Source organism: Muntiacus reevesi, chromosome 2 (genome assembly GCF_963930625.1).
Source record: "Muntiacus reevesi chromosome 2, mMunRee1.1, whole genome shotgun sequence".
NCBI classification, from domain to species: Eukaryota; Metazoa; Chordata; class Mammalia; order Artiodactyla; family Cervidae; genus Muntiacus; species Muntiacus reevesi.
The window spans coordinates 205,720,975-205,858,070 of NC_089250.1; the positions used below are offsets into that span (position 1 = coordinate 205,720,975).

General features: G+C 48.4%; 8 protein-coding genes and 1 pseudogene across 21 annotated transcripts; 5 read left to right on the forward strand and 4 right to left on the reverse strand.

Annotated features, from left to right (window-relative positions):
- Positions 1-3,677: 3,677 nt before the first annotated feature.
- LOC136158552 (large ribosomal subunit protein uL24 pseudogene) lies at positions 3,678-7,323 on the reverse strand (annotated as a pseudogene).
- Positions 7,324-22,741: 15,418 nt separating this feature from the next.
- Positions 22,742-50,271, forward strand: ITGAD (integrin subunit alpha D). 3 transcript variants are annotated; one of them, XM_065924725.1, is made up of 30 exons: positions 22,742-22,966; positions 24,582-24,687; positions 26,827-26,930; positions 27,066-27,136; positions 27,271-27,385; positions 31,600-31,730; positions 32,632-32,777; positions 33,588-33,741; positions 33,840-33,990; positions 34,543-34,616; positions 36,085-36,214; positions 36,339-36,481; positions 36,642-36,782; positions 36,875-37,084; positions 37,919-38,049; positions 38,164-38,321; positions 39,579-39,733; positions 39,942-40,073; positions 42,065-42,138; positions 42,433-42,574; positions 44,841-44,954; positions 45,066-45,145; positions 45,239-45,322; positions 47,265-47,343; positions 47,501-47,608; positions 47,708-47,785; positions 47,979-48,092; positions 48,232-48,333; positions 48,747-48,857; positions 49,303-50,271. In XM_065924725.1, the coding sequence occupies exons 1-30, from the start codon at positions 22,921-22,923 to the stop codon at positions 49,417-49,419; spliced, it is 3,501 nt and encodes a 1,166-aa protein (XP_065780797.1). In that variant the 5' UTR covers positions 22,742-22,920; the 3' UTR covers positions 49,420-50,271. The 3 variants fall into 3 exon arrangements, with proteins under 3 accessions (XP_065780797.1, XP_065780795.1, XP_065780796.1); XM_065924723.1 differs by lacking the exon at positions 22,742-22,966 and having other exon boundaries at positions 23,757-24,687; XM_065924724.1 differs by lacking the exon at positions 22,742-22,966 and having other exon boundaries at positions 23,757-24,687; positions 27,355-27,385.
- Positions 50,272-50,563: 292 nt separating this feature from the next.
- Positions 50,564-51,229, reverse strand: COX6A2 (cytochrome c oxidase subunit 6A2). Its single transcript, XM_065924726.1, has 3 exons — positions 51,069-51,229; positions 50,789-50,925; positions 50,564-50,692 (listed from the first exon to the last, which is right to left on the reverse strand). Exons 1-3 carry the CDS (start codon positions 51,139-51,141, stop codon positions 50,609-50,611), a joined length of 294 nt encoding a protein of 97 aa, XP_065780798.1. The 5' UTR covers positions 51,142-51,229; the 3' UTR covers positions 50,564-50,608.
- Positions 51,230-60,901: 9,672 nt separating this feature from the next.
- ARMC5 (armadillo repeat containing 5) lies at positions 60,902-69,722 on the forward strand. The gene is made up of 6 exons (XM_065924727.1): positions 60,902-63,189; positions 65,410-65,517; positions 65,633-66,419; positions 67,290-67,804; positions 68,409-68,541; positions 68,642-69,722. Exons 1-6 carry the CDS (start codon positions 62,712-62,714, stop codon positions 69,459-69,461), a joined length of 2,841 nt encoding a protein of 946 aa, XP_065780799.1. The 5' UTR covers positions 60,902-62,711; the 3' UTR covers positions 69,462-69,722.
- Positions 69,723-72,002: 2,280 nt separating this feature from the next.
- Positions 72,003-78,125, forward strand: TGFB1I1 (transforming growth factor beta 1 induced transcript 1). Of its 2 annotated transcripts, none has more exons than XM_065924733.1 (11): positions 72,003-72,074; positions 73,336-73,497; positions 73,622-73,674; positions 73,769-73,911; positions 74,185-74,272; positions 74,389-74,494; positions 74,611-74,805; positions 76,221-76,394; positions 76,659-76,740; positions 77,056-77,204; positions 77,430-78,125. In XM_065924733.1, exons 2-11 carry the CDS (start codon positions 73,435-73,437, stop codon positions 77,694-77,696), a joined length of 1,320 nt encoding a protein of 439 aa, XP_065780805.1. In that variant the 5' UTR covers positions 72,003-72,074; positions 73,336-73,434; the 3' UTR covers positions 77,697-78,125. The 2 variants fall into 2 exon arrangements, with proteins under 2 accessions (XP_065780805.1, XP_065780804.1); XM_065924732.1 differs by having other exon boundaries at positions 72,007-72,074; positions 73,397-73,497.
- A 4,666-nt stretch (positions 78,126-82,791) lies between these two features.
- On the forward strand, positions 82,792-89,344 carry SLC5A2 (solute carrier family 5 member 2). 2 transcript variants are annotated; one of them, XM_065924729.1, is made up of 14 exons: positions 82,792-82,930; positions 83,486-83,557; positions 83,634-83,738; positions 84,730-84,894; positions 85,188-85,293; positions 86,039-86,119; positions 86,271-86,500; positions 86,822-86,957; positions 87,195-87,302; positions 87,430-87,580; positions 87,686-87,854; positions 87,932-88,147; positions 88,901-89,030; positions 89,118-89,344. In XM_065924729.1, the coding sequence occupies exons 1-14, from the start codon at positions 82,796-82,798 to the stop codon at positions 89,342-89,344; spliced, it is 2,031 nt and encodes a 676-aa protein (XP_065780801.1). In that variant the 5' UTR covers positions 82,792-82,795. The 2 variants fall into 2 exon arrangements, with proteins under 2 accessions (XP_065780801.1, XP_065780800.1); XM_065924728.1 differs by having other exon boundaries at positions 88,901-89,344.
- Positions 88,186-104,027, reverse strand: RUSF1 (RUS family member 1). 2 transcript variants are annotated; one of them, XM_065924730.1, is made up of 13 exons: positions 103,590-104,027; positions 103,294-103,408; positions 99,351-99,396; positions 97,735-97,767; positions 97,549-97,654; positions 95,100-95,201; positions 92,764-92,834; positions 92,500-92,684; positions 92,361-92,418; positions 91,243-91,313; positions 90,414-90,557; positions 90,227-90,304; positions 88,186-89,735 (listed from the first exon to the last, which is right to left on the reverse strand). In XM_065924730.1, the coding sequence occupies exons 1-13, from the start codon at positions 103,902-103,904 to the stop codon at positions 89,638-89,640; spliced, it is 1,422 nt and encodes a 473-aa protein (XP_065780802.1). In that variant the 5' UTR covers positions 103,905-104,027; the 3' UTR covers positions 88,186-89,637. The 2 variants fall into 2 exon arrangements, with proteins under 2 accessions (XP_065780802.1, XP_065780803.1); XM_065924731.1 differs by having other exon boundaries at positions 88,187-89,735; positions 103,623-104,027.
- AHSP (alpha hemoglobin stabilizing protein) lies at positions 103,990-109,803 on the forward strand. 9 transcript variants are annotated; one of them, XM_065924737.1, is made up of 5 exons: positions 108,053-108,133; positions 108,318-108,430; positions 108,858-109,038; positions 109,197-109,271; positions 109,439-109,803. In XM_065924737.1, the coding sequence occupies exons 4-5, from the start codon at positions 109,197-109,199 to the stop codon at positions 109,640-109,642; spliced, it is 279 nt and encodes a 92-aa protein (XP_065780809.1). In that variant the 5' UTR covers positions 108,053-108,133; positions 108,318-108,430; positions 108,858-109,038; the 3' UTR covers positions 109,643-109,803. The 9 variants fall into 9 exon arrangements, with proteins under 9 accessions (XP_065780812.1, XP_065780813.1, XP_065780807.1 ...); XM_065924738.1 differs by having other exon boundaries at positions 108,910-109,038; XM_065924734.1 differs by having other exon boundaries at positions 108,969-109,038.
- Positions 109,804-119,516: 9,713 nt separating this feature from the next.
- Positions 119,517-120,485, reverse strand: LOC136157396 (olfactory receptor 7A17-like). The gene has a single exon (XM_065919304.1). It carries the CDS (start codon positions 120,483-120,485, stop codon positions 119,517-119,519), a length of 969 nt encoding a protein of 322 aa, XP_065775376.1.
- Positions 120,486-137,096: the final 16,611 nt, after the last annotated feature.

Here is a 137,096-nt window from a genome sequence, read left to right on the forward strand (position 1 = left end):
GCAGTTCCTAGCACTGCACGCAGCGTTCTTCCAGGTGAAGTCTCTCACGAAGATCAGCAATCATGGTAGGACCCTCCCTTCCTGTTGAGGGGCAGACTGATAATTATGTGTCACCCACCCACATCTGCTGCAGCACTAACTCCCACTTTGACTAAGGGGCTTACCCCTCTGCAGCAGAGGGAACCCTGCCCTGCGAAATCCCCTGCCCCTAATTCTGCCCCTGTGGTCTATAGGGAGGGAGTGGGGGAGATTCCCTCTGATGCCCGGTGTACTGGTTGGGGTGACCGATCTACAGTCACTGTTCAGCTCAACACTGACACCATCTGGAGGGAAACAGGCATGAACCACAGCTACCAGTGAGCTCGTGAGCTCTGGCCGTTAACACTTTGCACTGACAGTTGGACTGTTCTAACCCTACGGCTTAGAAAATGGGAAGCTGGGGGGTGGATGATCATGAATAAGCACTGATGGGGTCAGGATATGTGGAAAGACATCTGGGTTTGCCTGCAAGAGCCTGAGTCAGTTCTCACTGTCCTCCATGTCCCGGCTCAGAGGATGTTGACGCCCCTGGCAACCAGGAAGCTGGTGCTGTAGCCCGGATATGAGCCCTAGCAATGCACACTTCAGTTGTGGTGTCCCCGTGGGATGGTGTATTGTCAATGATACTGGATTGCCCTTGAAATACACTGACTTGGTTAATGCAGATACAGCATGTCTTGTATGTTCTAAACAACCAAAGGATTCTGGGGCCATCCACTGGGAGGGAGCTCCCAGCAGGTGAGGAATTGGCAAATTGATTATATTGTCCCCTCCCTCTGAGTGAGGGCTCTAAACATGCCTTGGTTTGTGTGGACACTGCATCTGGCCTGACCCAAGTTTTTCCCGGTGGCTGCGTAAACCAGGCATTTACGGAATTAGAGAGGCTGAGTACCAGGGACAGATACCCTCACTGAGTAGGCAGGGGTGGGGGTCACATTTCAAAGGTCATGAAATGCAAGACTGGGTGAAGGAACTTGACATTGAATGAGGGTTCTGTCTCCTTTACAAACTGTAGGCAGAAGTGTTGGTAGAAATGGAAGAATGAAATATTAAAATAGCAGATTAAATTACTAACAGGTAAGATCACCTTGGTCAGGTGGATTAAAGGACTGGCCCAGCCTTTAATACATTTGAATGACAACCAGTAGGGCCTGTCGCCCCATCTGCCAGACCGGGGAACCCTGCTGAGACACCCAATGCCTTAAATGTATGGGAGTCATGAGAGATGGACATCACCCCGATTCTCACCATGGACCATGGGGCGCTGCTGGGTATGTGGGCAGCTGCCCCTCTCAGCTTGGTCAAGAGTGGCATGGTGGGTATCACCACTCCAGGGAGGGGATTGGAAGGCCCTAAAGCAGTATATTAAGGAAGGACAAGCCGGGACTAGTAGTCTTTTATTTTCCGTTTTGTGGAAAAATATTTGATATACAACATTGCATTAGTTTCTGATGTACAGCAAAGTGATTCAGTTATGTATGTAAGTGTATATATTGTTAGATTCTTTTCCATACAGATTATTACAAGATATTGAATATAGATCCTTGAGTTGTACAGTAAATTCTTGTTTTTTTAATCTATTTTATAAATAGTGGTACTTGCATGCATACTCGGTTGTGTCCAACTCTTTGTGACCCCATGGACTGTAGCCCACCAGTAACTCTGTCCATGGAATTTTCCAAACAAGGATACTGGAGTGGGTTGCCATTTCCTACACCCGGGAATCTTCCCGACTCAGGGATTGAACCCAAGTCTCTTGCATCTCCTGCATTGGCAGGAGGGTTCTTTACCACTTGCCCCACGTGGGAAGCCTGTCCAGTGAGGTACAATGACTAACTCGTGTGTGACCTAGGAACCATATCACGTTATACTTGGATGAAGTCACTGATGTGGAAAGTCTGAATCAGCCCTGGGCTTTTCTGCAGTGCATTTATGGGGCAGATGTGCTTGCTAAATTTTTATCACTGAAAACCTGAGTCACTGAAAATGAGATTCGGTTGTTTGTAACTAATTCTCATCCTGTGAATTAATGTTTCCTTTGAGTGGCCGGAAAAAGGCGCTGATGGAGTGCTGGCCTGAAGAAGCTGGTCTACGTACCCTTGGTTGGCAGAGAATCGGGGGGAGGTTGGGGAGGGGGTGCAGTTAACAAGACACCTTTCGACCTTGATTTGGTGCTGAAGGAAAGAGAGAGAATTGTGAATCTGATCAAGTCATGGCCACTGTGTTCATCTTTGCAGGAGGGATGGGTATTTCATATTAAAGGGATGTCAGGGAGAAATATAGTCATTTGAGATTTTATTTTTATTTTTGGCTGCCCTGGGTCTTCATTGCTACGAGTGGACTTTATTGCAGTGAGCTGGGGCAACGGTCTAGTCGCAGTGCACGGGTTTCTCATTGCTGTGGCTTTTTTCATCGTGGAGCACGGGCTCTAGGCACGCAGGCTTCAGTAGTTGTGGCACACGGACTTAGTTGCTCCTCGACCAGCGGAATCTTCCCAGAGCAGGGACTAAACCTGTGTCTCCTACAGCGGCAGACAGATTCTTAACTACTGGACCACCAGGGAAGTCTTGTTTTTATTTTAAATTGTGGTTAAAAAAAAAATAAATAAATAAAATAAATTGTGGTAAAATGCACAGAAGGTAAATGTTACCCTCTAGCTATGTTTAAGTGTAAATTTCAGCAGTGTCAAGTACTCTCTCTTTGTTGGGCAACTGTCACCACCATCCGTCTCGAGAACTCTTTTCATCTTGTAAAATCAAACCTCAATACCCATTTAACCACAACCCCTCATAACTCCCCTCTCCCCAGCCCCTGGCAACCAACATTCTGCCTTCTGTATCTGTGACTTTAACTACTCTAGGTATCTCCCATAAGTGGAGTTACAGCAGTGTTTGTCTTTTTTGTGACTGGGCTTATTTCACTTAGGATAATGTCCTTAAGCTTCACCCACATCTTAGCAACTGTCAGAATTTCCTTCCTTTTAAAGACTGAATAATACTCCGTTATATATATCACATTTTAGGGAGTTCCGTAGTGGTCCAGTGGTTAAGATTCTGTGGTCCCAACGCAGGGGGCCTGGGTTCACTCCCTGATCAGGGAACTAGGTCCCACATACCCCAATTAAAAGATCCCACATGCCAAAACTAAGACCTGGTTCAACCAAATAAATAAATATTAAAAATCAACAACAACAGTAAAACAATAGTTCAGGGATAAAACAGAGTCCTTGTCTCTCCTCAAGGAATATACCTAATGATCTGACACATATCTTTGAGTTGTTCTGCAGAAACTAAGACACCCACTCAGGCAGAGGATGGTGACCACATGCTGACTACAAGCACGTAGATTCCAGCTGGTTGCAACCAGAAGGTTGATGATTAAGATTCCTGAAACATCACCCTGCTACTTCACAGCCAACCAATTGGAGGAAAGTTCAGGAGCTGCACACCTCACTCCTAGTGTTGCCTTTAAAACCCTTCCCTGAAAGTCATTAGGGAGTTCACGTCTTTGAGCACAAGCTGTCCATTCTCCTTGTTTGATGCCCTGCAAGAAATGCTGTACTTTCCCTCCACCACAATCCAGTGTCAGCAGACTGGCTGTTCTGTGTGCTGGATGAGCAGAGAAGTCTATCCAGTGGGGACACAACTTTAGCCCCACTCGTAATCATGCTGAATGTGAGTACACACTGGTGAAGGCATGTTAGCTAGCTTTTCATGCCTTTATCCCCACCCTCCGCTCTGTTTCATTGTTTGTTGTTGTTCAGTTGCTAAGTTGTGTCTGACCCTCTGTGACCCCATGAACTACAGCGTGCCAGGTTTCCCTGTCCTTCACGATCTCCCAGAGTTTTTCGCTCATGTCCATTGAGTTGGTGACACCATCCAAACATCTCGTTTCCTTCTCCTCCTGCTCTCAGTCTTTCCCAGCATCAGATCTTTTCCAACGAGTCAGTTCTTCACATCAGGTAGTCAAAGTACTGGAGCTTCAGCATCAATCCTTTCAATGAATATTCAGGGTTGATCTCCTTCAGGACTGACTGCTTTTATCTCCTTGCTATCCAAGGGACTCTCAAGAGTCTGTTCCAGCACCACAATTTGAAAGCATCAGTTCTTTGGCACTCAGCCTTCTTTATGATCCAACTGTCACATCTGTACATAACTACTGGGAAAAGCCATAGCTTTGACTATACAGACCTTCATTGGCAAAGTGATGTCTCTGCTTTTTAATACTGTTTAGGTTTGTCATAGCTTTTCTCCCAAGGAGCAGGTGTCTTTTAATTTCATGGCTGCATTCATTGTCCGCAATGATTTTGGAGCCCAAGAAGAGAAAAATCTGTCACTGCATCCACTTTTCCCCTTCTATTTGCCATGAAGTGATGAGACCAGGTGTTTTTAGACAACCAACTTTTTTTTAAAGATTTTTTTTGGATGCGGGCCATTTTAAAAGTCTTTATTGAATTTGTTACAATATTGCTTCTGTTTTATATTTTGGTTTTCTGGTCGCAAGACATGTGGGATCTCAGCTCCCTGACCAGGGATTAAACCCATGCCCCCTGCATTGGAAGGCGAAGTTTTAACCACTGGTCCACTAGGAAAGTTCTGATAACCAATGTTTTAATTGCCAGCTCCAATTCTCTGTCAAACTAGCACTCCAAGGTGGGCATCTCTCTGTTCATTGTTGGACATCATAGGAGTTCCTTGGTCTGGGGAAATGACAATTAGCCATCCATATTGATGCAGTATTTTCTCTTCCAGTTCTTTCATAATGCTGTAAGCATTTTCATCTACCACTGAGTTAGCAAAGCCCAATCCAGAATCAATCTATTCTTGTCAGGACCCATCTGCTGCCCCCAGGGTTACCAGCATCCATCAGATTTACCAGCTATGTTTAGCACCTTCCCACCAGGGAAGCTGTCACAACACTATCTGCAGTCTCTGTCCCTCTTGCTGGCAGACAGAACAATCTTTTTGACATTTTGTGCCTTAGAAGGTGTGATACAAAGGAGTCCCCAAATAAGTCATCTTTGTTAGGTTCCCACATCAGCAAATCAAGACTTAAAACATTACTAATTACAGTTTCAATCTTCCCCAGGAATTCAACCTTTAACCAGCCAAACTGGAATTTCCTAATCAGCGTTAGGAATAAATCTGCTGATAAACTCCTTCTGTTCCCCCTTAGAAGGATGACCTTGCCTAAAACAAGTCTTTCTTTGATGATAATTTCCTTTTTTCTGTTCCCTCTCTGATTTTGAAACCTTTTCTTATCTGCAGCTTGACGAAGAAGCTCCTTTCTATTGCTACAGTCAGATGAGATGCTGACTGATTCATGAATTTTTTTCCCATTTTAACAGTTTTTAATGAAAGCTATAGACAAGATGACTTTACTCCTGCATCTTCTCAATTGTTTCTTCCTTATCTTTACGCTTTTCCTTTGTTACTTGGCAAGATTTGGCTTTATGTTAAAGGATCTTTGTGTGGTCTTTGCCAGTTTTAGACTGGTGATAACCACCTTGCTGGGCTGAATGCCCACATGGACAGTCCTGCCATTAGCCTTCTCCCACTGCACTTGTTCAGTGTAGATGGTGTATTTCTTCCTGTAAGCCTGGACTACTTTGCCAATTTGCTGCTCTTTGTAGTGCCCTTATGTAGCCTGAACTTCATCATCCTTTCAGATGGGTATGGATCGAACGTTGTACTTCTGTCTCAGCTCTTAGAAAGAGAAGACATCATCTCCCTGAGAATGTGGGAAGGTGCACTGAAATGCCTTTTTCAGTTCTTACTTCTGTAAGAAGTCACGAAGGGATTGAACTTCATTTTGGCCATTTTGGGTGAGGTCTTAGAAGGGAAAAGAATCATTTTATAAAGTCATTTAGATCTTTAGAATTTACTTGTTTGAATTTTTGTTATTGAACAGGTACAAAAACAGGTCTAGATTCAGCCCATCTCTGCATTGATACAGTGCCCTCACGTCCCCTCATTTCTGGACCCAACGGCCATCTCAAGAGGTCACATGGGGATATCTGCTTGTCAATTACAGTCACTTTCCAAACTTGGAAAGTAGTTCTTCCAGGGCATAGACATATCCTGATTTAATGCATTCCTCCAATTTTCATAGGATCACACCCCTTATGAGCATCCCCTTAACAGGCCAGGTTTCCTTTAACCTACCACCTGACCAAATGGACAGGCCATTGACCACTGCCTATGAGGCATTAAAAACCCAAACGATGGTCCAGTGACTAAGACTCCGTGCTCCCAGTGCAGGGGACCTGGGTTCAATCCCTGGTCAGGGAACTAGATCTCACATGCCACAACAAAAACCTGGCACAGCCAAATAAATAAATATTTAAGAAAACAAAACAAAAACCCAAACATAGGGACTTTTAAACATGGGTCAACTCCTCCATCACTGTCTGGAAAACAGCATGCAATTCAACATACCAGGCTGTTCTCTTCTTACCTTCTTCAATCAGACCGGTAGCCTTCCAACAAGAATCTTGTCCATTTATCTTGGAACGGCTATCCACAAACCAAAGTGCTCTTTGTCTGTCAGTGGAGAGCTGTGTATGGGGCACTGACCAAGAGACAGTAGAATCCATCAGCTCCTCACACGGTTCCAGAGTCAATCCTGAAGCAGTGGGGCTGCGGGAAAGTCTCCCTGCTGGTGAATTTATTTCTTCCTTGCATTCTCCCCCAAACTGAGACCCTAGATAAGCAATATCCATTTCACTATGAAGCTATTCCAAATTGGGAAAGGAGTACAGCAGGGCTGTATATTGTCACCCTGCTTATTTAACTTATATGCAGAGTACATCATGTGAAATGCCAGGCTGGATGAAGCACAAGCTGGAATCAAGATTGCCAGAAAAAATATCAATAACCTCAGATATGTAGAGACACCACCCTTATGGCAGAAAGCAGAGAGGAACTAAAGAGCCTCTTGATGAAAGTGAAAGAGAAAAGGGAAAAAGCTGGCTTAAAACTCAACATTCTAAAAACTAAGATCATGGCATCTGGTCCCATCACTTCATGGCAAATAGATGGGGAAACAGTGGAAACAGTGACAGACTTTATATTCTTAGGCTCCAAAATCACTGCAGATAGTGACTGAAGCCATGAAATTAAAAGATGCTTGCTCCTGGGATGAAAAGCTATGACCAACCTAGACAGCATATTAAAAAGCAGAGACATTACTTTGTCAACAAAGGTCTGTACAGTCAAAGCTATGGTTTTTCCAGTGGTCATGTATGGATGTGAGAGTTGGACATAAAGAAAGCTGAGTGCTGAAGAACTGTGATGTTGGAGAAGACTCTTGAGAGTCCTTGTACTGTGAGGAGATCAAACCTGTCCATCCTAAAGGACACCGGTCCTGAATATTCATTGGAAGGACTGATGTTGTAGCTGAAGCTATAATACTTTGGTCACCTGATGTGAAGAACTGACTCACTGGAAAAGACCCTGATGCTGGGAAAGATTGAAGGTGGGAGGAGAAGGGAACGGCAGAGGACCAGATGGTTGGATGGTATCACTGGCTCAGTGGACATGGTCCACTCAAACATGAGTTTTAGCAAGCTCTGGAAGTTGGTGATGGACAGGGAAGCCTGGCGTGCTGCAGTCCATGGGGTCACAGAGAGTCAGACACGACTGAGCGACTGAACTGAACAGAGGAAGCTATCCTGGGCATGGCCATGTTCATTAGATTATTTTAACTCTCTAGGCTTAAGTCCCAGTAGGCATTGCTCATAAGGTTTTTCCATAAGCCCCAGCTAGGTTCCATGTAAGGTTATTTCACACAGGGCTATCATAGGGAGAATCTGCCCCCACCAACACCCTGGCTTCTATTGTACAATGTGTGGGTTCAGGGAATCTTCCTGGTTTCCGTTTAGCATGTCCAATTAGCATTACTTGAAGGGAAGATTTATATGTCTTCTATTTTACACAATACTAGTTGGGGAAATATTCCTATGAGATTCAACATGGGAATATAACCCTGGAGTTCCAGTGGTTAAGGATCCACCTTCCAATTTGGGGGATGCTAGTTCAATCCCAGGTAGAGGAACTAAGGTCCCACATGTGGGTCAACTAAACCTGCAAGCCGAAACTACAGAGCCTGTACACTCTGGAGGCCATATGCCACAACCAGAGAAGCCTGCACACTGCAATAAAGATCTCGTTTGTTGCAACTAAGACCTGATACAGCCAAATACATACTTTTTTTTTTTTTAAACAAGACTTCCCTGGTGGACCAGTGGTTAAGAATCCACCTGCTAAGGACGGGAACACGGGTTTGATCCCTGCTCTGGGAGGATCCCACATGCTGTGGAGCAACTAAGTCCATGCGTCACAACTACGGAGCCCATGCTCTAGAGCCTGTGAGTTGCAACTTGAGAGTAGCTACCCCTCACTGCAACTAGAAAAAGGCAGGGAGCAGCAACTAAGACCCATCACAGCCAAAAATGAAAAAAAAAAAAGTAATCACTATAAAGACTTCAAACCCACCAGTTCTCCTACAAACTTTTACCTTACATTCCTTTTTTTAAAAATTGTACTTCGCTGTGCATTGCAAATATTGAAAGGTTTTTTTGTTTGTTTGTTTGTTAGCAAATTGAAGGTTTGTGGTACCCCTGTGTGTTATATATTTATCGGCACTCTTTTCCCAACAGCATTTGCTCACTTTGTGTCTCTGCCTTACATTCCTAACTGCAGCCTCCATTAGGACTTCATCCACCATTCTAGATAGGAAAAGTGTTCTACTGCCAAAGGTAATATCCAGTCCCATAGAGGGAGACACAACTTCTTTATGTAAAGCCTGTTTCAGCATTCCAACTTTCATAATCCTATCAATCATTACAAGTTTACATTCTCGTCATCTAATTGCTGCCTGTGTAGGAGCTTCACCAATTGATGTGGTTTCCATCTCAAGGAGTCCTGGAACCTTCTCCACCCTCTGATCACTTGGCCCGCTCTTGTGCCAAAGGCTTTTGGTCATCGGTGAGGGATTGAACCAAAGCCCTTTTGTCAATCTTTAACCTGATAAACCCATCTAACCACTGTACCAAGCAATGACTGGTCAGGATTCTCATCATCATTTCTGCAATCTGACTTTTTCCTTTTCCCCTCTTTTCTCGTTTTTCATTATTTAGAGAATACTTTGTTAGTTTCTGTAATCAAATCCATGTAGATAAGACCTTACATATTTAATACAGATGGAAAAATTTATGCTTAATGTTTCTAATCCAGATGGTTGCCAACTTTTTCAATTTCTCCAAAATCATCTTAGGATTTCCTTCTGCTGGGACGAGTCTCATGACTCTCCCCTTTCTGTTTCCTCTTCATTTGTTTCCTATCAATATTTGCTTATTCACCTTAATTCTTAATAACTGCTTAAATTTTTTCACTCTGTTGGGATGTCCCTTGAATCTCCCCTCAGCCTCTTCTCATTCTCTTGTTAATTAACTTAATATTTTTATTACCATCTGTGAAACTGAGTCTTCCAAATTCCCTTACTGACTAATCTCTTAATGCAAAACTTAATTTCCCATTTCATGCCCTCTAGGATTTAGTGACTAAAGAGAGAACCTCAATTCTGTGCTAACCGAACACGAATCAGCCAGAGTCACATGACTAAAATTTGGCTTCTGTCGATAACATTGTTAATGTACTTAAATTGCTATTATAGATAAAATCATCAATGTACAAACTCAGGTTGTTTCTCCAGGGCAAGATAAACTAACAGACTCCCGAGTCATATGAACCTCCTGACCAGAGAATCCTACACCAGAGACATCCCAACTTCCAAAACTATGATTAAGAAATGTCACAAGGGCTCAGTGGTAAGAAACCTGCCAGTGCAGGAGACACGGGTTCGATCCCTGGTCTGGGAAGATCCCACATGCCACGGGGCAATCAGGCCAGGGCTCCACAACTACTGAGCCTGTGTTCTAGAGCCTGAGAGCTGAAACTACGAAGCCCGTATGCCTCAATTCTTGAAACCCGCATGCTATAGAGCACCAGCTCCACAACAAGAGAATCCACCAAAATGAGAAAGCTTCACACACAACTAGAGAAAGTGAACGTGCAGCAACCAAGACCCAGCACAGCCAAAAATAAATAAATTTTTTAAATTATTTTTTAAAAAAGAAATGTCACAAGAGATGATTAATCCCAGCTTCTTTGTTCGTCACCTTAGGGGAAAACAACAACAACAACAAAACCAAACCCTTTAATTCAAAGACCAGGTTGGAATGGATCTGAGGCTTGTCTGCCATTCCCTCGCTTAGCGCCCTGCAATAAATCCTTACCTTGCTGCAAACACCTGTTGTCACAGCTTGGCTTTCTGTGCCGTGGGTTCCTGAGCCCTTTACTTGGTTGCATCTGTAAGACCTATGAAGGAAAGCTGGGACAGGAAATTCAATAAAGCTTCCTGCACTGTATTTTGGTTTTGCAACAATTGCATTATAGGGGGTGCCCGTGTGAAAGGGTCTCTTCTAACCTCAGCATTTACCATGACCTGGGTAATGGGCCTGTTCATCAGCTAAATATCTCAGTCATCACAAAGCCCACCCCACATGGTTTACATTCATATACATCAGCTGCTTCATTTGGGGTGTTCATTTGGCGTCCATGGGCTTCCCAAGTGGCTCTGTGGTAAAGAATCTGCCTGCCAATACAGGAGATGCGGGTTCGATCCCGCCACAACTACTGAGCCTGTGCTCTAGATCCCGGGAGCTGCCACTACAGAGCCTACATGCCCTAGAGCTTGTGCTCCGTATTAAGAGAAGCCATCACAGTGAGAAGCCCGAGTACCACAACTAGAGAAAGCCCGGGTGCAGCAACGAAGACCCAACACAGCCAAAAATGAATAAATAAAAAACAGTAGTCATTGATCATGCAAGTTTAAGACTGCTTTGCTGGAACTTTTTATAAGGAACCTCAAATGGACTTTAAAAAACTCTCGAGGCCAGGAAGGTCAAGCCAAAGTCCAAGCAGTCCTTCAAGCTATCGGGTCACAGCTGAGTCAGTACCGGGCCATAGCTGAGTCTATGCATCTCTCTCTCAAGTTTATTTATTTATTATCTAAGTCTTTGGGTATCTCAGAGCCACACCAGTACCTAAAAGGATATTTCACTTGGTTGGAGATCACGCAATATTTAACAGTTTGCCTCACTGCATAAAAATTTTCTGGACGTTTTGGCAGGTGAACTACTGTCAACCTAACTCGTTCTGTGACCAACTTATCCTGCCATATGTGACACTGGGATCGTTGAGTTAGGTGGCAGGAAACGGCTTAATCCGTTCCCACCATTTTTTGCAACTTTTTGGCTTCTGAGATTCCCAGCAGTCTTTATCTCTTGTGCTCACCAACAGAAACTGACAGTAAGTGAGGACCTAGAACTGTGGACGCCACCAGTAGTCAAAAGACTAGGGACTGGTGGAGGGGACTTTCTTGGTGGTCCAGTGGTTAAGAGTCTACCTTCCAATGCAGGGAACACAGGTTCAATCCCTGATCAGGGAACTAAGATCCCACCTCCCAAGGGGCCACTAAGCCTGCTTGCTGCAACTAGAAGACCCAGTACAGCCTTTTTTTTTTTTTTAAAGAGGCATTCTTTTAAAAAAAAAAAAAAAAAAAGCTAGGAACTAGGGAAAGGGTTGAACCAGCAGTCTTCAAAGAATGTGGACTGCAAACAGATTCCAAACAAATGGGGAACTAAAGACTAAACTGCCAGCAGTTCCCAGCGTGGAGTCTGAGGTCAGAATGAAGGGCTGAGTTTAGAAGGTACTGCAGGCTGGCCAACCTTGAGCCTCTTTTAATCTCCGGGAGACTCTGGAGCTATCTGAGCCCAAGTGGCATCAAGGCCATGCCCCTTCTTGGGGGGAGGGGCACTCATCCCTCCAACACTGACCAGTCCGTGTTCACGAGTTCCAACATGCAGACATTTCATTCCCAACTCGATTCCGGAAATCTGGACTCAGATTCTCAGCTGAACCGCTTCATTTCATCTGTGGAAATGAAGGTGACGGAGAGGCAAGAGCAGCTTATGCTGTGTGCTCCAAAGCCAGACTTTTAGAAAGGGAATTGGGTTCCTAACATCAAGTTGTTGAGTTCAGAAGTTACACTTTGAGTGATGGGGAGCCACCGAAGATGGATGAAGATGAGCGCCTGGCTCAGAACTGTATTTTATAGAGGTCATCAGTGGTTAGCAGACAAACGGAGACTGGAACCTGAGGCTCTTGTTCATGGATTTCTAGGTAGAAATTCCAAGTCAGGTCCTCAGAGGGCACAGCAGGGATCCTGTCCTGGGATTTCCAGGTGTAGCCTTGATAAGACCAATGCCTCCTCCCCCGCAAGGTGATTTGTGCAAACACACTGCATCCTCCCAATGGCAGAAAGCGGTTGATCCCAGCTCCCCTCGCTTGGAATGCTTCTTCCCCATCAGGCCTGACGGGGGTAAGAGGAAGAAGGCCAGGGAACCTCTCAGCGCAGAGCAGATCCAAAGGACAACAGGAGGTAGTATCTTATTGCACAACTTGGGGGCCTCCTGTTTCATTTTCTAGGACAGTCTGTCCATTTGCTCCCTTCATTATTTCCTTGCGCTGACGTTTGAAGAAACCAAACTGCTGAGGGAGGAAGGAGAAAGAAAATCGCTGGGGGTCAGTGTAGGAACCCCACCTGAGGCTGCCCAGGCCCATCTGGAGACCCGGGACCAGCCTGCCCCCTCCCTGGCTGGCTGTTCTCACTTCCGCTCCACTCACTCCCTTGCCAGCCTTATCCAAATTCTAGACCCTCAGAAGGGCTCCCCCAGACACCTCAGCTTGTCCCCTGAGTGTCTCCACCCAGAAAGTCACAACTGAACAATCCCACTGAGCCGCAGACTCACAGGCGTGGTGTGTCCCGTTTGTGGGTCCCCTGCAAACAAGTGTGACAACCCCAGCATACACGCCAGCAAGCAGGCTCCCAGCTTGCACTTGCCTGGGCTGGGGGGTGTGCAGGACTGAAGGTGAGTGTGAAACCCTGGGCAGGAGGATGTCACCCAGGAGGCCTGTGGTGGGACCAGCGGTGGGGGTGGGGTGACCCGGGCTAAGTCACCTGGGCCTGTTTCATGTCACAAGTGCATAGATCTCTCAAAAGCAGGGGTTTGCGTCTGGTGTTGATGACACACAATAGGGGCCCAATATCTCTTTGTTGAATGACAAGTGAATTTACAGAAAGTCATCACAGCACCTTGCCTGGAACACAGCAGCTGCTAGGAAGGTATTTGTGGAAGGAAGGTGTCTGCTCAAGCCCCTGACTTGACCCCTTAGCGTCACACACCATGTGCGCCCCTCCCTGGGCAGCACGGAAGCCCTTTTCCTTTCATCCAACTTTTCCCTGATCCCCAGCCTCTGCAACCAGCAGGTCATCTCCTTCTGTCCTTCCCAAAGGAGCCTGGGAAAGGAAGGAGGGATGGTTATAAATGCCCCGCTGGGTGTCAATCTGTTCTTGGGATGAGGAATCATCCTGCCCCGATGCCAAGGGTTAAGCCCAAAGCCATAGACCTGTCAATGTTTACTGAAGCCTCCCCACCTCCATGACAGGAGGCCCAGGGGCCCCCTCCCCACCTCCTCGGAAACTCACACAGCCTCAGGACACAGAACCTCGGGGAGGCCCCTGATGAGATTCTGCCTTGCATCAGGGTAACACTGCTCCCCCATAAGGCGATAAGAACCTTGAAAACAAGGTCACATCTCAGGTGTCTTAGGGGACCTGGGACAATCTTGAGGCTTTTTAAAAAATACTGATTTATTAATTTGGTTGAACCAGGTCTAAGTTGCAGAAGGTGAACTTTTTAGTTGTGGCATGTGGGATCTAGCTCCCTGACCAGGGATCCAACCTGGGTTCCCTGCACTGGGACACAGTGTCTTAGCCACTGGACCACCAGGGAAGTCTAATCTTGAGACTTTTAAGAAAGGCTTCTGAGAACTTTAGCCTCTAATGGATGTAGGTTGTATTGATAATAATTTCACAATTGTTATTATCATCAATAGCCCACAATAAGCACTTGATTGATTAGTAAGTGCTGCTAGAAGTGTCATCTACCAATTGAGAGGGTGGCGATGAAACTTAAACTTGGCCACTGTTCAGCTCCAACAGAGAGAGAATTCCTCCCGCCCCACAGCGTGATGGGCGAGGACCCCTTGAAGGTCATGATGTGGCACCTGCTGATCACGGTGTAGACAGCATACTTCACGGGCAGCTCCAGCTGGAAGGCGGCTTGGGGCTGTGATTCTCACTGGAAAAGAGGAGGATCCCAGCTGGCAAGTTCCCCAGGGGAGGAGACTGAGGGGGAGGGGGCGCTGCCCTGCGCCTGGCCCAGCTCACCTGCTCACATTGGCGGCTAGAAGCAGCTCGTCTCCCAGGGTGGCCGTGGGGGCGACGTGAAAGGTGACCGTGAAGGTGATCTGGGGAGGAGGCAGAAATGGGAGGCGGTCACCGAGGAGGCGACCGAGGAGGTGTGGGCAGAAGTGAGGCTGACCTGGGTCACATTTACTTTATTTCATTCCAATCTTAGCCAGTCCTGACCACACATAAAATCCCTTTCCAAAGATTTCTTTTTCATAAATCTTTTTTTTACACTCAAAACACACATCCTACTTTTCTTGCATACAGAGATGTTTTCTCTATTACTTCTTTTGGCTTTAATCACATATATTAGAATTTCTAACCTTTACAAATCTTTAATTTTTACTGAAAATTAAAAAGTAAGCAATCATGAACTGTCTTCTCCATTAGCATTTTGGGGATTGGCAGACTTATAAGTACCTTTTATAATTTTAGAAATAGGTGCTTTCTCATAGAAAAGTTCTCAGCACAGCACCCAAATATTGTAAGTTTTCATGTAAAAGGAAGCCAAAAGTATATAAACCTGCATTCTCTAATCATTGTTTCAGTATTTTATCTTATTTGAGAATGATCTAGATAGTCAATGACTAGCCATCACTTAGAGTTTCCCAGGTGGCACTAATGTTAAGAACCCACCTACCAATGCAGGAGACATAAGAACATCTTTGAACTAGCAAGATCCTTTTGAGGAAGGCAAGGCAACCCACTCCAGTATTCTTGCCTGGAGAATCCCATAGACAGAGGAACCTGGTGGGCTACAGTTCATGGGGTCACAAAGAGTCAGATATGACTGAAGCGATTTTGCATGCATCCATCATTTGATTTAACTTAGCATATCTTTAAGGTTTCAGGTTACCAAAAAGATTTGGAGAAACTATTTTAAAAGTTCGCCCAGAAACTTTTTGTCTCACTTGCAACCATTTAGTTCATTTGTTTAGATTATCTATGTAAATATTGTCATACCAAGTTATTTTTCTTGCTGACAAATTTTGTGACAGAGAAACATGAACTGTTTTGATTAATAAACCCAGTTGGATGGAATAAAATTTGTATGTCTACATGATACATGTTGATCACTGTTGATCACTCTAAAGACATGCTTGTTTTAATTTAACCACAAGCCATAAACTAGCTTTTGTTTAGTCAAGATTAATCTCACATCAAGTAAACGTGAAAGTCATTTGGGCAAGTTTCTGTTAAATTTAAACTCATGTTAGTGCTTTTTATTTTTAAACCAATTAAATAGAGCTCTTTTACAAATTAATTTTAGTAATACCAACTGCAGGTGAAAAATAGCACATATCTACAACACATATATATAGATACTTCTGAACACACAGACATGCAAGAAGAGACCTTGCAGTTTCAGTTTAATATTTTAGTCATGAAACAGGCATAAGAATGTAAAATGTGCTAGTTATAAAACAAGTTAGATCTAAGTCATTTTTCTATCAGAGTAAGTTAAGATTACCAGCTCAGATGGCTAAAGCCTTTCACTAATATTTGTGGAGAAACACTTAAAAGATTTTTTTATTACCTCTTTTTCATTCTGTTCTCTTTCTGATAAGAAGTTTCTCCCCACAGTTTTCATTTCAAAGAATTGACTATCTGGTCCTAGAGAAAATGGGGTCAAAAATTTATATTACAAAGGCATAGAAAAAACGTCCAAGTTTTCTTCAAGAAATTTTGGGATTTATTTCCCTGTTATCAAAGTCCTAGACTAATTATTATTTAAACTTTCCTTCTTTTCTTAAGTGTAGGACACATTCTGTCTCCAGTGTCCCAATCTCTTACAGTATTTGTAAGCATTTAAAGATCACAGACTTCCCTGAGGGGCCAATGATTCAGACTCCACGCTTCCACTGCAAGGGGTGCACGTTCAATCCCTGGCCAGTGAATTAAAATCCCATGGACCACTCAGTACTGCCAAAAGTTTTAAAAAATTAAAAATAAATAAATAAAAATGAAAAAGAAGACTTTGAGGGATGGTAAAGTTTTCTAGAGTTGCGTTCACAGTTTTATAAAGATGTGTAAGATAAAGACAGCTTCTTTCACTTTATGAAGTATTTAGCTCAGGCGGTAAAGAGTCTGCCTGCAATGCAGGAGACCAGGGTTCGATGCCTGGGTTGGGAAGATCCCTTGGAGAAGGAAATGGTAACCCACTCCAGTATTCTTGGCTGGAGAATTCCATGCATAGAGGAGCCTGGCGGGCTACAGTCCATGGGGTTGCAAAGAGTCAGATACGACTGAGTGACAAACCCTTCACTTCACTTAAAAGATATCATAGCTTGATAAGCCCACCCAACTACATTATCCCCAACTTGTCTACTCCCTCTGGGTATATAGCTTTATTTTAGTTTAGGGGAGAAGGCCTAAAACAAATTCCTATCAGCCTCTGAATATCAGCTTCTAATTTCTGGCAACTTTAAAAACATATTACTTTTAATTTTAGTTCCCACTTGGCTGTTTAAGAGAATAATGTAGTAGTTTACCAGAAAATCTCTCAGGGTCTCGTCAGCTCTGGATGGGAGCCCTCCTTCAACACCATTAACTTGGTGGATTTTTGTTTATGGCCTTGAAGTCTCTTCAGAGTGGAAAGACAATTCAGATAGAGGATTAGAATGAGATATCAAATTAAAGGAGGAAAGGGACTCCCCTGGATGGTCCAGTGGTTAAGACTCCATGCTTCCACTGCAGGGGGCACGGGTTAAATCACTGGCCAGGGAACTAAGATCCCACATGCCACTTGGCCAAAAAAAAAAAAATTAAAGGAGGGGAAAAGGAAGCAGTAAGATCCATCTCATAGTCTTTTAAGTACATCTTATTTCTTCAATATTTTATTAGTTTCTTGCGACGAAACTTTCAAGGAAGCTATTTGAGGATTTCAAAGTATTCTTCTGGGAGCGTCTGTATACCAATTAAAATGGGTATCATATTCTGTTTAAGAACTATTACTTTTTTTAACACAATTTTTAAAAGTTGCACTCCATTTACAGCTATTACAAAATATTGACTCTATTCCCTCTGTTGTAAAATACATTCTTGCAGCCTTATAGCTAGTAGTTTATACCTTCCACTCTGCCACCCTTATATTGCCATTTCCCCGTCCCCCACACTGGTAACCACTAGTTTGCTCTCTATATCTGAAGTTTTACCCTTATTTGCAGCTAGTCTTGTTTGAGCAGAAGGCTAGTGTGGTCAGCTGACTTGTGTGGTCAGTTGCTCAGTCATGTCTGATTCTTTGCAATCCCATGGACTGTAGCCCACCAGGCTCCTCTGTCCATGGGATTGTCTAGGCAAGAATACTGGAGTGCGTTGCTGTTTTCTCCTCCAGGGGAACTTTCCCACCCAGGGATCGAACTCATGTCTCTCGAGTCTCGTGCATTGGCAGGCAGATTCTTTACCACTGAGCCACCATCTCATTACATAGACAAGATGGATTAAACCATTAGTCATTGGTGATTGAACTCAATCTATAGCTCTTCTCCCCTCTTGAAGCTGAGGGATGAGGCTGGAAGTTCCAAACCCATAATCATGTGGTATCTCCACTGGCTACCAGCCCCCATATTTAGTTGCTTTCCAAAAGTTGCTTCATTAACATAACTATCTTTATCTCTCACTATCTTGGCACCCACAGCATCAGGCCTGGCAGAAAGTACTTCCATGGCAACGTGTGGGTGGCAACTCAAACAAATATTTGAGTATCTTTTTGCCAGTTGCCCTAATTGTTGTTTAAAAATGAGTGAAAAACAAAAGACTTCTGCTGAGACAAGTAAGAATACAATTGAAGCAAAATTGGAAATTCTACAATTGCTGGAACAATTAACCTCAAGCCTTGTTTGTGAAGAGAAGTCTGAAATTAAATGTGACATATAAAATGTGATACATTCAAGAATGTTTCTAAAACATGAGGTGTGATGAAGATGGAGGAAATGAAGAGAACTTTAGATTTTTGGATTGAGGAGAATTGTCAAAAAATCATCCCTGGACTTCCCTGGTGGTGTAGTGGTTAGGAATCTGCCTGCCCATGCGGAGGACACAGGTTCGATCCTTGGTCCCAGAAGACTTCACCTGCTGTGCAGGGCAACTAAACTACAGCTCTGCAGCAAGAGAAGTCACTGCAATGAAAAGCCTGCCCAGGGCAACTAGAGAAACCCTTGGGCAGCAATGAAGACTCAGCACAGGCAAAATTAAATAAATAAATTCATTTGAAAAATTAAAAAAAAAAAAAAAAATTTAATTATTTTTGTGGTTCCAAACACAGAGAGAAGTTCCCAGGTCCGCAGAAGTGATGACGGGGAGCTGTTTGTTACTGACCCCTCAGCACAAGAGGGAGAAGGCTATTGCTCAACTTGGCCTTGACCATCTTTGTAGGAAGTGCAAAGTCAGCACTCATGATCTTCAGCCCCATTCCCTACAAGGGCCTCAGCAATGCCCTTCTTAGCATCTAATTAATTTCTTCCCACTGTTAAATGTCACCTTAAGTAAATAAAGCTAGAATTTTTGTTTAGAAAACTATTTGATATTGTCTCTACAGGATTCCTCATATCCCTGGAGGTTCTGTTCCAAGACCCTCGGTGGCTACCTGCAAACTTGTAGAGTTCTGAGCTCTCTGTATTATATGTTTTTCCTATACTTACATACTCGTTGGGCTTCCCTGGTAGCTCAGATGATAAAGAATCTGCCTGCAATGCAGGAGACCTGGGTTCTGTCCCTGAGTTGGGAAGATTCCCTGCAGAACTACCCACTCCAGTATTCTTGCCTGGAGAATCCAATGGACAGAAGAGCCTGGCAGACTATAGTCCATGGGGTCGCAAAGAGTCAGACACTGAGAGACTTTCGCTTTCACTTTACATACCTGTAATAGAGTTTAATTTATAAATTAGGCCCAGTAAGAGATTAACGATATTTCCCCCACTATATAGACAGGACCTCATCAATCTTGTGCCCCAGTGTTTATGGGGGTCTGTCCAAACATTAGATTTTTAATCTTTGATAGTATGATATTACAATGAAATTGCTTTTCTTCTTTTATTGTTCAGCTCAGGCATCTTCACATAGGCTTAAATCTCACTAGTCATTTTTGTTGTTTCATTTTCTTCTGTTTTGTTCTTTTTTTTTTCATTTCTCTCAGAATAGCAATGTCTTTGTTACTGGTTTCTAAGAACACATTTATTTAATTATTTTTAGATTTTTTTTTAATGTGGATTATTTTTTAAGTCTTTATTGAATTCGTTACAATATTACTTCTGTTTTATGCTTTGGTTTTTTGGCAGCCAGGCATGTGAGATCTCAGCTTCCTGACTGGGGATCAAACCCTCACCCCCTTCATTGGCTTAACCACTGAACTACCACAGAAGTTCCATAAGTCCCATTTATGACTGAGGATGTTAACCATTTGTCATGCAATGCAAATGAAATACTGTATTTTATTGCCATCCAAACAGAGATTGACAACAGTAACTAATAATAGGACAATTTTAACAGTTTACTGTAATAAAAGTTAGGTGAATATGGTCTCTCTCCCTCTCAAAATACCTTATTATTAAGATTCAATGCCTTATATCCCCAGTGATAATGTTTACTGAAATGGCATTTATCCTGCAAAAGTGAGTGTAATTTCTCTACTGTGGCTTATACTTTTCATCTTCATGATTACTTTTGACCCATTTTAAAGCTTTGTCTTGGAACTTCCCTACAGCTCACATGGTAAGGAATCTGCTTGCAATGCAGGAGACCTGGGTTCAATCCCTGGGTCAGGAAGATCCTCTGGAGAAGGGAATGGCAACCCGCTCTAGTATTCTTGCTTGGAGAATCCCAGGGACAGAGAAGCCTGGTGGGCTACAGCCCTTGGGCTCACAAAGAGTTGGACACGACTGAGGGGCCAAGAACACAATGCTTTCTCTTAGGGTAACAGAACTTATATTCTTATTTGTTTGCACTTACCAATTTCTTTCCTATAAGTCTGTTGGAGTCATTTTATTTGAAACATAGCTTTCATAAAGAAAACATAATGGTAAAACAAATTTTTTAAATTCTTTTTATTTATTTAATTAATTTATTTGGCTGCACCAGGTCTTTAGTTGTGGCATGTGGGATCCAGTTCCCTGACCAGGGATTGAACCTGGGCCACCTGCATTGGGGGTATTGGCGTCTTAGCCACCGGACCACCAGGGAAGCCCCTAATTGCAGAGATTTTCAAAAGCCTTTTCCATCCTAACTAGGGGCTTACCATACACCATGGCTGTAATTTTTGCAGTTGGAGGTGTGACAACAAAACTAACACAAATTTTTTTTTTCCTTTTTCACAATTTCACAGGTAGAAGAGGTGTACTTGTTGTAGGTTTTAGCAGCCTCAGCATATGATTCTTTTCTTCCTTTACTTAGTCAAGAATGTTCACTTTTTCACTTAAAAAAGTACTTTACAGCTTCTCTTTGGCACATCTGAATTGCCAGGGTCACTCCTCTTGCACAATGGGGCCATTTTTAGTAAAAAAAAAAAACCAAAAAAGGTCACTTGAACCCAAGCACTGGGATACCTCATCAATCTGATAACTGATCTGGCTACTATTAATAAGTGACTAATGGGCAAGATATGCTGGACCAGTGATGATTCACGTCCTTTGCCGGTTACAGTAGATGGTAGGAGATTCTGTCACATAACTCAGAAAAGGGTGCAATTTTAAACATATGAATTATTTCTGAAATTTCTTATTTCATATTTTCTTGGAAATTGAATCAAGGGTAAGGGGTGTACTACTGTACTCGACATTTAATCTACATTTTAAGTGCTTCAAATGACTGTCACATATATACATGAGACAGTATGCCCCAGTTAGGGATTTTTGTCACGTATTTTAACCTTCTGGGTCTCCTCCTGGGCTTTTTGAGAGATATTCATTTATTGTGGAATGTTAAAGACACACACAGGGAGTTCCCTGGTGACCTAGTGGTTAGATGCTTTCACTGCAGAGGCATGAGTTCAGTTCCTGGATGGGGAACATAGCTTGGCCAAAATACAAACACACACACACGCAGATTCAGTTACCAAAGGAGAAAGGAGGGAAGCAATAAAATTAAGAGTTCAGGATTAACATATACACCCTACTATATATAGAATGGATAACCAACAAGGACCTACTATATAGCACTATACGGAACTATAGTCAATATTTCATAATAACTTATAAGGGAAAAGAACCTGAAAAAAAATAGATGTCTATGTATGTATAACTGAATCATTTTGCTATACCTGAAAGTAACACAACATTGTAGATCAACTATACTTCAATGGAAACACACTGGAGAGAGAGAGAAACCTACAGAGAAAATAACAACCACCCATGTATTTACCTCTCCCCAGGCAATGGCACCCCACTCCAGTACTCTTGCCTGGAAAATTCCATGGATGGAGGAACCTGGTAGGGTTCGGTCCATGGGGTCGCGAAGAGTCGGACACAACTGAGCGACTTCACTTTCAGTTTTCACTTTCAAACACTGGAGAAGGAAATGGCAACCCACTCCAGCATTCTTGCCTGGAGAATCCCAGGGACGGGGAGCCTGGTGGGCTGCCATCTGTGGGGTCGCACAGAGTCGGACACGACTGAAGTGACTTAGCAGTGTAACAGATGTTAAAATATTGTGTGTTGAATGTTAAATTTAACACGTTAGACATCCCCACCCCTCGAGAGGCCATCACTCTGATTTCCAGCTTCCTAGATTAATTTCACCTGTTCCTATGAAAGGATTCTTATTATGCAGTTCTGGTGTCTGTCTTCTTCCACTTAGGACAAAGTTGAAATTCACCCACGTTGTTACCCATATCTTTGGTCAGCTCTCTCTTATTGCTGACTAGTAAATGCACTGTAGGAATTTACCAATGTGGTTGTTCATTCTCCTCTTGCTGGGCTCTGCTTCTTTATTCTTTACAAATGATTTTTTTTAAAGTATTTTTTAGCCGTGCCACCCAGCATCTTGGGAATCTTGGTTCATCAACTAGGAATCAGATCCTCACTCCCTGCATTCGAAGTGTGAAGTCTTAACCACTGGACCACCTGGAAGTCCCTGGGCTCTGACTCTTTAAACAATACCCTCAGCCATGCCCCAGTCCTACAAGCACTCAGGCAGGGGTCTGCTCTTCTCCAGGCTCATGTCCATGCAGAGGGTCTTCTCCGCTCTCTGTCCTGCCTCTTCCACTCATATGCAGCCTGATTCCTGAGGCCCCAGAGAGCTCCCAGGACCCTGGGCATCAAGCGAGTCTTAAGGGCCTGGGGGGGAGGGTGGTCTGGGACAGGCAGGGAAGCCAACTCCCTGGAGGTAGAATGGGAAGGAGTATGGGGGCTTTTCCGCAAGGTGTCTTGGGCCCCCGCCTTTCTATAAATAACCAAGTACTTCCTCACCGAGCCTTCCTCCTGCCACGTCAAGCCCTGACTCATTATTTTAACTCCCCCCGAAACACTGAGCACCCTCCAATGCTCTGCTGCCCGGCCTTCTTCTTTTTTTCTGATGAGTTGCTTGGGGATGGCCTTTGCAGTTGTGCTGTTCCTGACTGGTGAGTGGGGGTCCTTTGGGCTGTGAGAAGCCTTGTTGTGGGTGGGGGGAGCGGTGGTCTCTGCCTGGCAGGGCAGGCAGGAGGAGCTGAAGGAAAAGGAGAGGACTCCTGTCCAGTCTAGTGTGGTGGGAGGAATAGCCTGGAATCTGGGTAGGGGCAGGAGCTGGGCAAAGCTGAGGGAAGTGGGCTCATGGGTTATGCTTGGGTGGAAGGTGAGCTGCTCTCCAGGTTATCCATGGCTTCCTTCCCCCTTCCTCTCCTGGGGGCCCTGGAGTGGGTGCTGGAAGTGAGGGGTGTCTGCCCCAGGGCCCCTGGGAGGGGAGGCCACACCATCCACAAGAGATGGGAAGACTTTAGTTTAGACGGCACCTCCTTGGTCCTGCACATCTCCTGAGTCTTTCCAGCTTCTCTTGAGAAATGGGAAGGTCTGGCTGCTCTGGGTACCAGAGCCTGGGAATGGCTGCCCCCTTTATCCCCTGGGGCTCAGACCCGCCCACTTCACTCTTTGATGTCACCTGCCTGGCCCCTGAGGCACCTGAGTCTGCATCCCTTGGTATCCTCTACCTGTCAGATGACAGGGGCTGCTTCCAGACTAGGAATAGAATCACCCTTTGTGAGGAAGACGTCGGACATGAGGCTCCCTTGCATGTGGCCCCAGTAAGGACCAGCACCCTAAACATCTGGCCTCTGCCCAGAACCCCAGGGTTCAGGTGTCTGGACCCTCCTTATCACTGCCTGGTCTGATGCCTGGTCTCCTTAAAGCTTCCCTACTCTTGGTGTTGGAGTCAGCTCCTCCATCCAGAGACAACCAGGCTTCTAGGAGGAATGGAGAGGAAAGGTGATTGGTTGTGGGAGAAGGGGTTGGGAAAAGCTCTTGAAATGTAAAATGTCTGCCCCTGGGGCTTTCTAGTTTAGCCTCTGGGATGAGTCAAGAATCTGGAGATTGAGTTGGAATCCTGGCTGTGCCAGTGACCTGCTGTGTGGTTCAGAGTCAGTCAGTAAATGCTAAAGTCACCTGCTAAGGCTGGGCATGGTTCCAGACACCAAGACAAGGGAGGTGCAGTTGTCCTTGTCCTCTTAGAGCCGGGCACCAGGAATGAGGACATGGAGAATACAAAATGACAAATAACAAGTCACAGAATTCTAAGTCTGTTCCCCAAGCCTAATGGAAGATGCAGCAGGACAGTTTTTAAGTGGAATGACCATACGCCCTAGTTTGCCTGGAGGTGGTACCAATGTCCCTGGTATAATTATTAATAGTGCCCCCTCCCCTCTTGGAAAGTCCCAGATTAGACAATAAATTGTACAGTCACTTTATCTTTAAGGAATATTCGTGCTCTATCTAACCTACCAGGAGGTGACTGGCCTAACTTCAGACTGCAGGTGAGGGGTATTTCTCTGGATGGTTGCCCTCTGTATTGTGATTAGCCTATTTTTAAGGGAGAAGGAGACATGGGAACCACACTGGTGGTAATAATCAGAATGCCTTTCTCCGGGGCAGATGGGGAATCAAGGCTGAGCGTGGTGGGTGTCAAGACCCCGAGAAGTCAGGGGTCCAAAGGAGAAGGGGCTTCTCTGATTGTTCTCCCCACCCCCAACTCCCCGTATTCCTCAGGCCTGGCTTCTTATCATGGATTCAACTTGGATGTGGAGGAGCCCCTGGTCTTCCAAGAGGACGGAGCCAGCTTTGGCCAGAGCGTGGTCCAGTTTGACAGATCTAGGTAGGCCCCGCCCACTTTCCCCAACTCCGCCCCCTTGGCCTGCAGGCTGGCATTCTGATTGCTACCACCTGGAGGAAGGGCCGCATGGGCTACAAACCTGTCCACAACACCTGCATGAGGCAGGCAAGGTTAGGTCTGCTGTACCTGGCTTGCCCAGCCTCTAAGGATCTATGCTGTATTCCTGGTGCATGAAGGAGTGTGACACTAAATAGCAAATAGGAAACACCATGACAGCAGAGATGGAGGGCCTGTAGAAGAAAGGGAGATAAAATCTTTTTTGCGAGAACAGGAGGCCTCATAGTTTTATTTTGCATTGGGATCGGCAAATTATGTACCCACGCTGCCTCCAGAAGGGCACATTCTTGGGTCCCAGAGACAGGAACCCAAGGAGTTGAAGTCACAATGTGAGGCGAGCATAACCAAAGTCTGGGAGCCACAGGAAGGGAGACATCAAACCCGGGAGGGAATTCCAGGAGGACTTCACAGAGGCGGTGGCACTGGCAATGAGCCTGAGAGCACAGGAAGTTTCAGTTAGCCAAGAAGGAGCACGCGGAGGTCATTGGGTCCTAAATGTATATCCCTCCTCCTTTCTCCCTCGACTGGCAGGCTGAGGGCTTGAAAGCAGGCGTCAGGCCCTAGAGTTTTATTTTCTTTGTTTTGAACAGGGATTGATATGCACAAATCTAGAAGGTCCAACTCAATAAATTTTTCACATATGTATATCCAGGTAACAACCACCTAAAACAAGATGTAGACTCTCTCCAGCACTTCCCCCCACTGGCTTCCCTTGAGCCCCACACGACCACACAACACCCAACAAATCCAGACAGCTTCTGTCCCACTTACCATCAATTTGTGTTCAGGCCCTATTTTTTAAAAAAATGAAACACTTGATGGTCTGCTGTTCACCAGTACTTTAGTCCATGGGGTCGCAAAGAGTCGGACACAACTGAGTGACTTGCCAATCAAGTAAATAATATATATTGGATGACATTCTGATTGCTACAAAGCTACTGTTTTTCCTGGTTTCTGCTGAGTGATAATGAAAAGGTTGAGCTGTCATGTAAAGAATGGGTTGGGGTAAAAAAAAAAACTGGAGGTCAATAGTTTAAGACTAAAAGTTTGTTTACCCGATTGTGCCAGAAGAAACCAAATGGATTTGTCTCCAACCACCTGATTCAGTGTCATCCTCACGTCTTAGACAAACAAGGATTTCAGGTTTCCATAGGGAATGGTCCTTTAGAATGAATCTTTAAATGCCAATTCAACAAGTCTTGAGTGACTAATCAGCTAAAATACATTAGTACTTGTCTAGTTCCCTCATCTGATAGCGAGATTGTTGGTAATGAGAACATTTTTCCAAATTAAAAAATTCTCTCCTCTCAAGGTGTTTTGCAAATAAACAGTTGCATTTATAAATGTATATAAATGATATGAAGCAGCTTCTGATACAGCTGCTTTAAATTAAATTGTTTATCACAGCTGCTTTAAATTAAATTGTTTATCATATTTAAATTATTCAATTTGGAAATTTGCTTGTGGTCCAGTGGCTAAGACTCCATGCTCCCAATGCAGGTGGCCCAGGTTCAACCCCTGATCGGGGAACTAGATCCCACATTGCTGCAACTAAGACCTGGAGCAGCTAAATAAATAAATAAAAGTGTAAATAAATAAATAAATAAATAGTCCAATTAATTACAGAATTATCTACTGGCTTCAGGACATTTTTCCATTTAACTTGAGGTGACCTATTTCTTGGAACAATGGCTCTCTCAGAATGATGGCTCCAAGGAGACAAACAGCACTGACTTGAGGTTGGGAAATGCTATTTTTTGTTCTGAACAGTTTTATTCTGAGTGAATGTTAAAACACACACATACACAAACTCTCAAACTATTTGCATACACAAATACATGTATATTTATATATACGCATATGTACCCAAACAGAAAAACAGAAAGCCCAGCATGGCCTTTCAGTCTCTGTGGGTTAGACTCAGGCTCTGATTTTGAGTAGCCTCACACAAGCTGAGGCCAAGAGCTCCCCTCATGAAATCTCACTTCCCCATGACACTTCTTCACCCAAAGCGCCCCATGCCCCCATCCCTCCCGCAACTGTCTGTCCTGGTTGTACCTCCAGACTGGTGGTGGGAGCCCCGTTGGAGGTGGTCACAATCAACAAAACGGGACGTTTGTACGACTGCACACCTGCCACCCGTGGGTGTCAGCCCATCTCGCTGAACAGTGAGTGACTCGCCCCAGGGATTGGGTCCTTCAACCCTCCTACACCGGACTGCCCCCTCCTCAGCCTCCAGCCCAGACTGTCCCCCCAGGTGAGGGTGTACCCGTGGGTGTGACCCTGTGTGTCTGCCCTCTCAGCCACCTCAGAGGCTGTGGACATGTCCCTGGGCCTGTCCCTGGCGGCCTCCACCCATCTCTCCCAGCTGTTGGTAAGTGTTTCTGGGTCCCTGGAGGGTCTTGAGGGAGAAACAGAGTGACGGGGCGGGCAGAGGAGGCTGGGGCTGAGGGAAAAGGAGGGGGCGTGTTCTGGGGCCCCCTCACCCACACGGGCCTCTGCCCCCAGGCCTGCGGCCCGACTGTGCACAAAGCCTGTGGGGTGAACATGTACATAAAAGGCACTTGCCTCCTGCTGAACTCCCACCTGCAGATCATCCGGACGGTCCCCGCCGCCCTGCCAGGTATGTCCCCCAGAGGCGCCAGCTCTGGGTGGAGCGCGTGCTGGAAACACTCATGTGAACAGAGCATGAAACTTGGGTCTCCACCTCCTGGGTCTTTGTTTCCTGGGCCTCTTGTGCCCCGGGCCCCCTCACAGAGGGCTAGCAAGCTCAGCAGGGGCTGGGGGCACAGTCTGGCCTGACAGGAGGTGTAGTCACAGCAGGACCCCTAAGCTGGGCGAGCCGTGATGACTCGGACGGGGCAGGAAGAAGCCTCAGGGTGCTGCTGCAGGAGCCATGAGGGTCCCTCATCAGCCAACAGGTGCTGGGGTGCCTCCTGGTTTCCAGAGGAAGGGTTTGGGGTGGTGAAAACGTGAGGTGAGGACCGTAGATCCAAGAATCCAAGAGGGAGGCAGTCCTGGGGCATTCTGCTAGTCTGCCAAGACACCCCCAGACTCACTCTTCCCTTTACAAGGGCAGAAAAGGACCTGATCACAGGGAGTGTGAGGCAGTTTTGCCAGCACTGATGTCTCCCACAGAGAATGGTGCCTAGGCGGTCCCTGCAGCAGTCTCTCTCTCTGAGAGTCAGTCTTTTTTCTTTCTTTCTCTTTTTAAATTTATGGCTGTGCTGAGTCTTCATTGCTTCACTGTGGTGGCTTCTCTTGTTTCAGAGCGTGGGCTCTAGAGTGCATACAAATCTCAGTAGTTGCAGCACATGGGCTCAGTAGTTGCAATTCCCAGGCTCAAGAGCAGACGGGCTTCAGTAGTTGTGGTGTATGGGCTCAGTTGCTCCGAGGCATGTGGAATCTTCCCAGACCAGGGATCGAACCCAAGTATCCTGTATTTCAAGGCAGATTCTTAACCACTGGGTCACCAGCGAAGTCCTCTGAGGGTCAGTCTCTACAAGTTCATCTTCTGTGTCCTTGGGCAAGTGGCTTCATTCCCTGGGCCTCAGTTTCCTCATTAGTAAAATGGAACTTAATAATTGTGGTGGTTATTAGGATTAAAAAGATTTAATATACATGTCTAAGTGGTTAGACTCCAGCCTGGCATGTGTATGTGATTGCCTTTAGGACTGATTTTCTAACTGAAGACTATCTGTTTGGAGCAGGAGGCAGGCACGGATAAACAACCCCGTGCGTGGCATCAAAGGAAACAATGGGCCCCCAGTGAAAGCCAGGGACCACAGAAGGCCCATGTTTTGTTGTTGTTGTTGCTTACTTATCTATTTATTTATGGCTGCACTGGGTCTTCACTGCTACGCAGGCTTTCTCTAGCCGCAGTGAGTAGGGGTCACTCCCTAGTTGTGGTGTGTGGGCTTCTCACTGCAGTGACTTCTCTTGTTGCGGAGCACGGGCTGTAGAGCTTGGGCTCAGGACCTGTGGTACACAGGCTTGGCTGCCCCACAGCATGCGGGTCTTACCGCCCGGACCAGGGATCAAACCCATGTTCCCTGCATTGGCAGGCAGATCCTTAACCAGTGGACCACCAGGGGAGTCCCAAGGCATATGTTTTGGCCCAGAGAAAACACAAACCCAGACTTTGTGGGCTTTTAGCCAAAAGTGAAGCAGCAGCAGAAATAGCTCCCAAAGTTGTGAGGGTAGAGTCTACAGAGGGGACAGAGAGAGTGGCCAAGACTCTTGTGGGTCCCAGATCCCACCGGGGATATCTGCAGCAGGGCAGGAGAGGTGGCTTTGAACACTAAGTGGTAAATGTCTTCTCTTAGATGTTTTGGGGGCTCATGAGGTGTGATGTCTGATGAAAATGGGACATACATGAGTAAAGCTGGTGCAGACAAGGCAAGTTTGACTAGATGTGGAAGGACTGTGCGCCAGGCAGTGTTGGGTACTGGATGCTGGGTGTGCATCACCTTCTATGTCCTCATAAGATCCTCGTGGGGGCCAGGATGATCCCTGTTTTACAGATGAGAAGACTGAGGCTCAGAGAGATGAGTTTCCACTTTAGGAAGTGGCAGAGTCCAGAGCTTGAACCAACCTTGCCTGATTGGCTTGGTTCTTTTTCCAGAAGGCAATCAGCTACAGCCAGGTGCCTGCTGCGGGATACAATAAAAAGGGCAAGAAACAGAAGTGATGTTGCAAGGGCACTGGCCACAGGACTGGTCTGAGAGACCATGTGGAGGGGGAGGGGGATTTTGCCATGCTGCTAAAACAGTGGGTATGAGTACAAGATATGGTTGCAGAAAACACCAGCTACCCAGCTTGGGAGCACCTGAGCACACATTCAGCCTGCCGTGTGGATGGCTGGATTTCCTAGTGGCTGGATTTCCTAGTCTTCAAGGAAGTGGGGAGGAAAGTGACCTTCCATTCTTCCATTTCTTCTCAGCACTGGTGATGGTTGAGCAGGCAGGGTGGGGGAGGAGTGAGGAGCTGGGAGAAGGCATTTTTGCTTCAGTGACCTGAGGCCGGTTGCCACAGCTCAGCCTCACACCTCAACGCTGTGGTGGCCTGATCTCCCAGCACCCCGAGACCAACACAGGATGTGGGGTGCTGGTAGAGGCATCAGCTAGGTTTTGCACAGAGACCACAACCCCCTACGTAAGTCTGGGGACAGCCTGAAATGTCTTATTTTCTTCATGTGCTTATACTGTGTCTCTCCACTACTGTGTGGACTCCACAAGGGCAGGAATGAGATTTTTTATAAAGCTTTGGTCTGCAATCAGATTTCCCTAGAGACGGACTCTGAGGCTCCCTTGAGAATATTCTCAGGAGCAACCCCCATAAGACTATGAGGGAAGCAGGACTGAGTAGATGGAGAGGGTAGACTGTAAGAGGCTTCAGTCGCCCCACCGGGAGCTTGGAGAATGGCTGGGTACAGGTTGCCCCTTGGAGCAGGAAGTGTAACCTTGGGCAAGACACCTCCCTTTTGAGTAGCGTGACACCTAGGAGGAACTCCACTGGGAGCCGTTGACAGCCAACTCCCTGCAGCTGGGAATGAGCACCCCCATCCTGATGGGGGACAGGTCTTGGGAGCACACCTTAGCATCTGCTCCAAGTGTGTCCTTGGGCACAGAAAAATGCCTGGAATATGGTGATGATGGTGATAACAACTACCCTTGTGGAGCGCCAAGCCCTGTCTTAAGTACTTTATGGACATATTCATTCCTTTTTTAAACTGGAGTAGGACTCCTTTACATTGTTCTGTTAGTTTCTGCTGTAAAGTGAGTCGGCTATGCCTATACGTGTATCCCCTCCCTCCCGAGCCTCCCTCCCGCTCCCCCACCCCACCCCTCTAGGTCATCACCGAGCGCTGAGCGGGGCTCCCTGTGCTGATTAGGACACAGCGTGGGAAGGAGAGGGTGGGACGAATGGAGAGAGTGGCACTGACATATTCTTTCTTTTTATCTTCGCGATAATCCCATGGGTGCCCAGGTGGCTACGTGCTAAAGAATCCATCTGCCAAGCAGGAGACAGGGGTTTGATCCTTGAGTCAGGAATGTCGCCTGGAGGAGGAAATGGCAATGCTTAAGTATCTTGCCTGGGAAATACCATGGACCTGGTGGAGGAGCCTGGTGGGCTACATTCAATCCATAGAATCGCAAAGAGTTGGACACAATTGAAGCGACTTAGCACACGCGCGCACACACACACACATGCATGCTCCACAGTATCCCTGACGTGTGTAATCAATAAATATTTGTTGACTAACAGAGTGAGGGGCCCACCCGGCCCCCGCACTCTACTTCTTTCTCCCATTTTGTAAGCCTTGTGGGAGGAGGGGAGAAACAGGGACTCTGCTAAAGGGAGAAGGGGCTGAGACAACAAATTTGGACCTCCTCTGTGAATAGTGTGGGGGTTGGTCTCTGCGCCAAGAATGGCTCCCTGACTCTGTGGGGCAGAAAGGGTTTCTGGGCCCCAGGAAGTGGCTGCGACCCACACATGAGTTTCTTTTTTAAAAACTTATTTATTTACTTTTGACTGAACTGGGTCTTTGTTCCTGCACGCAGGCTTTCTCTAGTTGCAGCAAGCAGGGGCTGCTCTCCAGTTGTGGTGTGCAGGCTTCTCACTGCAGTGGCTTTTCTTGTTGCAGAGCACAGGCTAGGGTGCATAGGCTTACTAGTTGTGATGCACCCCTTAGCTGCCCCGAGGCATATGGAATCTCCCCAGATCAGGGTTCAAACTCATGTCCCCTGCATTGGCAGGCAGGATTCCTAACCACCAGACCACCAGGGAAGTCCCCTCAAACATGCATTACTGATTCCTCTCTCTCCCTCCCTGCAGAGTGTCCAAAGCAAGAGATAGACATCGCCTTCTTGATTGATGGCTCTGGCAGCATTAACCGAGCCGACTTTAAACGAATGAAGGACTTTGTCAGAGCTGTGATGGACCTGTCCAAGGGCACCGACACGCAGGTAAAGACCAGGCCCTCTGAGGCCTGGGGAGTGGGATGGGCGAGGGTCTACCTCTGGGAAGGTCAACCTGGGAGGCTGCTTGGCACCACTGGGGGCTGGATCAATAGGCCTGTGCCTTGAGGAAGCTAGGGTTCATGGTAGAGGCATGGTCACCATGCAGGGCCAGTTGGAGACCTGACCTGAGAGGAGGTTCCCCCATCACACTTACTATGTCCCCACATGCCACAGGAAATAGGTTTTTGCTATTTAAATACATTGAAAGAAATATCAAATAATTTTGCTGTGAAATTTGACTGAAGGTAACTTGGCCAAATAATTGATGATTTCTTTATCATGTTTTCCATATAACTCATGATTTCTTTATCTTATTATTTTATTTCCCAGTAACCTCTGTGTGTATGTGTGTGTCTGTGTGTGTATAAATTCTTGTTGCCCCTCTGTCCATGTGATTTCCCAGGCAAGAATACTGGAATGGTTTACCATTTCCTTCTCCAGGGGATCTTCCTGACTTAGGGATCAAACCCACGTCTCCTGAGGCTCCTGCATTGGCAGGCGGATTCTTTACCGTTGAACCACCTGGGAAGCCCATAAATTCTTGAGAAACAAGGAAATATAGACTTCAAATTGATTTTGTATATTATAAAAAAATTTTTTTAATCTAAATTTAACAAATATGGTAGTCAGTTAAGGTTATTCTTTGGAAACTATGAAAGAAGCAGTACTTAGCTCTGATTTTCCAATTTTCTTTTTCTGGGTTTCAATACATACTTGTCAGACCTCAAAATCACATGGAACATGGTTTGTAAGTGCAAAATTATTTCAAAATTTAAAACTTACCAAAAAAAAGAAAAAACAAAACCACAACTCCTGACCTCAAAGGCCCTTTTCTTGGCCTTCACAGTTCTCGCTGATGCAGTATTCAAACCTTATGAAGACCCACTTCACCTTCAGTCAATTTCAGACCTCTCGGAGCTCCCGGAGCCTGGTGGATCCCATCGCCCAGCTGAATGGTCTGACGTTCACAGCCACCGGTATCCGGAGAGTGGTGTAAGCTCCAACCCCCGCTGCCTGCAGATGAAAGGCTTCCCCTCTGCTATCTGGCGCCGGGTCTATCCAGCCCTTTCTAGTGTTTGAAGGAGGATCTGGAGAAAGGGCTCCCGGGGAAGCGAGGGGACCGCAGGCAGTCTTCCTGGGGTGTTTCTGGTCCCGTCACTGGTTGCACCCTGAGCCAGGGTGAGGGCCGGACTCCTCTGCAGTGTGTTTCCCCTTTGCCTGGCTTTGGATTGACTGGACTCTGAGCCCACCTGGGTTTGCTTCTCCATTCCCATCCTGGCTCCCGGGTTGCTACCTGGGTCACCGTTGGAGTAATCGGCTTTTTCTAAGTCTTGGAAAACTGTCACATGAGGATAAATTCACAACTTGGTTGGAAAGATTAAACGAGATAACATGAGCACAGTGCTTCTGCCCAAGAAGTGTGAGATAAACGGCTGTGGATTTTATTTAAAAAAAAAAAAAATGCAGCTCCTCTTTACTTCCCTGGAAGGGACTCAGGAATTATCACCAAGTGTCTTCTTTGCGCCTTTCTCCCCACTCAGCTCCTTTCTCTTCCTCATCCCTCATCCATTCTCGCTCTCTACATACTACCATGTGCCTGCCCAATACTGGGGGCCAGGTGACCCAGGAAGAAAATGGCTTAGGTGCTGGGGCCAGTAATTTTTGTCAGTATGAATCCATGACTTAACATGCCTGAGTCTCAGGGTACCAAACCTCCCAGGTCTCTCCAGAGGAGCTTCTAGTGCTGCAAATGATTGCTTCCCAGAACTCAGTAGAGTCACCCCCCTCTTTCTTCCTTGACAGGAGAGAACTATTTCACAGTAGGAATGGGGCGCGTACGAATGCCAGGAAAATCATCATTGTCATCACAGACGGGGAGAAATTTAAAGACCCCCTGAAATACAGCGACGTCATCCCTGAGGCAGAGAAAGCCAACATCATCCGTTACGCCATCGGGGTGCGTCCCTTCCTCTTGGCTCCCCCAGACTCAGCCTTCACCTTCCCCAGGAGGAAGGGCTGGCGGGCCCCTCCTCCTCATGTGCCTCTCTGCCGCAGGTGGGAGATGCTTTCCAGGCACACACAGCCAGGCAGGAGCTGATCATCATTGGCTCCACGCCTTCGGAGGACCACGTGTTCATGGTGGACAACTTTGCAGCACTCAGCAGCATCCAAAAGCAGCTTCAGGAGAAGATCTTTGCAGTTGAGGGTAAATGGGGAGTGAGTTTAGGTGTCGGAACTGAAAGAGCCGAGACCCAACTGTCCCCCACAGTCCCGAGGATCTGTCCCTACTTGTGTTGTTCTTGTTGAGTAGCTCCGTCGTGTCCAACTCTTTGCGACTCCGTGGACTGCGGCACTCCAGGCTTGCCTGTCCTTCACTATCTCCCAGAGCTTGCTCAAGCTCATGTCCAGTGAGTCGGTGATGCCATACAACCATCTCATCCTCTGTTGCCCACTTCTTCTCCTGCCCTCAATCTTTCCCAGCATCAGGGTCTGTTCCAATGAGTCGACTCTTCACATAGGTGGCCAAAGTGTTGGAGCTTCAGCATCAGTCCTTCCAGTGCACATCACTGTTGATTTCCTTTAGGATCGACTGGTTCGATCTCCTTGCAGTCCAAGAGTCTTCCTTCTGTATTCCTACTCTAGCTTGCCCCAAGTCATTACCCAGAACCCAAGCCCCAGACCACATTCTCCTCTCTCTGCTCTGAATCCTCATGGTCTCTAGGTCTCTGGGAGCCTGAATGACCCATTTCCCCCACAGGAACCCAGTCGACGACAAGTAGCTCCTTCCAGCATGAGATGTCTCAAGAAGGCTTCAGTTCCATCCTCACAATGGTGGGTGGAGCCTGTGCTTGATTAAGAGTCTCAGGTACCAGCCTGGGGCTGGGAGCCAGGACTCAGAATAAACAAGAAAGTGGACTCAATCCTCAAGCTCACTGTCTAGTCTGGGAGAGACACGCAGGCAGCGAATATCGGTGCTAGAAGCACAACAGAGAACTGGATTGCTGAGGTCCCTGCTCGCCTGGAGTGCATAACTAGTGGGAGGAGATGATAAAAAACAAAGAAATGAAAGCCTTTCAGATAGTGCTAAGCACTGCAATAGAAAAAGAGAGGTGATCAGAGGAAGGCTAAGGAATAACCATTGAGGCTGAATGATGCGAAAGGGTGAGGCCTGGAAATACCTAGGGAGAGATTGCTCCAAGTAGAGGAAACAGCAGGTGCAAAGGTCCTAGGCAGGAATGGGGTTACTACTCTAGAGTGAGAGAAGGGCCAGCGCAGCTGGAGCAGAGGGAGCTAGGGGCAGGATGAAGAGAGGGCTGGAGAGTTGAGAAAGACCAGATCATGAAGACCAGAGAAGTTATGGTCAGTTCAGTTCAAAATAATGATAGAGACAGACAATTGTCTGAAAGGAGGTATGTGTTCAAAATATCCAGAAGGATATTATCCAGAATATTTTTTATTGATGTATTTATTTGCCTGCACCACATCTTAATTGTGGCATGTAGGATCTAGTTCCCTGACCAGGGAATGAACCCTGGCTCCCTGCATTTGGAGTGCAGAGTTTTAGCTCCTGGACCACCAGGGAAGCTCCTTACCCAGAATAATTTTGAGGGCAATTGAGGAGGACGGAGAAATGGAACAAGGTTTGTCATGGATTAATCAGTGATGCCAGGTCACAGGTACTAATGGGTTCATTACACGTTCCTTTTGACTTTTGTATATGTCCTAAATTAGCCATAATCAAGAGTTTGAAAAGGCAATAAACAAAGTATTCAGAGGAGGAAATGCCTAGCACTTTCTGAGGGAGCCCAGGAACATCTCACAGACGTAACTTTGAGGTTGACTCTTCCGGAGAGAGGAGCTGAGTCCCAGAAAAAGGAGAGAGGAGTGTCCAGGTCAGAGGGCTGGTGTGTTCTGGAACACAGGGTAACTCCATAGACTTGATTGCGAAGGATGCTAAATACCACCCTCGGGGGTTTGGAGACAGGGAGTCACCTTGGTTTGCCACCAGGGTAGTGGCTGCACATTTGGGTTTAAAAAGCCCAACTCTGGGACAGCAGATGAAGCAGAGGAGAACAAGTGAGGAGGCAGAAAGGACAGTGGGTGAGAAGCGCTGGGGTGACTCTGACAGTGGCAGTGGGGATGGACTGAGGGATGTAGGAGTCAGGAACACGAGGTTGCTGATGAGAGCTAGAAATGACAGGAGAGAATTCCAGATGAGTGGGCGGAGTCAGCGGCAGGCATTTCTTCCGAATAGGCTGTCTTCTTCCCACCTGCTCACCCTGGAATCCTTTCCTCCCAGGATGGACCTGTTCTGGGGGCTGTGGGGAGCTTCAGCTGGTCTGGAGGTGCCTTCTTGTACCCCCAAAATAAGAACCCCACCTTCATCAACATGTCCCAGGAGCACGTGGACATGAGGGACTCCTACCTGGGTGAGACAAGGCTGCGGCTGTGGGCTGGGCAGGAGACGGGCTGCCTGGGAAGGACACGGGCCCGGGGGTGGGGGATGAGGGGACAGGGCTGGGAAGCCTCGGTGCTGAGCCCTGGCCCCTTCAGGTTACTCCACAGAGCTGGCCCTTTGGAAGGGGCAACAGAGCCTGATCCTGGGGGCCCCCCGCCATCAGCACACCGGGAAGGTGGTCCTCTTCACCCAGGTGTCCAGGCAATGGAAGCCGAAGGCTGAAGTCACAGGGAGCCAGGTTGAGTGTGGAGGGGGTCTCCAGGGGCAGAGGAGGAGGAGAGGAAGGGGGTGCAGTGACTATGGGGGAGGTGTTGGTGTCTGGGGAGAGGTGGGACTTGACCCAGGGGTCGTGCCCCTGGCAGAGGGCAGACAGGCTGACTCCAGACTCTGCCCTCCAGATCGGCTCCTACTTCGGGGCCTCCCTCTGCTCCGTGGATGTGAACAGAGATAGTAGCTCTGACCTGGTCCTCATCGGGGCCCCCCATTTCTACGAGCAGACCCAGGGGGGCCAGGTGTCTGTGTGCCCGTTTCCCTGGCGGGTGAGTAGCTGATGAGACCCGGGCTGGGTGGGATCTGGGTGTGGGTGGAGGGGTCGCCTGGATTGAGCCCTGACACCATTCTCATTCTGCAGAGAGCTAAGTGGAAGTGTAATGCTGTTCTGCGAGGGGAGCCCGGCCACCCCTGGAGCCGCTTTGGGGCAGCCCTGACAGCGCTGGGGGATGTGAATGGGGACAGGCTGGCAGATGTGGCCATTGGGGCCCCGGGAGAGCAGGAGAACCAGGGTGCTGTCTACCTGTTCCATGGAACCTCAGAACTGGGCATCAGCCCCTCCCACAGCCAGGTGAGGCCCCCCCAGCCTTCAACCTCTTCTGTTCACTTCCTTTCCCGTGTCTTAGGTTCACTTGATGCCACCTCTGGTTCAGTCTCAGCAGTGACCATTCCCCTGCCCCTTCTAGTGGTTTATTTCCCTGAATTGCCCCTGGCCCAGCTAAGCACAAACGCTCTCTCTTCTCTCCTTTGACTCCAAACAGACTTCAAACTGTATGAGCCGCTTAGCGGTTAAGAGATCACAGGCCCCAGGTCAAACGCCTGACCAACCCTGTGGGCTGTGTGGCTTTAGGCAAGTGACTGACTTGGCCTCTGTGAACCTTGATTTCCTTTTGTGAAACATAAAAGGATTAGAAAATTCCATTGACTTCTTGTAAAGATAACTCGAGGGCAGCACTAAACTGTCCATTCCTCCAATATTTATGAATGAACGTATAGAGGATGAGTAAATGAATCTGTTATGCTCCCTTCATTATGTTTTGATTTTGTCATTAACTTGTATCCTCAAGGTCCTCATTGGACCAAAAGTGCTCCGATCTCTGTCTTGGGACCCTGGGGACCTCATTTTGTTTGCTCTCCACTCCTCTCCTCCTTTTTTTAAGTTTTATTTTTATTATTACTTTATTTTTTGGCTGTACCCTGTGACATGTAGGATCTTAGTTCCCCAATCAGGGATCAAACCCATGCCCTCTTCACTGGAAGCGTGGAGTCTTAACCACTGGACCACCAGGGATGTCCCCTCTGCTCTCTTCAACCACTCTATTCAGTATCCTCTCCAAATCTTCCTTCTCAAACCTTTCCCGTCCCCTTCGCCTGACTTGCACTCCTTTTTTCTCTCTCCGGCCAGCGGATCACAGGCTCCCAGCTCTCCCTTGGGCTCCAGTATTTCGGGCGTTCGCTGAGTGGGGGTCAGGACCTCACGAAGGATGGACTGGTGGACCTTGCCGTGGGCGCCCGGGGACACGCACTGCTGCTCAGGTGACCACTCCCCCCGCCCACCTGTCCCCTGTGTCTGATTCACCAAGCCGCCCTCTCCCTTGTCCTCCCCACTGGAGGCCAGAGGGTGGTCCTCAGCCCCTCATGCACCCTCAGGAGCCTGCCGGTGCTGAAGGTGAACGTGACTATGAAATTCACACCCCCGGAGGTGACAAAGGCTGTGTATCAGTGCTGGGATGAGCTGAGCACCACCATGGAAGCTGGGCACGCCACAGTCTGTCTCACCATCCACAAAAGCTCACAGGATCGCCTAGGTGAGCTTCCTCCTGGTAGAACAGACCCTTACCTCCCAGAGGCAGCACCCCCCAACCCAGCCCTATCCTCAGGACAGGATGGAGCCTGGAACCCAGATCTCACCTCCACATCCACACAACTGCCCTTCTCCCTCCCTCTTCCCACACCCAGGCCTTTAGTTTCCTTCTCCAGGATACATCGGAGGTCTGCCCTCTTTTCCTCCTTCCCAGAGGACAAGGCTTCTCCCTCCCACCCACTTTGAGTTATGTCCATGGCTATTCTTGCTCCCCCCCACCCACTCTGCACCGGGTGTAGTTACCTTGATTGGTCCTGAACACAGTTCACCACTCCTCACCCGCTCCCATGTTGCATTTATAAAGACTAAAATTCTTGCCCACTGTGAGCCCGCTGATTTGGCCCCTCTGCCTCTCCAACCTCCCTTACTCCAAGCACTCCCCCACTTTTTTTTTCTGGCCACACCATGGGTCTTGCTAGATCTTAGTTCTCTGACCAGGGGTCAAACTCTTGGCCCCCGGCAGTGAAAGCACGGAGTCCTAACCACTGGTCTGCAGGGGAATTCCGTCCATACACTTCAACAATTTTTATTTATATTTGGCTGTGCTGGGTCTTCCTTGCTGTGCAGGCTTTTCTCTAGTTGCAGGGCAGAGGCTTCTCTTGGTGTGGAGCACAGGCTTTAGGGCGCAAGGGCTTCCAAAGTTGTGGCGAATGAGCTCAGTTGCTTCACAGTGTGTGGGATCTTCCAAGATCAGGAATCAAACCTGTGTATCCTGCATTGACAGGAGGATTCTTCACCACTAAAATACCCAGGAAGCCCTCCTCCATATAATTTTTAACTAATGTACTAGCCTCCCTCTCCCTTCTGGTCTTAGCCACCGTTCCCCAAATATGGGATTTTCCCCTCCCTACTTTTCACCTGACCCCTGCTCATCCTCTAGGTTAGAGCTCAGACAAGGTCCATCCAGGAAGGCATCTCTGATCGCCAGATCTGAGTTAGCAAGCCCTCTCTGGTACCACTGAGGACCTGGCCCTTGCAGGGATCACGCTGTGATGTTATGTCCTTTGTGCTGGTCTCCATTTCCAGACTGCAAGCTCAGGAGGGCAGGGACCATATTTCTCTATCTTCTCCACCTGTATTCCAGCACCTGGTACAGTCCGTGGCCCACAGAAAGTGCTCAGTGAATCTCCATTGCATGAAAAAATGAAAACAGAACCATCGCGTTTCTTTCACTTTCCGTCTTCTGTCCCTTCTGCTTCAGGTGACGTCCGATGCTCTGTCACATACGATCTGGCGTTGGATCCAGGTCGGCTGATTTCTCGTGCTGTTTTTGGTGAGACCAAGAACTGGACTTTGACGCGAAGAAAAACCCTAGGGCTGGGAGAGCACTGTGACTCCATGAAGCTGCTTTTACCAGTGAGGACTGAGGGTTGAGGGAGAGGGAGGAAGGAGCCCAAGGCCAGCCTCTGACTCCTCCACTCCCTCCTGAATGAGGCAGGAAAGGCGGGGAGCCTGGGGCGGGAGAGGGGAAAGTTGGGGCTGCAGATCTGGGATTCTGCAGCGTGGATGCGGTGTAGCCAGTAAGGAGGAGAAGAACAGGTCTTTAAAGCCCCTTCTTCTCCAGGACTGTGTGGAGGACATGGTGAACCCCATTATCCTGCGACTCAACTTCTCCCTGGTTGGGGAGCCCATCGCCTCATCTCAGAACCTCCGCCCCGTGCTGGCTGTGGGCTCCCAGGACCTCTTCACGGCCTCCGTGAGTCTTCCTAGGAAGTCCCAGGGACATTCTGACTCTCGCTGTGTCTCTGTGTGCTGCAAAACCTAGGGTGGCTCCCAGATGCCCACGAAACCACATCAGATCTGACATGCTTCCACCCCATTACCACAGCCCAGCCCAGCTTGGAGCCCTACCCACATCTCGGCTGATTATCCACATTGCCCCAACATAAACTCTCTGGTTCTCATTCTGCAGACCCTTCGAACTTTTTATTTTTTTAAGCCCACATTTTAATTTATTTAATCTTTTTTTTATTTTGACTGTGTCACTTGGCCCATGGGATCTTGGTTCCTTGACCAGGGATCAAACCCGCACCCCTTGTAGTGGACTATGTAATCTTTTTTTTCTTTTCTTTTGAGGTACAGTTGAATTGGGCTTTCCAGGTGGCTCTAGTGGTAAAGAACCTGCCTGCCAGTGCAGGAAATGTAGAAGACGAGGGTTCTTCCCAGTCCCTGGGTTGGGAAGATCCCCTGGAGAGGGGGCATGGCAACCCACTCCAATATTCTTGCCTGGAGAATCCCATGGACAGAGGAGCCTGGAGGGCCACAGTCCATGGGGTCACAAAGGGTGGGACACGACTGAAGTGACTTAGCATGCACACACACAGTAGAATTACAATGTTGTGTTAATTTCTGTTGTACAGCAAAGCGACTCAAATTATCCATACACATACATGTTTTTCATATTCTTTTCCATTATGGTCTACCACAGGATACTGAGTATAGTTCCCTGTGCTACACAGTAGGACTCTGGTGTTTATCCATTCTGTATACACCAGTTTGCATCTGCTCATCCCAAACTCCCAACCCAACCCTCTCCTTTCTCTCCCCTTTGACAACAACTACCAATCTGTTCTCTATATCCTTGATTCTGTTTCTGTCTCGTAGTTAGGTTCATTGGGGTCATATTTTAAACTCCACATATAAGTGATATCAGGTGGTGACTTCACGATCATTTCTAGTCAGATGCAATTTTTTAAATCGGAGGATAATTGCTTTCCAGTATTGTGTTGATTTCTGCTGTACAACACGAATCAGCTATAAATATGCATATACCCCCTCTCTCTTGAGCCTTCCTCCAGCCCTCCCATCCCACCCCCTAGGTCATCACAGAGCACCAAGCTGAGCCCCCTGTGTTATATAAGAGGAAGCATGGAGTCTTGACCATCAGCTTGCTGGGGACGTCCCCCGACTTCTCTCATTTCTACCTCTGTGTCTTTGTCCATGTTGTCTGTCTTTCTTTTTCATGCTACAGTTCCTTTCTGTTTTCAAGAGGAGGCACCATCAAGTGACTACAGGTCCCTTATTTGCTCACAGTGTTCCTAGTAAGGGCAACAGAACAAGCAGATGAAGACGTGGTTTGGCAGTTGATTTCTATACCTTTCCTGCATGTCATATTTCTTATTTGGAAAAACATCTTCTCTCCACCTCAAAGATCTCCTCTCCTCCCCAGAGCCCCAGTCTTATCTCTTTCTCTTTTGAAAACCTCTGCTCAGCACCTGTTACTTCTTCTCTGGCCTCCTACCGTGTCATGGTGATGCCAGGCCAAATACCAGTGACTGATAGCCATCTGCCTCTACTTCTGTGGATCCCTCAGGGCTGTAGTTTCCTTGAATGTAAGAACCACCATGTCTAATTCACCTGCAGTTGCCACCTATCCGAGTGCAGAACCTGTCTTGTTATTGACTGTTAATAATGTCTGCTGAATGCTTGTTCCAGTTGAATTTGACTCCTCAACTAAACGTTACGTTCTTTGAAGCCAAGGATCTTGTCTTCTCTTTCATTTATATTCTAACTGCCCCTCCCGCACTGTCCGCCCCACCTCCTTGCCAGAGTCTAGGACAGTGAGTGCTAGGACAGAGTCTAGCCCAGGGTAGATGCTCAGTAATGCTCAGTGCTGACGAGTGTTCCTAATGAGACTGGGGATGGACTGAGACACGGATGGGAAGAGAATGTACTGTTTTGCTGCAGCTCCCCTTTGAGAAGAACTGTGGGCAAGATCACCTTTGTGAAGGGGACCTCAGTGTCTACCTGAGCTTCTCAGGGTGAGTGAGTGCTGTCTCCTTTCATAGCCATACACTAAAGCTTTGGGGGGCCCCATTCTCATAGGATGGGAAGTTCCTCTGTTTCCCTTTTCCTCTCCTTATAAAGAAGTGCTTTTTTTTATTATTATTTTACAATATTGTATTGGTTTTGCCATACATTGACATGAATCCACTTTTGATCGGAAGGTCATCAGCATGTAGCTCATGCGTTCCCACAGCCCTGCCCCCACTCCTGATTCAATTCCAACCTACTTCCTCGGAGTCTCTCCCCCAATCTTGTCTTTCCTTGTTCAGGTTGGAGATCCTGGTGGTGGGGAGCTCCCTGGAGCTCAATGTGATAGTGACGGTGTCCAATGAGGGCGAGGATTCCTATGGAACAGTGATCAGCTTCTACTATCCAGCAGGGCTGTCCTATCGACGCACGTTAGCAATCCAGGTAAACAGCTTCCTTGGCCTTTGGTGGCTGGGACCTCTCTCCTGCTCCGGGTTATAATAGGTCCCTTTAATTTTTTCTATGATGAAATATACAACACACACAAAGAGAGAAGTGCACAGGGCATATGTATAGTTTAATAACTAAATATTAAGCAAAAGTCTATGCAATTAACATCTAGATCAAGAAATAAAGCACTCCAAAGGATTTTTTTTAAATAACAATACACGTAAAAGATGGGAGGATTTTCCTGGTGGTCCAGTGGTTAAGACTCTGTACTGCCAATGCAGGGGGCAGGGGATCAATCCCTGGTCAGGGAACTAAGATCCTACATGCTGTGTGGCAAAGTCAAAATATTAATAAAAAGAAAAGCAAAGAAAAGAAAAGAAATAAAGCACTTCTAGAACCTCCAGAAGCCCTTTATTTAACTTTCCTCATCCTAACCTCATACTTTCTGCAAAGGTAATCACTATTCTGTCTTGTAATACTCAATTCCTTGTATTTCTTTACCACCCATAAATATATCCCTAGATAATGCTGTTGAGTTTTGCCAATATTTGAACTTTATATAAATGGAACCATGTTCAGTTCAGTTCAATTCAGTCACTCAATCGTGTCCAACTCTTTGCAACTCCATGGACTACAGCACGCCAGGCTTCCGTGTCCATCACCAACTCCCAGAGCTTGCTCAAACTCAAGTCCATCGAGTCAGTGATGCCATTCAACCATCTCATCCTCTGTCATCCCCTTCTCCTGCCTTCAGTCTTTCCTAGCATCAGGGTCTTTTCCAATGAGTCAGTTCTTCACATCAGATGACCAAAGTATTGGAGCTTCAGTATCAGTCCTTCCAATGAATATTCAGGACTGATTTCCTTTAAGATTAACTGGTTTGATCTCCTTGCAGTACAAAGGACTCTCAAGAGTCTTCTCTAACACCACAGTTTAAAAGCATCAATACTTCGGCACTCAGCTTTCTTTATGGTCTAACTCTTACATCCATACATGACTACTGGAAAAAGAATAGCTTTGACTAGATGGACCTTTGTCAGCAAAATAATGTCTCTGCTTTTTAATATGCTGTCTAGGTTGGTCATAGCTTTTCTTCCAAGGAATAAGTGTCTTTTAATTTCATGGCTGCATCACCATCTGCAGTGATTTTTGAGCCCAAGAAAATAAAGTCTGTCACTGTTTCCATTGTTCCCTTTCTATTTTCCATGAAGCAATGGGACCAAATGCCATGGTCTTTGTTTTTTGAATGTTGAGATTTAAGCCAGCATTTTCACTCTCCTCTTTCATTTTCATCAAGAGGCTCCTCGCTTTCTGCCATAAGGAAACATATTTTATGTTCCTTTTTTCTGAAACTTTTAAAGTATTGTTGATTTACAATCATATTAATTTCAGGTGTATAAGATAATAGTTCAGTATTTTATAGATTACATTCAATTAAAAATTATTATAAAACATAGGTTGTATTCCCTGTGCTGCATAATATACCCTTGCATCTTATTTATTCTATAAACAGCAGTCTGCACTTCTGACACTTGATCTGCATGCTTCTCCCTTCATTCTTCTCCCCACTGGTGACCACTAGTTTGTTCTCTAGATCTCAGTCACTAAAACATGTCTGGCTCTGCGACCCCATGGACTGCAGCACACCAGGCTTCTCTGTCCTCCACTATCTCTTGGGAGCTTGCTCAAATTCATGTCTGTTGAGTTGGTGATGCTATCTAACCATCTCATCCTCTTCTACCCCCTTCTCCTTTCCCAGCATCAGGGTCTTTTCCAAATGAGTCAGTTTGTCATATCAGGTGCCCAAAGTATTGGAGCTTCAGCATCAGTCCTTCCAATGAATATTCAGGGTTGGTTTCCTTTGGGATTAACTGACTTTCATTCCCTAGATGGTCTTAATTTGATTGTGGTTGATTTTTATCAAACCTTTCCTTTGTATTTAGTATTTTACGTGTGTGTCATGTTTAAGAAGTACTTCCCTACTCTATGGTTATAAAGACCTTCCCCTCTATTATCTTCTAAGAGATTTATAATTTTGCCTTTTACATTTAAGTCTTTAATTCAGTTGGGGTTTATGCTAATGTATGGAGTGAGGTAGGGATCCAGCGTTTGTTCATTTGTTTGCTTGTTTTGCATGGGCCAATTTTCCCAGAACCATTTACTGAGAGCTTCCCCTACGACTTTGCAATGCCACCACTGTTTTGCATCAAGCCTGTATATGCATGTGGCTAAGTTTTCAAAAATTCCTTCTCCTCTGAAGCAACCCGGTCAGCGTCCCCTGCGCCTGGCATGTGAAGCAATGCCCACCAGAAACGAGGGCCTGAAGAGCAGCAGCTGTAGCATCAACCACCCCATCTTCCGTGAGGGCATTAAGGTCAGAGCTTCCCCCAGTTCTCATTGATCTTCTCCCTCATCCTGACCCCATTTCCTTCCCTCTCTCCACCATGGCCCTCCCTCTCCTCAACCCTTCTTTCTTCTCCCTCAGGGCACCTTCATGGTCACATTTGATGTCTCCTACAAGGCCACCCTAGGAGATAAGTTGCATCTCAGGGCCAATGTAAGCAGGTGAGCTCAGGCCAGGTAGGGTGTGTCCCTCTCTCTCCTGCCGGAGACTCTTCCTGGATTCCTTCCCAACCAGGCACCCTTCTCTCCCTCCAGTGAAAATAATAAACCTACATCCAACAAGACTACCTTCCAGCTGGAGCTCCCAGTGAAATATGCTGTCTACACAGTGATCAGCAGGTACTTAATCCCTGTCCTCTCCTTGGACCTACCTCCAAACCTAGTACCTCCCCCTGCCAGCTAGCCTGCTCTTTTGAGGATGGGTATCTAAGCTAGCCCCTCTGATTTCTCACATGAAAATTCTTGTTGATCAGCCATATACTTACAGCATAGCACCATAGCTTCCCTGGCGGCTCAGACGGTAAAGAATCCACCTGCAATGCATGAGACCTGGATTTGATCCCTGGGTTGGGAAGATCCCCTGGAGAAGGGAATGGCCAGCCACTCCAGTATTCTTGCCTGGAGAATCTCATGGACAGAGGAGCCTGGTGGGATATAGTCCATAGGGTCGAAAAGAGTCCAACACAACTAAGCGATTAAGCACACCATGTCCCATAATTCTTTTTTTTTAAACTTATATTTATTTGTTATTTGTTTGTTTAGTTTTGGCTGCACTGGGTCTTCACTGCTGCCTGTAGGCTTTCTCTAGTTTTGGACATCAGGGGCTACTCTCTAGCTGCTGTGGCTTCTCTTGTTGCAGAGCATAGGCTCCAGACAAATGGGCTTCAGTAGTTGACACACAGGGGTTCACAGGCCCTAGAGCGTGCAGGCTTCAGTAGTTGTGCCTCATGAGCTCGAGAGGGCAGGTGCAGTAGTTGTGGTGCTCGGGCTTAGTTGCCCCAAAGCATGTGGGATCATCCCAGACCAGAGATCGAACTTGTGTCCCCGGCGTGGGCAGGCGGATTTTTATCCACTGCACCACCATATCCCATAGTTCTCGGTTCTCCTCTGATGAATTGCCCTGCTGGTGGGACACACACACCCCTTGCCACCCCTGTGCAGCCCCTCTTCCCTCTCCAAGGTGCAGACTTCCTTTAACATGAAGCCAACTCTAGCCTCTGGGCCAAACACAAATATGCTGAGCTGAATCTACTAAATTAAGAACTGAGGCTTTTCTGAATACTCTGAAGTGGGGAGCTTGTCTCCAACAGGATATGGTCTGTCACCACACAGATCAAAGAAAGGTCAGGTTTTCACACAACTGAGGGGAGAACAGAGATGTGAGAAACTGTGGGATGGTTTGTAGGAGCACAGGCTCAGCAGGCCACAGGAAAGCAGGTGCAGGCCTGCTGCTCCGCTTCTGAAAGTGGGGAGGGAGCGGGGCCAGGCCAGGCTGGAAGCAAGACAAGGGGCCTCGCCTACCTGGCTAAATTCCAGAGACTTTAGAGTTGGTCAGAAGCTTATAATATTGCCATGGGGCAGAGTTCGATGCTGCTGCTGACGTACCAATTTTTAGGGGAACTAGAGAAGGGGGTCAAGCAGTGTCATTGCCCTTCCAAACTCTATGTGTGAATTTCCCCTTCTATCCATGGGAAAACACTAAAACGCACAATTAAAGCTTACAGTTTATATACTTCTGACATGCCAGGCCTTGTGTTAAGTACTTTACAGATATTTACATAATTTAACCCTTCTATTAGTAGCAGTGTTAGTCGCTCAGTTGTGTCTGACTCTTTGTGACCCCCAAGGACTGTAGACCACCAGGCTCCTCTGTCCATGGAATTGTCCAGGCAAGAATACTGGAGTGGGTAGCCATTCCCTTCTCCAGGGGATCTTCCTGACCCAGGGGTCGAATCTGAGTCTTCTGCATTGCCAGCAGGTTCTTTACTATCTCAGCCACCAGGGAAGCCCAACCCTCCTATTAGGTCTATTATATTGTTATACCCCCCTTTTAAATATTTATTTATTTGGCTGCACAGGGTCTTAGTGGTGGCATGTAGGATCTGTCAGTTGCACGTGTGAGATCTAGTTCCCTGACTGAGGCTAAAGTTGAGGCTGCACAGGCACATGGGAACCATCATCGATCCCCGGGGTCACCCACTGGGTCCCTTCCCAGCAGGCTAGGGTGCAACCAAGGATGGTCCCCGGGCTGTTTTCACCCATAAGCCCTCTCTCTCTCCAGTCAAGAAGAATCCACCAAGTACTTCAATTTTTCAACTTCTGACCAGAAGAGCACAAGAGAAGCTGAGCATCGATATCGTGTGAGAGGCCAGGGAGTATCCTTGTCTGCCCCTCCTGTGGGGACAGAGGGAGCTGGTGGGGGAAGGATAGAGAAGAGCTGGGAGCGGGAGCCAGGAAAGGGGTGGGACTTGGGATGCTCCAGGGACCACAGTCATGTTTTGTCTCTGTTTCCTGCAGGTGAATAACCTGAGTCAGCGTGATCTGGCCATCAGCGTTCATTTCTGGGTCCCCGTCCTGCTGAACGGTGTGGCCGTGTGGGATGTGGCGTTGGTGGCCCCTTCACAGGTGCCTGCCTCCCTTCTGTCACTCCCCTGAGTCTGATCCCACAAGGCCCGTACCCTCCAACCAGCGGATCATCCTGTAGCTATTTCTCTCTTTCCCTAGAGTCTCCCCTGTGTGTCAGAGAGGGAACCTCCCCAGCAGCCGGATTTCCAGACCCAGATGCCAAGCAGTCTAGTGCTGGTGAGAAAGGTCCCACCGCAGGACCAGCTGGGCACTGGGCTCCCGGGAAATGGATTGCTAAGCTTCAGAGCCATGTTTACATCCTCCGATGGTTTATCTGTTCCCCATCCCCAAATCAGCTAGATTTCATTCTCTCTTGTGGTTCCTGCTTAAGTGAAGATCTTCTTCAACTTCACTCCTTTCCTGTTCCCAGAACTGCTCCATCACTGACTGCCTGAGGTTCCGCTGTGACATCCCCTCCTTCGGCATCCAGGAGGAGCTTGACTTCATCCTAAAGGGTAAACTCAGCTTCGGCTGGGCCAGCCAGGTATGTCCTTCCTCAACTCAGATGGGGCTCGAAGTGTCTGTGGCCCCCTCAAGCCAGGGTGTTTCTCTATTCCTGAGCTGCCTGCGTGCCCCCTGCCCCCTATAGAGCTAGTTCCCAGCTCTGCCCTTCTCTTTTGCAGTTGCTGCAGAAGAAGACATTGGTTGTGAGTATGGCTGAAGTCACATTCAACAGATCTGTGTACACCCAGATTTCAGGACAGGAGGCATTTTTGAGAGCCCAGGTAGTGACCGTGTGGTAGGCAGTGGCTGGGCTGGTCAGAGGGCTCCTGATGCTAAGTCTGTGATGCTGAGTGGTTGGGGGGCGGGGCAGGGCTTGCAAGTTTGCAGAGAGGAAGGATGGATGGAGGCCCCTGGATGGGATCATCCCTAAGCCCATGAGGGCTTCTGTATGCCACCTCTTGAGGCAGAGCCTGATGAAGGAAGGAAGGGAGTTAAGGACTGGGAAACTGAGTAACTTCCCTGGTGGTCCAATGGTTAAAACTCCACACCTCCAATGCATGGATGCAGCAGGAGAGGGTTTGATCCCTGGTCAGGGAGCTAAGATCCCCCATGCTGTATGACACAGTTTAGGGGAAAAAAATGAGAATGTGGGAGGCCTGATACTTTCTGACCCCCAAATCCCCAAATCGATCAGGTGGAGATGGTGCTAGAAGAGTATGAGGTCTACAACCCCATGCCCCTCCTTGTGAGCAGCTCCATGGGAGGACTGCTGCTCCTGGCCCTCATCACAGCCCTACTGTACAAGGTGAGTGTTTTCACCCCACTCCTGAGACCGCCAGCATCCAGCCCTGCCCTCCCACAGACAGGATCGTACAGAGGGAAGAACTCAGACAATGGAGTCAGGCTGGTCTAGGTACACATTTTGGCTCTTACTCACTGTTTAATGTCAGGCAAGTTGCCCAACCTCTCTGAGCCTGTTTCTTCATTTTTGAAATGATAATAATGCCTACATCACAGAATGGCTGAAACAAGACAGAAATGAGGCCAGCATATGCAGAATCTATGAGTGATGTGTACACATCAAAGCTTGGCACACAGCAAACACTCAATCGGCGATAGCTGTTGTTCACATAAGTGTTCTGACACACAAATGCAAGGCTGCTTAGTTCCCTTCTGTCTCAGCTTCCTCCTACTCTCAACTTCCTATTCTGCCCTCTTATCCAGATTTTCTGATTTATTTCCCTTCGTAGTGTGGCTTCTTCAAACGCCAATACAAAGAAATGATGGATAACCAGCCTGAAAACACTGCTGCACTCAACGGGGAAGATATCCACAGTGAGACCCAAGATCCAACTTTGTCCAAATAATCCACTTTCCCATTTATGTCTATTCCCATTGGCTGACCTTGGCTTCACCTACCAATCCACTTCCGGGGAAATAACTTCTGCGGGACTGGCCCGAGCATCTTACCAGGTGCCAAGTCATCTTCCCAAGGGGTCAAAGGATTTTTATATTTTTCCATATCCACCAGACTTCTTCGGTGATGACCTACTTTTCACAGAAGCAGGCATGATGCCAGTGTGAATTCTCTTATGTATAAAAACTGCCACATTAAATGAGGATCCTTATAAGATAACTATGCCGTAAGGAAGAGCTCTAATCCAGGAACCTCAGCGCTGTTCTAGGCAGGTGGGGCTGCTCGTGGATAGAGATGTTTTCTTACTCTCTCAGTTGATTGGGACCTGTGAGCATAAGCGCACTGTAAGCAGTGTTAGGAGGTCAAAAGTAGTTCTGTGTGTGTGTGTGTGTGTGTGTGTGTGTGTTGTCATGGGTTTCCGCTCAGGCTCCCTGGTCATGACAAGTGAGCTGACTGTCCTAGAAGGTGAAAGAAATATCCAGAGTTTGAACCCTTGAATGGGGTCCCCGGAAGCTAGGAGAACCACACTTCCAGAAAGGGAGCATCTAACATCCCCCAGATAATACAGAAGACCCCTGAATGATGGTGTAGAGCATGACTGAAATATTCCAAATCCAGAATTAGCTCATGAAGCCTCTCACGCGGGGCTGTAGATCTGTGTTTGAAATCACTGCTGTCTCCACACAGCAGGAACTCAGAGAGGCCCTCTGGGCGTGTCAGGCAACCGTGTGGTAGTTCAGGGCCTGCAGCCCGGAGTTCCGACCCAGCCTCTGTGAGCTGCCTGAATTTCAGTCATTTTATCTCTGAGCATCTCAAATTCCTCCTCTGGAGAAAAGAGAACCGAAATTATACCTTGCTCTCAGGGTTATCATGAGAAATCAGTGTATGTGAAAGCCTTTTACAACCTAGAGCCCTAATTAGGAATAGGTGAAAGGGCAGGGGCTGTCTCCTACCTGTCCATCAAGGATGCTCTCTCGAATCCCTCGGGAGTCAGGATCTTGGGAACAGCACGTGGAGCACCCACTGCACTGTGTGCATGCGCCCAGCTCAAACCAGTCCCACCCCGCCCCGTGGTCCCCAAGGAGCCGCGGACACACAGCTTCCACAATTTTATTGTGTCTGGGGGCATCAGCCAAGCCTCAAGGCTTTTCATAACCCGTGGGCAGAGGGTTGACCCGGGGATTGTGGAAAAAAGTGTGGTTGCCATCTCCCCAGGAGAAGGGCTGTGGAGAGAGAGGGAAGGGGAACGAGATGTCAGTCTGGGGGTCCCCCATCCCCTGGCTCAGCCGCCTGCGCGCGTCCGCAAGGGGTCGGTGTACCTTGGTGCGAATCCGGAGGTGATGGTAGGGGATGAACGCCGGGCGGTCGCGGTGGCCGGAGTGGAGCCAGGAGTTGAGGGTGCAGAGGGCCACGCTTGGGAGCGCCAGCCCGAAGGTCAGGAAGCGCCAGGTGCGGGCTGCAGCGGAGGGTGCGGGAGGAAGGCAGGGGTGAGAGAGAGATAGGGGGAGGCCTGGACCTGGAAGGCCCCAGGGGCAGGGGGTGGGGGGAACCGAGGGACAAGGTCAGGAAGCCACAGGGTCAGGCCCCAGCTGCACTCACCTCCTGTCCCGCCATGGTCTCCCTTGGCCGCACTGGCCAAGCCCCGACTCACGGACCTCAGAGGCAAAGCCATGCCGGTGGCAGAAGCTGGGGACAAGGCCACTGTCCTTTCCTTCTCCTTCAGCGAGGCCTCAGTTCCCCTCCCCTCTGTTCCTGCCAATCACCTGTTGAGTCCCTTGCATGGGCGGCTATTTTTAGGGGGTTTCTATATTTAAAACGAGGCCTGACTGGCAAGAGGTCTTTCTCTGCAGGCAGCTTGCTCTACTGTGCCTCTCATTTTGGTAAGGGGCCATTTAAAGTACAATATGCCCTTCTTTTTATAGTTGGAGGGAATTAATTTTGCTGAATACTCTAGACCCAGTGATTGGCACACAGTAGGCCTTTAATAAATATTTGGAGAATGAATGAAGTGTCCTTTTGAATCTCAGTTTTTTTCAGGTGTATACTGTGTAATAATTTGTACCTTAAATGATCTCAGTGAAGTTTAAGTAACAGATGAAGTTTTAGTAACTTGTTGAACAGTTAGATGTTATATATAATATTGCTAACTTATTCTGGGGCCCTCACTGAGCCATAACGGAATTCTTCCTACAGTCGCTTTTTCCCAGTTGGACTTTGGAATTGCTACTGAGAAGACGGGGCCCTATTTCAGTTACAGTTACTTGATTTCTTTGTCCACATGCAGTCCAACTCTTAAACCCCCTCCCTACTCAAGATTATGGCTCTTGGTAAAAACAAAAATGAAGAGGAGTATTTTTACCCGAAAAGGTCCTAGGTGCCTCTCTCTCCCCTCAGAGTTTTGCTGGTCATCACCAAACAATTCCCTGGGGATTCCCATCCCTTAGTCTCACTCTGGAAGATCCCACTAAGAGCTTTCCTGTCTGTTGCTTGGCCAACGGTCCAAGGGCTGCTAGCAGCTCTGCTGTTGTCGCCCTCTTGTGGCGCACATGCTCAAGTACACCTACTGCAGAAACTGACGAGACCATCCTGGCAGTTTGTGATAATCTCATTACTACAGACAGAGAAGGCAATGGCAACCCACTCCAGTACTCTTGCCTGGAAAATCCCATGGACGGAGGCGCCTGGTAGGCTGCAGTCCATGGGGTCGCTAAGAGTCGGACACGACTGAGCGACTTCACTTTCACTTTTCACTTTCATGCATTGGAGAAGGAAATGCAACCCACTCCAGTATTCTTGCCTGGAGAATCCCAGGGACGGGGAGCCTGGTGGGCTGCGCACAGAGTCGGACACGACTGAAGCGACTTAGCAGCAGCAGGGGCACCATTACTACAGATGCTGAGCTTCCTGGATGGCCCAGTGAGTAAAGAACTTGCCTGCAGTCCAGATGACATTGGAGACGTGGGTTTGATCCCTGGGTTGGGAATTTCCCCTGGAGGAGAAGGCAATCCACTCCAGTATTCTTGCCTAAAAAATCCCATGGACAGAGGAGCCCAGTGGGCTACAGTCCAAAGGGTCACTAAGAGTCAGACACGACTGAGCGACTAAACACAGTTGTGTGGGGGAAAGGCACTGGACCCAAATAAAAAGCATTTTTAGTTGCTTTTCTATGTTATTGCTATAGAAATAACCATGATCTCATTGACTGGCAGGCAAAGTGACTGGGAAGGCTTAAATTGGGTATGGTCACTTTGGTTAACTTTCCAAGAGTGCCCACTTTGGAAAGAAAACAAGGATAAAAGAACCCGAGTTTGGGGACTTCCCTGGTGGTCCAGTGGCTAAGACTGTGAGCTCCCAGTGCAGGGGGCTTGAGTTTGAGCCCCGACTGGGGAGCTAGATTCCACATGACACAACTGAGAGTTCACGTGCCACAGCGAAACAGATCCTGCCTGCCACAACTAAGACCCAGTGCAGCCAATTAAAAAGAGAGAAAGAACCTGAGTCTTAGCAAAAAAACCCCCTGAGCAACCAGAAGTGATTCCTTGATTCAGTTAACATTTATTGAGCGCCTACTGTGTCACACGCTAGGCCAGAGACTCTGGGGGAGTCAGACAAGTGACCTGATGTCATGATGATTCCTAATGCCACTGAAGCAGACACCACATCGAATGTGATAGAGTTTGAGAAAACTTTCAGTGGAGCTGGGGCTCATATAATTAGGACTTTAGGTGATAGAAAAGGGGGAAGGGCATTCTGGGAAGTCAAAATAAGTACAAAAGCATGGAGGTGTGAAAGGCCATAACCAGTAAAGCTGCAGAGGTGGGGCAAAGCTAGGGTGAGAATCTATGACGTCCGTGTTGGAGCATTTGACTCTTGTGCAGGCCACACTGGGGGTGGGGCTTAGGCACAGATGCTTTGAAGCAGGGGAGTGACATCTGATTTGATGTTGGAGCCTGGGGTTTAAGGGAGCGCTGTCACTGGTGGATTATACAGATGATGAACCAGAATGCACCGACTAGACGCAGGGGAGGCTGATGAGGGGTCTTTTGCAATAATCCAGGCAGGTGATGACAACAATAGGCACTTAAAGTAGTAGTACTGGCAACAGCAAGGAAATGATGGGCTTGAGAAATCTTCCCTGAGAAGAACAAAAAGGATGGGAACTTCCCTGGTGGCCAAGAATCTGCCTTCCAATGCAGGGCACATGGGTTCAATCCCTGGTTGGAGAACTAAGACCCCACATGCTGTGGGGCAGCTAAGCCCACACCTCACCACTAGAGAAGTCCCTGAGCACTGCAATTAGAGAAAGCTCAGGCACCACAATGAAGACCCAGTGAAGCCAAAAAAATAAATAAATAAAAGGAAAATGATGTGGTGCAGAGCTATGGGAGAAAGAGGAATCAAGGACTCAGGCAGTAAGCCTGGAAATGCGATGGGCAATGCTATGAGGCATTTCTGTGAGTCTGAATTCTCACTAGCTACCTGGACTTTTTTTTATGCTAACAGTACATTGTTAGGAAAACCAACAAATAATTTTTATGAAACACAAGGGAAGTCATTTACCACTGATGTTGAGACATCATTTAATATTATGCTTGTCCATACCAAGAAGTTATGGTTTTCAGTAACTTATCTTTGCCTACCACCTCTCTAAATCCTTTTGTAAACTGTGAAGTTTGAAGGACCAGAGAGAAGTTGTTCCTTTTCAATCTCAAAATAATGTTAGACCTCGGGACTTCCATAGTGGTCCAATGGCTAAGACTTCACGTTTCCCATGCAAGGGGCAGGGGCTCAATGCAGAGTGAGAGATCTAAATGCCACATGCCACAACTAAGAGTTCGTGTGCTGCAAATAAAGATTACATATGCCACAGCTAAATATATATATATATATATACCACACATACCACAAGTGCAACAAAGATCAAAGATCCCATGTCCCGCAACTAAGACTCAGCCCAGCCAAATAGATAAATATGTATTTTTTAAAATAATAAAATAGTTAGCACTTACAGAGTACTTACTATGGACCAGGGGCTGTTCTGACAATTAACCGAGAGAGAGGCTATCCCATTTTACAGATGAATAAACTGAGGCACTGAAAGGTCTTAAGCTTGCCAGTGGATCATTCATATGATAAATGGCAGAACCGGGACCCAAAGGGTCTGGTGTCAAGAGAGTTCCCTCCTAATTCCTCTGTTACAAATGCCTGTCTCATTAGGACAATTTTGAAATAGACACTCCCTTTTGTCCATAATTCCACCAATTCTAACACTAATACCTTCACATTTTCTTCAGCACGTTTAGCACTAATACCTCTATCATGTTTATTCAGGCTTTGCCAACACACCTGCATATTTAGACTACTCTACAATCACAGATTAGCTACTGAACAAGAGAAAACTACTCCAAGCAAAAGATGAGCCTAAGTTTGCTTTCCAAAAAGAATACGTGCACTCCTTTTATTTTTAACTCAGCTGTACCAGGTCTTAGTAGCAACCCTAGGAATCTTCAATCTTCCTTGCTGTATGCGGGATCTAGTTTTCTGATCTAGGGGTCAAACCTGAGTCCTCTGCATTGGGAGCACAGAATCTTCCCCACCAGGAAAGTCCTTGCGCACAATTTTTTTTAACTCGTGAACATTTTCTGGCTCATTCATATTCTTTCATCATGATATTTCAATGGCTACATACAATTCTTTTATTTAAAAGACCACATTTTATTCATCTCTTTTATTATTGGAATATGTCACTACTATAGAAAATGCTGGAATGAGCATCTTCACACTATGCACAGAGCTTATTTTTTGAATCTCAACATAGGAATCATCATCAGGAGCATAACTGATGCCCCATGTAGGCAAGGGCCTTTGGTCTTCATAAGGGAGAAGTTCTTATAAAACTATGAATGGCTGCAGTTCAATTTGCTCATGTCTTGAGCCTGAGCCAAGCATGACGACCCTAGCCGGTTCATGGTCTTGGGAGCCCTAGGTAAAGCTCAGAAGCGCTGAGAATGCTCCTGAGTCAGCAGGGACATAGCCAGCGCAGTCAGCTCTTCTGACAATTAAAAGTGTCACAAGTTCACAAGAACTTTGATCTAGTTAGCCACCTTAATCCATTACTCTGTGACTATCATAGCTGTCTCCTCCTATTGGGTTGGCCAAAAGATCTTTCAGGTTTTTCCATACCAGCTTACGGAAAAACCTGATTGAACTTTTTGACGAACTCATTACATTCCCCATCTAGCCCAGGCTTTCTTTCCCCCTTGCTGGGATTAGTTTGTTTCCTACTTGGTCTTTCTCCCAATTGCCTTACATTAGGCTGTAAAATATGTTTCTTACTACAGGGCAGAGCTTCCTTTTTGCACAGCCTGGGACACATACAAAATGTGAACAGTGATTTGTGATCCACACTGGGATAAAGGGTGGAGGCTGCTCCCAGCTGGAGGTGCCTGGCCCAGTGCTTCTGGCCATCCCAGGCCCCACCCATCTGCCCTAGCAGATAAAGCAGGTCTCAACCCTGACTGCACAATAGAATTACCCAGAAGTTTTGCAAAATTCTCTTGCGTACATTGCACCCGGGAGTAATCACAATGACATACAGGTGGCCCAGACCATAAAGAATCTGCCCACAGTGCAGAGACTGTGTTCGATCCCTGGGTGGAGAAGATCCCCTGAAGAAGGAAATGGTAACCCACTCCAATATTCTTGCCTGGGAAATCCCATGGACAGGGGAGCCTGGCGGGAGACCATGGGGTCGCAAAGAACCGGACACAACTGAGCGACTAACACACACATAAGGTTGAGAACCTTTGAACTAAAGGAGTATCTGTTTGTCCTCACTACAGTGCTTCCCGTCTGAGCCACGGGTCCAAGGGTATTAATAAACTAAGATCACGGTCCTGAACTCGGGTATGCACAGCTCTCAGTAGCTGGATTCAATGTCACATGATGATAAAATTGAACTTCACCAAACCATCTAAGTCTAAATGGCTGTCTCCCGGCTGGGGGTACCCAGTGGCCTTGTGGAAACTTGAGAGAGCAGATCCTGACGGAAGGCGGGTGTTTAGGTCGGTGTGAGGGGTGTGGTGGGTGAAGGCGGCACCCGGCTGGAGACCTTAGGAACAGTAGTAGATGCCCCGTTCTAAGGCGGGTGGAGCTGGAGTTGCTTGAGTGACTACTGGGAGAGGAGCTAATGGAATAACGAGACTCCAGGAAGAGAATGGAGGGTGGAAAGCTGAGAAGGGCCGTAGAGGTTCTCGTCCCGCCCATGATAACACCCATGTGCTTTCGGGGCTCACGGCGGCGCGCCGCATCAACGGAGCTCCGCGGAGGAGAGTGTTCAGAATCGCACCCCCCACCCCACCCCCCACGCCCTGCTCTGGGAAGAGGCGGCTGCCCGGGCGGCTGCCCTTCGCCAGCTCTTAACCACGGAGACCCCGCACCCACGTGTCTCCTGCATGACACCCGAGGGTGCAACGAGCCAGGGTTGCTCGCCCCCACTCCGGAAAGGGCCAGACCCCAGCTCAAGGAAAGCCACCCGCTGCGTGGCAAGGGGGCCCCACTCCCGACGGCAGAATCCAGAGGGGAGCCAGCTGCGAAGGCTGCGAGGGACGCCGCCAACTCGCCCAGGCCCGCAGCCTCCGCCGGGCCTGCTGGGAAATGTAGTCCCCGCAAGCTGCCCTGAGAAAAGGAGGTGCGTTGACCCCCTAGCCCCCAAGACCCCGAGACCCGGATGAGGAGGGTCTCGGGCATCCTTACTCAGCCTCCGGCAGGCGGCGCTCCATCTACGACCGCCCTGCTTGCTTAGCACCTCCCCCCAAACCGCCCCACCTGTCCCCCAACCTTCCCAAGACGGGCAGAAACGGTCCGAGCAAAGAACGGCTACCCAGTCCCTAATTAGAATGTGAGAGGAAACGGCTAGGAGCGGTCCTTCCTCAAGCGAGAGATTTTTAGATGTCACCGCACCACGTTAAGCCAGATCACCTTGGCCAGGACTCGCTCTCCTGGGCGTCCCAATCGCGCGCTTTTGTTTCATTTGCTATACAGTCTGTTACTGGAATCACTGGTGTAATAAAGTCCGTTCATTAGATGATAGTACTGGAGCATCGATAATTTCCTGACTTTGATAATGTCCTTGTTTTCAGAAAATATACATTATTTAGGAATATAGAGCGATGTTAGCATTTTGAACTGGGAGGAAATAAGAGACAGGGCCAGGGTATCCTGAATCCTACGGAAGAGAATCAACAAATCACCCGGGCAGTGAACGGCCTTTCCTAAAAGTGATCTGCCTCTGTCCCACGTGGGATGCGGGGACTGAGCAGACATGGAGTTCCTGTCCTCTCGGAGTGTGACTAGCAAAGGGAGGAGGGAGGGGTTGTGGCTTGGGGCTGCAGTACTGTTCCCCCATCCCCAGTGCACGTCCAAAGCACTTGCCAGCCACTGTTAAGCTTCTAGGTGGGCGGGACTCTAGATGCCAGCCTATGGCACACCCAATACTTAGCACCAGCCTCTGTACCACTCATCAGGCTCAGAGGAGGAACCCGGGTCCCAGGACTGAATGAGATCAGAGACAGAACTGGATGGAGTCCAGGTTCATGTCCAGAACTAAGCAGAAGCAGAGCCAGCCCAGGGGAAATGGTATTACTGACTCCCCCTCCCTCTGAGCCCACTGGGTGTCTCCACACTCGCTTGCTTCCCAAAATAGCCCTTCCAGGGATGTCTGCCAGGGGCGATTCCCCCCCGGAGGCTCACAGGATCCAATACTTGCCCTCTGACCGAGGCACACTGGTTTGCCTTGCCTTGCCGAATCTGTAAGCTCTGTCCCTACTCCCTCACAGATACGGAAAGGAGTTTCAGTATTGGAGGGTGATATCTCAGATGGGGAGACAGAGGATTCAGGGGAGGAGGGAAGAGGAGAAAAAATGACTGAGGGAGGGGGCAAGGGGTGACAGAAAAGGGAAACTGCCTCCACTGCATGAAGAGTCTTGGTCACTCATGAAAGTGTAGGGTGGGGATGGTCACCCCCAAATGCATTTCTGTAGCAGTCAGGCAATAAAAATGAAACACACTGATTCAGGGATACAGCACGAAGCAGTGTGGACTGTCCATATCCCAGGCAGCCATTACCTGGCCCTGTCAATAGCTGTTGCTGGAGAGAACCAGTGTTGCTGAATTTTCTGATCCTCTCCCCTCTCCCCAAATGCCAAACCAGAAATCTAGATTGTGATGTGAAATCTCCCGATTTAAATGTTGGCTCATGGGGATTCCCTGGCGGTCCAATGATTAGGACTTCCTGCTTTCCCTGCTGAGGGCATGGGTTCAATCCCTGGTCAGGGAACTAAGATCCCTCAAGCTGCACGAGTGTGCACACGTGTACACACATATACACACAAAGTTGGTTCAATAGTTTACACACACACACAAACACACACTGAAGACCAAAACTAACATGTTTGCCGTCTCTGGCCTGAACACTGGTCACATGCCTGGGCAGTGACACTGCCTCCCTCCCAGCTCAGGGCAGTGAATGCTGAATAAACCCCAGTTAAGAGTATAAACAGGAGCTGATCATGACATACATTTATTGAGTGCTTACTATGGATGTGCCAGGCTCAGGACTCCCGCTCAAACCCTGGCTTGTGCTTTTTGAAATGCTGTCGACAACGGAGAACATTCCAGAACCCTTCCCTTCATCACAGACCCAGATTGAGGAGACAAGTGGCATCCATTAGATGCACTTTCATGAAGCCGCTTAGACTCACTAAAGGTGACACCCTTTCTCCAGCATCGGCACTGGGTTCGATCCATCTCCTTCATGACACCACGCTACCCCAGGGCTGGGGCTGTCTCACTCATTTCTGTCACCTTCAGGAGGAGGCAAAAAGTGCACTGGTGTGATGCCTGCAGACTAACACCCCCAGTGACAGGGTGCTCAGCTGGAAGCAGAGTTGGCAGCCGAGTTACCTCCTTGACCCAGGTGTTTCAAGTCGGTGATCCCATGGGAGCTTACTACCATCCTGGGAGGCCACCATTGTCCTCGCTTTTACAGATGAAGAAACTGAGGCTCAGAAGAGGCAGACCTGTCCAAGGTCATGTGGTTAGGAAGAGATACTCTGTGCTAGAAGCTCACATCCCTTCCCTTTGGCCCTTATTCTCTGCGGTACAGTTCTAGATGCACCAAGCTGGTAAGAGGCAAGATTTCAGGACAAGGCACCAGAGGCGTGGGCCTCATGATTCCTTGCGGCAGGCACTAGGCCTCCCCCAACCTCAAAAGGGCTACTTTCTGTGCCCCTCCCAGGAACACAGACGGCTACAGGGAGAGCAGAGGCTCACAGCTCAGACTCTGCTCTGGGCACACATTGGGCTGTGCTTCAAGAAGCCTCGCTCAGGCTCCCATAGATTGTTTCTACCAACAGAAACAGGCTTGTTTACACAGGCAGCCCACCCGCGCTGGTCAGACTACAGTGCTGTGTCCAGTCCCCCGTGTCTGGGCACTCTAAATTGTCACCATTTTCTCCTCTTTGAGGGATCAGAGAAAGAACCTGGGAAACCTTCGAGGGAAAAGGCTAAAGGAGAGGAAGGGACAGATGACCAACCTCTGGTCTTTTGCCCCCGCCTAGAAATGCCACCAGGCTTCCTGATCTGTTGCTTTGGTCCTGGGCCCCAGCAGCTTCACTTTGTAGACAGTTGTCTTTCACAGAGATCATACACCCCAGAGCTCACCTAGTGGTCCCCAGTTCAACCTCTCTGATCCGTGTGCTAGGACACACCTTTCCTTATAGTCCCCTCTGGAGGTGAGGCCCTCCCCGACCTCCTCCTTCTCCACTGTCTTCCTCATGGGGGTTTGCCTGGTATCTGGCCCCATTCTCCTGGGCTGAGGAAGCCACAGCTCCTGTGTAATGCACCCCTCACTCCCTGGACCTGTGAAGGGATCTGATCAGCAGCTGCCAAAGGTGCTTTGCATCTTAAAGCAACCTGGCCAGTTTATTCCATCCCCAAACTCTCCCTCCAGCTGGAGTCCCATCTCCAGGGCCTCTGAGAACATGCCCAACCCCACTTTTCTGTCCCAATTCCTCCAGCCTGGGCTTCCCCGATTCAGCCACAAATCAGCAGCCCCGAGGAGCAGAAGAGGCTTGCTGAGAAATTCTGGTCCCCTCAGTCTCCTGAAGGACTGCACCAAAGTCAGAGCTGAAGTTTTGGCTGCAACTTAAGCCAGGGGTGTCGGCAGGGGCTGCCACCCTGGTGTATCCGCTGGTGCTGGCCCAGGTCGGGAGCTGGGGGCAAAGGCCTTGCCACTCTGCCGGCAGACGGCGGGCTTCTCTCCGCGGTGCGCCCCCTGGTGAATCAGCAGGTGAGAGCTCTGGCGGAAGCTCCTGTCACGCTGGCTCAAAGCCTCAGGTTTCTGGCCCGGGAGTGTTGGTGCGGCAGCCGATTTGAACTGTCTACAAAACTCTTGCTGCAGCTTTGTTTGGTGCACTTATTTCTTGCCTGTGTGCGAGCACTGTGTTTAAGAAGCTTGGAGCTGTGGGAGAAGGTTTTGTCACATTCTGGGCAGGCGTGGGGTTGTTTGCCCACGTGGACTTGCTGGTGCTTGGTGAACTGGGTGCGCTTCCTTAAAGCCACAGCCACACTCAGGACACTTGAAGGGTCACTCTCCATTGTGGGTGAGTTGGTGCTTTAGGCAGTCGGAGCTGTAGGTGAAGTTCTTGCTCCTCCTCCATGTGCGATCACTGGTGCTTGAGCAGATAAGAGCTGCACCCAAAGTGGTCACCACACCAGACACAGAGGTGGGGCTTCTCACCGGTGTGGGAGCGCTGGTGCTGCGCCAGGTTCGAGCTGAGGCTGAAGCGCTTGCCGCAGTCCCCCGCAGCTGTAGGGCTTCTCCCCCGTGCGCGTGCGCTGGTGCTGGAGCAGGTTGAAGCTAACACAAGAAGTCTTGCCACACTCGGCGCAAGTGTCAGGCTTCTCACCCATGTGTCCCCGCCGGTGTCCGAGCTGCGGCCAATAATAGGCTCCTCGCACTCCAGGCACTTGTGAGGTCGGAGGCCTGAGTGAGAACGACGGTGTCGCGTGAGGTTAGAGCTCAGGCTGAAGCAAGAGTCACAATGGGGACAGGGGGACGGTTTCTCGCCGGTGTGTACCCCGTGCTGCTTAACCAGATCTGAGCCCCGTCGGAAGCTTTTGCTACACTGGGGACAGCAGTAGGTTTGCCACCGCCGTGGCTGCTTTGGTGATGATTGAGATCGGGGAGGTAGGCTGCAGTCAATTCACACTGCTGGCACTCGAAGGCTCCAGGGACCGCAAGAGAGTTGGTCTTGGCAGGAGTTTCTCCCTCCCCAGGGCCAGAGACTGGCCTACATAGGTACCCAGGCCCAGCATCATTTCCCAGGCGGCCGGCTGCTCCGGCGACACCAAGGGCCGCTTGTGTGAAACAACTCCGCAAACAAAGATGGGCCTTGGGATTTCCTGGGATCCAGACAACCGCTGCTCGGCACCGTCGGAGTCCTCCCTTGCCGTTTCTGGAGCCCGCGACTCCATAGCCGGAAGAGCGTCCCGTTTGCTAGATACCAAACACTCAACTCACAAGCACAACCAGAGCTGAAGACTCTCGGGACCCAGGAATCCAGCACCGGAAACGGAAATGTCCACTAGCTCGTGCCATTCTAGGAAGTGGCAGCGAACGGTCTTTGTGGATTTAACCCTCTCGTTCACCTGACGGAGCAACTTCTCCTATCTGCAGCCGCAATCAGGAACTTGACACTTTCCTCGGCTCGAGGTTCTGAGTCCATCAGCGCAGACTTCAGTGCCCCGGCCACCGCTAGGGGGCGGCAAAGCGAGCTGTCGTTGCCAAGAACACGCTGGGGGCGGAGTAGACACGTCACCTGGAGTAGCACCCTACCGAGACTCCAAGGTCGGAGGTACCGGTCCACCTGAGGCCCTTTAGAGTTTCCCATCCATCCTAAGCTAGGCGTGTTAAACTTGGCGCAGACTACATATCCCAGCATGCACCGCACGCGCCTCTAGGGCTCTCACAATGACTAATAACCACTACTCTCAACAATTTTTCTGCGACTGTGCAAGTCAGAGCACCAGGATCGAGAACTACAACTTCCGACCTGCAGAACAGCGGCGGCGCTATTTAAAAAGCGTCAGAGAGGCGGTGCTGGCCACGCCCCTCTTTTCCAGTTCCGCTCCCTTGGATGAGCTGCGAGGAGAGGGGCGGAGCCTTAGGCCTGAGCCAAGATGGCGGCTGCGAAGTCAACCCCCACGGACTCGCTCTCGTTCTGCCTCGCGCAGCTCACGGCGGCGGCCGGGGAGGGTCTAGGTGGGGGAAAGGACACAGCTACCAACGAGACACCCTTGGGCCGTGCGCTCTTAGCCCTCCGTACGCGCCACGTCAAGGCAGCCGGGGGAATAGAGCGCTTCCGGGCACGCGGCGGGCTCCGCCCCCTTCTCGCGCTGCTACGGCGAGCGGCTGCAGCGGGTCCCGCCCCGTCCCAGGCTGGCGCAGGCTCCGCCCCCTCATCGGTCGAGTCAGCGGCTTCTTCTGGCCCCTCCCCTTCGCCGGGCTCCGCCCCCTCTGCTGCGTCGCCTGCGACACCTTCGCCACCAGCGCGCCTGCGCAAGACGCTGGACTTGGCGCTCAGCATCCTGGCCAACTGCTGTACGGAAGGGGCGTGCCGGGCTGAAGTGCGCAGACTCGGAGGCATTCTCCCGTTGGGTAAGTGCCCCGCCCTCACTTCCTAGAAGGTTTCCACCCATACCTCTGTGTGGGCCTGGGCGGAGTCTCGAGTTCTTTGTGCTGCAACCTGGAAGATTGTTTTAGGACGGCGCATCGCCCTCAGTTTTCTTGTTGTCGAGACCCGTGACGTCACTTCTCTTTCTAGAAATGATATGCTAGCCCTCCTAGATCCGATAATTACAGCTAATTACCTGGGTATTGATTGAGGATCACCTCTCTCGCATCTGGGCTAGTGAAGTGAAATCGCTCAGCCCTGTCCGACTCTTTGCGACCCCATGGACTGTAGCCTACCAGGCGTCTCCATCCATGGGATTTTACAGGCAAGGGTACTGGAGTGGGTTGCCATTTCCTTCTCCAGGGGATCTTCCCAACCCAGGGATCGAACCCGGGTCTCCTGCATTGCAGACAGACGCTTTACCTTCTGAGCCACCAGGGTGGAGGCCAAAGGGTTATTTGGTGACTTTGAAATGATTCTTAGTCTTCATTTATGTTCATAGCAGGCACTCAGTGCCTGCAGTGTCTAGCCTTGTGCAGAGCTCTGAAATCCCATTTGATGAGCTAGATGTTAGGTGTAGTGCTTCAGAAAGTGGGCTCTGCAGTCAGCTAGACCCATCAGAGGATTGCAAAATGAGGTAATAATAACTACCCTAAAAAATTGGAATAGGGAGAAAATAAAATACAAAAAAGGAGCACAGATACTCAAAGTATGAACTGGGTACTCCCAGTTATTAAAAACTAGCAAAATAAGAACAAATTCTGGGAAATCCCTGGTGGTCTAATGGTTAGGACTTGGTGCTTTCACTGCTGGGACCCAGGTTCCATACCTGGTCAGGGAACTGCAAGCCTCCAGGCACAGCCAAAAAAACTAGAACAAACCCTAAGCCAGTGTTATAACTAAAAGTGGAATGTAACATTTAAAATTTGGGAATCACTATACTGTACATCTGTAACTTATACAGTGGTGCTTCCCAGGTGGCTCAGTGCTAAAGAATCTGCCTGCCAATGCAGGAGATGTGTGTTCAATCCCTAGGCATGGAAGATGCCCTGGAGGAGGAAATGGCAACCCACTCCAGTATTCTTGGCTGGAAAATCCCATGCACAGAGGAGCCTGGCAGGCTGCAGTCCCTGGGGTCACAAGGAGTCAGACATGACTGAGCAACAGAGCACGCATCTTATATAATATTGTGCATTGACTACATTTCAGTTTTTCAAATGAGAACAAACTCAGAAGATAGCAAGCTTTTCTGTTTACTAGCTAAATTGGCGCCTTCTAGTGGCAACATTGTGAACACAGCGTTCTTCATTGCCTGCTAGCTATAAACTTAGGCCTATTTTTGTGAAATCTTTATTTTGTTGATAACATAAAACATTATTTTCAGTTTTCATAAAATGTATCTGGACCATAATGTATTTGACAAGACGCCTGCACATTAAGTCCTCAAAATATAAGTTTTGTTGTTAGTGTATAACCCCCATCATTCATTCACTGTTCTGTACTTTGAATATCTCCTGAATCCATCCCGCTGCTTTGCCTTTTTCCATCACATGCTCAGAGACGGTGCTGGGCTGTGCTGGTATCTGGGTCAACCCATCTTCTTACTATTGTGACAGCTTCTGGGTTGCTGCCTCTGCCTTACTGTTTTCCCCTGTAATCCATTCTCATGACTGTCAATTTATATCATGTCATGTCCATTCTTAGAACCCTGTGTGGCTCCCAGTGCCCTCACATTCAAGTCCTCATCTCTTGACCTGATAAGGCCCTTTGTGAAGTCACAGCATAAACACTAGATCTCACTTCTGGGCCTTTGCAAGGGGTGCTACCAAACCCGAAATGCCCTGTAACACTCCATCCACCATCCACCTCGCAAACACCTGCCTATTGAACCTTCCAGATCCCGCAAGTGCTAGGCCTATTCTGGAGGCCGTCTCTGACTCTCTGAGGCCACATCCTTTTTTTTTTTTTTTTTTTTAATTGGAGGCTCATTACTTTACAATATTGTAGTGGCTTTTGCCATACATTTGACATGAATCAGCCATGGATGTACATGCGTCCCCCAGCCTGAACCCACCTCCCTCCCCATCCCATCCCTCAGGGTCATCCCAGGCCCTGAGCACCCTATCCTGAGGCCACATTCTTGAGGTGATTAACGAGAGAGACAAGAAGGGGTAGAACCCTCAAGAGGCCAAACTCTCTCGCAGTGACTATTCTTCAGTGTGTGAAGACAGACAGCATCCAGAACCGAACTGCCCGTGCTCTGGGGAACTTAGCCATGGAACCTGAGAGCTGCGGGGACATCCACTCCGCTGGTGAGTGGGCTTTGAGGGTGGAGCCGGCTAGGGCTTGGGGATGAAAGAAGGGGTGGAGGGGGGCTGGGGTCTGTCCTCCCTCACCCTCCTTTTCCCCCCCACCCCCCACCCCCAGGTGCTGTTCCCCTGCTCGTGGAGAGCCTGACGGCCTGCCAGGACTCCCAGTGCCGCCAGAGTGTGGTCCGCGCCCTCCGCAACCTGGCAGACTCACCCCAGCACCGCCTGGCCCTGGCCCAGCAGGGAGCAGTGCGCCCACTGGCTGAACTTCTGGCTGCAGCGCCAGATCCCGCGCTGACCTTGGCCTTGGTCCGTGCCCTCCTGGAGCTGAGTCGAGGCTGCTCCCGGGCCTGTGCTGAGCAGCTCAGTCTGGGTGGGGGACTCGGCCCACTGGTTGGCCTGGCCTCCCATCCCAAAAGAGCTGTGCGTGAGGCCACCATCTTGATCCTCGCCAACCTGTGTGCCCAGGGCCTGGTGCGGCCTGCCCTGGGCAATGCTGGGGGCGTGGAGGTGCTGTTGGGTGAACTCCGGCGGCGCCGGGGCCTCAACGGGGCAAGCCCAGCCTCCCAGCAGCCCCTGGTGCGGGCCGTGTGTCTGCTGTGCCGGGAGGCTATCAATCGGGCCCGGCTGCGAGATGCTGGGGGCTTGGAGCTGTTGATGGGCTTGCTGCGGGATCCCCGTGCCAGCGCTTGGCACCCTCGTGTGGTGGCTGCCCTCGTGGGCTTCCTGTATGATACAGGGGCCCTGGGCCGGCTTCAGGCTCTGGGATTGGTACCTCTCCTGGCTGGGCAGCTGTGTGGTGAGGCTGGCGATGAGGAAGAAGAGGGAAGAGAAGCTGCTTCCTGGGATTTCCCTGAGGAGAGGACCCCCGAGCGGGCAGAGGCTGGAAGCTTCCGAAGCCTCCAGTGAGTTCCCACCTGATGCTGTGGGGTGAGGCCTCTTCACTACCCTCACTCACCCGGCCCCCACCCATCTGTCTTTGTAAGACTTTGATTCTGACTCCTAATTCCTTGTTCTCACTGAACATGACCGCCTTCCAGACTCCAAATACACCTCTTCTCTCTTGGAGCTACCTTTGCTTGACCTTGGCTCTTTGCTGGTGGCACAGTGGTAAACAACCCACCTGCCAATGCAAGAGATGCAAGAGACCCTGCTTCAGACCCCAGGTCAGGAAGATCCCCAGGAGGAGGGCATGGCCACCCACTCCAGTATTCTCACCTGGAGAATCCCATGGACAGAGGAACCTGGCAGGCTATGGCCCATAGTGTCGCAGAGTCAGACACGACGGAAGGGACTTAGCCAGCGTGCGTGCAGGGCCTCTGGTTACTGTTCCCTGTGCCCAGGGCACTCCTCCTCCGAGATGCCTTGATTAGATCTTACTTTCTTGGGGACTTGATTTAAAATGTCAGCTCTTTCCTTACCACCTTCCCCTCTCCCACCCCTCCGTGTTTCTGTTCCCTTTTCTTTTTCTCCACAAGTATCACTTTACACTGCTGAATAGAAACTCTAGAAGGTCATGACCTTTTTTTGCTGATGCTTCTCTGTAGTACCTGAAATGCACTTAGCATGCACAAGACAATAGGCAGTGGGGAATTGTTGAATGGGGGTGGATGGGTGTTGGGATTCCCTCCCTTTTTCCCCTGTCCCCCTCAGGCTGTCTCTTTTTGCCTCAGTCACCTCTCGGGAGGACCGATCTTTTGACCTGCCCCCTCCCCTCGGCTCGACCTGCTCCCTCCCCTCGGCTCCGGGTTCCAAGTCCTTTCTCGCCTCTGCAGGTCCTGGCTCATCTCCGAGGGCTATGCCGCAGGCCCGGGAGACATCTCTCCCGACTGGTCCCCGGAGTGCTGTCCGCCGCCTCCAGAACCGGCCGATCTGACTAGCCCCACGCCGCTGCGTACGCCCCGCGCCCTGCGCCCGCCCGGCCGCAGCCCCACAGCCTCTGCCGCCGAGGAGCCTTGGGGCCGCGAGGGGCCGGCGCTGCTGCTGCTGTCGCGCTTCTCCCAGGCTCCCGACCCCAGCGGGGCGCTGGTGACCGGCCCGGCCCTGTGCGGCCTGCTGGCCTACGTGACGGGCGCTCCGGGCCCGCCGAGCCCCCGCGCGCTGCGCATCCTGGCGCGGCTCACCTGCAACCCTGCCTGCCTCGAGGCCTTTGTGCGCAGCTACGGGGCGGCGCTGCTGCGTGCCTGGCTGGTGCTCGGCGTCGCCCCCGACGACTGGCCCGCGCTGCGCAGTCGGCAGGCTCGCCGCAGCCAGCACCAGCACCAGCACCAGCACCAGCACCGGGAGCTGGGTGAGCGCCCCTCTCACCCTTCCCCTCCCACTTCTCCTCGCCCGCTCTCTCACCGCCATCCCTGCAAACAACGTCAGCCACCAGCTGGTGGCCGGGAAAGACTCCCTTCTCCTCCATTGTCCTCACACACAGCTCTTCAACCTCTGACTGTGTCTTGGGGCCCAGGGACCCCAGCACCAGGCTTGGCCTGAACAGCTTAGAATCTGCCTCTCCTTCCCCAGCCTCTTCTCATTTCCCCGTATTCCTAACTTCTGCACTGTCCTTGACTCCACTAGGAATGCTGATGTGAACTGCGGCTCAGGCATCACATCCTCCCAGGCTCACGTCCTCCCAAAGCCCCCTTCCAACCCTCCCAGGGACTGCCCAGTCTTCTGTGCCCTGTTTTAGCTCCTGAGGGCCCAGAGTCATTCCCTGACCATCCCACTTCCTATTCTGGCCCTTAACCTTCCAGTTCCTGCTGTTGGGTTGCCAACCCTCTGGGGCCTGCGGTCATCATCCTCTGCCTTGCCCTGAGGTCACCCCCTCCTTCCTCCCAGGGGCCTCTCTTGCCCACCCCCAGCCCCACCCCAGCTCCCAACCTGACCTGCTCCTCCTGCCCCTGCAGGTGAGATGCTGCTGCAGAACCTAACAGTGCAAGCCGAGTCGCCCTTCGGAGTGGGGGCCCTCACCCACCTGCTGCTCTCTGGGAGCCCGGAGGACCGTGTGGCCTGCGCCCTGACCCTGCCCTTCATCTGTCGGTGAGGGAGACGTGGGTACCTCGCGGGGGCGGGCGCAAGATTGCTGTTCTCCAGCCCCGCCCTTTTCCACCTTCTGAAAGATTCTCTTTTCCCCTCAAAGGAAGCCCTCTCTGTGGCGCCGGCTACTTCTGGACCAGGGCGGCCTCCGGCTCCTCCTCTCGGCGCTCACCCGGCCCGCTCCACACCCGCTCTTCCTCTTTTTCGCCGCAGACTCCCTTTCCTGCCTTCAAGTCCTGGTGTCTCCCACTGGGAGCCCAGCCGTCCTACCTGCAATCCCCTTGGACCTAGACCCGCCCTCCCCTTGCCTCTATGAACCTCTGCTGGGCCCAGCCCCCATGCCAGCCCCTGACCTCCACTTCCTGCTGGACTCAGGCCTCCGGCTCCCTGCCCAGCGAGCCGCCTCAGCCACCGCCTCCCCCTTCTTCCGGGCCCTGCTGGCTGGCAGCTTTGCCGAAGCCCAGATGGACCTAGTACCCCTCCGAGGCCTGTCACCCAGCGCGGCCTGGCCCATCCTGCATCACCTGCATGGCTGCCGGGGCTGTGGGGCCGCCCTGGGTCCTGTCCCTCCGCCAGGCCAGCCCCTGCTGGGCTCCGAGGCTGAGGAGGCCCTGGAGGCCGCTGGTCGTTTCCTACTGCCAGGGCTGGAGGAGGAGCTGGAAGAAGCCGTGGGCCGCATCCACCTGGGACCCCAGGGTGGCCCAGAGTCTGTGGGGGAGGTGTTCCGCCTGGGCCGGCCACGGCTGGCTGCCCACTGCGCGCGCTGGACCCTGGGGCCAGAGCAGTGCCCCCGGAAGCGGGCCCTGGCTCTGGTGGGGCTTGTGGAAGCTGCTGGTGAGGAGGCCGGGCCCCTGACCGAGGCCTTACTGGCTGTGGTGATGGGGGTGGAGTCGGGGGGCAAGGGTCCCAGCCTAGACTGTTGATGTATCCTGGGAGGAGACCCGGGGATGAGTTAACTAGGAGAAGGTCTCTCTCAATGGGAAGAGGCTGAGCAGAAAGACTCACCGTCAAGGGCCCATGAAAGAATGGACCTGGAGCCCTGGGTGATGGTCTGAAGACTCAGGAGTGAGAAGCCAAGGCCAGGGTCTGGGCATGGGGCCCCCTAGATGGAGAACTGCCCAGGGCCCCAGGAACCTGGCCTGGCCCAGCTTTATGGAGTTGGAATTAAAAGCTTTGGAGTCGGCCCCCCCGTTGTGTGGTGTCTGCTTCCTTTCCTGGGGGAGTACCCGCACCTCTTAACCCATGCGGCAGCGTTGTGTCCAGATGTCTATCTCAGTGGGCTTACCTGGTGGCTCAGGGGTGAAGAACCTGCCTGCTCATGCAGGAGACACAGGTTCATCCTGTGTCTGGAAGATCCCCTGGAGAAGGAAATGAGAACCCACTCCAGTATTCTTGCCTGGGAAATCCCATGGACAGAGGACCCTGGTGGAGCTCATAGAGTTAGACATGACTTAGCAATTAAACAACAACAACTCTGTCTCAGTACAGGCCAACCTTGGCGTTCAGGAGTTTAATAAGTAACAGTGTGCAGGTTCCTGGAGCCCCTGGATATGCTGCAGTTGCCAGGCTGCTCCTGAGGATGTGGTTTTGGGCCCCAAGGGAAGCCTGCTTCCTGCTCAGGCTACTTCATTGCTCAGGCAGCAACCCAGCTGGATACAGACCCTGATCCGGGCTGAGGGGATGTGTGGGTGGGGATGGATGTCCAAGACCTTGGCACTATCGTTTCATCACCCATCACCCATCATGGACCTTCTGTCTCTGGGTCCATTTTCATCTCTTGGACCGAGTGTCCTGCTGTTTTTCTGAGAGAAGATCTATTGTGTTCTTCAAGTCCCTGAGGCCACTGGTCATGCCCAGAGGGAGCTGGAGCCCTAGGCTGACATTGCTTTGGTTGCCCCGGCATGGTCTCCAGAAGCCTGGCTCCCAGATCACCGACCACTTAGGTGGCAGCCTGACTTTGAGGACAGGGCCTGGACTGGGGCCGTCCACTAACATCTGGGAAGCCAAGGGGGCCCCTTGCTGCCTCTGAGAGTATCCAGGTCTCTGTTCTCAGGATGTCCTTTACAACCATCCAGAGAGTTGTTGTTTTTTTTTTTTTTAATGGAATATATAAATATTTATGTAAGGACTTACTCATTTCTCTCTCCAGCTTTTTTTCTTCCTTTTTGGCTGCATGGCATGGCTTGTGGGATCTCAGTTCCCTGACAAGGGGTCCAACCTGTGCCCCCTGCAGCGGAAGCTTGGAGTCTTAACCACTAGACCACCAGGGAATTCCCCAGAAAACTTTTTTAAAAGTACTGATGCCCGGGCACTTTCTAACTGAATTGGACTGAGGGGAGAGTGCCTTAGGCATCAGTATTTTTTAAATTTATTTTTAATTAGTGGATAATTGCTTTACAATGCTGTGTTGGTTTCTGCTGTATAACAATGCTTATCAGCCACAAGGATACATATGTCCTATCCTTCCCAGCGGAGCCCCCTCCCCCTGCATCAGTATTTTTTAAAAAGCCCCTGAGTTGTCATTCCAGTGCTCACTTCTCGACCTGTGTCTGAGTTGAGACCCACAGTCTGTCTGCAGCACTGCTGTGTCTGCCCACACCTATCTCTAGAGTTTCTCATTTCCAGTTTGATTTCTCAGTCAAGGGGAAGCCTCTTGTTCCTTTGTGGCCAGAATCTGTGTCTTGCTTTCTTCTCTATATTCATCAGTATCTTGGGAAAGGGCTGTTGGGGGACAGGTCTGGGTCATCTCGGTGCAGGGAACAGTTGGCTGAGGTCTAGCTGCCTGGAAGCATTTCTCCTGAGTCTGCGTGGGACTTGGGCCTCAGGTTCTGTTTACCTGTGTCTGTATGTCTGTTTCCAACTATGACTGACAGTCTGTGGATGGGATCATCATCTCTGTCTCTCAGAGATTTCTCTGTATCCAGTTTGTGTGCCTTTGGGGACCTCTGTTTATGTCATTGTCACAGTCTCTTAGGGAAGATTTCTGAACCTGGGACCTGACAGATCCTTAGAACATCACCACCGCCTCCAACTCCAAAATTCTGTCTAGAGCAATCCTCCGGGAATAGCAGGGGGTGGGAGACAAGCTCTGTCTAGGACTCAAGGTACTAACTTTGGGGATGGGGGCAGGTGGGCTTGGGGGCCTCAATCTGAGTCTAAGAGTCTCCCTGAGCAGAGGATCCCGGGCTTTTCCTGGAGGAGCCACTTCTCTTACTCTGACTCTGGCCGCCTGAGGCTCCCTGCAGCTGAGGCCAAGGCTGGGGTGTGGCCGTCTGCGCAGCAGGCAGGCGGGCTGGGCCTGGGTGGGCCGGGGCCCTCCCTCCCTTACAGGCCCCCACCCCGGGTTCTCCCGTTCTCCTCCCCCCCCCCCACCCCCCCCGCCCCAACAGCCTTATCCCAGCGGGTCCCGGCTTCCTTACATGGTCACGGCTGGGCCTCCAGCTCCCGGACGTCCCCCGCCCCCCGCCCCCACCGGACACGGCCCCCGCCCTGCTCGCCCCGCGCGGTCTGCCCGCGCCCCGTCATGGAGGACCTGGGTGAGTGGGGTCCGGGTCCCCTTATCCCCAAGCCCCTCACCACTGCCTGGACCCGCTTCCCCATCCTGGGGCCCCCTTGCACTCCCGGCATCGCTCCATCCCTGCCTCCCGGTCTTCTCGCTTCTGGTCTCTGCCGGTGCCTCCTTTCCGACTCCACGTCCCCCTTCCTGCCGCTCCCTTCCTGCCTTTGCCAGACTGGTCGCTCCCTCCCTTCTACCTTCACTTCGCTTCCCCGTCGCTGGCTGCAAACGGATGGGCAGGGAGGTGCAGCGCCTGCGGACGCCTGGGCTCAGGAGCTCAGGGAAGGGAGGAGTTAAAAGGACCTTGGGTCCAGGGACTGGGAAAGTAGTCGGGAAGGGAGACTATGACTGTAAGTTCTGGAGAAGAAAATGGGCTTGCCCTAGGGTTTGGGGAAGGAAAGAGTTAAGGGCCCTTTGGTATGGTAGGGTCAGGTCCTTGGGGCAGAAAGTAAAGATAATAGATGGGTGCTGAGATGCCAGGGAGAGGCCAAGGGTTCCATCAAGGCGCTCAGGGATGCAGAGGAAAGGGGCAGGGACTTTAAATCTGGAAGGTAAAGAGTTCAAAGGTTCTGGATCTGGGGATGGAGAGGGGGGAAGTTGGGTTGTGTGTTTGGGGGAGTGGTGCTGTCTGTCCCTCCGACTTGGGGCAGAGAGGAGGACCCACGCAACTCATCCTCCCTGTCCTTTGGAACTGGGGCACGAAGGCTGTGCGCTCTGTGGGAGAGAATGCGTTCCAGCCCCCTGCAGTAGGGGGTGCTGCTCAGAATGAGTAACGGGCACGGGTACTGAAGAATAAACCAATCAGAAAGCAGGTCCCGCCAGACTCACCAATGAGGTGCATAGGGCGGAGCCCAGTGGCATCTGGAGGTGGGCCAGGACTGGGAGGGGCCTGTTTAGGTGTAGGGGGTGTGGCAGAAAGAGCATCCAATCAGAAAGCAGGTGTCAGGCATACAGCCAATTGAGCAATTTGGGGTGGAGCCAAATTTGCCTCCAGTGAAGAGCCAATTTTGACTGCATTACCGAAGATTCAGATTCGGAGAATTAGTCAGGTAGTTGAGTTTGTAAATGACTCTTAGGAAGAGCCACGTGGGATGTTGTGACGGTAAATAGTCCTTGCTGCCCTTCCACATCTCTGCCATGGTCTGCCTTGTATTTCTTCTGATTCTTGACCTCTACTCTTAATAGTGGCTTCTGTCCTCAAGTACTGCCCACTTAGAACGCTTATTCTCTGATCTCTTAAGGCCCTGTCTCTGCCTTAACCTTGACTTCTCAACCTCTCACCTTGACGGCCTCTCCCTGCAGATGCCCTGCTTTCTGACCTGGAGACCACAACCTCACACATGCCAAGGTCAGGGGCTCTAAAAGAGCGGCCCCCAGAGCCCCTCACGTCTCCTCTGACACAGGTGAGCTCAAATGCTGGGGAGAGGGACAACCACTTGGGCCAGGTTTGGTGAGAGGAAAGGAAACCCAGGCCTGAGTAGGGCAGAGTACAGGCGTATCATCCCACACACATGTGCTTCTCTATAGATGGGGCCTGGGGAATCTTCAGGAGCCTCTGGGGACAAGGACCATCTGTATAGGTGAGAAGACTGGGTATGGGGGGATGGGGTGGCCAATTGAGACTCGGACTTGTATTCCCCACCCCTGAACCCAAGCTCCCACCCTCTTTCCCAGCACGGTATGCAAGCCTCGGTCCCCGAAGCCTGCAGCCCCTGCCACCCCTCCATTCTCCTCTTCCTGCGGTGTCTTGGGCACGGGGCTCTGTGAGCTAGACAGGTTGCTTCAGGAACTTAATGCTACTCAGTTCAACATAACAGGTACCAGGGTTACTGGGACAGGCCTTGATGGGATGGGGGGCAGGGCAGGGCTGGGCAGAGACTAAGGAGGGTAGCCATTCCCTTCTCCCAGGGGATATTCCCAACCCAAGGATTGAACCGGGGTCTCCCGCCTTGCAGGCGGATTCTTTACTGTCCAAGTCACTAAGGAAGCCCATAGACTTCCCAGGGTAGCAGCTAAAGGGATGTGAGCCTTAACTGGGAAGGAGGCTAGAGCATGGCCCCAGGCCCAGTGCCCTTCTCTCCTCTCTGCAGATGAAATAATGTCTCAGTTCCCATCTAGCAAGGAGACAGCAGGAGAGCTGAAGGAGGAGCAGTCTGAGGACAAGAAAAGGCCCAGCCCGTGAGTCTGGCATTGCTGGTGGGGTTGAGAAAAAGGTGGTCAGTTCTGGACACTGGAGTTATTGGAGGAAGCGTTACCCTGAGACTCTGAGCTGACACAAGTTGTGTTCTTCACAGCCCTCCCAGCCCCTCCCCTGTTCTCCCAAAGCCTTCAGCCACCTCAGCCACCCTGGAGCTAGACAGACTGATGGCCTCACTCTCTGACTTCCGCGTCCAGAACCACGTGAGTCACTCAGGGAGTGGGGGTGGACCACTGTGGATTTATGGCTCTCAACCCATCTGAGACCTTCTCACCCGTGCTGTCTTGCTGACTCAACTCTCCTGTCCTCACTACTGCAGCTTCCAGCCTCGGGGCCCACCCCACCACCATTGCCAAGCTCCGTGAATGAGGACACCCCCTCCCCAACAGGGCCCACCAGCAAAGGCAGCCTGGACACCATGCTGGGGCTACTTCAGTCTGACCTCAGCCGCCGTGGCGTTCCCACCCAGGCCAAGGGCCTCTGTGGCTCCTGCAATAAACCTATTGCTGGGCAAGTAAGTGAAGCTCTGTGAGTAAGGGGGTAGAGACCCATGCCTGTCAAGTCACTTCAGTCATGTCCAACTCTTAGCGATCCTATGGACTGTAGCCCACTAGGCTCCTCTGTCCATGGGATTCTCCAAGCAAGTGTACTGGAGTGAGTTGCCATGCCCTCATCCCCTCCAGGGGATCTTCCCCACCCAGGAATTGAACCTGCATCTCTTATATCTCCTGCTTTGGCAGACAAGTTCTTTACCACTAGCGCCACCTGGGAAGCCGAGACCTATAGACCCATTTCACTTGGAGCCAGTGGGTATTATTGTTATTCATATTTTGTGGATGAGGAAGCTGAAGCTCCGAGTCAGACAGCGAGTGGCAGAGTAAGAATTCCAACCCAGGTTTTATTTATTCTAGTCCTACTGTGTGCCAGGCATTATGCTAACTCCTTTACAAACCCCCATGTAATTTTTTAAATTAATCAATTTATTTCATTTCTGGTTGTACTGGGTCTTCATTGCTGTGTGTGGGCTTTCTCTCCTTGCAGAGATTCGGGCTACTGTCTAGTTGTGGTGCGCAAGCTTCTTATTGCGGTAGCTTCTCTTGTTGCAGAACTCTAGGCACAAGAACTGCAGTAGTTGCAGCCCATGGGCTCAGTAGTTAAGGCTCATAGGCTTTAAAGTACATGCTCAGTCGTTGTGGTGCTCAGGCTTAGTTGCTCTGAGGTATGTGGGATCTTCCTGGAGCAGGGATCAAACCTGTGTCCCCTACATTGGCAGGCAGATTCTTATCCACGGCACCACCGGGGAAGTCCCCTATCTCATTTAATCTTCACAAAAGCCTCATTGGCTCCACCCACCATCTCTTCGGGACCCACAAAGACTGTTTCTCCTCCACCAGTCTGGTTTGGGAGCTCCAGTTCTTGGCTTATTGACTGAGCAGATGTTATCAGCAACTGTGCCCAGTGGTTGATCTAGATCCTCCTGCTAGATAAAGTGCCCTACCGCCATCCATTTTGCTGAGAATTTCCAATCTCAGCAAAGCAGGGTGACATTATGAATCTTCTAAGCACTTTCACCTTCATGGGCCCCTTCCTCCATTAAAAAATATATAAATTGCATTTTATGACTGTTGGAGTGAAGATGAATACATTAATATTATATATTAAGTCATTTTCTTCTAGCTCATTTTTTTCTTCTAATTTTAAAAGAAATTATAACATGTTTGTGACCTACAAAAAGTATGGTGGGCCCAAGGTACTGTGCTGGAAGCCGGCTTAAATCTCCATCCCTTTGGGACTGCATGACTTGGACGTTCGATACTTCATCCTGACTTCTCAGAGATAAGATGTGAAAAGGCCACGTAAACCTTGGCTCACTGGGCATCTGGCAGCCCAAGGGCCACTCTGACTCACGCCTCAACCCCCAACTCACAGGTCGTGACGGCGCTTGGCCGTGCTTGGCATCCTGAGCACTTCGTTTGCGGCGGCTGTTCCACCGCCCTGGGAGGCAGCAGCTTCTTCGAGAAGGATGGAGCTCCCTTCTGTCCTGAGTGCTACTTCGATCGCTTCTCTCCGCGATGTGGCCTCTGCAATCAACCCATCCGACACGTGAGCCCCGCCTGGACCACAAGCCTCGCCTCTGTTTCACCCGAGGAGCTTCATCCACTTACGCATTTCCCATCCCCATCCCAGCCGCTTCCAGGGTTCTTTTCCGCAGCTCTTCGGACTCCGCGCTCTTTGATTCCCAAGTTCCTGCTTAGGTCTCCCGCAGCTTCAAGTCATACTTCAAGCCACTCATTTATTGGTTCAGGGTGGGAGGGGAGAGGAAATGGGCGGGGAGGCACGCTGAGTGTTTCCTTTCATTCCCCGCAGAAGATGGTTACTGCCTTGGGCACCCACTGGCACCCGGAGCATTTCTGCTGCGTTAGTTGCGGGGAGCCCTTCGGAGATGAAGGTGAGAGCTTGACTCCCATCTTGAAAGTCGCAGGTTCTCTCGACATCCAGCCCCGCTCCCTTTGGGCCCGCCCACTAGGACTTCCGAAATCCTCAGGGGCCTGAATTTTCTCCTGCTCTCTCCTGGCCCCGGCCTATCCCACCTGTGGATTCCCATCCCACTCGCTCCCGCTCTGCCCCCACCCAGACCCTGTCCCTCTCCACCGACTGCGTCCTCTCACTGCGCCGCTTCCGGCCCCCCAGTCTCCGACCTTTGTGGGCTCCCGGTGCCACCTCGCACCCTTTTTCTTCCTCCTTACTCTGTTCCCGCTCCTAGGTTTCCACGAGCGGGAGGGCCGCCCCTACTGCCGCCGGGACTTCCTGCAGCTGTTCGCGCCGCGCTGCCAGGGTTGCCAAGGCCCCATTCTGGACAACTACATCTCGGCGCTCAGCGCGCTCTGGCACCCGGACTGTTTCGTCTGCCGGGTGCGCAACTGTGGGGGGCGGGGCCTTGGAGGGAGGGGCCAATGGGGGCGGGACTAGGAGTCGGGGCGGGACTTTTCAGAGCGGGACCCCTGAGGAGGCGGAGTTTCACGCTCGCTGGCGGTGCGAGGGGCTGCGGGAGTCTCTGGGGGTTATTCAACTCCAAAAGGGAGTTATTTGGTCTGGAGGTTGGCGCTGACCCATCCTTTCGCGGTTGCCCTTCCCCAGGAATGTTTCGCGCCCTTCTCGGGAGGCAGCTTTTTCGAGCACGAGGGCCGTCCGCTCTGCGAGAACCATTTCCACGCGCGGCGCGGGTCTCTGTGCGCCACGTGTGGCCTCCCGGTGACCGGCCGATGCGTGTCGGCCCTGGGCCGCCGCTTCCACCCGGACCACTTCACCTGCACCTTCTGCCTGCGCCCGCTCACCAAGGGCTCCTTCCAGGAGCGCGCGGGCAAGCCCTATTGCCAGCCCTGCTTCCTCAAGCTCTTCGGCTGACCGCCTGCCGGGGTCGCCCCTCCGGGAGAGCGCAGTCCCAAAGACCTCGCCCTTACCCCCCCGCCCCCAAAAGATCGGGGTCTCCAGACCTCAAGGCCTTGCTGTTGGAGCCTGGGGCTCCACCAGCCCGACTTCTTGAGGCCCCACCCCACTGGAGGCACCGGCACCGAAGGTACTATACGTTCTTCGTGGGCGAGTTCAGAAAAAGCCCTGCGAACCCTTACGGCCACACGCCTCCCGAAGTGGGTCCGTACACTGACCGATCCCACGTGAGCTCCTCACTTTGTTCCCAGCCCTGAGGGAGCCCCCCGACTGGAGGAGGGCCCTTGCAATTCCCACGAATCCGAGGCCAGGCCAAGACGTCCCTCTCCCCGCCCCTCACTGTTCTGTGCACTTTTTTCTACCTACATAAACACACATTCCACGTCACGTCGGTGCTGTGTCTCTGCGCGGGAGTGGCTCGCTTCGCGACGTCCCGCCCCTTGTACTGCTGTGGCCGCCGCGGGCTCTAGGCCGCCGCCTTGTGGCGGGAACCGGGCCTGCAGCCTCAGCCCTTCAGATGAGCCTGAGGCTGAAAAGGCCGGCCACTTGCGCAGGATTGTATAGATGGCGGCCAGCCAGCCTGGACGGGAATTCAAGCGGAGCCCCATCAAACCTTCCTGTCGCCAACCCCCGACCCATCAGTTCCTTATATTCTCGAACTAAGCACTTAATCTGTACGCACTCCCTTCACCCTTGCCACCTGTCTGGTCTCCAGATTTCCCCCCTCTAATAATTTTTTTAAATCTTTTACTTTTTGGCCACACTGCACAGCATGTGGGGTCTTAGCTCCCCCACGAGGGATCGAACTTGCACCCCCTGCATTGGAAGTGCCGTTTTAATCACCTGACCACCAAGGCAGTCCCACTCCCTTTCTTAAAAGACCCTCAGAGATGGGGCTCCATTCGAAAGTGCCAATTTATTCCCACCCTTTGGATCTGAGCATTAAATTTCAGCTTCTCTCATACTAGTATTGACTTATAACATCTCCTTTAGGCAGAAGATGGCACTTAGGGTGGTCAGGGCACTGACTGAGGGAAACTGGGAGCTGTACGAACTAGAAAGAGGCTTCTAACTCAGCTTGGAAGTCAAGGAGGTCTTCCTGGAGGAGGTGACACAGGAGCCAAGCCCCTGCGAGAAGGGTGAGACCAGGGGTTCTTAGGTGCAGAAAGGTTCAGGCTGCATCTGAATCCCCAAACCCCAGGGGTCTTTGTAAGCCCAGTTCCCTAGGAAGGGGGCCTAGATTCCTGCTCTAACTACAGGGACTTTTGAGGCTGGAAACAATGGATCCCCAAAGGCCCTTCCAACTCAAAGAGGGGCTAACAGCCAAGGAGAACAGCTGTGGTGTGGGCAAGAACCAAAGGTGAGGTTCTTTGCCTTGGCTTTGGGCAAACCACCTTCCCCAGTTTCTTTCCTCTCTGAAGCTTCCCTCCTGGGTCTTCCTAAGCCTCTGGCTCTTCCTCTTTCACAAATCCTCACTGGAGAGTGCTGTCCATCCCTTGGCTTGTAACTGCCTCCCAGTCTTGAGCCATTCATTTCCCAAGAGTTCATTGACCACATATTGTGCTAGGTCCATGCTGGGTGCTGAGAAACATGTTCCTTGGACTCCTGGTCTCATAGGAGAGACAGATGGAAAAAAAAAAAAAAAAACTGCAATGACAACTGTGATAAAGTAATAGAAACCCCCCTGATGGCCTAGGTAAAGCTGGTTCTTCTCCCTAGTTTCCACCCATAGCACCTCCCTAGTCCCTCACGTATCACTTTTGCAAACAGGTATTTGTTGCTTGTTCATTTATTTATTTATTTTTTACTGGCCTCTGTAGTTGCGGCAAGTGGGCTTAGGTGCTCCTAGGCATGTGGGCTCTTAGTTCCCCGACCAGGGATTGAATCCTTGTCCCCTGACTTGGAAGGTGGATTCTCAAGCACTGAGCCACCAGAGGAGTCCCATGCTTGTTTATTTCTGAAATGAAGGCAAGCTCTTGGGAGCTTGTCTGTCAAACGACACATTTGTTTTGCTGTTATCTGTCTGGTGCCCAAGTTGCTGTCTAGCAGGTGGTAAGTGCTCCAAAAATGTTTGCTAATGAAGGAAGGAATGAAGAAGGAAGGGAAGGAGGAAAGGCGAGAAGGAAAAAAAATGAGAACTAAGAGAAGGTGGGGAAGGAGGTACATGAACCAGAGCATCTCTGTGAATATGTAATATCTACATTGAGACTGAAAGTTGAGGGAAGAGCCCGCCAGGCAAAGAGCCTGAGGAGAGCACCCCAGGCAGAGAAAGAGCAAGTGCAAATGCCAGGAGGTAGGAACGAGCTTGGTGTGTTGAAAAAGGAAAGAAGGCCGATGTGGTTTATTAGAGCGAGCAGGGGAGAGTCGTAGGAGATGCCGTCAAAGAGGAACAGTTAGGTGCCACATCACGCAGCACTCTGCAGGCTCTGATGAGGGCAGGTGTGTGCATGCTAAGTCACTTCAGCCGTGTCTGACTCTTTGCGACCCCAGGGACTATAGCCTTCCAGGCTCCTCTGTCCCTGGGGTTCTCCTGGCAAGAATCCTGGCGTGGGTTGCCATGCCCTCCTCCAGGGGATCTTCCCTACCCAGGGACCGAACTCACATCTCCAGCGGCTCCTGCATTGCCAGTGGATTCTTTACCACTGCGCCACCAGGGAAGCCACAGAGATCTGATTTTAAGTGCCTACAACCGCAATGTGTCCTCTGATACTTGCCTCTAGATTTCTTCCTGACCCTTCATTTTTAAAAATTATTTTATTTGGCTGTGCCGGGTCACCCGACAGTTGTGGCGCATGAGCTTCTCTCTAGTTGCGGTGCTCGGGCTTTGGTGTCCCACAGCATGTGGGATCTTATGCCACCCGGCCAGGTGGGATCTTGACCAGGAATGGAACCTGAGTCCTCTGCATTGCAGGGTGGGTTCTTAACCACTGGACCACTCGGCCAGACACTTCAAATTCATCACCCGCTGAAGCAGATGCTGTGGGTGTCCTGCCTGTATCCACCTGACCCATCTGGGAAGTCATATGCAGACACTTCCCAGACCCTCAGTGTCCCTAGATGCTCCCTGAGTTTCTGTCTGGAGGAGGGCCTGGGTGGATGGGTGGGATTCTGTAACCTCAGAACCTCCAACCAGTTAGAGATAGGGATTGGTGAATAACTACCCTGGCTCTCTGGTTCCTGGGGGTCAATTCTGAGGTGAGTTCCCCACAGTGTCTTAGAGGGTCCCCACTGGGATTGTCAAAATGGTAACTTCTTTAAAAAATATTTTATTTATTAATTATTTATTTATTTGGCTGCACTGGGTCTTAGTTGAGGCATGGTGGGATCTAGTTCCCTGACCAGGAATCAAACCCCGGGTCCTCTGCATTGGGAGCTCAGAGTCTTAGCCAATGGACCCCCGGGGAAGTCCCACAGTGGTGACCTTCTCATCAACACACCGTTTATTTGCTTTTCTCCTTTCTTTGTCTCCCTTCCTCATTCCTTCACAGCCCTGACTGTGATCAGCTCCCCATTACAGTTCTTGCACCCCAATTCCCATCTTAGAGTCTGTTTTTGAAGGGACCATAATGAGGGCATTCCTTAAACAACTCATCACCTTCCCCTAAAATATTGTTCTCTGTTCTCATTTCCACCATGAAGCCAACTACCATAATCAGACACCCAAGCCTGGTCAGTTCTTCTAGAAAGATAGAGGAGCAGGTATCTATTTATCAAGCTATTCCCTTCTCACGTCCAGCCCTGTGCAGAGCAATGGGACTCCAGGGATGAATCCAATCATCCCCTGCTCTTGGGGGAGTCGCTGGTCTATTGGGGAGGCAGATCTGAACCCAGGTGAGGTCCACACAATGTGCTCAGAACTGTGTCAGGAAAGTCAGAGAAGTCTTTCCCGAAGAGATGCATGGGCTGAGCACTGAAGACTGAGTAGGAGCAGGCCATTTGGGAGGCAGGGGGGCGTTCCAGGCAGAAGGCACAGCTTATAGAAAAGTTCGGAGGGTGTGAGAATCCAGGGGCCGGGGAGGGCATGGGCATGGGAGGAAATGTGATTTCATCCTTGGTTTGGGGTGGAGGAGCGAGGGGAAGGGTGGGCAGGGGTCGGGGCACAGCAGGCCTCAAACCTCAGGATGAGAGGCTCCTGCCTCCTCCTGGGTGTGATGGAGAGCCCTGGAGGTTTCCTGAGCAGGGGAGAGACACTGTCAGATTTGAGTCCAAAAACAATTCCTTGGGACTTCCTTCACAGTCCAGAGGGGCAGGACTCGGGGCTCGGGTTTGATCCCTGGTCAAGGAACTAGATCCCGAATGCTGTAACTGAAGATCCTACATGCCGCAAGGAAGATTGAAGATCCCACGACACAACCAAATAAATAAATATTTCAAAAAGAAAGAAAAAGGCTCAGTGGTAAAGAATCTGCCTGCCAATGCAGGAGACACAGGTTCGATCCCTGGTCCAGGAAGATCCCACATGCCACGGAGCAACTAAGCCTGTGCGCCACCATTACTGAGTCTGCGCTCTAGAGCCTGGGAGCTGCAGTTAGTGAGCCCAGACACCGCAACGACCAAGCCCAGGTACCCTGGAGCCCATGGTCTGCAACGAGAGAAGCCGCCAGAAGGCGAAGCCTGCAACAAAGAGAAGCCCTTGCTCGCTGCAACTAGAGAAAAGCCTGCACAGCAACGAAGACCCAGCGCAGCTAAAAATAAATAAAATTATTTTTAAACAATTAAAAAAAAAAGAAAATGATTCCTCTGGATTAGTTTGAACTGGGGGCTAGCTCAGCCAGGTTCCCTAGGTCAAAGCTGAAGGATAGGCATTTTTAGCTGGTGAAGAAATCATTTTGAGCCCAAGTCTCTGGAGAATAGTTGGGTCTTAAGGCCCAGGAAGGGGAATACCCTTGAATTTGAAAGTGTCTAGCTCCCCAGGACCACAGCCTTCAGCCTCTGTGAGGCCTGATTCAGCTAAACAAAGCCGGGGAGTGGGGGAACTTGTTGGCTCACTGCCCCCAGGGTAACCATTAATCCTTCCCAGGGGGGAATCCAGGGGCTAGTGCCCTGAGGGGCAGATCATGGGCAGAATGGAGGCGCACACAGAGGCAGGCTCAGCACCAGGGCTGGGGGAACAGAAGGCTCTAATTGACAATCCTGCTGACATCCTAGTCATCGCGGCTTATTTCCTGCTGGTCATTGGTGTCGGCTTGTGGGTGAGAAGCTGGGAGATGCTGCTAGGGCCCTGCTTCTGGAGCCTGGGGGGCAGTCTCAGGGAGCCCTATGTGTGGTAGGGGAAGGATGCCTGGATCTTTGAGGGAGAAACCCTGTGTGGGACAAGTAATTCTTCTTTTGATAGTTTCAGGGTGGCCCAGCCCACATTCATTCACGCCTTGTCTGCCCACTTTGGGGCTGGACTAGTTTTAAGGGGTCGGTGGCTTTTCATCGGGACAGCATTCTAAATGAGGTCTCTGTTCCCCTGTCTGCATAACAGCTAGCTGAGCAGAAACCCATATCCAGGGCCCACAGGAAAGTCAGGCCCCATCTAGCCACATTCGGGCTTGGGAAGCTGGATGCTGGGTTAGGCTAGGGCCTGGGTGGATTTGTGTCTTGGGAGGAGGCTGGGGATGGAGTCCGGTGGGGGAATCATCAGGGGAGCCGCATGCTGGTTAATATTCAGCCTGGAACAAGGCTGAGGAATGTGTTGAGGAGGCTAATGAGGTCCAAAGATGTGCCCCGAACCCAGGCCTCTCCCCACTCCCATCCCCCAGTCCATGTGCAGAACCAACAGAGGCACCGTCGGCGGCTACTTCCTGGCGGGACGGAGCATGGTGTGGTGGCCGGTGAGAGAGGCAAGGCTGTGGTGCGGGAGGAGGCCTGGAGAAACAGTCTGGCTCACCCCCACCTCTGGCCACCCAGGTCGGAGCCTCTCTCTTCGCCAGCAACATCGGCAGTGGCCACTTCGTGGGCCTGGCAGGGACCGGTGCGGCAAGCGGCCTGGCCGTGGCTGGATTTGAGTGGAATGTGAGTCCCTCCTTTTGGCTCCAGGTGGGGGTGTGAGACCAGAGTTGGGACTTCCCAACTGTGCCGTGAGGCTGGGCTTTGAGTGATGCTCAGGCAGCCAGCTTGGAGGCAGAAGCAGGTGGGAGATCCCAGGATCAGGGCAAGGGTAGGTCCAAAGGAGGTGTATTAGCTGATCATATCAGCATTGGGGGTAAGATGCTTGAATTCATAGGAAGGAGTCTGTTAGTAAGCAGTGTTTTAATAGCAAAGTTAATCATAGTATGTCTGTAAAGAAAACTGATCACACAAATAATAGTGTTTGATACTGCGATATGGCAGGTGGTCTGATTCACTATTGCTATGTGAGCCTAAACTAGCCACACCCTCATTGGCCTCGATTTACTCCTCTTCTGAAATGGGATGAACAGTCTCAAAGTTGAAACAGTGCTTCTTCTGATGCTCTTGGAAGCGGTGGCCTATGAGCATCTTTAGGCCAAGTGAAAGCCCCTCGCAGAAAAGGGCAGGAGAGGAAGCTCTGGGACTGAGGCTTGCCTCGGAGACTTGAGGAGATCAGGGCTTTGAGCTCAGGGCTGCCTGGAGGAGGAGGCCTCTGAGCTGAGCCTTGAAGGATGGAAGGTTTGGGTGGGTAGAGAGGAGAGGGGAGGCAGAGGCTGGGGTTGGGCTGAAGGGTCTGTACTTGGATTCAGGTGCTGGGGGTGGGAGGAGGAGGAGTCTAGGGGTCATCTTGGGAGAGATGGCCAGGGGTCATGGCCTGGGAAGGCAAGAAGGGCTGTCGTTAAGGGCCCAGCGAAGTATCAAGACCTTGTCCAGAAAGCCCAGAGCCCAAGGTCATCATCTGCATTTTTGTCCTCTGCGGCCCTGGTGCAACGTTGCCTTGGAGTAGCATGTTGCCCAAGAGAGGAAGGTTCTTCAGACCCCTTGAGGGTGAGGACGAGCTCAGAGCAGGATCTGGGACGGGGAGTCACCCTCCGATGTCGCGCTGTGTCCGCAGGCGTTGTTCGTGGTCCTGCTACTTGGCTGGCTCTTCGTGCCGGTGTACCTGACCGCGGGCGTCATCACCATGCCGCAGTACCTGCGCAAGCGCTTCGGCGGCCGCCGTATCCGCCTCTACTTGTCCGTGCTCTCGCTTTTTCTGTACATCTTTACCAAGATTTCGGTAAGCACGCGTGGTGGGAGGAACGGGCCCCTGGAAGGGTGGGACCACCCAGTGGTGGTTTCTAGAAAGCCCCTGAGGGGGCACAACTAAGGAACCATCGCTGTAACAACCCTAATGGAGGCAGGGCCTGGAAGGAATCGGTTTCTGGGGCTACAGCCATAGTGGGAGATATCAAAAAATGAGGGCACTTTTGAGGTGTGGCCATGTTGGGTCGTGATTCTGGGCAGGAGGTGGACCTGGGTTCCCACCCTGGCCCCTGGATCCTGACCTGCAGGCTCGCTCCTTCCCCCAAGGTGGACATGTTCTCCGGGGCAGTATTCATTCAACAGGCTCTGGGCTGGAACATCTATGCCTCCGTCATCGCACTCCTGGGCATCACCATGATCTACACTGTGACAGGTGGCGGGGGCGGGGTCTTAAGGAAGGGAGCCGTGCTAGGGGCGTGGACTGTGGGCGGGGCTTAGGGAAGAGACCCGTGATAGGGGTGTGGAGTGTGGGTGGGGCTTAGAGGAGTCACCAAAGGTAAAGAGGGCTGGAGAAGTTAAGTGTGATGTGAGCAGAAGGATCCGATTCTTTGGAAAGCAGATTGGTTCGGAAATTCATAGCTCCGAGCCCCTCTTGGGCCTGGACAACAAGGAAGACTTAAGTTTTTATTAACGTCTGGGAGGGGAGAGTGGACTTGGCCAGGCTCCAGGATAGCTCACCAATCCCAGTGCAGGTCCGGGGAGAACGGGGTGGGGTCTGAGGCCTGACGCTAAACCAGAGTGGGCGGGGCCTGGTGCCAAGGCCTGTTGTATGGCCCGGCCCCTCGGGATGGGATGGAACTGAGAATTGGACCTTACAGGATCACCTCCTTCTGTTACACAGACGAGAAAACCTGGACTTAGAGAAGGGCCTGTAGTGGAGGTCCTACACGGGGGGCATCTGGCATCCGTGGAGTCCCAAACTCAGCCCCACTGTACTCACCCAGCCCTGCCTCCTGATGCCGGAGTGCAGGAGCTCGGAGAATGGGCCATCATTCTGAAATTTGCCCTCCAGGAAAATTAATTGGAAAAGGGGAACCCTTTTCCAATTCGCGCAAAGACAGTCTATGTACTAGAGGCAGCCTGTCTGGGCTGTGCCCCCTGACCCAGGCCGGTTGCAGGAGGGCTGGCAGCGCTGATGTACACGGACACGGTGCAGACCTTCGTCATTCTCGCGGGGGCCTTCGTCCTCATGGGTTACGGTACGGGCTCAGCCTATGGGGGAGGGGCGCGGAGGTCGCAGGTCGCAGAGCTCTCCACCTGGGAGCAGGGACATCACGCGTCTGGGGCAGGGTGGTCCGAGGGAGGGCCTTGTCGCGGGCGCCGGGTCCCCTGACGGCCTTGCCCTCACAGCCTTCCACGAGGTGGGCGGGTATTCGGGGCTTTTCGACAAATACTTGCGGGCAGTGACGTCCCTGACGGTATCCGAGGATCCGGCCGTGGGCAACATCTCCAGCTCCTGCTATCGACCCCGGCCGGACTCCTACCACCTGCTCCGGGACCCTGTGACGGGGGACCTGCCATGGCCCGCGCTGCTTCTGGGGCTTACTATCGTGTCCAGCTGGTACTGGTGCAGCGACCAGGTGAGGGGTCGGGGCTGCGGCGGGTTGCGAGGCCGGGGTAGAACCTGCGAGGTGCGGAGCTGAGATGGGTGGAGCCTGAACCCACCTGGGAAGCCAGGTGGAAGGCGTGGTCCGAGGTAGGGGGCGGGCGGGAGGCCTGCCAAATAGACCTACCCAGATGGAGGCGGTTCCAAGGGGCGAGGTCTGCTCTTGGAACTGAATTATCCGCCTCGAGGGGCCAGCGGCGGGGCCCGGATTAGAGAGGCGACTTGGGGTAAGGCCAGAGAGACGGCGAGTTACCCAGGACTGGACGCAGGGTAGTTTGAAAGCACCTCGTCGCAGGTCATAGTGCAGCGCTGCCTGGCTGGGAAAAACCTCACCCACATCAAGGCGGGCTGCATCCTGTGCGGCTACTTGAAGCTGATGCCCATGTTCCTCATGGTTATGCCGGGCATGATCAGCCGCGTTCTTTACCCGGGTAACGTCTGCAACCCCGCCCCGACCCCGAATCCTGAGCCCCATCCAGCCCCTTTCTCAGTGGAGGATACAAGTGCCCGTCTCCCATTTCCGTTCCCGTTTCGAAGATTTGGGCCACTCAGTCCCGCCTCCCACCTGGGGATCCCATTTCTCCACTGGGATTCCCCGTCCCCACCTCAGCGATCCGAAGTTCCAGACCCGGCCCCCCCCTAGCCGCGTGGCCCCCTCCTTCCCGCAGACGAGGTGGCGTGCGTGGTGCCCGAGGTGTGTAAGCGCGTGTGCGGCACCGAGGTGGGCTGTTCCAACATCGCCTACCCGCGGCTCGTCGTGAAGCTCATGCCCAATGGTGAGGGCGGCCCTCGGGTTGCCCGCCATGCCCACAGGCGCCAGTGCTAGGCGTCACCCCTCGCCCGGCCCGCACCCTCCGGGCGCCCCCTCGCGGCCGCAGGCTCACAGCTGCAGTCCGCCCGCAGGTCTGCGCGGACTCATGCTGGCGGTCATGCTGGCGGCGCTCATGTCCTCGCTGGCCTCCATCTTCAACAGCAGCAGCACACTCTTCACCATGGACATCTACACGCGCCTGCGGCCCCGCGCGGGCGACCGCGAACTGCTGCTAGTAGGACGGTGGGCCTGGGTTTTCCATCTCCAGCCCTACGACTCGGCCCCGGGGGAGGGAGAGTAGGGACAGGGGGAGACCGGGTGAAACCTCCCGTTGGCCGCCCACCGCAGGCTCTGGGTGGTGTTCATCGTGGCCGTGTCGGTGGCCTGGCTGCCCGTTGTGCAGGCGGCGCAGGGCGGGCAGCTCTTCGATTACATCCAGTCGGTCTCCAGCTACCTGGCGCCGCCGGTGTCTGCCGTCTTCGTGTTGGCGCTCTTCGTGCCCCGCGTCAACGAGAAGGTAAGCGTGTGTGCACATCGGGCGCTGGGGTCGGACTTGGACGCCCGAGGAGGCTGACGTGCTCTTGGGCCCCGCAGGGCGCCTTCTGGGGACTGATCGGGGGCCTGCTGATGGGCCTGGCACGCCTGGTTCCCGAGTTCTCCTTTGGCTCCGGCAGCTGCGTGCGCCCCTCGGCGTGCCCCGCGCTCCTCTGCCGCGTCCACTACCTCTACTTCGCCATCCTGCTCTTCGTCTGCTCCGGCCTCCTCACCCTCGTGGTCTCGCTGTGCACACCGCCCATCCCGCGCAAGCACGTAGGTGCAGGCCTCCCGTGGGGGCACTAACGTGGGCGGGCGTGGCCCCTCTCCACCCCGAGGCTGCAGTCTGCTTCCCACGACTCCCAGTGGGGAGGACCTGAATGTCTGTAAGGAGGGCAGACCAAGGAGTCCAGTTTGAAGCTTCATTTGCAAAGCAACCACAATGTTTTGATTTAAATCACATTTATTTGTGGTGGTTTGGAGGTGGCCTGAAGATCATGGGGAAGGTGAAAGCCCCGCAGAGTCTTGGCCTGAGTGATGGCCGGGAGGGACCTGGTACTATCCTGAAAGCCCCCAGAGGGCTTGGTCTTGTGCTGCGGGAAGGTGGGTGCCCCAGGACAGAGCTGATTGGGGGGCAGGACAAAAGAGCTGGGGCCCAGAAGGAGGGGCAGGACTCCACAGGTGCAGAAGGGGCAAAGGCAGCAAGAGGAAGCCCTGGTAGCAAACACCCACAGGGAGGAATGCCGAGTTGGCAGGACTGGAAGACTAAAGTACTAGAATTGAATTGTGAGTGTAGACGGGGGACATGGGGGTGATGAAGCCGAGGGCAGAGCAGGGCGAAGAGTTTTTAAACACTCAGTTGAGGAGCTCGGGTTTAGCCTGAGGGCAGCCATGGAAGGTGGTCCTGGGCTGCTGTGCAGGCTGGACAAAGAGACGTGAGGAAGTGCTGGTGTGGATGGGAGACCTCCTGCTCTGGAGTGGGGCAGGGGGACGGCACTCCCACTCGGCCTGTGCTCCCCCCTTCCCCAGCTCCACCGCCTGGTTTTCAGTCTCCGGCACAGCAAGGAGGAGAGGGAGGACCTGGATGCTGAGGAGCTAGAAGGTCCGCCCGCAGCCCCCGTGCAGAACGGGAGCCCTGAGCATGCAGTGGAGATGGAGGGTAAGGCACTGCCCCCGGGACTTGGGGCCGGGCAGCTGGGGGAGCCGAGTGTCCTCAGACTCACTGTCAGGCCTCAATTTCTCCCAGCACCCCCGCCCCCAAGGCCAGGCCTGTTGCGGCAGTGCCTGCTCTGGTTCTGTGGTGTGAGCAGGGGTGGGGTGGGCAGCCCCCCACGCCCTACCCAGGAGGAGACAGCTGCCGCAGCCAGGCGGCTGGAGGACATCAGTGAGGACCCACACTGGGCCCGCGTCGTCAACCTCAACGCCCTGCTCATGATGGCCGTGGCCGCGTTCCTCTGGGGCTTTTATGCTTGAGGCCCACTGTGTCGGACACTCTGAGCCACAGCCTTGAAATGAGTCGGGGTGGGGAGCCCGCAGCGGTGAGAAGGGCCTGGGGCCGGAGAGTAGCGGGGACCCATCCCTACTGTCTGCCTTGTTTCTGCCTGGGACCCAGTCCATTTGACTAGTAGCCACATCCTGTGAGGCCTTGGCCAGCTGGCCACTGTGGTTCCCCGAAAAACAAATAAAGTTGCCTTGCCTAGGTCCTGCTGCGGCCAGTGTCCTTGTTCCAGGCCCCTGTCTGAGACCTGGGCCTCCGGCGGGGCTGCTCACAAGACCTTCTTTTCTGGGCTCAGGAGCCACGTGGCCCTCCACTCATCCACCTCTAGCTGGTGCTTCTCAGTGCTCCAGCCCGCATCTTGCAGACCTGGGGAGAGGGCAGAGGGGTGGTGCTGTGGGGGAGACTCTGGGCTAACCTTGGGGAGAGGGCTAAGGCACAGCACGGGCTGGGTGTACTGCTCAGGCTCCCCTTGCCTCTGCGGGGTGATCTCTGGTGTAAAATGAGGCTAAAACCTCATCTGGTTGCTGTATGAATTCATTAAGCAGCACAGGGAAAAGGGCTAGAATGGAGTAGGGGCTAAATGAAAGATCATCATCAGTAGTTTGTGAGCCTTCCCCCTCCCCCCGAACCCCCTACCCCTCTTCTCCAGTGCCAACTGGGCTTCCATAGTCTGTCAACACTGAGTGCCTCACAGGCCATCCTAACCTCCCCGTCCTGCAGACAGGGAAACTGAGACCCAGACTTGAGATCACAGAGAGAAATCCAGGTCTTCCACCTCCCAGATAGAGAGGTAGGGATGGGGCTAGGCAGGGCCTCTGGGGAGAAGGTCCAGGAGCTGTGGAGCAGAAGGATGCTACCTTTCAAGAACTTCGGGAAGAGCTTGTCCAGCACTTGGTGTGTCTCCCTGACAACGACCCAGCTCTCTTTCTCAGGACCTGGACAGGGGTGAAGAACCAGAAGCTCCCAGGTGTCCCAAGCCAAACAGGCTCCTTCCCCTCTCCACCCTGCTTTGGTCAGAAGCAGCCTAGACTGCAAGGCATTTACCTGCCCGTACTCGGTTCCTCAGTTCCTCCAGCTCTCCTGGGAGGGGTCCATCTCCCCGCAGGGCTCCAAGCACCAGCCCGTGAGTGGCAGCCTTCAGAATGGCCTCAGGTCCTGCCATCTGACTCAGGACAACCTGTACCTGGTCTGGAGAGACCCAGGGACAGACTGGTACCAGGGAAGGGCCAACTCTGAAACTCTCTCAGGCCTACCAGCCTGCTTCATCCCTGTCTGGCCCAAAGGCCTTGGCCTGGCACGAAAGGCCAGCTCCCACCCTTTCCTTTCCAACTTCATCTCCTGTCGCTCCCCAATGCTCTGGCCAAGCTAAAATACCCAATTTCCAAGATACAGCTTCAAAGCAGCTCCCTGAAGTGGGCTTATTTTGCATGTCTTTAATAGCTAGTGAGAGTAAGCATATTTTAACACACGACCAGCAGACTATTAAACTTTAGTGCCTGTTTCCTCAAGAGGTGACCTGAATAGGAGACAAAAGTGGTTCCTCAGGGAGAACCAGAGGCCACAATCTCATTTGTGTGTGCTACAATGTAAAAGTGCTTTTACATAATCACCTTCTTTGATCCTCACAAAAACCCTGCAGATAATAAGGCAGGTATTATTAGCTCCACTTTACAGAGTGGTCAAGGGAACTTTACAGGGGCATGCAGCTATATAATCTGAATGGATTCGATCTCAGCTTCAAGCTCCCCTGAGGACAGCAGGCAGACTCCAAACTGTCCGGCGTGTGTCCAGAGCTTGGGGCTCTGGGGCTGGAGGAATGAGAGGCTGAGCCCAGGAGGGTGAGTCTGAAGCTGGGAGAACAGGGCACACTTACTTCGTGACTGGTCCCAGCGAAGTAGGTAGGGTTCCCGGTGCCCCTCAACCAGCCGCTGCAGCTCAGAGACACTGAAGGAAACAAGAGTGTGCAGTCGGTCGGGGGCGGGGAGAAGACAAGGCAGGCATGACCATGCAGTCACTGCACAGCCACTTAATCGTTTAACCGGAGCTGTCCTGCACCTCCTTCCCATCCGCCCCTCAGCTGTTACCCTCTCCTGCATCCAACAAACACATCAACAAACATGTCTTCTTTGTCTTACAATAGTTACTTGAGTAGCCCTACACTCAGGCAAGTAAACATCCGCAGAGTAGAACTACTTTATTTGGTGGTTCAGAAAGGCCAATCTGGGATTTCTCTAGCGCTCCTACTACAAGGAGCATGGGTTCAATCCCTGATCAGGGAACTAAAATCCCACATATTCATGGTATACACCACCTGCCCTCCAAGCACCCACAGTGACATCCCCCCCACCCCCCACCGCCAGTGGAAATGAAGAACCAAAGAGGTAGGGCTTGGTCAGGGGAGGCCAGTGATAATCAGAACAAGGAGTACAGGCTTCCCTGGTGGCTCAGCGGTAAAGAATCCATCTGCCAATGCAGGAGACATGGGTTCGATCCCTGATCCAGGAAGATCCCACATGCCACGGGGCCGCTAAGCCTGTGCACCACAGCTATTGAGCCTGTGCTCTGGAAGCGGCAACTGCTGAGCCCAAGTGATGCAACTACTGATGCCCTCAAATCTTAGAGTCCGTGCTCTGCAACAAGAAGCCACCACAAGGAGAAGCCTCTGCACTGCAACTAGAGAGTAGTCCCTGCTCTCTGCAACTAGGGAAAAGCCCTTGCAGCAACAACCAAAAAACCCAAAAATAAATAAATAAATAAACTTATTAAAGAAAAAAGAAAAATAGAGAGGGAGGTGGGAGGGGGGATCGGGATGGGGAACACATGTAAATCCATGGCTGATTCATGTCAATGTATGACAAAAACCACTACAATATTGTAAAGTAATTAGCCTCCAACTAATAAAAATAAATGAAAAAAAAAAAAGAACAAGAGCACATGGTGGGGGGAGGAGCACATGGTGACATGATGGGTGGGAGATGTTGGGCCACTCACCTGGACATCACGCAGTGTAGGGGGACCCCCAAGGATAGAGACACAGATGACCAGAAACCTGTGGGAAGCTGGAGTCAGGATGCCCGGGCAGTGGAAGAAGCTAGGAGACATAAGACTTGAGCCCAAGGGGTTGGGTCACCTGTCCACAGTGGCTCCATCTGATTGGCTGATGTGGGGCCAAGTACCTCTCCCCGCTGGAGGAAGTGCCTCAGGACCAGCCAGAGCCGCTGTTCATTCAAGGTCTCTATGACAAGGGCCCGGACGGCTCGGTAGTTGGCGTAGATGTGGAGGGCAGTGAGGAAGAAGAAACAGCCAAGGCTTAAGCTGGGGCGAGAGAGTGAGCTGGTCCGTGGGAGCAGAGGCCCAGCTGGGCGCCTCCTCCCTGCCATGGATCCCGGCTTACCTGGGGCTATCGGACACCAGGGGCAGCATCAAGAGGCTGACCAGGAGCCCTGCCAGGTTTACCAGCGTCTCCTGGAAAATGGCAGAGGGGTTGGGAGCTGGAGGCTCCCCTCCAGGCCAGACTGAACATCCCTGAGTGCCTTTCACCACAGTCCTCCCTGCCCCAGATGCTCCCTACACTGATATGGGTGCCTAGGAAATTTTTAATGTTTTTGATGAGTGAGCCATCATGTAAGATACCATCTGCTTCTCTGCCCAGCTAGATGCAATGCCTGTGGAACATTTCTTTGTTTTGCAGGCGTCACTTGTGTAGCCCTACACTCAGGCAAGTAAGTGTCCACAGAGTAGAACAACTTTATTTGGTAGTTTAAAAAGGCCAATCTGGGACTTCCCTGGCGGTCCAGTGTTTAGGACCCCACGTTTAACACTGCAGGGGCCATGGGTTCAATCCCTGGTCAGGGAACTAAGAATTCACATGCTGCATGGTGTGGCCAACAAAAAAAGAGGCCGATCCCCCCAGCCCCTTGGTATGCAATAACAGGCAGACACTTCTGCAAAGGGGTCAACCAACCACCTAGGAAGAAATGCACAAAATTCCAACTTCCCTGGAGAATCAATGTTATCAGACCCCACTGATGGCCCAAGATGGCCTGACTGAGCCTACCTTAGAGGAAAAGACCCATGGCCATGACCCCCGACTCATCAGGAGGGAGGAGAAGTCTGAACTGGGGCCCCTGAATACGGGGGTCCCTGGGATAGGTGGTCCTGGTGCAGAGGGGTGGGCTGTGAGTGTAAACTGGGGGTCAGGGCCTTGGGAGCTCAGGAATAGAGGGCCCTCCCCGGGGTGGGAACAGTCATCTCCAGCAGCCACATGGAGTGGCAGCAAAGCAAGGGCTACAGAAAGCAGGGGCCTGGTCCTGGGCTGAGCACCGGTCTCGGGTGCCCCAGTGGTCTTACCGCCTCTGTGAACTAAGGAAGCCCCGGGGCCCTGGAAAATGGGCCTGGAGGTTAGAAAGACAGCAGGCTAGACAGCAAGCATGGGGCTGGGAGATCCTGAAGAGCAGGGTCTGGTGTACTCACTCCCTAACAACCTTGGAAGAGACAATGGGGAAGAACTCATCCAACCATTTCTTGAGAGAAGGGACAAGTCCGGGGGACCCAAGGAGACTCAACCTTTCTGTGTCTTTTTTGCCTCAGCTGTAGAGTGGCGACAATGACACCCCGCATGAATCCATTGTGAGGATTTCATGAGTTCAGACAAATGAAATACTCGGCACATGGTTAATGCTTAAAAAATATTAAATTGTGTTGGGACTTCCCTGGTGTCCAGTGGTTAAGACTCTGCTCCCAGTGTAGGGGGCACAGGTTCAATTCCTGGTCAGGGAACTAAGATCCCAAATGCTGCACAGCATGGCCAAAAAAAAGAACTTGTGTTAATATTATTGAAAAGGGTTAGCTTTAATTTTTTTTAAATGAAGTTCTATTTCACAGGATCATATAAGAGAAGGTCAGAAAGTAGGATTGGAGAGAACAGAGGTTTGTTGTTTTTTATTTTTCGGCCATGCCCCCCACTCCACCACACACTCCCCACCTCCACCCCAGCATGTGGGAGCTGAGTTCCCTGACCAGGGATCGAACCCACGCCCCCTGTACTGGTGTGGAGTCTTAACCACTGGACCACCAGGGAAGCCCCGAGAATAAATGTTTCTAAATTGCTTCAATGTCAAAGAAAGCGATGTCAAACTTGTGACCTCCCTGGGCCTCAGTTTCCACATCTGTAAAACGGAGATAATAATAGTATCTATCTTAGAGGCTTGGTGTGAGTTAAACAATTCACATAAGCACTTAGCACGGGGGGTACAGAGGGATCCCATTCCTTAAGGGTTTGGCCCTAGGAATGTTCCCACCCCCACTCCAGGCTCCTCTGGTCAGGCGAGGGGCTGGGCGGGAAGGGCCTGCTTAACTGCCAAGGGGAAGCCTCTGGCCGGTGACTCTAGCCACCTCACTTTCTAACCTGCCAGGAGCCTTAACATGTGGGGCCTCACCTGGTCAGAACACGTGCCTCACAGGGTGAGGCTCTGCTTAAAGAGGACGAGGTCCAGGGCAGGGCCTCACTCCTGGCCACAGGGGCAGCGGGCAAGGCCTGAGATGACCAGCCTGGCCTTGATGCCACGGAGTCCGAGCCCTCACACCTGACGACCTGCCCACAGACTCACCGACACTTCCTCCCGCCTGTCTCCCAGCGCTCTCCCCAGGAGCCCTCAGCCGGCTCGCTTCACATTCCCACCCCCGTATTCCCCGTGCGCCCGCACCTTCCCTCCAATCCCGGCTGCTCACCTGGCTGCCGTCCTTGGCTGACACGTCGGCCATGTTGTTTCTCCGGGCCTGATGCATGGTCAGTGCGGCCCGAGTGGCCCCGCCAGCCACACCCACGAGGCACTGGGTGGGGAAAGGGAGAGTGAACGTCAGAGGGGCTGTGAGCTGCGGCAACACAAGCGTTTCTGGGGGTGAGCAAACAAATGGCTCAAACCAGTTTGGAAAAAGGAGGCCTCAGGCCACCCCACACTGAAAGCCTGAACGCTGTCCCTGGCCTCCCATTCTCACCCTGCGTTTCCACTAGGTCCACCTCCCCTGTCCTGTTCCAGGAGAAAACTAAAGGTGTGCCGGCCATGCCACCCTGTGGACCCAGCTCCAAGAAACTCGCTTTCTTCCCCCAAGGTGAAGACCCGAAGGCCATTCTTAACCCAGAACTTCCCCAGCCTCCAACGTCTGCTCTAGCTGCCTCTTCCCCTGGCAGAGCTCCCAGGCCCAGTCTGGCTTGCAACTTGGCGCTTACATTCTCCCTGCCTGGAACTAATTCCATTCTCTTCCTGCCCCAGTTGAGGCCTAGCCAAGCCTTCCAGGCCAGTTCAAAACCCACACCAGTGGCCCTGACCTCCTAGGGCTCTCCCTCTAAGATGGGAGAGCTCATCGACTAGGGCCACTGAAGGCTTTCACTCATTTATCACATCTCTCAGACATCAGATACACATTTCAGTGCTGTGGTAGACTTCAGATACAACTGCTGCCCTCCTGAAACTTAGAAATCATCAGACAGTAAACAAATAAACCAGTGATGACATGATCAGCATCTGTTCAAAGGTAAGAGGAAAGCGGTGTGAAAGGAGGCTGCTGTGATGGGTGGGGGACCTGATCACACAGAACCGCAAACGCCTCGTTAAGGTCTTTATACCAACAGCAACAGGCAGGGGGGGTGACCTGATTTGATTTCCACTCTAATAAGGACTATGGGGTTCTCTGAGGACTGAAGAGGGGTGAAAATAGATTCAGGGAGATGACCTTGGAAAATTACTTTTTTTTTTAAGCAATAAGAACCCACCAGGTGACATGGGAATGCAGTCATTAAAGGACTGGAGAGATTCAAGAGGGGAAAATACAGTCTTGAATGGATGCTTAGGTGAGGGTGACAGGCGACAGGGGGAGGAGACGAAGGCATGGATGACAGCCAGGCTTCTGGTTGTTGTATCTGAGGGATGGAGGTGCTGGTCACCGGAGACTAGAACTCCGGAGAAGGGTGGGGAGGGGAGAGGGGGAGTTCACAGCCGTGTTGGAGTCCCTTATTTGACAGATGAAGAGACTGAGGCCCTCAGAGCAGAGCTCAATGCAGTATTTTGGCAGAGGTCACAATCTTTCTTTCCTCTGGGGTTTCCTGTCCTCGAGGGGGAGGGGTGCTCACAGCATTCAGTTCTGGGCCAGGGAGCTCATCGGCCTCCACCATAAAGAGCTGTTGGCTCCTAAGTGTCAGTCATGCTGCGTGGAATAACACACAAGATTTTGAAGGGATGGTTGGGCCTTTGCAATAGGTCTTAGGTCTTTTTTTTTTTTGCCACACCACAAGGCATGTAGAACTTCCCTAAACAGGGATTGAACACCAAGCCTGCTGTGGTGGAAGCATGGAATCTTAACCACTGGATTGTCAGGGAGATCAATTACGTGTCTTCCGGACTCTTTACTCTGTGCCAGGTACTTAACCCTGTAAGGAAGACAGGCTAGGCCTCGGGTTCCATCTTCGGATGAGGCCAACCTGAAGGAACCACCAGGATGAGCAGCCTGGCAGAGAGGATGAGCCCAGATTCACCCCACTTGACCCTCCAGCCCCGCTGTCTGGTCTGCACTCCGTCTTGCCACTGGACCTTGACCCGCAATGCTCTTTCTGCCCACAACGCCCACCCTGCAGCTCACACTCATTTTTCAGGGCCCACTCTCAGGCAAGACCTTCCGACATTCCCTGAGCAGGCCAGAGTCCCTGCTGAACCTTCCTGCAGTCCTGTACTTCTCATCTGAAATACCTATAGCTATCATTCAATAAACATTTAATTATGTGTAGTTTTCTTTCAAAGATGGGAGCGCCTGTATTCTGCGCCAAACATGCAGCAGGCACTCTAAATATTTTATGGAAAGAATGAAAGGTGGCCAGAGGGCTGGTCCCACGATGTTGACAATGGATCTCCCCTTCTATCTCTTGCTCAGAGGTCTCTCACCCTCTCACCCATCCCCCGGCTCCAGACACCACCTTAGACCATCTCAGACTCTAGATGGCGTCTGGCTGGGGAGGAGGATCAGAATACACTGCTGGGTCCGAGAAGAGACATCTGAACTTTTTCACTCTTCTAGAAGTGCCTTGAACACAGGGCCCAGGCAGGGCTGCCCTCAGGGCTCCAAGTAAGCCCCACAAAGCACCACCAGGGCAGGAATCTTGGGTATGGGGGTGCCCCAAGATGGGTACCTTGGCCAGGTTGCTGATGCAGACGGTTATGGTGAAACAGAAGGGCAAGATGGGAGCCATTATCTCAAGGAACATGGCGATGTCGTTGAGGATGTCAGCAAAAAGCCTGGGGAAGGGATAGGGGTCAGAGGTCAGAGAGCTTCATGCTAGAAGACTCCCCTCTCCTTGGTTCCAGCCCCTTCTCACCTCCACTGCTTGGCATTACAGTCCATTTTGCTCCTGTGGAGGAGAAGACATTGGTCAACAATTTGGATTTAAGGGGAAAACACATCCTGTGGACAGTGCGGGCCATCCTCAGGACTTGGGAAGGTCCAAAAGGGCTCAGAAGAAGAACCCACACCCTAGCCAGACTTCTGTCCCCACACCCTGTCACTGCTGCCTGAAATGCTACCAGCAGCAGGGAGGACCTTCAGTGGTCACTCACATTTCCCCCTTACTAACCCATGAGGCACCGAAGGAAAAACTGATTGTCCCGTGGCTGCTTCCCATCCCCTGACCCTCCTGGGAGAGAGGCCATCCCTGGGTTCCTCTGACATCTGCTCTCCTCTCTTCCTCCTGCTTCAGAGGGTACCCAGCAAGAAGCCCGCATATCCTGTAAGCACTCCATTTAGCGTAAATGCTGCCCTGCGTGTTACAGACAGCCAGCCTGGAGAGGGGTACAACTTCCCTCGGATCACGTGGAGGATGGGGATGGAAGGGCCAAGAGAAAGAGCCAGGCTCTGACACCCAGCCTAGGACATCTCTATTTCTCAACCCCATGAATGGTTCCCTCCTCTGCAGGTGGAGTGACTCCTGGACCCTTGTACAAACCCCCAGAGACCCCTTCTCCAAGATCCCAGTGGAGACACTATAGCCCTCGGGCTAGCTCAGACTTTGCAGCATTAACACTGACCCTGAATGTGAAATCTTCTAGACAGAAAGACAGCATTCCTGGGTGGGGCACGGGGTGCACATGGGGAACTCCTGAGGGAACTAATACACGATAAAGGCAGGACTAGAACATGGGGGCTCCGATGCCTCAAAAAGAGCACAGGGTTTAGGTTCAAATCCCATCTCACCAGTTACAAGCTCTGTGACCTGGCCTATTTTACATCTGGACGAGGTACCCATTCGATCCTACTCTACATAGGTGTTAGAAGGATTAGAGAGGATACACAGAGCTGGTGAGGCCCAGTTTGGGTTGGTAATCATAGCTGGCGTTTACTGAGCACTTATTACATGCTAAGCACTTTGTATACACTAACTCACTGCACCTCACAACCACAATTGATGGCAGATATTAGATCATTCCCGAGGTGCTCCAGTACTGACCAGAAGAGGAAGCAGGCAGCACAAGGCCCTCAGTCCCTTCTGGGTAGATGGTGACATGTATCCCATGTGGGACAGGGATTCCGATGACCTCCCCAAGCCCACTCTCCAGAATTCAACCACGTGTCTAAGCCACCGCACTGCAGGAGGGTCATTCCTTTTGAGCTGAGCACTGTCCCACCCAGGCATCTCTTTTAACAAGCCAGCAAAGAATGCTCAGAGCATCCTGGCTCCCTCTGTTTTTCCCCATGATGGGCATCAGAGGGGCCAATCAGTGCTCTTAAAGGCAGATCTCATCCTGGCAGTGGCTCTATGGCTTCACTGCTTGGTGACCCCAGGAAGTCACCTGTACTGGGTGCTCATTAAAGACTCCTTAGCTCTGATGTACCTGCTAAATTTCCCCTCCCTTGGAGATGGGTAGGAAAGAGGGGGAGCTGAAAACACAGCCAGGGATAAGACAGACATGACTCTGTGGGTCAGGGAGAAAAACTCACCCCATCCACCAGGCAAAGACGATGCGGCCCAGCATGCCAGTTGAATCTGGGGGAAAGAGGCATTGGTAAGGAACGAGCAAGAGCCTTGGGTGCTGTGGGGTCTGGCACCAAGATTGCTTTCCATCTTGGGTCACTGCCTTTGGGAGCTTAGTCCAGTTGAGTAAGTTCTAGCTGCATGATGGGGTCAGAAGTGCCTAGACTTAGTAGTCCCTCAGTACGTACCCCAGATAACTAGGTACCCACACACACCAAGAGACATGGACCAGAAGGAGTCTTTGTAGCACTGTTTATAACAGCAAAAAACTGGGACACCGAATGCTCACCAACAGGAGAATGCATAAATGAATTCTGGCTCATTTACTCAGGGGCATATTAGACAGCTATGAAAATCCAATGGACCACAACTACTCACTCACATCAGCATGGATGGATCCTAGTATCATCATCCTATATGAAAAGTCAGTCATGAAGACTACATACAGGACAATATGCTATTCGTAAAAGAAAAAAATCCCTGATGCTTTCATAAAAGAAAAGACCCTGATGTTGGGAAAGACTGAAGGCAGGAGGAGAAGGGGGCAACAGAGGATGAGATGGTTGGATGGCATCACTGACTCAATGGACATGAGTCTGAGCAAACTCTGGGAGATGGTGAAGGACAGGGAGGCCTGGCGTGCTGCAGTCTAAGGGATCGCAAAGAGTCGGACACGACTTAGTGACTGAACTACAAATGCTCTTCATAAAGCTTGAAGACAAATGAAACTAAACACCATAGTGTCGAGGTATATACATCAATATGGTAAAACTTTTAAATATAAAAGCAGGAAACCCTCTGTGGAAAATTCAGAGGTTACTGTTGATATTCTAGCTATTGGGCTGGAAAGTGGGTTCACAGACGGTCATTACAGTATAAATAAATGAAAAGGATTTGAACTGCAGGTTGGGGACAAGAGAGCTGGGAGTATAGGGCAGAAGGAGAGGCTCCCTCAGGCTGGGGTGAGTCAGAGAAATTTCTGGAATCCACTAGACTTTCATTTGCACAAGTGCTTACTGGCTGCCCACTGTGTGACAGGTAACGAGGGTCTGGCTGGGAGGTGTGTGTGTGGCAGGGTGTAGCAGACCACAGTGATTCAGAGTCATGGTTTCAGGCTCAAAAGCAGAGAGCAACCATGATGAAGGACATACATACGTGACAAGGGGATTATTCTACTGGAGGCCATCTGCAAAGCCCTTGTCAGATGTGGAGGCTGGCACTAGGATACAATAATGCCACACATCCTCCCTACTGCCTTTGAAAGTCTACACTGTACACCACTCTAGGAAACTTAATTCCTACCTGGTCCTCTTTGCCTCACTTACAATTGGCTGAACTGCAAGATCTAAAAACTTTCGAATCCTAGTAAGGGATCAGCTGTCCACAAACTGTACTTGGCTCCCTCTGAAAACTCTAATTGGCAAAAGAGTGTGGCGGTTAAGAGTGGGAAACAGGGGCTTCCCTGGTGGCTCGGTGGCAAAGAAACCACCTCCCAATGCAGGAGACATAGGTTTGATCCCTGGTCTGGAAAGATCCCATTACTGAGCCTGTGTGTCTAGAGTCCATGTTCTGCAACAAGAGAAGTCCGTGCAACGGAAGTAGAGAGTAGCCCCCATTTGCTGCAACTAGAGAAAAGTCTGCACAGCAGCAAAGGCCCAGCAGAGCCAAAAATTAAAAATTAAAAAAAATTTTTTTTAAAAAACAGTTGCTAAAAAAAAAAAGTAGGAGGGGACATATGTATACCTATGGCTGATTCATGTTGATGTTCAACAGGAGACAACAAAATTCCATAAAACAATTATCCTTCAATCAAAAAATAAATTTAAAAAAATGTAGGACACAGGAGTCAGTCAGTGTGGGTCCAAATCTTGGCCCTGTGACCACAGGCAAATTGCTAAACCTCTCTGTGCCTCAGCTTCCCCCTCTGGAGAAGGAATTCATAACAGCATCTACCCAGTATGGCTGTTGCAGAGATTAAGCTATATATTACACGTCAGTGTGCAAAATGCCTGGCACACAGCAGGCTGTCAAAATACTGGCTGCTCGTAGTATTAATATCACTAGTTATGACAATTAACATCATGTTCCATAAAGAGACCTGTAACTAAAAATGACCGCATCAAAAAATTCCAAGGGAGTTTTTTATGTAAAGCTCTGCATGCAAATTTCTCATGTTTGATAGAAACAAGTATGTAACATCCTTTCTAATGAATGGGGCTTCTTTTAATGTCAACAACAGGCTTTATAGTAAGTGGATATTTTTTCGTCTTAAAATTTTCTTGTTTTTTTCTTAATAACCTGCCTGAGCTGAAGACATATATAAATATGTTGGTGATTAGACTAGAGTGCTTAGAAATGGCACAAAACTACTGCCCCCAGCTCCCACTGCATTCCAAACACTTAAGCAACAGGAGTGCAATAGAAAAGATCCAAATTAAACAGTGTGGAGGTACGAAAATGTACCCTACAACTAAAACTCCTGGGTTCAAATCCAAGTCCCACCACTTACTGGCTGTGACCCTGGGCAAGTTACTGTTCTGTGTCTCAGTTTCCCCATCTACAAATTGGACACAATGACAACACCCATCTCAGAGCTACTGTGAATGCTGAATCAATACATTTAAAGACTGGTATACTGAGACATCCCTGGTGGTCCAGCAGTTAAGATTCTGCCTTCAAATGCAGGGGACACAAATTTGATTCCTGGTCAGGGAACTGGTATCCCACATACCTAAGCCTGTGAGCCGCAACTACTGAACCCTCAAGCTCTGGAGCCTGTGCTCTGCAACTAGAGAAAGCCTTCATGCTCAATGAAGAGTCAGCACAGCCAAAATTAAAAAAAAAAAAAAAAAGACTGGTACATAATAAGTACTGTGCAGGAACTATTATTAGTATTATTAAAAGAAGAGACAACTCAAACAAGAGCCACAGATCACCACCACTTTTCCACTGACATGCACTCTCAGAGAAAGAACTTCTTTCCAAAGGGACTCATATTTGGACAGTTTGGTTAATGCTAAGGGTACAAGTAGGAGCCCCAGATTCTTCAAAAGATCCAGGGAGGCTCACGAGAGCTGTGGCCAGGCTGACGGTAGGAGCAATGAGCTTTGGGTCTGATTTAAATCCCCACTGGGAACAACAGTGAAAGACAAAGGATGCAAGAGACAACCAAGGGCCCTCCTGATGGAAAACAGTTCCCTCTTTCTTTTCTGCTTCACTCTCTAGAGGGCATGGTACCAAACTGTATCTCTGTGCACTTCCCGCCCCCCCTAATGGTTTTTCAAAAACCAGTATACATTCAACAGATGGTTACTATTGTTATTATTTATAGATCACCTACTTTCCCAGAGGATCCAAAACACCTTTCATTCTTCCCCAAACTTCCTCTCTGCCACTCAGGACCTATTGTTTTTGTCTAGAATTAACTAATTTCCCACACCCCAGGCAATTGGCAGTTTTATTCAATTATTGAACTCGTAGGGAGTCCTCCACAGATGAGGAGTAAAGGGAAGGGGAACGTTTTGCTTAGGGATCTGGGCTCCAGATGATCAAGGGACACTGAACAGCATGTATGGGGAACAAAGTGCAGCTGCAAGGCTGGTGGGCGTGATAAGGGTATCCTTGCCCTGTGTTATTCACCAGTTGTCAATAAAGACAACATAAATGTTTTACTCAGTTGAATTTTGCTTTTTAACGGTACAAGGCACTCTTCGAGGAACCGGGGAGACTTGGCTCCTGGATTTAATCAGACAGGAAGGCATAAACATACTCATCACAGCTCAGTTAGATGTCAAAACACTGGGAGAAGAGAAAAGGAGGGGTTGGGCTTCCCCGTCGAAGGAAAAAGAGGACAGAGACGATGGCAGGGCTGAGAGGAGCGATGGGTGAGACTTCAGGGGCCCAGCTCACCTTTCACGAGCCAGGTGGCCGTGGCAGCTGAAACAGAGGCTTTTGCGTCCCCTACCCCTATGCCCAGCAAGACTGCGTGGGTGGCCAGGGAGCCCGAGAGGCTGGAAGCAAAGGCCTGGAGAAGAAAAGCAGTGGGGTGAGGAGTAAACGCAGGTGCATGGAGGGCTGAGATCTATCATCAGCCACATCACCGGGGTGTGTGGCCTGGGACGTGTCACAGCTCATCTCTGGGTCTCAGTGTCCAGTCTGTAAGTGGGAAGGGGCGGGTGGCGCTCTGTCTCCCCTGCCCCGGCTACGTGTCTCTCCCTTCCCCAGTCGGCCAGGCTGACCTGCACGGAATCCCACAGCTGGTAGGGCAGGTAGTCCGGGCTGACGCTATCGGGGAAGCCCTGAGGCAGGAACACGGCCAACAGCCGGGAGAGAGGTGGGGTGGCAGTCCCGGGAGCCACCCCTCCGCCCCCATCTCGTCCTCCGGGTTTCGCTGTGAAGGCCCCGGAAAATCCCCACCAGCTGCGCCCCCAGGTCTCCCACTGCAGGCTCCCGTCGGGGGCAGCGCGGCAGCCCCGGGCCGCCCCAGAGCCGAACTGCTCGGAGCACAAGACATCAGCCATCCTGAAACCCTCCCTTCAGTCCAGCAACAAGGGAAACGTGGCCACAAGACACTTCCGGCTCCACTACGGCGGCTGCAGAGGGACAATCTTCCTCCGCCAAAGGGCCTCCTGCTTCTGGCCTCCCAGCCCTGCCTCGACCTCCTGGGGCTGGTCGTTTCTCGCCCTAGTTCTTTATAGCATCTTGTCTGGGGCCGCGGGAGCCCTTTGACTCGCCAGATCCTGGAGGTACTGACTTTGCTGTGACCAGCGACTTCCGGTTATGGGGACAAGGGAAGAGGGCGTCCCCAGGGAATTGCGTTGCAACCCAGTGCAGTCACAGAATTTTTAGCTGTGTGGCCTTGGGCAAGTCAGTGTCCCCTCTGGGCCTCAGGCGCCTTCTCTGCTGTGAGGTCAGAGGCTATATTTTACTCCTATTCCTAGTACCCAACACATGGTAGGCGTCTGAACGATATTTATGAATGAATAAATGCATGCATGTTGAGAACTTGAACCAAATGATCACTGAGGCCTCCTTAAGCTTCCCTCTTGGTTGGTTTGTGAGATTTTTGTTTGTTTATTTGTTTTCCTTCTGGTGTCTCTGACCCTCCACTGGAAATTTTCTGCCCTTCAGCCTTCCAAATAAATAGATAAAATAAAATATGAACTTCTTGTCATGGCCCACAGAGCTCTGTAGATTGGGCCCTGCTCCATTGCTCAGACTTCACCCTTTACTGATTCATCCTCTCACTGCCCCCACTAGAACACAGAGTCCCAGGGGAGAAGAACTTTGTCTTTGTCCCAGGGCCTGACACAGGTCAGGCGCCAACTACCTTTTTGTGAAATGAATTAATTTATTTTCTCCGTAGCCCTTGTAGGTATTATTTTATTTCTCATTTGAACAGGAAACTGGAGTTTGCATACCCAAACTGGAGTTTGATGGGACTTCATCAGACAGATGAAGACAGAGCTGAAAAGTTGCAAGTGTTCATTCACCCAGTCATTCAACAGTTCTTTAGTGAGAAGCTGCTATACTTCTGGGCTCTGAGGCGGGAGTCCAGCTGGAGGTTAATAGTTCTAGAACTACATCATCTTTTTTCTTTTTTGGCTGGCCACGTGGCTTATGGGATCATAGTTAAGCAACCAGGGACGGAACCTGGGCTGTTTGCAGTAAAAGTCCAGAGTCCTAACCACTGGACTGCCAAGGAATTCCCTATTTTGTATTATTTTTAAGTATTATAAAAATGGAACGATACATTCTTACTGTAAATTAATTCAAACGATAATGTAGATGGAGAAGGTCAAATTCTTCCTTGACATTTATCCCTCTTTCCATTTTCAACAAATACCAGTCAATGCCCAGAAGTAAATATTATTTGCCACTTGAGAGAGAGAGAGAGAAATCTAGTTTAATGTTTAATGCCCACTGCCATACTTTCGGCCTGAGGTAGCCTGCTCTAACTGTAGTTAATTTAACATCTTCGATACCTTTTTGTATCAGCACATGTGTAGCTATCTCATTATTTTAATAGTTGCAAGCATGCCTTGGTATGAATGTGCCAGTTTCTATGTCCCCATAATTACTTTACAATGTTGTGTTGGTTTCTGCTGAACAACAACGCGAATCAGCTATAGGTGTACATATATCCCCTCCCTCTTGGGTCTCCCTCCCACCCCCATCCCACTCTTCTAGGCCGTCACAGAGCATTCAGCTGGGCACCCTGCGCTATACTGCAGCTTTGCACTAGCTAGCTATTTTATAAATGGTAATGTGTATATGTCAGTGATACCTTTTCAATTCGTCTCACTCTCCCCTCCCCACCCTATGTGTTTTTTAATTTGAACAAGCATTGTTAAATCATCCCTCTAAAAAAGTCATACTGGCGCTTCCCTGGTGGCTCAGTGGTAAAGAATCTGCTGCCAATGCGGGAGACATTTTGATCCCTGATCCAGAAAGATCCCACATGCCTTGGAGCTACTAACCCCATGTGCATAAACAAAAAGAAAAAGAAGAAAAGCCTTACCAACTTACACCCCTACTAACAGTGTATGAGAAAGCTCATCATAGTCAAGATACATATTTCTATCTAAAAAAGTTCCCTTTGGCACGTTTGCATTTTAAGCTCCACTCTTGTATTCTGGCAACAGATAACCACTGACAGTGCTTTCTGCCACTGTAGATTACCTTTGCTTATTCTAGAATTTTGTAGAAATGGAATTCCACTGTATATGTCTTCTATGCTTGGCTTCTTTTGCTCAGCCTAATGATTTTGAGATTCATCCATGATGTCATGAGTACAACACATTTCTTTTTATTGCTGAGTAGTCTGTTGATTAGTCTGTTTCTTTTTCTTGTTGAGTAGTATTCCATGGTATGAATATGCCACAATCTGTATATGTACTCACTGGTTATTAGACATTTGGGTTGTTTCCAGTTTTGAGTTATTGTGATAAAGCTGCTATGAACATTTGCACTTGCATGTAAGTATTTTTGTAGACTTGTATGGTCATTTCTTACTAACTCCATTTGGAGTGGGATTGCTGGGTTATGTGGTCAGTGTATGCTGAACTTTATAAGAAATTGCCAAATTATCTTTCAGACTTTTCATTTTACACTCCCACTTGGAATGTATGAGAATTCTAGTTCTCTCAGATCCTTACCAACACTTAATCAGTCTTTCAAACTTTTAGTCATTGTAGTTGTTATGTAGTGGTATCACATCTTAGCTTTCAATTGCATTTCCCTGGTAAGTAATAGTGTTGACCATCTCTTTACATGCTTTTTGGCTATTTGCATATCTTCTTTGTAAAGTGCCTGTTCCAATCCTTTGGCCATTTAAAAAGCTGCAATGTCTTATTATCGAACTATCAGAATTCGTTTTAAATTCTGTATACATGTTCTTTGTCAGGTGCCATGGCGACTATTCCTCCTTGTGGCAACAAATACCTTCTATCCTAAATAAATGAAAACACATTCACACAAAAACCTGTTCACAAATATTTATAGCTATTCTGCTGATGCTTACCAATAACTGCAAACAATCCAAATATCCTCCAGTGGGTCAATGAATAAAGAAGATCGAGTGCATCCTTGCAATACACAGTTAGCAATGGAATGGAACAACTAACTCACTGTTACTTGCAACAACTTGGATGGAGCTTAAGGGCATTATTCTGAGTGAAAGGAGACAGTCTCAAAGGTTACATGCTGTATGATTCCATCATAGTGTGTGTTAGTCGCTCAGTCATGTCCAACTCTGCAACCCTATGGACTGTAGCCTGCCAGGCTCCTCTGTCCATGGGGATTCTCCAGGCAAGAGTACTGGAGTGGGTAACCATTCCCTTCTCCAGTGGATCTTCCCAACCCAGGGATCGAACTCGGGTCTCCTGCATTGATGTCCTCAAAAACACTGAACTGTAGTGATGGCAAACAGATCGGTGGCTGGCAGGGTTTAGGGATAAGAGGGGACAACCACATAGCTCAGTCAGTAAAGAATCTGCCTGCAATGCAGGAGACCTGGGTTCGATGCCTGGGTTGGGAAGATCCCCTGGAGAAGGAAATGGCAACCCACTCCAGTATTCTTGCCTGAAAAATCCCATGGACAGAGGAGCCTGGTGGGCTACAGTCCATGGGGTCGCAAGAGTCGGACATGACCTAGCGACTAAACCACCACCAGGGATCAGAGTGGGGGTAGCACGAAGGAGTTTTGGGGGTGATGGAAATGTTCTGTATCCTGATTGTGGTAGTAGTTACATGAATCTACATATTAAATTCCGTACATTGTATACTAAAAGGAAGTTAATTTTGCTGTATGTTAATTAGGATAATGGAATAAACAAAAAGCGTATCAATAAACTGAGTGCACAGGTGCCAGTGAACATTGGTTTTTGTTTTTAAGATTTAAAAAAAGAAGATTTTTTTTAAAGATGTGGACTATTTTTTAAATCTTTATTGAATTTGTTATTGTTTTTGAATTGCTTCCGTTTTATGTTTTCATTTTTTGGCCTCCAGACATATGGGATGTTAGCTCCCCCACCAAAAATTAAACCAGAGATGAAGCTCACAACCCCTGCATTGGAAGAAAAAGTCTTAACCATTGGACCATCAGGGGAGTCCCTGAATGTTGGGTTTGTTTTTTTTTTTTTTTTTTTGAATGTTGGTTTTTGAATGGAGAAAGATGTGACCAAAAATACATATCTCTTTAATGCTGGCTACTTTGTCGGGGGAAGGAGAAAAATGATCCACTTTTTCAGTGTGTATTTTTATAATGTTTCATTTATTTCAATTAGTATATGGTGATTTAGAAATTTGAAAAAATCTATTAAAATGGAAAACATTAGGAAAATATTTTTAAAGATGACAAAAGTTACTTTTGCTTTGTCAAGTACCTGATGATATATATGGTAGAGAGTAAGACAAATGTGTGTCCATTCCAGTGGAACTCAGCCTGGAAGTGTCCAGTCCTCCCATCTTATAAATGGCTCATCCGAAAAATTATGACTGTTATTGGAACTGGCCTAATGGAAGCTTTTATAAGAATACATACTTTGTGAGTTTTTTTGTTGTTTTTTTTTTAATGCCATGCTGTGTGGCTTGCAGAATCTCAGTTCCCTGACCAGGGATTGAACCTGGGCCACAGCACTGAAAGCCCTGAATCCCAACCACTAGGCCTCCAGGGAACTCCCAAGAATAAATACCTTAATATTTGCTTGAAACAATGCCTCCCACAAAGCATAACTGTAATGTTAGCTGCTATGAATATATCATCTATGAATTGGAAGAATAATTGCCATCACTTGTAGGGGGATGATTTTTAAAGTGCTTGTCTTGCAATGGGGGATCAGTCACTGTTAATTTTGTGAGCCTTTGGAACACAGCCTTTGGATGTGGCAGGGAGGGCAAGGCGGTCCCTGGTGTGGTTTTCTGGGTCTCTCCACTTATCTGTTCTCTTGGCTTTGCTATCTTCCTAATTCCAGGGGAACCTCTCCCTCCTTCCCCTCCCCTGGTTGACATATCACCCTCCCTCAGGAATGAAATGCAGGGCGTTTCCCTCTTTGGCTGACACTGGGCCCCTTGTCTACATCTAGCTTGGCACAGAGGGACAGCCAGAGACTGAAAAGTGTGACTGAGACCTCCACGGCACCGCTGGACCCGAAGGTGAGCCAGCCGGGGAGAAATGTGCTCTCAGGGCAGCTCAGGGTCAGAAGGCTGGTGCGGGGGAGGTGACCCTACAGGGCACCGGGGATCCTCAGAGCAGAGTGAGGGGACTGGGAGAAAAGGATGCTTAAATTTCATCTCTTTCTCTAACCAAGCAGATGGCCCTTATTCAGACCAATAAGGATCTCATTTCTAAAGGAATAAAGGAATTCAACGTCCTGCTGAATCAGCAGGTAAGCCTGGTGCTCTGTTTCAGAGGACAGGCCTGAAGTGTTGGGAGGTGGGAGAAAGGAGAATAACAGAGTTTGTGGATATTCCTGAACCACATGTCAGAGCCGGGTCTCCTTTGCCAAATTCTGATCGCCCCCCACCCCGATCCCACCCTACACCGCCCCCCCAGGTCTTCACTGATCCTGCCGTCTCTGAAGAAGCCATGGTGACTGTGGTGAATGACTGGGTGAGCTTCTACATCGACTATTACAAGAAGCAGATGTCGGGGGAGCAAGAGGAGCAGGACAAGGCTCTGCAGGAGTTTCGGCAAGAGCTCGATACCCTGTCTGCCTCTTTCCTGGACAAATATAAGAACTTCCTGAAGTCCTCATGAGCACCCCCTCACACGCTGCCTTTCTCCTAGCCCAGACACCCAGGCTGCAAGTCTAAGAAACACTTAAATGCTGCCTCTGTGCTCTAGTCCTCGGGCTCTGCTCCTTCATGGTGTTGCTACACCCTGACGCCTCAATAAAGACCAGTTCTGGTTGTGATGGTCTTCCTGGCTCGTTGGCTCTTCTTTGGTTCCGATCCCTGAATCGTGGAGACAGATGGTCCCTTTTCCCTCAGCCCTGCTTCCTAAATATGGTCTTGAAGATCAAACCTCTTAGAACAGAGGTTTGCAGCCTTAAGTAACCACTGGGCAGAACTAAAATAGCCTGAAGGAGGGGCCAGCCAACAGAGTCTAAAGAGTAAGTGCTGAGGGACAGGGAAGGGGACAAAAAGGGGGAGACAGCGCTCACCAGAAAGCACAGTCCTGTGACATGCTGTCTAGAAGAAAGTTTTTGGAATCTCTCAGTCTTGTTTACCCTACACTGCAGCATGTGACAAGAGAATCAAACTATGACAAAAGGACAAGACAACCTCGCTATGGGGGTTGGGAAGTGAAATGTACTCACATATCAGACTGTGGAAATGATGGAATCTATAAGACTAAGCCACAAATAACTGCATACAAACACTGTGCCCTAGTACTGGTTAATAATTCTGATACTGTTGCACATGCTCATTGGAATTGAACAATAGACGTAAATACATGGTGGATAACGGGAGTTGAGTTTCTCAATGTCGGAGTGGGAATTTAGGGAGAGGCAAGGTGGTGCGGGGGAGGTTAGAATAATCTACGTGGTAATGGATTGGAGTTAGAAATATCAGTAGGGACAGACTTGGTGTGATGATGGCATATAGCCAGTGGGTTACGTTGCTCCTCTTTTCCCTCCCTGTCCCCCTCCTCCTTTTTGTTTTTTTTAAAGATTTATTTATTTGGCTGCACCAGGTCTAAGTTGCAGCATGCAAACTCTTAGCTGTGGCATGTAGGATCTAGTTCCCTGACCAGCGATCAAATCTAGTCCACCTGCATTGAGAGCTCAGAGTCTCAGCCACTGGACCACCAGGGAAGTCCCCCTTCTCCCTTTTTAAACAACTAAGTAGACATCCATAAGGGAACAAAAGTGCCTCTGCACACTCCATCAAGGAACCCAGGAGGTTTCTAACCCACCTGTGTATCTGAAAATTAACAAATAGGACCTCAGTAAGGGCTACAGGTCCAAGGGAGATACAAATCTCCTCTATCTCCACTGGTCTCAAGGGGGCAGGGGGTGGAGGGGTGAAGCCTGGAGATGGCAAACTGGGAAGAGACCCAGAGACCCTTCTGGAGATAGAGACGTTGTGGAAGTCCAGCCTGCCTGGAGGGGACTTCAGCGTGTCCTTAGAGCAAGGTGAGGATGAGTCTGGAGGCGAGAGGAAGGAACTTGCCAAAGTGGCCCGTCTCCCCAGGGCGACTCCACCAACGTTGAGCTTTTCACAGCAGCAGGGGTGACCCCCATCAGGCAAAGGAGGTGGAAAGCGGTGACCCTTCTCACAGAGTGGGTGGGAAGCGCAAGGGGTGAGTGACTGCCCCCCATCCCCAGTTGCGCACACTCCAACTGGAGGAACCCATTTCTCTCCAGCAGTACCCAGATTTCTGAAGAGGGATCTCTATAACTGAGGGGAGAGGGGAAACTATGGAAGGAAACGTAAGAATATCCCATGGCATTAATTGTTCATTTCCTGCTGTCCTCCAGTACTTCCGCAAGAAGTCTGCCCATGAACCGGTTGGAGAACCTCACCCAAGGAAACCCCTACAAACTGTGGGCACCCCAAGAACCCCAAGGGCTAAACCCGTACCTCCTTGTACTCTGCGGCCGGCTCCCAGGCACCTCTGCCAGAGTGAGCCCTAGCAGACACGGAGGGAGCGCAGGCCAAGGGAGAAAATACAAACGGGCTGTAGCGCCACCTTCTGGAAAACAAAAGAAAGGCTTCTAACAGCCTGCCTGTTGAATTGTTAAGAACGGAAGGCTTAAAAGCTTAGTTAAGGAAGTTTCTATTTTAAACTGAATTCTAACCTGAAAGCAGAGGCACATACCTACAAATGCTATTTAAAAATCAAGGAAATATGACGGACCTAGAAATTATCACACTAACTGAAGACACTGCATATAACATGTCAGATCGTGAGCGCTGCCAAGATGAAGAAATCAGTTATAAACGAGACAGTAGACAAGGAGTGTGGTTTTGTTTGTTTGTTTGTTTGTTTGTTTTTTGTTGTTGTTGTTTTTTACTGAGTGTTTAGGTAACACCAGCAAACAAGGTGACTTTTTGTTGTTTTTTGGCCACATTGCTTGGCATGCGGAATCTTAGTTCCCGGACCAGGGGTTGAACCAGCACCCCCTGCAGTGGCATCGCTGAGTCTCAACCACTAGAACCCCAGGGAGGTCCCACACTTGAACACAGATCTCAAAGAAGATAGGGTTGGATCTAGGAAGTTATCTGAAGTGTATGCCTCAACGCAGGAATGGCCAGCACAACAGCTCTGAGAAAGGTGCTCATTTCAGAAAAATCAAGGCTCCAAAGGAATGAGGTATGTCAAAGAACTGTGAGCAAGAAGGTGCATAATGAGAGATGGTGTTAGAAAAATCTGAGGAACCAGGTGACTTCCCTGCTGCTGCTGAAAGGAAGCCAGAGGGAATCCCCATCCACACTATGGTCCTCTTCCACACTCTTAATTTTTTTGCAAGGGCCTCCCCTGAATTGATTGCCTCTTTAGTACAACCTATTGGTTTATTTCTGGTGTCTATAATGTAAGAGTCACCTTGGAATTATGAGGCCACATACAGGAGACCCGAGTTCAATCCCTAATCCGGGAAGACCCCCTAGAGAAAGACATGGCAACCCACTCCAGTATTCTTGCCTGGGAAATCCCATGGACAGAGCAGCCTGAAGGGGTACAATCCAGGGATCTCAAAGAGTCTGACATGACTTAGCAACTCAACAACATCTCTGCCTTTAAGGATGTTTTCATCCCACAAGGTACACAAACACCCAAACACACACACACATCCACCCATGGTCTTCTGGGCTGTTACCACCATGCCTTTTCCATTCCCAGGCTTACTGATTAGGTGAGGAGTAAATATAACTCCGGAAGTTCAGAAATCAGAAGACGATTGCTTCTTGGCAGTAAAGCTATGACAAACCTAGACTGTGTGTTGAAAGGCAGAGACATTACTCTGCCGACAAAGGTCCATATAGTCAAGACTATGGTCTTCCCAGTGGTCACGTATGGTTGTGAGAGCTGGACCATAAAGAAGGCAGAATGCCAAAGAATTGGCTTCGAAATGTGGTGCTGGAGACTTCTGAAAGTCCCTTGGATAGCAAGGAGATCAAACCAGTCAATTTTAAGAGAAATCAACCCTGAATATTCGTTGGAAAGACTGATGCTGAAGCTGAAGCTCCAGTATTTTGGTCATCAGATGTGAACAGCTAACTCATTGGAAAAGTCCCTGATGCTGGGAAAGATTGAGGGCCAAAGTATAAGAGGGTATCAGAGAATGAGAAGATTGGATGGCATCACTGATGTGATGGACATGAACTTGGGCAAACTTGGGAGGTGGTGAAGGACCGGGAGGCCTGGCATGCTGCAGTCCATGGGGTTGCAAAGAGTCAGACACAACTGGGTGACTGAACAACAACAACAAATACAACTCACACCAGCCAGATGTATTATCTTGTCTCTAAGAATGTAGAAATGGTACCCAGAATTCCCAATTCAGTAGCCTCTTACTAAGCCTCTCATTAAGTGCAATAAGCCAGACAGAGAAAGACAAATCATATAATATCGCTTGTATTTGGAATCTAAGAAAATGAGAAAAATGAACTTCCATACAGAACAGAAATAGACTCACGGACATAGAAAACAAACTTATGGTTACCAAAGGGGAAAAGTGGGGGATAAATTAGAAGTCTGAGATTAACATACACACACTGCTGCTGCTGCTGCTAATTGCTTCAGTCGTGTCCAACTCTGTGCGACCCCATAAATGGCAGCCCACCAGGCTCCCGGTCCCTGGATTATCCAGGGAAGAACACTGGAGTGGGTTGCCATTTCCTTCTCCAATGCATGAAAGTGAAAAGTGAAAGGGAAGTCGCTCAGGCGTGTCTGACTTGTAGTGACCCCACGGACTGCAGCCCACCAGGCTTCTCCATCCATGGGATTTTCCAGGCAAGAGTACTGGAAGTGGGTTGCCATTGCCTTCTCCGAACATACACACACTACTATACATTAAATAGATAACCAGTGAAGACACTGTTTAGCACAGAGAACTATGCTCAATATTTTGTAATAACTCATAAGAGAAAATAATCTGAAATAATATATATATATATACACATATATGTATAACTGAATCACTTTTCTGTACACTTGAAACTAACACAACATTGTAAATCAACATTTTTAAGCCTTTCATGACAGATAAATCTGGACCTCCATATTGGTATGGCCATTTTCTTTCATGTACTAAAATTATATAGATACATATATATAGTAGTTAAATATGGATATCATTATCTTAATTATATCATTATCAATTTGCTGTTTCTGGGTGGGGACAGATGGTAGAAAGTTCCTTACTGTTGTCTTATTGACATCATCCTAAGAAAGTCCTCTACTTCTATTGCCTGTATATTTTAAATATTTGCAGTTTATTTTATGTCATTAGGGAGACCTGGGTTCGATCCCTGGGTTGGGAAGATCCTCTGGAGGAGGGCATGGCAGCCTACTCCAGTATACTTGCCTGGAGAATCCCCATGGACAGAGGAGCCTGGCAGGCTACAGTCCATGGGGTTGCAAAGAGTCGGACATGACTGAGCAAGTAAGCACCGCATACTCTAGTGAATTAATTAAACGGGAAAAATGAAATGATGCATGACTCATCCTAGGATTTTTTTTTATTGCTGTGTAGTTGCTTCACAGTCTTGTGCTAGTTACTGCAGTAAAGCAAAGTGAATCAGCCCTGTGTGTACACGTATCCCCGCCCCTCTGGATTTCCCTCCCATCACCGCAAAGCATCGAGGAGAGTTCCCCACACTATATAGCAGGCTCTTACTAATCATCTATTCCACGCATAGCAGTGTATACTTGTCATTTCTAATCTCCCAATTCCTCCCACCCCCCTCAGTATCCAGTACGTCTGTGTTTGTTCTGTATGTCTGTGTCTCTATTTCTGCTTTGTAAATAGGTTCATCTGTACCACTTTTTTAGATTCCACACATATGCATTAATATACGTATTTGTTTTTCTCTTTCTGACTTATTTCACTCTTAATGACAGTCTCTAGGTCCATCTATGTGTCTGCAAATGACCCAATTTTGTTCCTTTTTATAGCTTGCTGCCAAAAAATCTTGGCTACCTGTCTATTGAGGCCAAATTTAGAAATATGTAGATAGAGTTTGGAGGAAATAGAAGAGAGTAGCTTTATTTTGCCTGGCAAAAGGGAAACTTGATGGGTTAGCACCTCAAGAACTGTGACCCCCTTCCTGGGGAATTGCATGGGGTTTTATAGGTGGAAACTTGTAGTCCAGGGTATGTGATAAGGAAAAAGGTGGTGAAGGTTTTGCATTCTTCTTCTGTGGGCATTATTATAAAACAATCACTTTTGGCATCAGGTGGCCTGGTACTTGGGTCTAACAGCCCTGTAATTGGGTCCATTCATCTCTGGCTTATTGGCCTCCAACCTTCTTTCTGAAAGGCAAACAACTATAAGTGGTAATCTGCTAGAGAGTGAGGGAGAGGAAATACCAGGTGCAGGATGTAATTTACATAATATTAGGGGTGATAGGAGGTAAACTTTGAGATGGACAAATCTAGTTATACACAGTACAGATTAGTAATAGTTAAAATAAAACTAAGATTGGTTAGCTCTTTCAGGTCATTTTATGTTTCTTCTCTATCCTGTCCACCGTTCCTTTTATTTTCTGTGTTTTTTAGAAGGAAAAGAAAAAAAAACTCCTTTCTATTTTTGTTGGAGCAGGCCGAGTAATATTCCTTTGTATATATGTACCACATCTTCTTTATCCATTCCTCTGTTGATAGGCATTCAGGTTGCTTCCATGTCCTGGCTATTGTAAATAGTGCTGCAGTGAACACTGGGGTGCATATGCCTTTTTGAATTATGGTTTTCTCAAAATATCTGCCCAGTTGTGGGATTGCTGGGTCATATCGTCGTTCTAGTCTTATTTTTTAAGGAACCTCTGTAGTATTCTCCATAGTGACTGTTATATTCCCATTGACGGTGCAAGAGGGTTCCCTTTTCTCTACACCCTCTCCAGCATTTATTGTTTGTAGATTTTTTGATCGTGGCCATTCCGACAGTGTGAGGAGATATCTCATTGTAGTTTTGATTTGCATTTCTATAATAATAATTAATGATGTTAAGCATCTTTCAATGTGCCTCTTGGCCATCTGTATATCTTCCTTGGAGAAATGTCTGTTTAGGTCTTCAGCCCATTTTTTTATTAGGTTGTTTATTTTTTGATATTGAGTTGCATGAACTGTCTGTATATTTTGAAGATTAATTTCTTGTCAGTTGCTTTGTTTGCAAATATCTCCCATTCTGAGGATTGTCTTTTCATCTTATGTATGGCTTGCTTTGGTGTGCAAAAGCCTTTAAGTTTAATCAAGTTCCATTTGCTTGTTTTTGTTTTTATTTTCATTACTCTAGGAAGCTGGGTCAAAAAAAGCTCATGCTCTGATTTATGTCAAAGAGTATTCTTTCTATGTTTTCCTTTAAGAGTTTTATAGTGTCCTTACATTTAGGTCTTCAACCCATTTTGAATTTACTTTTGTGTATGTTATTAGGGAGTGTTCTAATTTCATTCTTTTACATGTAGCTGCTCAGTTTTCCCAGCACCACATATTGAAGATGTCAGACGAGTGTATTCTCCTCGGTTCTGTCTCATCTCAACAAAAATTTGAAGCGATGGACGTTAGAGCACTCGGCGTGTCGTAGACAGAGTGTGTTATACCTCTCGGGTCTTGGACAGACCGTGTTATAGTTCTTAGACAGATCAGTGTTACAGCTCTGTGTTACAGCTCAATTTTATTTAGAAAATAGCAGGAAAATACATCCTCGAGGCATGAGGGCATGCGGACCCAAAGATGCGAAGAGAAGAGAGGGAGAGGGTGCGAGTGCGCGAGAGAGAGAAACCTGGCCCTTTGGCTCCTCTTTTTATATGTTTTTTCCTTCCCCCTGGACCTGCCCTATGTAAATTGGGCCAGCCAGGAGTGCTGTTTGTTCTACCTGAGGTCCTCACTCTGGTCCTCGGGGTTTCCTTTGTTTCTATATTCGTGGGCTTTTCCCTTCCTTGCCTTTTAGCCACCGCCACTCTGGGCTCCTGTTTCCTACTCTAACTACCTAACAAAGAGACTGTCTTTTCTCTGTTGTTTATTCTTGCCTCCTTTGTCGTTGATCAGGTGACCACAGGTGCATGGGTTTATCTCTGGGCTTTCTATCCTGTTCCATTGACCTTTATTTCTGTTTTTGTGCCAGTACCATACTGTCTGATCTTCATCAAGGGTAGCTGATTCACACTGAATAGGTATATGATACATGTCTTCTAACTGGGAAAAGGGAAAGTGTTATTTATGTCTATATGTACAATGGAGTTAAATTAAGGCAATTCACATTTTAAAGACTCATTTTCTTAGAGACAAAATTAACCTCTATATAAAAACGAATGAACTGACTATAACTGGGTTGGAGACAGAAGAGCCCTGCAGCAGTGCACAGATTCATAGATGAGCCTAGAAACACAGTGAAGAGACTGGCAACTAATTGCAAACTCATGAAGAGTCTTAGAGCTCAAGATGCCTCCCCACCATCATCTCATTCAATACTAAACACATTGTGTGAAACCATTTTATTTTTGCATGATTAGTTATGCAGCAATAGCTAAAGATACAACAATCAAAGTGAACTTAATTAAGGGTAACTGTAATAATCTGTTGTTTCTTCTTCTTTTTAAAAAAGATGTATTTATTTTTGGCTGCTCTGAGTCTTCGTTGCTGTGCACGGGCTTTCTCTAGTTGGAGTGTGCCAGCTCCTCACTGCAGTGGCTTCTCTTGTTGCAGGCTCTAGAACAATAGCTCAGTAGTTGGGGCACACAGGCTTAGCTGCTCCGCGGCACGTGGGATCTACCCCACCGGGGGTCGAATCCCTGCCCCCTGCATTGACAGGCGGGTTCTTAACCACTAGACCACCAAGGGAGCCCTATTGCTTCTTATTTTTATCTTTTGTTCTGATATTTGAAGACAACATTTCTGATCACTTTGTTATTCACATTTTCATCAGATAATTGTATTAAAAATGACTACGTTGGTATTTCTTTTCAGGTTCCCAGGAGAGTTTGCAAGAATATGCATGTTTGTGAAGAAAAACTGCATTAAGTGAAGAATCATATGACGAAGCAGAATTCAAGTTCTCTTACAAGTTAGTCTTGATCATACAAATAGAAGACATTCCTTTCTATATAAGAAATATATAATGGATGATATTGTTCATTCAGGGTCTGTTTAGTGTTTATGAGAAAATTTGGGAATGAATGAGATATTTTATGGAAGATAGACATATTTGTAGCATCACTGTAAGTTTTCAAGCAGAAAGAGTGAGGAAATTCAATCAGAAAACATAAAATCTGCTAACATTCTTCATCTCAATGAATAAATCCCCTTACACATTGACATTGGTATTCCATAGTTCAGTGAGTAGATGTACAGTTTGAAAAGAAACTTAATGCATGAAATACAGAGTATAATTTAAAATATGTTTCATCATAATTTTATGTCTGACTCTAAGGCAATATTAAGTTAAGCTACTCAACTTTCTGTTTCAGTGTAGATGCCATTAGAATAAATGCATTTGATATTCAGTTATTTCAGTGACAATGGTAGACACTGTGTACTAGACCCTGGAAAATAGTATAGTATCTTAATAAAGAGAATAAAAACCAATGACAAAAAAACTAGTAGATTAAGTCTACATTATCAAGAAGACCAGGTAAGATAGTTTTATATATAGAGGACTTCCCCATGGCTCAGACAGTAAAGGGTCTGCCTTCAATACAGGAGACACAGGGTTCGATCCCTGGGTTGGGAAGATGCCCTGGAGAAGGAAATGGCAACCCATTCCAGTATTCTTGCCTGGAGAATCCCATGGACAAGGAGCCTGTCAAGCTACATCCACGGGGTCGCAAGGAGTAAGACACTGCTGAGCGAATAGAGAGAGAGAGAGAGAGAGGAATCAAGGACCCAAAAGTGAAAAACTGGTCTCAGGTTTTCCCCTCCTATAAAATTACAGAAATAGCATAGTTGCCACATTTGGTTGCTTCCATTGGAATGGCAAAACTCATGACTCTTCTTCTACTATAACTAAAGACAAATTACATGGGGTAATATTTGTCATTTGAGAAGAAATTATTCTTAAGAAATCCAAGCAATTCCATGAGATAAATGAAAAGTTCTCATTTTTTTTTCCATATTGGTGGTTGGGAATAAATTAGAGAAAACAAAAAGAAAATGGAGAGAAATATGTTAGATATCAGAGAGAGAAGAAAGTCTAATCAAGTAAATGACTAAACTGTACACAGAAGTTGAAAAAAATATAAATTTCAAGGACTTTCCTGGTGGACCAGGGGTTAAGACTTCTCATTCCCAGGGCAAGGGTTTGATCTCTGGTCAGGGAACTGGATCCCACAAGCTGCAGCAAAGATCTCGCACAACTCAACTAAAACCTGGTACAGTAAAAAAATTTTCAGAAAATAAATAGAGTAAGTTTTACTTGTGCAGATTGATTGAAGAATTACAACTTCTGACACTGAGACTTTGAGCCCCGAAATCATAGGCAACTCTTCAGCCCTGTGACCACTGTCCCTTTTATAACTGCCATCCCCAGGAATCTTTTCAGAGCCCCTTTTATGTCTTTATTCCTCAGACTGTAGATGAAGGGGTTCAACATGGGCGTGACCACGGCATACATCACTGAAGCTTTTGCACTTGAGTGTGATCTGTGGGTAACAGCTGAGCTAAGGTACACTCCTAGGCTTGTACAAAAAAATAAAGAGACAATTGAGAGGTGAGACACACAGGTGGAAAACGCTGCTTGCTTCCCCTGAGCTGATGAGATCCCACGTATGGAGGAAATGATCTTCGAGTATGAGAAAAGGATAGCAGCCAGGGGACCGGCAGCCAGCAGCACAGCTGCAAAATACATCACCACGTTGTTAAGAAAGGTGTCACAGCAGGCAAGTTGGACCATCTGATTGAGTTCACAGAAAAAGTGGGGGATTTCCACGTCTGTGCAGAAGGACAGTCGCAACACCATTAGGCTTTGTAACAATGAATGCAAGACACTTATAATCCAGGTCACCAGAAGCAGGAGTCCACACAGTCGGGGGTTCATGATAACCATGTAATGCAGGGGATGGCAAATGGCCACAAACCTGTCATAGGCCATCACGGTCAAAAGATAGATGTCCAACCCTGAAAAGAATAGGAAAAAGTACATCTGGGTGATGCAACCTGCATAGGTTATGACTTTGCTCTGTGTCTGGATGTTCACCAGCATCTTGGGGACGGTAGTGGTGGTAAAACAGATATCTGCGAAGGACAGGTTGGAGAGGAAGAAGTACATGGGTGTGTGGAGGTGGGAGTCATAGACAGTGGCCAGGATGATGAGCAGATTTCCAAACACAGTGATCAGGTACATGGAGAGGAAAATCACAAATATGAGTGTCTGTAATTCTGGTTCCTTTGAAAACCCCAGAAGAATAAATTCTGAAACTCCTGTAAGATTCCATGGTTCCATGTGATGAAGGGGACTAATAGAGAAGAGGATAATAGTATGACTCATTTTCACATAACTGGCAGTACTCGTTGGGTTGCAAGGTCACAATATATATATGTGCACTCAAGAAGTTAATTTTGATATTTTGTGTATGGGTTTGTCTTCTTTAGAGGGTCTCCCATTTCACCTCTGATTAGGAATTTTGGTCACATATCAGCAATTTCCCCAAGAAGTCACGAATTCTACTGCTTTACTGAGAATATCTTTCATGCACTTGAGGAGTACCTATCGAGTGCCCACCACAATGCAGGGCTATCTAGGCAATAAGTACAAGGTGCTGAGAAAAACAAAGCCCCTACAATCCAATGATGGGGAAAGAATAGAAGCAAACAAAATAGTTTACGAGGATTTCCCTGGTGGTCCAGTGGTTATGACTCCACACTCCCAACGAAGAGGACCCAGGTTTGATCCCCGGTCAGGGAACTAGATACCACATGTCTCATCAAAGAGTTCACATGTCTGCATGTTCAGTCGTCCCTGGCTCTTTTGCAACCCCATGGAGTGTAGCCCTCCAGGCTCCTCTGTCTATGGAGTTTTCCAGGCAAGAATACTGGAGTGGGTTGCCATTTCCTGCTGTAGGGTTTACATGCTGAAACTAAAAAACCCCACAAGGCACAGGGAAGACAGAAGCTCCCATGTGCAGAAACTAAGGCCCAGCACAGTCAAATATATCTTTTTTTTTTTAATATATCTTTCTTAGAAAAGAAAGTAAATGGATTCTTTTTTGGAAGTTCTAAAAGGAACCCAGTCCTGCAGACATCTGGATTTTAGCCCATTGAGACCCATTTCAGGCTTCTGAACTGCAGAACTGTAAGAGCATAAACTGGTTTCTTTTCAGTCAATAAGTGGTCTTTTGTGATAGTGGCAATAGGAATATCATAGAGACATTGATTCAATAAAATTGTTTTAGGGAAATGAGTTTAAGCCTATCAAGTAATTCATTTAGTTTCCCTTGAGTAAGGGCAATCTATATTGAAAATTCACGTTAAGTAGAAAAAAATTTTTAAATCAAGTTGGATATATTCCACTCTGTCAGCTGGCACAGTAAATCTCTCATTGCATAAATGTAACTGTGGTTCTCACTGTGGGACCTTTCTGGCACTGAAATATGAAAAGCAACTTATTATTAAAATTAAGATTACCCATCTTACTTTAAATCGATTTCAACTTTCTTTTATTTCATATTAATTCAAATGGTCATTCTTTTTATTTCTATCATTTTCAATTTTCATATTACCCTTTAACATATGAGATGGACTAAAAGATACATATCTGTGTGGGTATATATGTGCATATTCTTGAAAAAAATATATACGTACATGTGCACAGATATAACCTTTGCCCTTGAATATTTTCTTTATACTAAAAATAAATTACCACACATTTCACCATTCTTCACAGCATCTATATGAAGTTATATTTAGTATCCCACATTATCTTCAGAAATAAGGAAACTAAGGCTCAGGAAGCTAAATTTTTTAAATTTAACAATTATTTTTAAATTTGTTGACAATTACATAATAAAGTAGTTAAAATTCATGTGCACTGTCTTAAGTTAAACACAAATGGAAGCAAGCAATATGTACCTTGATTTTTGTATAGCTCCTTTAATTCATCAAATGCACACTTTAAATATGCAGTTTATTTTGTGCAATTATACAGTTGTATGCAATTTTTAATATATAAAATTTATAATATATTATTATTTACGCAATTAGACTCCAATAATTTAGACAAAAAGGAAAACTGCATGATGCATAGCTAAGGGTAGTATATGGAGCACATGTAGCTGATTTTGACTTTATAAGGTGGAAAATATCTCTTTTAACTAGATAGAAAGTCAAGTGCTATATATAGACAGAAGCAATGGAATTAATTATAATTAATTCACATAAGAAACTCATTTTGCTATAAATAGAAGATTAACCTAAGTATAAGAATGTAGTAAACTGATAATAAATTGAAAGATCATTCAACCACACACAGCATGGATGAACCTTAGATACAGTGTAGAGACTGACTGCTGACTACAGACTCAGAGCACAGAGGAGATTACAGCATATAATTTCATTTGATAATAATGGTATTATGATATCCTACTTGATATAAGATGACTTGTACATGATCACTTAGTGCAGGGAGTGGCAGATGACCAACAAGTGGTCATAGATCATCACGGTCAGAAGAAATACATCCAATACTACAAAGTATAAGTAAAAATATATATGGCTGATACACCTTTCATAGGTTATAACTTTTGTCTGTATGTTCACTAGCATCTTTGGAATTGTGGTGGTGACAAAACAGATGGCTACAAGGGGCAGATTAGAGAGGCAGAAGTATGTGGGTATGGGGAGGTGGGAGTCTGAACTGATGGCTGGGATGTTAAGCAAATTTCCGAACACAGTGATTATGTACATGGAGGAAAAAAGCTCAAATGTGAGGGACTGCAGTTCTGATTTTTTTGTCATTCCCAGAACTAAACTTGAAAATTGTGTAACATTGCCTGGTACCATACGGTGGTGGTGACTACCAAAAAACAAAAAATAATGACTACTAATACATTGCTAATACATTTGAATTGCTACTATTTATATTAGGCAGTCAAGAAATCAACATATATATTTGTACAGATCTCATCCTCTTTAAGGGCTTCCTGGATGGCTCAGCAGGTAAAGAATCTGCCTGTAATGCAGGAGACAGGAGACACGGGTTCAGTCCCTGGGTTGGGAAGATCCCCTGGAGGAGGAAATGGCAACCTACTCCAGTATACTTGCCCGGAGAATCTCCATGGACAGAGGAGCCGGGCGGGCTACAGTCCATGAGGTTGCAAAGAGTCGGACATGACTGAGCAACTAAGCAAGCACGCATGAATGCTCTTCAAGGGATCTCCCATGACTTCTCTGACAAGCGATTCCTACCCCATACTCAGATTTTCCCCAGAGAGGTCATATATTGCAAAGTTTAATGAGAAATGCTTTCACGAATTTGAGAAATAAATGCTGAGTACCGACCATCCTCTAGGCAAAAGGTATAAGGCACTAAGAGAAAAATTCCCTGAATATAGTGATGGTGAAAAATATAAGTAAGTAAATATTATATATCATGTCAGATGGTGACAGGTACTATCATCTGTCAAGAAGAAAAAAAGAGTAGATATAAAAATAGTGGAAAGGGTATTATTTTTTATTAGGAACTCAAAAAGCCCTGCAAATAAAAATAGAGAACTCAAGGAAGACCGAATACAAGACATGAGGTTCTCTGGGGTAAACGGTTGCCCTATGAGGACAAGAGGGGCTTCCCCGGTGGCTCAGATGTTAAAGACCCTGCCTGCAATGCGGGAGAGCTGGGGTTCGGTCCCTGGGGTTCCCCCTGGAGGAGGAAATGGCAACCCGCTCCAGTATTCTTGCCTGGAGAATCCCATGGACAGAGGGCTACAGTCCACGGGGTTAAAAAGTCAGACATGACTGAGCTACTAACGCTTTCACAAGGGGAAGAGACTTAGCAAAGACTCTGAAAAGGGGGCTTGTTTCAGACATCCAAAACTCAAAATGGGTCAGTGTGCTGAGAGGAGACAAGGGCATGTGATGGAAGGTATTATCAGAGGATGTGGAGAAAGCAGGTGACTTTTCTGCTGCAGTGAAACTTCAAGACACAGGGAATCCTCATTCACAGGCCATCCCTCATATTTCATCAATTTTGTTTCCAAGGAATCCTGTGGGTAATGATGATGCTCTTATTTTCATCTGTTGGTTAACATTCTGGCATCTGTACTAAAGGTCAGATTTTGGAGCTATGGCCTGGGGACCACTGCCCTGAGAACTGCTAATGCCCCACAAAACACAAGGGCACACACACAACCAACATACAACACATACACACACCGAGTGCATTACCATTTTATGATTTCCTGGGGTCATGTTACTACCAGGATCTTCTCGCCAGTGTCACAATGATTAGGAAATAAATGATACAAGGGAAGCTGTGGACATCTAATTATTTTTCCCCTAAAGAACATAGAAACAGTAACCCAATTCCAGTTGGAAAGCTAACATGGACATGGGGTTCCATATTTATATGACTGGCTTGTGTCTTGTATTTAAGGAAACCAAAAAAGCATTTCAAAAACAGAGAGAGGGAAAAGACAAAGACATATGAAAGGAAAGAGATTCAAGATTCTCAGGAGATTTCTGAGAGATTGTGACAGGGAGAAAGCTTCTTTGGTTCTGGCAGCATTCCCATCCCAGTATAGCCCCTTGACACCCAGAATAACTACTAAAGCAGCAAAAAAAAAAATATATATATATCCTCAAGGGAAAGGAATGATGCCTCACAATGTTGAGACACCTTATCGATTGAACATGCCCCTAGAAAAATAAGCAAGGGGAATCAACCCTCAATTTACAGCAGAAAATTACAACATACAATATTAGGGATTGTAAAAGATGACATGCAAGAGACTGCCTAAGTGGTATTAAATGCAAAACTTTCAGAATCACGAAACCATCTTTAGAATATCAGATCTACCATGTGTTAGCTGTTGGTCTATGGAGAGCCAAACAAATCATTTAAAATGTTAATGAAAGTGAAGTGAAAGTCATTCAGTCGTGTCTGACTCTTTGCGACCCCATGGACTATATAGTCCATGGAATTCTCCAAGCCAGGATACTGGAGTGGGTAGTTTCTCCATTTTCCAGGGGATCTTCCTGACCCAGGAATCTTTACTCAAATGATGGGGATAGCAGTATCTATGTCTGAAGTGGTCAACTGATTTAGTCAACATATGTGAAAAGTTTAGTGTAGTTCCTTCCTGTGGATGAAGATGATGATGCAATAAGGCCAAATTTTTTATTCTACCTCTCAAATGCATCCATCACTTCCACAACTAGGTAATAAAATGACTGTAAAGTAAGGCTCTCTAGCATGCTCCTTTTTCATATTAAATACAATTTTTTTTCATGTGAATATTCAACATGCTAAGGGTAGTATATGGAGCACATGTAGCTGATTTTCACTTTATAAGGTGGAAAATATCTCTTTTAACTAGATAGAAAGTCAAGTGCTATATATAGACAGAAGCAATGGAAATATTCATCTTAAGAACTGCTGTTGCAAAGTTATATTGACTTGTTATGGTCTGGGATTTCTAATAAATACAGAACATACTCAAATACACCCCATAGTAAATATTTTAAAATGTTTTCAGTTCACTGCATGGGCCTCCACACCTAATACTCTATTTGCTACTCCTCTTCAATGCAAAATGCTTCAGATATAAATTTATTGGAACAATTTTACACCTTTGTTCCCTTCTTTATTCTCCTCTGAAAGGATTTGCATCCCCATCATTTAATTGTTGCAATGATTCTTGTATTTTTGAGTTCAAAGGACACTTCTCCTTCTAACGTACTAAATAAATTAATGATCCATTAATCAGTCTGCCTAGCAAATAATCTCTAGGCTCTGGGCTTGTTTAGTTTTTCTCTCAGGTGACCTCGGGTGGAAATTCTCCACTTCCCTCCTCTTTGAATCTTTCCTGAAGTACCTACCAAGCTCCCAGACTCACCTGAATGGGGTATCTGAGAGGAAGGGCTCTGTGTGGAAGTCTTAATTCTTCTCTGGATGGTTAGTGAAGGAGACGGAGGGTCTATTACCACAGAGGACAGCAGAAAGAAGTGAAACATCAGTTTCTGAGCCAGACTTAGGAATCTAAAATCAACAATCATGCCCTCTCCAGCTTACGGGTGCCCATGCTCAGGAACAATAGCAGGGAAGATATTTACAGTTTCTGGGGTCTGCTCATTAGGCACTGATTTTTATTATTACCTGTACCTCTGAGCATACCATTTTCCTGTGGGACACCGATCTGGACACAAGGAGAAAATCCCCGGCTGATTGTCTATTCCTAATAGACCAGACTGGCCCTCAGGTGACTCCTGTTTTTACTACTTTTTCCATGAATTCTCCTGTCTTTCAAAGGTCTCACCTCTTTGTACTGTCTCTCAATCTTGAGCTCATGTTTTGTCCAATTCTAAGACTGAGGATTCTGTGTTACAAAGGTCTCACGAGCCTTCAAATTATTGACTTCTGTCAGGGCACATCTCCTGAAATCGCTAGAAAATTGCTATTCACCTCCTCCACAAGGCTGAGGGATATTTTCCTTAGAGATAAAATAATAGGTACTGAAATCAAGAGCTTCGTGATGCCTTTGGTAAGTCAACTAGGAGTTTTATGCTTTTAACACAGACTCAGTCAGTTCAGTTGCCCAGTTGTGTCCAATTCTTTGCAAGCTCATGGACTGCGGCATGCCAGTCTTCCCTGTTCCTCACCAACTCTTGGAGCTTACTCAAACTCATGTCCGTTGAGTCGGTGATGCCATCCAACCATCTCATCTTCTGCCATCCCCTTCTCTTCCCACCTTCAATCTTTCCCAGCATCAGGGTCTTTTCAAATGAGTCAGCTCTTCGCATCAGTTGGCCAAAGTATTGGAGTTGCAGCCTCATCATCAGTCCTTCCAATGAATATTCAGGACTGATTTCTTTTAGGATTGACTGGTTGGATCTCCTTGCAGTCCAAGGGACTCTCAAGAGCCTTCTCCAACACCACAGTTCAAAAGCATCAATTCTTCTGCACTCAGCTTTCTCTATAGTCCACCTCTCACATCTGTACATGACTATTGGAAAAACCATAGCTTTGACTAGACAGACGTTTGTTGGCAAGGTAATGTCTCTGCTTTTTAATATGCTGTCTAGGTTGGTCATAACTTTTCTTCCAAGGAGTAAGTGTCTTTTAATTTCATGGCTGCTGTCACCATCTGCAGTGATTTAGGAGCCCAAGAAAATAAATTCTCTCACTGTTTCCATTGTTTCCCCTTCTATTTGCCATGAAGTGATAGGACTGGATGCCATGATCTTTGTTTTTTGAATGTTGAGTTTTAAGCCAGCTTTTTCACTCTCCTCTTTCACTTTCATCAAGAGGCTCTTTAGTTCTTCTTCACTTTCTTCCATAAGGGTGGTGTCATCTACATATCTGAGGTTATTGATATTTCTCCCACAATCTTGATTCCAGCTTGTGCTTCATCCAGCCCAGCATTTCACATGATGTACTCTGCATATAAGTTAAATAAGCAGGGTGACGAGATACAGCCTTGACGTACACCTTTCTTGATTTGGAACTGGTCTGTTGCTCCATGTCCAGTTCTAGCTATTGCTCCTTGACCTGCATACAGATTTCTCAGGAGGCAGGTCAGGTGGTCTAGAATTCCACAATTTATTGTGATCCACACAGTCAAAGGCTTTGGTACAGTCAATAAAGCAGAAGTAGATGTTTTTCTGGAACTCTCTTGCTTTTTCAATGATCCAACGGATGTTGGCAATTTGATCACTGGTTCCTCTGCCTTTTCTAAAACCAGCTTGAACATCTGGAAGTTCATGATTCATGTACTGTTGGAGCCTGGCTTGGAGAATTTTGAGCATTATTTTACTAGTGTGTGAGATGAGTGCAATTGTGTGGTAGTTCGAGCATTCCTTACTATTGCCTTTCTTTGGAATTGGAATGAAAACTGACCTTTTCCAGTCCTGTGGCCACTGCTGAGTTTTCCAAATTTGCTGGCACATTGAGTGCAGCACTTTCACAGCATCATAATTCATTCACCTCCACTAGCTTTGTTCATAGTGATGCTTCCTGAGGTCCACTTGACTTCACATTCCAGGATGGCTCTAGGTGAATGATCACAGCATTGTGATTATCTGGGTCATGAAGATCTTTTCTGTATAGTTCTTCTGTGTATTCTTGCCACCTCTTCTTAATATCTTCTGCTTCTTTTAGGTCCATACCATTTCTGTCCTTTCTTGTGTCCATCTTTGCATGAAATGTTCCCTTGGTATCTCTAATTTTCTTGAAGAGATCTCTAGCCTTTCCCATTCTGTTATATTCCTCTATTCCTTTGCATTGATCACTGAGGAAGGCTTTCTTATCTCTTCTTGCTATTCTTTGGAACTCTGCAATCAAATGGGTGTATCTTTCCTTTTCTCCTTTACCTTTAGCTTCTCTTCTTTTCACAGCTGTTTGTAAGGCCTCCTCAGACAAACATTTTGCCTTTTTGCATTTCTTTTTCTTGGGGATGGTCTTGATCACTGCTTCTTGTACAATGTCATGAACCTCTGTCCATAGTTCTTCAGGTACTTTATCAGATCTAATCCCTTGAATCTATTTGTCACTTCCACTGTATAATCATAAAGGATTTGATTTAGGTCATACCTGAATGGTCTAGTGGTTTTCCCTACTTTCTTCAATTTAAGTCTGAATTTGGCAATAAGGAGTTCATGATCTGAGCCATAGTCAACTCCCGGTCTTGTTTTTGCTGACTGTATACAGCTCCATCTTTGGCTGCAAAGAATATAATCTATCTGATTTCAGTATTGACCATCTGGTGATGTCCTTGTGTAGAGTCTTCTCTTGTGTTGTTGGAAGAGGGTATTTGCTATGACCAGTGTGTCCTCTTGGCAAAACTCTGTTAGCCTTTGACCTGCTTCGTTTTGTACTCCAAGGCCAAATTTGCCTGATACTCCAGGTATCTCTTGACTTGCTACTTTTGCATTCCAGTCCCCCATAATGAAAAGGACATCTCTTTTGGGTGTTAATTCTAAAAGGTCTTGTAGGTCTTCATAGAACCATAGAACCACTTCAGTTTCTTCAGCATTACTGGTCGGGGCATAGACTTGGATTACTGTGATAGTGAATGGTTTGCCTTGGAAATGAACAGAGATCATTCTGTCGTTTTTGAGATTGTATCCAAGTACTGCATTTCAGACTCTTTTGTTTACTGTGAGGGCTACTCCATTTCTTCTAAGGGATTCTTGCCCACAGTAGCAGATATAATGGTCATCTGAGTTAAATTCACCCATTCAAAAAACATTAGTTTTTTTTATAATATATGTTTGGATCTATAATATATATTTAGATCACTTCAGGAACTGAACTTAACATTCTCATGCGAATCGTCTTATTTAATTTTTACTAAAGCCCACTGTCTGAGGTCCACACTGTTTCAAATATCATTCTATATTTGCAGAAATTGGGCTTATATGGGTGAGGTAATCTGCCCTAAGTTACTAAAGGATGAGGTTTGATTGGAGCCACATCAAGTTATTTCCAGTTCTCATGCTTAAAGCCAGTGGTTCTCAACCGAGGTGTTTTTGCCTGCAGGCACACTTGGCAATTGGGGGAGAAATTTTATTTGCCACAAGTCGGAAAGTACTACTCCCATTTGTTGGATCAAGGCAAAGAATGCTGCTCAACATCCTATACTGCACAAGGTATTCCCACCACAAAAAATTATCCAGGGACTTAGGTGGTCAGCAGTTAAGAACCTGCCTGCCAAGCAGGAGACATGGGTTCAATCCCTGGCTGGGGAACTAAGATCCCACATGACGCAGAGCAATTAAGCCCATGCACTACAACTACCATGCCTGTGCTCTAAAGCCAGTGCTCCGGAACAAGAGAAGCTACCTCAATAATCCCGTGCACAGCAACAAAGACCCAGCACAGCCAAAGAATAAAACACTTAACTAATTTAAAAAAAAGAATTATCCAACACAAAAGTCAATATATTGAGAAATAGTATTTTAGACCAAAAGATCTATAGCATTAATGTGTATATGAATCACTTGGGAATCTTGTTCAAATGCAGATTCTGGTTAAGCAAGCCCAGAGATTCTACATTTGGAACTAGTTCTGAGTTGACATTGATGCTGCTGGTCCTTTTCTGTTTACCACTTTGAATATCAAGATTGTGGTCTACTATCAGAGTCAGATGTAGGTATTTTGAGACCTTCTCTACCAAGGACCGTTCCACACCTCAGGTCTGACATTAGGTGGTCAAATGTGGGACTTGGTAGCTCAGTCTCTGTGTACTCAAGTTTACACCTCCCTGTTGAATATTTCCTTAATGACAGGAAGTAAAACATTTTGGTCTTTGGTTCTTTATCGATAAACTCAGGAAATTCCACCCACATTATGAGTTGATGTTAGAAGTAAGTAATATTTTAGAGCTCATGGGAAATGACCTGATACAGAGCAAGTCTGTCTAAACTGCTCTGTGGATGCTGTAAAATCCAAATTAAAATTTGTTAGGACTGCTTGATAGACATTGACCATTATGTAATATTTATGTAGCAATGCAAAGAACCTACAATAGCTGAAAGAGTTTTGAAAGAAAACAAGAGAAGGTCTCATACTACTTGACTTAAAAACTTACTCTAAAAGTGCAGAAATCAAGACACTGTGGTTTAGTGTGAAGACAGACAGAAATCAATGGAGAACAGATTCCACTTTCAGTCTGTGTGTGTCTTTGGCTCTGAAGTGAGCCTTGTATGCACCTTGTTGCTTTTCCTTTGCTGATTTTAATATTTTGCCTTTATATTTAATTTTTGCTATTTTAATTACAAGGTGTCTCAGTGTGGCTCTCTTTGAGGAGAGTCTGTTTGGGACTCTTTGGTTTTCCTGGACCTAGACATCTGTTTCTTTTCCCAGGTTAGTGTAGTTTACTGCTATTGTGTCTTCAAATATGTCTTCTGCCCCTTTCTCCCCTCTTCTTCTGGGATCCCTATGATGAGAATGTGTTAGTACGCTTACTACTGTTTCAGAGTTCTCTTAAACTCTTCTCATTATATTTCTTTTTCTGTTTAGCTATAGTGATTTCCACTATTCTGTCTTCCAGTTTGCTGGTCTGTTCTTCATATCATCTAATCTACTGTTGATTCCTTCTAGAGTATTTTTGTTTCAGTTATTGTATTCTTCAGTTCTCCTTGTTTCTTTATATTTTCTAACTTTTTTTTTTCTAACTCTTTATTAAAAACTTCTAACTTCTCACTCTATTCATGCCTTCATCAAGTTCTTTGAGTATCTTTATGATCATTACCTTGAATTCTTTATTGGGTAGATCACTTGTTTCCACTTCAATTAGTTTAGTTCTTCTGGGGTTTAATCTTGTTTTTTCATTTGGAGCATACGTCTCTATTACCTCATTTTGCATAATTTGTTGTTTTTATTCCTATGTATTTGGTAGGTTAGTTACATTTCCTGATCTTGGAGATGTGGCCTTATGTAGGAAATATCCTACAGGGTCCAGGAGTGCACTCCCCTCAGGTCACTAGAGCTATATAGTTTAGAGATGCCCTCTGTGTGGGCTGCATGCATAGTCCTTCTGTTGTGGTGAGCTGTCTATTGTGGGCATGGCAGGTCCAGTTGGTTGTCAGGAAGTCTTGTGCCTAGGCTGCCAGCACTGGTCGGTGGGGCTGGGTCACGCCTCAGGGGAGCCTCATTCCTGGCCTGCCAGTGGGTGAGCCAAGTCTTGACATGCTGACTGTAGGGTTACTCTGGTGCCAGGGCTACTGTCAGCCTGCTGGTGGGTGTGGCTGGTCCTGGGTTTTTGGTGGGTGAGGCCAGGTCTTGGGGTGACCAGGGCTCAGGAGGGTCCTACAGCAGTTGGCCTCTGGTGAGTGGGGCCCCATCTCTGCTCTGCCTACCTGACTCACTGTGGTTCCTTCTTTATATCTTTAGCTGTAGAAGATCTTTTCTACTAGTCTCAGGGATATTGTTCTTGTTGTCATGGAGATTGTTCTCATAAATAGTTGCTTTGTAAATAGTTGCAGTTTTGGCGTACCCATAGAAGGAGATGAGGTCAGGGTCTTTAAACATCACCATCTTCAATTTGCCATCAAGAATTCCCAACTCCTACCATAAATTTTCAAAGTGCACTGAAATGTCAAATCAATGCAATAAGACCTAAAAGTGAAATAGGTTTTATAAAACTCTGGTGGTTCAGACGGTAAAGAATCTGTGTGCAATGTGGGAGGCCCAGGTTTGATCTCTGGGTTGGAAAGATCCCCTGAAGAAGGAAATGGCAACCTACTCCAGTAATCTTGCTTGGAGAATTCCATGAGCAGAGGTACCTGGTAAGCTACAGTCCATGGGGCTGCAAAGAGGCAGACAAGACTGAACTACTAACACATATTATTAGGATAAAGTTGAATTTTGGAAATAATATTAAAATCAAGAAAAAAATCCTGAAAACTAACATGATACTTCATAAATACAGAAATATCAGAAGTTTTCCTAATATATCAGATAATAGGGAAAAAACCTTAATGGAAGTAAACCTAAAATATATTAAAATACTATTATCAGTAAATTAGCATAATCTACAAACTACAGAAAAGCTTATCCCAAAAAAGGCTGAAATACCTACCGGCAAATTCTTGTTATTGGAATGGAATTCTGAATACAATAAATATGTCAATTCTTTGCAAATTAAATTTTAAGTTTGATGGAGTATCCAATAAATCCATAGTATTTTTCTTACAACAAGGCTAGATGATTCTGCAGTTTGTTTGAAAGGGTAACCTGGTATCTGACATAAAAGTATTGTAGACAGAAATAACATTTTTTCTACTCATTATTTAAGCATTTTATGCAGATAGATAAATAAAAATATGACACAAAAAAATAAAAATTTGACAGCATAAAAAATTTGAGCTTTTGAACTATGGTGTTAAAGAAGATTCTTGAGAGTCTCTTGGACTGCAAGGAGATCCAACCAGTCCATCCTAAAGGAAATCAGTCCTGAATATTCTTTGGAAGGACTAATGCTGAAGCTGAAACTACAATACTTTGGCCACATGATGCGAAGAACTGACTCATTGGAAAAGACCCTGATGCTGGGTAAGACTCAATGTGGGAGGAGATGGGGACGACAGAGGATGAGATGGTTGGATGGCATCACCGACTCAATGGACATGCTGCTGCTGCTGCTGCTAAGTTGCTTCAGTCATGTCCGACTCTGTGCGACTCCATAGTCGGTAGCCCACCAGGCTCCCCCGTCCCTGGGATCCCCAGGCAAGAACACTGGAGTGGGCTGCCATTATCTTCTCCAATGCATGAAAGTGAAAAGTGAAAGTGAAGCCGCTCAGTCGTGTCCAACTCTTAGCGACTCCATGGACTGCAGCCTACCAGGCTCCTCCATCCATGAGATTTTCCAGGCAAGAGACTGGAGTGGGGTGCCATTGCCTTCTCCCCAATGGACATGAGTTTGCGTAAACTCTGGGAGTTGGTGATGGACAGGGAGGCCTGGCATGCTGCAGTCCATGGGGTTGCAAAGAGTCAGATATGACTGAGAGACTGAACTAAACTGAACTGAACTGAAAATCATGGAATAGATGATCATTTATAAGAATTTGATCAAGGAAATACCTTTAAAAACTGAGCAAGATATAGCTCTAAAGATATAGTTTACATAGTTCTAAAATGAAAAACATAAATTAAAACCAATCAACACAATATCATCATAAAGAAAACTTAGAAAGCAAATAAATGTCCAAAAATGGGCAAGTATTTAAAGACCCATTTCCATTTGGTGGACTATTTTGATTTGCTGAGAATGACTGATGTTGGAAAATGTATTAATACATTAGACATTTACATGAAAAATGTACATTAGACACTGAAAAGAGTCTATATTTAGACTCTGTATTAAGAAATTCCATTTTTATTAAATTTATGTAAGTAAAATAATAAGATAAATGAAGTATAAACAGCCATTACTAATAACAATGGTTATAAAATCTTATAGTTGAAGGAGCAACAAAGGTCCAGATAACCAATGTTTAGAAATAACACAGAGAAACAATGAAGCTTTGTGATTTTTTACATTTTTTTAATCATTTTCAAATTTCTTGGTCAAAGCCTAGGGAGCTCAGCAGACTTTCTCCAATCCTTTGCTTCAGGTCTATAATGAGTTAACTACACTTAAATATAAAAGGGACCATCCTTATACCCTGCTCCCTACAGACCACATCTAAGAGAATAATCCTGACCTTGATTAGAAGACATACATTGAGATCCATAGCTACTCCCAAGAGGCATGATTGCCAAAACAAAATCAACTTTTATTTAGCTCCTTAGCTTCTAGAGAATTCTAGTCCTCAGAGAACAGAGTAACAATGTAACAATTTATTTAATGAGGCACAATGAGACTTTGATCCTGGAAACTTCTAAAGCTGTAATGGTTTTCCTTTTTTGTACATCTTTGGCAATTTGGCTTAATCATAATAGAGGAAGTACAACTGTATCTCCCAGAGATCTCATGAGTGATTTTGTCTCCCTGCCCTTCCTGGGGGCCGAGCTTCCGTCTTTTAACAATTGTTCACAGGAGAAATGGAAAAGGAGTCAGTGTAAGTTGACTCTTCAGTGATACAACTTGGGAAGCCAGAGAATCCTTGTAAGTGCAGAAAAAAATGAGATAAATGAGCTATGAAGGGAGGATCCCTATTAATGGTATCAGCTTTCAAGGTTCCTAACAGAGATAAAGAAATAAAAGTTCAGCAAAACCAAGACTTTCCAGTTTTAAGAACTTGGAAACAGTTTTAACATCAACTGTGGCCTATTGTTTCTTAATATGGTTTATCTGCTTTGGCTTTCAGATCAGTAGCATGGGCTTCCCCTTCCTTCCTCTCCCCCATTTTCTCCTGTTTATCTTCCATACCCACTTCAGCTTTTCCTTTTGTTTCTGTTTCTCTTATCTTCCACTATCAACAATTTCTATTCAAACTCTTTCATTCAGGAAATAATTAGCAAGGATTACTCTAAATTGAACATTTAACTGTGTTCTGGAATAAAGGAAGGGATAAGATGTTACTCTTTCCATCAAAGAGGGGACTAGGGCCAAAAAACTAAAAGTAATATCCCATGATAGGGACTTCCCTACCAAATTGGGGGAAGGTTCATATACAGCCTAGAGTTATGGTTTCTCTTGACAATTTGAAAGATTAGACAGCTTGAGGACCATATTCCCACTGGACAAAAAGTAGCTGGAGCCAAACAGCTACCATCTCTTTAAAAGGGACATATGGGGACTTCCCTGGTGGTCCAGTGGTTAAGACTCCACGCTCCTAATGCAGGGGGCCTGGGTTCAATCCCTGGTCAGAAAACTAGATCCCACATGTCGCCACTAAGAGTTCAGATGCTGCAACTAAAAAAAAAAAAAAAAAAAAGAAAAGAAAAGATCCTGCCCCTAATACCCGGTACAACCAGTTAAATAAATATTTTTTAAAAAATCTCACAGTAGGCAAAACAGTGTCGACAGAGTGCAATAAAAACTGTTCAGCTCTGTCAGGGAGCAGGGGGCAATAAAGACCTGTGGTAAATTAGAGTATGTACCCTGAGAAAAATGTTGGAATGAGTCTTGATGAAGGAATTGGAATTTTCAAGGTATGAGTTATCCTGGTAGAAGAAATTGGGGTGTAAAAATGTGGAGTAATAATAACCGAAAGAAGCCAGACACAAAAGGCTACATATCGTATGGTTTTATTTACATGAAATATCCAGGATAGGCAAATATGTAGAGACAGAAGGTAGATTAGTGGTTGCCAGAGATTAGAGGAAAGGTAAATGGTGAAAGACTGCTTGATGGGTACGAGGTTTTCTTTTAGGATAGCAAAAAATTTCTGGAACTAAATACTGGTGATGTTCATACAACACTGTGACAATACTAAATGCCATGAAATTGTATACTTTCAAATGATCACAGTTGTGAATTTTATGTTATGTGAGTTTTATCACAATTTTTAAGAAGTGCACTGCATACTTACAGTATGGAAAATAATCCTAAATGCCTGGAAAACAATGTGGGGGAGATGAAGAACAGTAAAAGATGAAATTGACTTGGCAAGACAAAAATCAGTAAGTGCCCTGTTATACAATTAGGGTATTTCTAAATTTAATACAAAACCGGTCCAATATCTGAAGAAACGAAACTATGACACATGAGTAGGTTTACATTGTAGAAAGATCTCTCTGGGGCCAATGCAATGATTGTGCTGGAGACATGCTAGTCTCCTGTCATTTCAGAGGAAGGCATAATGAGGGACCACAGAGATGGGACAGAAGTAGTGGAGAAATAATTGAAATATCTGAGAGACACAGTGCATAAGAATAAGCCAGTACTTACTGAATATTTGTTCTTGGTGGGGAAACCAGAATTTAGAACCAGGGGTGTTTCCATGTCTTGCTGTTTCATTGCATCAGTATTTACAATAGCCAGGACACAGAAACAGCCTAAATGTCCATCGACAGATGAATGGATAAAGAAGATGTGGTACATACATACAATGAAATATTACTTAGCTCCTAAAAGGAATGAAATAGGATCATCTGTAGAGACGTGAATGGACCTAGAGTCTCATACAGAGTGAAGTAAGTGATAAAGAGAGAAACAAATATAGTGTATTAATGCATATATGTGGAATCTAGAAAAATGGTACAGAAGAATTTATTTCCAAGGCAGGAATAGAGACACAGATGTAGAGAACAGACAAGTGGACACAGGGGCAGAAGGGGAGGGTGGGACAAACTGGGAGATTAGGATTGACATGTATACACTATCATGTGTAAAACAGATAGCTAGTGGGAACCTGGTGTAAAGCACAGGAAGCTCAGCTGGCTTCTCTGTGACGACCTAGAGGGCGGGATAAGGGGAGTGGGAGGGAGGTCCGAAAGGGAGGGTTAGGGTTAGGC

Coding starts and splice junctions, on each gene's coding strand:
- ITGAD (XM_065924723.1), top strand. CDS start 24,419: ATGGGAACCACACTGGTGGTAATAATCAGAATGCCTTTCTCCGGGGCA. Junction 27,137..27,270: donor CCCATCTCTCCCAGCTGTTG/GTAAGTGTTTCT, acceptor CTCTGCCCCCAG/GCCTGCGGCCCGACTGTGCA. Junction 45,146..45,238: donor CTCAGGGCCAATGTAAGCAG/GTGAGCTCAGGC, acceptor CTCTCCCTCCAG/TGAAAATAATAAACCTACAT.
- COX6A2 (XM_065924726.1), bottom strand. CDS start 51,141: ATGGCTTTGCCTCTGAGGTCCGTGAGTCGGGGCTTGGCCAGTGCGGCC. Junction 50,926..51,068: donor AGACCATGGCGGGACAGGAG/GTGAGTGCAGCT, acceptor CCTCCGCTGCAG/CCCGCACCTGGCGCTTCCTG. Junction 50,693..50,788: donor ACCTCCGGATTCGCACCAAG/GTACACCGACCC, acceptor CTCTCTCCACAG/CCCTTCTCCTGGGGAGATGG.
- ARMC5 (XM_065924727.1), top strand. CDS start 62,712: ATGGCGGCTGCGAAGTCAACCCCCACGGACTCGCTCTCGTTCTGCCTC. Junction 66,420..67,289: donor GGAAGCTTCCGAAGCCTCCA/GTGAGTTCCCAC, acceptor TCGCCTCTGCAG/GTCCTGGCTCATCTCCGAGG. Junction 68,542..68,641: donor ACCCTGCCCTTCATCTGTCG/GTGAGGGAGACG, acceptor TTCCCCTCAAAG/GAAGCCCTCTCTGTGGCGCC.
- TGFB1I1 (XM_065924732.1), top strand. Junction 73,912..74,184: donor TACTCAGTTCAACATAACAG/GTACCAGGGTTA, acceptor TCCTCTCTGCAG/ATGAAATAATGTCTCAGTTC. Junction 74,495..74,610: donor ACTTCCGCGTCCAGAACCAC/GTGAGTCACTCA, acceptor TCACTACTGCAG/CTTCCAGCCTCGGGGCCCAC.
- SLC5A2 (XM_065924728.1), top strand. CDS start 82,796: ATGGGCAGAATGGAGGCGCACACAGAGGCAGGCTCAGCACCAGGGCTG. Junction 87,303..87,429: donor CGTGAAGCTCATGCCCAATG/GTGAGGGCGGCC, acceptor GTCCGCCCGCAG/GTCTGCGCGGACTCATGCTG. Junction 87,581..87,685: donor GAACTGCTGCTAGTAGGACG/GTGGGCCTGGGT, acceptor CGCCCACCGCAG/GCTCTGGGTGGTGTTCATCG.
- RUSF1 (XM_065924730.1), bottom strand. CDS start 103,904: ATGGCTGATGTCTTGTGCTCCGAGCAGTTCGGCTCTGGGGCGGCCCGG. Junction 92,835..95,099: donor CAGCCAAGGACGGCAGCCAG/GTGAGCAGCCGG, acceptor GCCATTTTCCAG/GAGACGCTGGTAAACCTGGC. Junction 89,736..90,226: donor CTTCCCGAAGTTCTTGAAAG/GTAGCATCCTTC, acceptor CCCTCTCCCCAG/GTCTGCAAGATGCGGGCTGG.
- AHSP (XM_065924734.1), top strand. CDS start 108,378: ATGACTGTTATTGGAACTGGCCTAATGGAAGCTTTTATAAGAATACAT. Junction 108,431..108,968: donor TTTATAAGAATACATACTTT/GTGAGTTTTTTT, acceptor GTCTACATCTAG/CTTGGCACAGAGGGACAGCC. Junction 109,272..109,438: donor ACGTCCTGCTGAATCAGCAG/GTAAGCCTGGTG, acceptor CCGCCCCCCCAG/GTCTTCACTGATCCTGCCGT.
- LOC136157396 (XM_065919304.1), bottom strand. CDS start 120,485: ATGGAACCATGGAATCTTACAGGAGTTTCAGAATTTATTCTTCTGGGG.